Below are 109,722 nucleotides of genomic sequence, written 5' to 3' on the forward strand. Positions count from 1 at the left end.
GCTACAACTTTCCAATTACATCAATAAATATTTTTATTTACAATGATTCGCTACATTATATTCATGCCTTGGGATCCTTTTGAGCCACTCAACCCATGCTCATACGGAAAAGGACATAACTTCATATCCGAAGTTGTACTCAAATATAATGCAAATATACTTACTTACAAAGGACCTGATCTACTTACACAAAATAAGCAGCCAATAGAGTTGAATTGATTCAAATACTTAAAGCTCATTGGTCAGTGTGTGATTTGAAGGTGAGATATGTTTTGAATAACTGTTGAGGTGTCAAGGAATGACAAGAACAAAAAGGAAGAAGTGTGGCATCAGGACGACAAGTCATTATGAGGGGTTGCGTTTCTCTGTTCATTTTACTCTTGGCTGGTAAGGATTTACTTATTTGAAATGTTTTGTGTTATTGTAGTTGTATGTCAAAGAACCTTTGCCTTTCCACCACATACTGCACATTCTTTACCCCTCCTTCCATTCTCTTCTTCTCTCTCAGGCCTTACCTCGGGTGATTCTCACAAGAGAATCCTTGGAGGGGAACCTTGCGATGACAATTATGCTAAGCACTATGTGAAACTCAAGGCCACTAGATTGATAGAAGCTTTAAATAAAATGGAGTCACAGGAATGTGGTGGCTCTCTTATTCATGAGAAATGGGTCCTTACAGCTGAGCACTGCACTAGCTATGGGAGGTAAAGTGATGGCTAAACTTTATCTACAGGAAGATGAATGTTTTATATTGGCACAGGGTGATATGGGTTAATTATGTCATTTTTATGTAATTTGTTTGTATGGCAACTAGTTTTGATTTGGTATTCTGCTGATTACCTTACAAGCTGTTTATGGATTCCTTAATTCATTTGTTTCTCTCAATCGCGTAAAAGCGTTTTTTGGAACGTCCCTATTTCAGAACAACAATCATTAAAAGCGTAAATACGTTTGCAGAACATCTGATCATTTATTGCAGTTGTACCTTGATTGAATACCCCAGACTCCTTAAAAAAAAAAGAATTGTCATAAATGAATCGAAAATTCTCTGTAAGGTGTTTTCATCAGAAGAGAAATGGTTACAGATGTGTTCACTGTTTCCGACAATCAGTAAATACTGGAGCACAACATTTGAAATGGCTCTATCAGTGTGACATCAGGTACAATATAGGGAACGATCTAGGTAAAGAGGACTACCAAAGTATTACGATTTTTTACAACATTGTGCACATGCAGAGAATGAATTTGGGTTACCTCTACTTCTAAGTAACTTTGGGACCTCTTATGTCATCCTCTCCAACATTGTGAGCATCCATTACAGAGCTTTGTTTTAGTGTGGATTGAGATCTACATTCATATCAGATGTGTTCTTCCAGTGTATTCACCTTTCCATATTTCTATGTTGGATTGTGTTTCAGCTTGCAGATGGAAAGTCTTCAAACCTATGAACAGACTTTGTACTGAATACATGTAACGGAATTGGATTGTGATGATACTGATGAATGAATCCTGCGCACAATGTGCCTTCTTTTTGATCAGGAATGATATTTGTTTTGATGTGTGTTCAATTGTTTGGTGAAATAAGCTTAAAAGCAGAGTCATTTCTAATATCCTATAATGCTGCATCTTTTGATGAATTCATTTCTGTTTTGAGAAAGCACCAACATTTTTTAAATGTTTTTACTGTTTTGCAAAAGACCACAGAGTTCTGTGTCGTAAGAACACGGTTTTGAAAATCAACATTGTTCCAAGAAATGCTTGTACGCCATTGAGAGAAACTGTAACTCATCGTCTTCGACATTGTGACCTTCCATTACGAGCTTTGCTTTGGTGTTGGCTGAGGCCTATCCATTCATATCAGCAGTTCTCCACTGTACTCGCCTGTCCTTATTTCTACTGGGGATTGGCTTTCTGCTTGGTGGTGGAAAGTCTACCAACCTGTCAGCAGAGCAGCCTACGTATTGAATACATTGGATTGTGATCATACCAATGCTGCACAAAATGTACTTATTTTACATGTTATTTTGATTCAAGAAGGATATATAATTTGATGTGTCTGAAATTGTTTGGTAAAATATGCATAAAAGGTGAGTATTTGCCCATAATTATGCATCATTTAATAGTATTTTGATCATCATGATTTAGTGACTGCAAATCAAATCTATTGATTAAATGTGAGGCAACTTGAGGCAAAAGGTATATATGGTTGTGATAATCTTTTTGCAGGCAGTCATGTTCTTTGGAAGAATGTATTTGCCATTTTGGCAGTATAGTTTTGATGATGTATTTGCTTTTTGAGAAGGCAACTACATATGCATTTACTGTTTGGCAAAAGGCTACAGAGTTCTGTGACTGTTTTGAAAATGGGCAACATTGTTCCAAAAAATACTTGTACATGATTGAGAAACTCTAACTGGTCTTTTATAACCCAAGGTAACAGTGATACACAAACTGTCTCTTTATACGTCTTCCCTTTAGTACAATAACAGCGATACTGGGTGCACATCCAGGTGGAACACCTAAACCAGAAGAGGTCCAGATTCCTGAAGAAAACATACGACGTAATGTAATCAAAAGTGTTCCTCATGACATCATGCTGCTGAAGCTACCTAAGGCATACCCTCAGTTCACTACCATTCAGCTTCCTCCCTCTACATGCCAGACACCTGTGTTGAAGGAGAATGTGAGAATTGCAGGCTGGAGTTACACAGAAGGTGAATAACACACAGAGTTGAGTGATGCACAAGAACCTACTTGCAGGATTTATATCATTTTCTCTAATCTAACTCCACAGGTGGTAGAAAGCCAGAGAAACTACAGTGTTCAAAATCAGGAGACCTCCAAGTCACTGAGTGTTTCCCCACAGAAGATGCTCAAACCAAAATTCAAATGCGATTCTGCGCAGCAGCTCCAGGGAAGATGGACGCCTGCCATGTAAGACTGATTTCAATTCACACGCTTACAATTCCTTGCCTAGTTACATATCATTTCTGCCCCAAAAATAACAGTGGTGGGTGACTAACTTATCAAATTTTATTTACAGTAAAAGTCAATCGAACAACCTTCATAATCTTTTATCATTACTTTATCAAATGAAGAGTTGATTACTGAATAATGTGATTAGTGCTGTTGGCATACAAACGATTTGTTGTACTTCTTAATGTAGGCCCATCTAATTAAATAGATAATATTTGTGTTTATTCTTCTGTACCTCACACAGGGGGACTCTGGAGGAAGTCTGATGAACAAAGATGGCCTCCTGTATGGTGTAACCTCACGGGCTAGTAAAATAGAGAGTAAAGTTCCAATCAACTTCATGGATGTTTGCAAGTACCGAGAATGGATAATGGAAGAAATCAATAAAGATAATTCATTGAATAGTGAGTAAACAAATTATGTTCTCCAAATAAAAGGTGTTCTCAGATCTCCAGATCTCCTTGAGTGAATCCTGGAATATTCTTTGCCTCTTTGTATGTACACAGTCTAGGAGGATTGTAGTGTTTTGGCAGAAAGCCAGTAGCGGTGCGTGGGTTCAAAAATATTCATACAGCATGGTTAAGCAAGTTAATGTTTACAACATTTTCACTAAACAACTATTGATTTAGAACCACGGAGAGTTACTACAAGTAGCAAAGAAAACGAGCTGCCTCCACTGTTCCAGCACCATTTCAACTTCAACATTTCAACAACATCAAATCATCTATGCTTAGTTTAAAACAGTGACAACTAAAAGATACCAAAAACTATTTATTACAATCAACGTAAGCTAAATATGATGTGTCTGTTAATGCTTGATTCGGATTTCTGTGGGTGTGTGGCGTTTGTGCAAGTAGAAAAAACATGTTGACTCACCCTACCTGTAGAGAAACTCCAATGCCATCGTCCTCTCTTTCATGTAGAAGAAACAATTTATCACTCTGACATACAGTACACACGTTCAATGTTTTGCTGTCCTAGGCTACTTGACAAAAAATCTTGCTCGCTAGCCTAGCTTCCTTTCATGGGCAACGATAGCTAGTTAACATTAGCCCTCTACATCTAGCTATATGTTGAAATCCCGTTCTCTCAGGCCAGGGGCACATTGTATGAATTTGTGGTTGGATCAGAATTGCCATTATAATCATTGGCTAGCATGGAGGATTAATTAAAACCACTAGTCCAAATCCCTATCTCCACCATGGCCAATTTAGGAAAGAGATCATTTTAGCTAGCTAGCCACCAGAGGACAACAACACAACCAATTTATGTCAGTGACGTTTGGCTCTCGATGTGATATGATTGGAGTAATGCAAAATCAATCAAATTAATATATAAAGCCCTTATTACATCAGCTGATGTCACAAAGTGCTGTACAGAAAACCAGCCTAAAACAAGCAATGCAGGTGTAGAAGCACGGTGGCTAGGAAAAACACCCTGGAAAGGCCGGAACCTAGGAAGAAACTTAGACAGGAACCAGGCTAGGAGGGGTGGCCAGTCCTCTTCTGGCTGTGCTGGGGGGAGATTATAACAGAACATGGCCAAGATGTTCAAATGTTCATAGATGACCAGCAGGGTCAAATAATAATAATCACAGTGGTTGTAGAGGGTGCAACAGATCAGCACCTCAGGAGTAAATGTCAGTTGGCTTTTTTTTTCATATCACTCAGAGTCTCTCTACCGCCCCTGCTGTCTCTAGAGAGTTGAAAACAGCAGGTCTGGGACAGGTAGCACGTCCGGTGAACAGGTCAGAGTTCCATAGCCGCAGGCAGAACAGTTGAAACTGGAGCAGCAGCACGGCCAGGTGAACTGGGGACAGCAAGGAGTCATCAGGACAGGTTAGGTCAGGACTGAGTTATGATCCAAGGGCTCAGGTCCTCCGAGAGAGAGAAAGAAAGAAAGAAAGAATGAAAGAGAGAAAGAAAGAGAGAGAGAAAAAGAGAGATAGAATTAGAGAGAGCATACTTAAATTCACACTGAATAAGGATAAGGCAGGAGAATTACTCCAGATACATTGGGGCAAAAAAAGTATTTAGTCAGCCACCTATTGTGCAAGTTCTCTCACTTAAAAAGATGAGAGAGGCCTATAATTTTAATCATAGGTACACTTAAACTATGACAGACAAAATGAGAAAGAAAATCCAGAAAATCACATTGTAGGATTTTTTAGGAATTTATTTGCATATTATGGTGGAAAATAAGTATTTGGTCAATAACAAAAGTTTATCTCAATACTTTGTTATATACCCTTTGTTGGCAATGACAGAGGTCAAACATTTTCTGTAAGTCTTCACAAGGTTTTCACACACTGTTGCTGGTATTTTGGCCCATTCCTCCATGCAGATCTCCTCTAGAGCAGTGATGTTTTGGGGCTGTTGCTGGGCAACACAGACTTTTAACTCCCTCCAAAGATTTTCTATGGGTTTGAGATCTGGAGACTGGCTAGGCCACTCCAGGACCTTGAAATGCTTATTACGAAGTCACTCCTTCGTTGCCCGGGCGGTGTGTTTGGGATCATTGTCATGCTGAAAGACCCAGCCACGTTTCATCTTCAATGCCCTTGTTGATGGAAGGAGGTTTTCACTCAAAATCTCACGATACATGGCCCCATTCATTCTTTCCTTTACACGGATCAGTCGTCCTGGTCCCTTTGCAGAAAAACAGCCCCAAAGCATGATGTTTCCACCCCCATGCTTCACAGTAGGTATGGTGTTCTTTGGATGCAACTTTTTTAAACAAAAAGTTATATTTTGGTTTCATCTGACCATATGACATTCTCCCAAGCTTCTTCTGGATCATCCAAATGCTCTCTAGAAAACTTCAGACGGGCCTGGACATGTACTGGCTTAAGCAGGGGGACACGTCTGGCACTGCAGGATTTGAGTCCCTGGCGGCGTAGTGTGTTACTGATGGTAGGCTTTGTTACTTTGGTCCCAGCTCTCTGCAGGTCATTCACTAGGCCCCCCCGTGTGGTTCTGGGATTTATACTGATAACAAGTTCAAACAGGTGCCATTAATACAGGTAACGAGTGGGGGACAGAGGAGCCTCTTAAAGAAGAAGTTACAGGTCTGTGAGAGCCAGAAATCTTGCTTGTTTGTAGGTGACCAAATACTTATTTTCCACCATAATTTGCAAATAAATTCATTAAAAATCCTACAATGTCTTTTCTGGATTTTTTTTCTCATTTTGTCTGTCATAGTTGAAGTGTACCTATGATGACAATTACAGGCCTTTCTCATCTTTTTAAGTGGGAGAACTTGCACAATCGGTGGCTGACTAAATACTTTTTTGCCCCACTGTGTAACAGTCTGTCCCTAGCCCCCCGACACATAAACTATTGCAACATAAATACTGGAGGCTGAGACAGGAGGGGTCGAGAGACACTGTGGCCCCCTTCCGACGTTACCCCCGGACAGGGCCAAACAGGTAGCATATAACCCCACCCACTTTGCCAAAGCACAGCCCCCACACCACTAGAGGGATTTATTCAACCACCAACTTACCATCCTGAGACAAGGCCGAGTATAGCCTACGAAGATCTCCCCCACAGCACAAAACCAAGGGGGGGCGCCGAACCCGGACAGGAAGATCACGTCAGTGACTCAACCCACTCAAGTGACGCACCCCTCCTAGGGACGGCATGGAAGAGGACAATTATGCCAGTGACTCAGCCCCTGTAATACGGTTTGAGGTAGAGAATCCCAGTGGAGAGAAGGGAACCGGCCAGGTAGAGACAGCTCAAGTATCTTTCCGTTCACCGTCACATTCCTGGGCCAGACTACAGTCAATCATAGGACCTACTGAAGAGATGAGTCCCAATAAAGACTTAAAGGTTGAGACAGAGTCTGCGTCTCTCACATGGGTAGACAGACCATTCCATAAAAATGGAGCTCTATAGGAGAAAGCCCTGCCTTTCTGCAATGTTACGTAGATAGAAAAAAGCTGTCCTTGGAACAGTCTTGATATGTTCGTCAAAAGAGAGATCAGGGTCCAGAGTAACGCCGAGGCACTTCACAGTTTTATTTGAGACGACTGCACAACCATCAAGATTAATTGTCAGATTCAACAGAAGATCTCTTTGTTTCTTGGGAACTAGAAATTGCATCTCTGTTTTGTCCAAGTTTTCAAGTAGAACATTTGCCGCCATCCACTTCCTTATGTCTGAAACACAGGCTTCCAGGGAGGGCAATTATGGGGCTTCACCATGTTTCATCGAAATGTACAGCTGTGTGCCATTCACAAAGCAGTGAAAGTTAACATTGTGTTTCTGAATGACATCACCAAGAGATAAAATATATAGTGAAAATAGTGGTCCTAAAATGGAGCCTTAATTAAGGAACCACGAAAGTTACATTTGATTTGTCAGAGGACAAATCATCTACAGAGACAAACTGATACCTTTCTGACAGATAAGATCTTAACCAAGCCAGAACTTGTCAGTGTAGACCAATTTGGGATTCCAATCTCTCCAAAAGAATGTGGTGATCGATGATATCAAAAGCAACACTAAGGTCTAGGAGTACGAGGTCCGAAGCAGAACCTCGGTCTGACGCCATTAAAAGGTAACATACCACCTTCACAAGTGCAGTCGCAGTGTTATGATGGGGTCTAAAACCAGACTGAAGAGTTTTGTGTACAGTTGAAGACGGAAGTTTACATACACTTAGGTTGGAGTAATTAAAACTTGTTTTTCAACCACTCCACAAATGTATTGTTAACAAACTGTAGTTTTGGCAAGTTGTTTAGGACATCTACTTTGTGCATGACACAAGTACTTTTTCCAACAATTGTTGACCGATTAATTCACTTATAATTCACTTATAATTCACTGTATCACAATTCCAGTGGTTCAGAAGTTTACATATACTAAGGTGACTGTGCATTTAATCAGCTTGGAAAATTCCAGAAAATGATGTCATGACTTTAAAAGCATCTGATAGGCTAATTTACATAATTTGAGTCAATTGGAGGTGTACCTGTGGATGTATTTCATGGACTACTTTCAAACTCAGTGCCTCTTTGCTTGACATCATGGGAAAATCAAAAGACATCAGCTAAGACCTTAGAAAATTGTAGACCTCCACAAGACTGGTTCATCCTTGGGAAAAATTTCCGAACGCCTGAAAGAACCACGTTAATCTGTACAAACAATAGTACGCAAGTATAAACACCATGGGACCATGCAGCCGTCATACCGCTCAGAAAGGAGATGCGTTCTGTCTCCTGGAGATGAACGTACTTTGGTGCGAAAAGTGCAAATCAACAACAAAGGACCTTGTGAAGATGCTGGAAGAAACAGGTATAAAGGTATCTATATCCACAGTAAAACAAGTCCTATATCGACATAACCTGAAAGGCCCGTCAGCAAGGAAGAAGCCACTGCTCCAAAACCGACATAAAAAGCCAGACTGCAATTTGCACATGGGGACAAAGATTGTACATTTTGGAGAAATGTCCTCTGGTTTGATGAAACAAAAATATAACTGTTTGGCCATAATGACCATCGTTATGTTTGGAAGAGAAAGGGGGAGGCTTGCAAGCCGAAGAACACTATCCCAACCGTGAAGCACGGGGGTGGCAGTATCATGTTGTGGGGGTGCTTTGCTGCAGGAGGGACTGGTGCACTTCACAAAATAGATGGCATCATCAGGTAGGAAATTATGTGGATATGTTGAAGCAACATCTCAAGACATCAGTCAGGAAGTTAAAGCTTGGTTGCAAATGGGTCTTCCGAATGGACAATGATCCCAAGCATCCTTCCAAAGTTGTGGCAAAATGGCTTGAGGACAACAACGTCAAGGTATTGGAGTGGCCAACACAATGCCCTGATCTCAATCCTATAGAAAATGTGTGGGTCAGAACTGAAAAAGCGTATGCAAGCAAGGAGGCCTACAAACCTGACTCAGTTACACCAGCTCTGTCAGGAGGAATGGGCCAAAATTCACCCAATTTATTGTGGGAAGCTTGTGGAAAGCTACCTGAAACATTTGACCCAAGTCAAACTATTTAAAGGCAATGCTACCAAATACTAATTGAGTGTATGTAAGCTTCTGACCCACTGGTAATGTGATGAAAGAAATAAAAGCTGAAATAAATCAGTCTCTCTACTATTATTCTGACATTTCGCATTCTTAAAACAAAGTGGTGACCTAAGACAGGGAACTCTGTCGGTAGTTTAGTTGGAATAGGGTCCAGTATGCAACTTGAAGGTTTCGAGGCCATGATTATTTTCATCAATGTGTCAAGAGATGTAGAATTTAAAAACTTGAGTGTCTCCCTTGATCCTAGGTCCTGGCAGAGTTGTGCAGACTCAGGACAACTGGGCTTTGGAGGAATATTCAGATTTGAAGAGGAGTCCGTAATTTGCTTCTAATGATCATGATCTTTTCGTCAAAGAAGTTCATGAATTTATTACTGCTGAAGTGAAAGCCATCCTCTCTTGGGGAATGCTGCTTTTTAGTCAGCTTTGCGACAGTATCAAAAAATACATTTGGGATTGTTCTTATTTTCCTCAATTAAGTTGGAAAAATAGGATGATAGAGCAGCAGTGAGGGCTCTTCAATACTGAACGGTACTGTCTTTCCAAGCTAGTCGGAAGACTTCCAGTTTGGTGTAGCGCCATTTCTGTTCCAATTTTCTGGAAGCTTCAGAGCTTTCTGTATTTTCTGTATACCAGGGAGCCAGTTTCTTATGACAAACGTTTTTTGTTTTCAGGGGTGAGACATTGAGTTCCTCAATTAGGTGGTTAACTGTACATCTTTGGGTTGGTGGAGGGAGTCTGGAAGGGCATCTAGGAATCTTTGGGTTGTCCAAGAATTTATAGCACGGCTTTTGATGATCCTTGATTGGAGTCTGAGCAGATTATTTGTTGCAATTGCAAATGTAATAAAATGATAGTCCAGGATTATGAGGAAAAACATTAGATCCACAATATTTATTCCACGAGACAAAACTAGGTCCAGAGTACGACTGTGGCAGTGAGTAGGTCCGGAGACATGTTGGACAAAACCCACTGAGTCGATGATGGCTCTGAAAGCCTTTTGGAGTGAGTCTGTGGACTTTTCCATGTGAATGTTAAAGTCACCAAAAATGTGAATATTATCTGCCATGACTACAAGGTCCAATAGGAATTCAGGGAACTCAGTGAGGAACGCTGTAAATGGCAAAGGAGGCCTGTAAACAGTAGCTATAAAAAGTGATTGAGTAGGCTGCATAGATATAATGACTAGAAGCTCTAAAGATGAAAACGCAGTCATTTTTTTTTTGTAAATTGAAATTTGCTATGGTAAATGTTAGCAACACCTCCGCCTTTGCGGGATGTGCAGGGGGATATGGTCACTAGTGTAACCTGGAGGTGAGGTCTCATTTAATGCAGTAAATTCATCAGGCTTAAACCATGTTTCAATCAGGCCAATCACATCTAGATTGTGATCAGTGATTAGTTCATTGACTATAACTGCCTTGGAAGTGATGGATCTAACATTAAGTAGCCCTATTTTGAGATGTGAGATATCACAATCTCTTTCAATAATGACAGGAATGGAGGAGGTCTTTATTCCAGTGAGATTGCTAAGGCGAACACCGCCTTGTTTAGTTTTGCCCAACCTAGATCGAGACACAGACACGGTCTCAATAGGGATAGCTGAGCTGACCATACTGACTGTGCTTGTGGCAGACTCCACTATGCTGGCAGTCTGGCTAACAGCCTTCTGCCTGGCATGCACCCTATCTCATTGTGGATCTAGGGGAGTTAGAACCCTCCAGCTAGGATGGAGTCCGTCACTCCTCAGCAGGCCAGGCTTGGTCCTGTTTGTGGGTGAGTCCCAGAAAGAGGGCCAATTATCTACAAATTCTATCATTTGGGAAGGGCAGAAAACAGTTTTCAACCAGCGATTGAGTTGTGAGACTGCTGTAGAGCTCATCACCCCCCCTAGCTGGGAGGGGACCAGAGACAATTACTCGATGCCGACACATCTTTCTAGCTGATTTACACGCTGAAGCTATGTTGCGCTTGGTGACCTCTGACTGTTTCATCCTAACATCGTTGGTGCTTTCCCTTGGCGCTGCTTGACACTGCTTTCCATTGACGCTTTTTTTTGGTGCCTCAGGACCATTCATAGTTGAGCTCACTCAGGTTAGCTCAACGCTGATTGGATATTATTTAGTTAATTTTTTGCTGGCTTCCCTTGCATTCAATGCTACGGGTGGCAACAATGTCAAGCTCTTTTGGACCAGAAAGCATCAGATAGATGGCCTACACATTCAGAGACCATACAGAGACCGAGGGGCGCTGTTTCACTCGCTCGGATGCCTTCTCTGGTGAGATACATTCAGCCTCTTGAGAATTTAAGGAAAATTATGAAAACAGAGAGAGGAAAGATAAAATAATTGATGTATTTTTTGGGGGGGTTTTGTCCATTTTTGGGGAAGCCTGGCTTCCCTTGGCATCCATGAATACACACCACTGAGGCAAGGAATTGATCTGTAGTAATTTTGTGGTTTAAGGGATTTACAGAATGGTAACAGGATGGCACACAATGACAGAGTGAACAGAGATAGATTCATATGATTTCACTTATTTTATGTTTAAAAAATACATTTATAGCCAAGAACAATCTGTGCATTAAAGAAAACTATCCAGGATACAAATAATACTCTTTTAGTTATTGTATTTTCATTTTTGTGAAGGGTGACGTGCAGGGATCAGCTTTCTCCTGCTATATTGGAGAATGGCTCTCAGGACTCATCAAGTGGTGAGTCCCACAGTAAGTGGTGCAGGAGGAACCTGGAGTCCAGAGGGAGTGGGCCTTCCGTTTCAAACGGACGAAAACAGAAGTAATGTGCTGTGCATATTTGTGACTTTACGAAAGCTATGATCTTTTTTATATAATTTGCTGCTACGTTGACTTGCTCTCATTCAGAGTTGTTTCTCCTGAGCCCATTTGAATTTTATTTTGCCTTGTCGTTAACAATGAGATTGTACATATTAAGTGTTGTTTTCAATTCGTTTTCTCCAATTAGGGAAGTGGTGGTAGAGTTAGTTTTTGTTTTACTACAGTACCAGTCAAAAGTTTGAATACAAGTTTTTTTGTATATATTTGTATTATTTTCTACATTGTAGAATAATAGTGAATATTTCAAAACTATGAAATAACACATATGGAATCATGTAGTAACCAAAAAAGTGTTAAACAAATCAAAATATATTCTTCAAAGTAGACACCCTTTGCCTTAATGACAGCTTTGCACACTCTTGGCATTCTATCAACCAGCTTCATGAGGTAGTCACTTGGAATGAATTTCAATTAACAGGTGTGCCTTGTTAAAAGTTCATTTGTGGAATGTCTTTCTTAATACCTTTGAGCCAATCAGTTGTGTTGTGACAAGGTATTTAAAAAAATAATATATATATATTCTTTATTTAACTAGGCAAGTCAACAAATTATTTTTTACAATGACAGCCTTCCCCGACCAAACCAGGACGATGCTGGACCAATTGTGCACCGCCCTATGGGACTCCCAATCCCGTCCGGATGTGATACAGCCTAGATTCGAACCAGGGACTGTAGTACCTTGACTAACCGGTACCCGCACACATTGACTTTGTACCAATACCCCCTATAACTATTGTTATTTTACTGATGCTCTTTAATGATTTGTTACTGATTTTTTTACCTAAAACTTATTTTATCTTAAATCTGCATTGTTGGTTAAGGACGTGTAAGTAAGCATTTCACTGTAAGGTCTACTACACCTGTTGTATTCGACGCATGTATTCGACGCATGTGACAAATACAATTTATTTTTGATTTGATTTGATTTGGAATTCAAGGCACACTTAACTAGCATGGCTACCACAGCATTCTGCAGCGATATGACATCCCATCTGGTTTGCGCTTAGTGAGACTACTGCAGCCCCATCAAAGTTGCCCAACCCTGGTCTAGGTCCTACTCATCCCAGCTGTGGCCTGTCTGCCCGTCTGTGGCCCAGCCAACAGTAGACAGATTGTAGCTGAAGCCCTGGCGGTATAAGTGGAACCACATGGAGGAAACCGATACTGGTGACACTGGACCAGAGAAGGAGTTAACCTGGCCAGCCAGCTATTGGCCTTATATGGATGGTGGTTACTGCCACTGATCCTAACCCTATGCATACACACACACACACACACACACACACACACACACACACACACACGCACACACGCACACACACACACACACACACACACACACACACACACACACACACACACACACACACACAGGGGTTTCTGTGACCACAGTGCCTTCCAGAGTGGCCGACCAACAACAAGCATTTACCGTAGGCCAATCGGCATGCTAACAACACCAAACACTAATGGGAGAAAGCGAAAGCCACAACCCACAGATATTCAGTAAATGCTTCCTGCTCCATTTGATAAGACAGGTACCCCTCACACAAACCAGGGTTGTGACTTTCTCAAGTCTTTGTGTGTTACTGGCTGTGTGGCCGGCTGGCTGCTGTATCTTGAGTGTCTACAGAGCATTCAGTAGGAGAGCATTAGCTACTGTAGGATGATAACACAGTGACATTAACCTGGCTTCTCTGTAACACCCCTCTACCATGATGCATTGGGGCAACAGAGTTTTAGGGTTGGCCAACCTGTCATCTTCCATTAGGCTGTATGAAAATTTGCCCGGCCCCCACCCCCCTTCTCTGTCTCTGTGGTGGTGTGGCCGGAGGCCCCCTGTCGGCTCTGAGAGAGATGGATCTGCTGAGGGTGGAGCCGGCGGCAGCAGGCGAAGCGGCCTCTCTAATGTACACTGGGCCATGTGCTACCAGTTAAGGCAGCAGTCGGTCCTGAACAGGGGTTAAGTGAAACTACCTGCTCCTCTGTGTCTGCCGATTACTTGCTTTGTTCACTGTGGTACCAGATCATAAAACACTTGTGTCCACTTCTCCCCCTCTCTCCTAGTCCCTCAGGTCATTCGTGTGAGCAACAGGACATGCTTCTCTGTCATTCTGCATGACAGGGGAAAATAGTATTTTCACTCACCTCAATCACCAACAATACATAATATATATAAACAAAATTTCAACAAAATATTGTCACATCTTTAAAGATCATTCCAAAATATCTGATGATGGATGGGCTTTTACTCTTCTACGATGGACACAATATTGATGAAGTTAGTTAGCTTTTATGAAGATAGTAAATAAAGAAAAATGAGGTTTCTCTTGGAAAATGAAATGAGACATGAAAGCAGTCCTGAGCTCTGGTTCTAGTTTCCTGTCTGAATCGTTGATAATTCATTTCCCAGACAGAGCTCATAATCATTCACTGGCCTGCTGCTGCCTCCACTCAGCCATCCTACAAGACTACTAGTCATGGCCTTGGTTTGCCACTCCACCACTTCTTAATGCCCTCTCTCATCTCTCTCACTCACTCAGTTCGCAGGGAGGGTACATCTTAGATCAAGCCATTTTCACCCCCTATCAGTTTTGAAAGCCAGTCGTTATAAAAATCAATTCTAAACCACATGTGATTTATTTTTCTTCCTCCTTATTTCATTTGTAGGATCTGAACATCAAAAGGGCATTGAGATCTTTTGAGATGAGCCCTAATCGCTTGAGCTCCAGTGCAGTCATTAAATGCAGTATAGTATGCGTGTCTCACCCTGGTGCAAACTCAAAAGGACCTCTGCATTTCTGCTCTCTTTAACAGACGCCACTCATGGGGAAACATTGGTGCCTCCCAAAGACTGTGATTAAAGTAAATGAATGAAATAAGATACAAGGAAATTAAAATGATTCGTTTTTATAGTAACCACGACTACTGGCAAGGCCCCACTGCCACAGAACAGTGAAGGCTGAGCCAATAAACCAACTGCATTAAACTGTAAAGAAGAATGAAAAAAGAGAAGGATAAGAGCAGCATTGTAGAATAAGACAAAAATTACATTGATTATATATCTATGTATTTATCTTGGAAATACGGTAGGTTTTCAAACATGGTTGAATTTCAGCGGTAAAGTCAAAAATCTCCTAAACAATGTCTGGTTTAGATCATTGACAGACACTGACATTTCTGTCATGCAAGAATGTTATTTACTGCAGAACTGTACTTTGACGTCTCTTTTTTCTGTCTAAATGTTTAGAAATGTAGAACCTAGAATGTTTAATGAAGGAGGGAGGCAAAAAACTGTGAATTAATGTTCTGAAAATGTTGTAGCTCAATTGAATAATATTACAATCCAATTTGAAATTCACTGTGTACTCCTAAAATACTGTATGTACTTTCAAGATCCTTGATTATACACAAGAGAGGATACATACTCAATACACAATTATTCCTTTTCCTTTCTAGTTCCTCCCTTATCCAACTGTATGTCATACTTATAAAGATATAGTGATACCCATTCTCGTGTGACTCAACTCTTCATAACTCAAATTACGTTCAAGTCATTTCATAAAAATGCATTTCATGCCATTCAATTTTTGCCATGCCATCATTTTGGGACAGTGTCCTCTGTAAAAGTGAGATGTGCATTCTCTCTCCCATCTCATCCTCTCGACTCAATCCTCTCCCTCTTTCTCTCTGTCCCTCCCTCTGCCCCCCCCCCCCCCCCCCCCCACACTTCCCTCACTCCTCCTTCCCTCTACATTCCTCACTCTCTCTCCAGGCGTGGGTGGAAGGGGACGGTGTTCAGAGTGAGATCGTCACATAAGGAAACGATCGGACTCTAAACTCCAAATCATCACCTTGTTCTCCTGCTTCCGGTATCTGACCCACTGAGAGGCTGGCAGTTTCTCCCAGTTTGACCACCTTTCTGGGGTTTGGTTTTCAACCCAGAAGCCACAGCCATGGCTGGGAAGCCTGTATAATCACACACTACTGAAGACAACAGGGGCATCTGCATCCTCTCTCCATCCCAGAGATGTGCATTGTGTACCAACAATGGCCGCAAGCAAAAAACCCCAACTTTAGATATTGAAAACACTATTTCTGAATCCCACCTGCACTCGCTATATCATCTGCAGGCTCACAGGAGCATGTTGTGTAGGGTGGTATTTAATGACGATCAAAGCATATGTCATTAATGAGATTCATATCATGGGAGGAAATGAAACACAGCAGTTAACAGCTTCAGAAATCAAACATGAATGACTTTAATAACCCTGCCCAGGCAGAGAACTGAGCACTGAGCAGCCCACAGTGGCAGTGGGTGGAAATACCCATAAAAAGAGAGGACAGCACAGGGGAATGGAATGGAGGGGGGGTTTCTGGCATGATTAATCTGATCTGATTTAAAACTGTCCACTCAATTTACCCCCCCCCCCCCCACCACCACCACCAGCAGCACCCCTCATTGCCTCTGCACTGTTTGATCCCAGCCCTGTGTCCACCCACCCCCGGCACAGGAAGAAAGGCTGTCTTAACAGAACCCAGAGTGAGCCAGGCCAAGTGGGCCGCGTGCCACCTGTACATTTCCACATTCTCTCATCGCCAGCGCTGCATTTCCTCTCCAGAAGCCATCCATCACCCGCCACAGGCCCACAGAGCGCCTGCCCTGCCCCGCTCCGCCTCGCAACACAACGATAAAGTCCTGGTCTAAATTATAGAGAAGGAGGTGGAGACGTAGGATGAAAGGTAGGAGGAGAGAGAGGAGGAGGAACAGCAATTAACTGAACCTGGGCATACATAATTCCGGACATATCTGTATAAAGCTGCCCTCTGAAATGGAAATCATTGGGACTTGGGTTCCTTTGTGGACTGTAATAGTTTCTGCAGTGGGCAGGGTGGTGGGTGGGGTTGGGGTGTAGATGCCTGGGCTGTGGTGGCTGGATGCCAGGTTGGCAGAAACCAGGCTTGCCAGAAGGGCACAAATTGTCACAGCCATCGCTGGCAAAGCCGAAACCACCATGAACGTGAGGAAGTGACATCATGCGCCATGGCTTGGTAAGCAGTGGTGATGGTCTTATAATGGGGATGGTGTAGCAGAGGAGGAGAGAGTCAAGAGCCAGTTAACCACAGGGGGAAAGCCATGGGAGTATACTACATGACAAGAGAGGGAAGGGTAGATTGCTCTTTTCTGTCGAGGTGTGAGCCAGAGAGATAATCTAATTTGTATCCGTCTCCACATCCCCACCCCCAGCACGATAAATAGTATTGATGCGGTAGCACAAAAAAAGGGCTCTGATGACACCTCCTTTACTGGATCCGCCCACACCTTCACCACTAGCTCCGCCTCTTAAGTGGGAGCCAAATGCCTGGTTCGATGAGGTACCTTACGTTCCAGTACCGCCCCCAGATGAGGAAGAAGGCGAGTCATGGACAAAATAGGAAAAAGCTAAACCAACAGTAGAATGTGACTGGGTTAACCTGATGCAAGATTTGGGCTTAAAGGATGCATAGACACTGTCACTGGTGATAGTTTCACAGTGGCATTTCACAGTGACATTTTCACAGTGACAGGTTGTCGCATCTAAAAATGTGTCGGTGTCATGTGCCAGTGCGACATGTCAAACTGACCCTTTACAGGAATAGCTAGCCGCAAGATTAGAATGTGCCTCAGCGCTAAGGCTGACTTGGTCCTGAAGAAAGAGTATATAAGAAGCATGCTTTCAATGGAAAAGCATGATAGTGCTACTTGACTTATCACTGACAGGCAGCTCGTGATACTTCAACTATCATCAACCTAAAATATCATATCTGACTTTCATACTCTAGAACAATTGTAACTTTTGATTTCTGGATCTTGTAAAGAGACGAACAGAGACAACTACCCTGTACACTCCTATTGCCTACACAATCCACCCCCTAACTGGAGTAGATACACAGCATCAGTGGAGATACGAAAGGTCTTGATCTCGACACAGCCTTTTAACAAGATTCAGAGAATCATAGTACAACTTCTAGTAGGAGAAGCAGATACATATCTGACTTTCATACTCTAGAACAACAATTGTATCTCTTGACTCCTGATCTCTGAACGAGACAACTACCCAATACACTCCTCGTGCTGAATATATCCACCCCCTAACCGGGGTAGATGAATAGCATCGGGGTGTTACAAAGGGACTTGATCTCGAACCGTTCTCTTCACTAATCAGTAAATCATAGTACAAACTTCTAGTAGGAGAAACAGATACTGAGTGATTGGATAAGCCTCTAGAGCAATTGTGAGTGGAAGACCATACTCTTTGGGTACCAACCAGGTCAGCCTACGCTAAGGTAATTAACCACTTGTTGTAATACATATATGAGGCATTAATAGTAGTAAGTGTTTTGATGATGTTTGATGTTATAGATTAAGGACCAAAAATAAACTGTAATAGTGTGTACAACTGTGTGAACTGCAAACATTGAATAAAAAGTAGAAACTAGACCCAAAACCCTAGGAGAGAGAACGCCTCTGACACTCACAATCTAGGGGAACAAGTCTAGTTTCTACACTAAAGACAATAAAACAGTTTGGACAGAATAATCATTTTATTGCAACAGGTATCCTCTATATCAATACTCAAGTAGTATTAGTCGACGGACATAGACTGTAAACCGTAACCAAGGTATAGCTTGCTTGAGTCTAGATGTAAGAGCATACAAAGGGAAAGAGAAAGTAAAACAAGAGGTACTCTAAGTCTGATTGATTTGATCTAGGATCTCGAAACAAGCCTAACTGCACCACATAAGGCTAATCTCTGAATAAAAGGGCAGGATACATAACCAGGTCAGTCCGGCGGGCCTGTGAGTCATCTGTTAGCCGGGTGACATGAGAACTTGAGTGAGACGACTTGTATCACTCTCGACGGGGGTACCTTAACGGTCCTATCGCAAAATCCCCTACCGCAACATTATAGTACTCTGCAGTTTGTTTGTCCAGATAAGGACACAGACCCGACTGATTCAGTCCATACAACCATCACTGTGCAGGATGTAGTGAGATTTTGGGGGTCACTGTGGCGTACAACCTCACACTATGTACTATACATATTGCTTGTTAAAAAGATAGACGGGCCCGCTTTAGGCCCTGTTTTCAGAACACTGAAGCTCTGCACAGAAAGCTGACACGTGTACATAGATTATACTCACAAACATCCTGAATGTGTGTTTATAAACAAGGCTCAAAAATATTGTGATCTCTGAGCTGAATCCTATAAATTCTGCCTCTGTCAGTTTAGCTTCCAGTGCAATTTTAATCTGAAATTACCTCCAGCAGCAAGAGGAGACGAGCACCTCTCTCTCTTTAGTTCACTTACTCTCCCTGTAACTTCATCATAAGAGCTGGACTGGGCTCACAAGGGGATGTGAGTCTGGAAACACCCCAGCCTATTATTCACTCCCAGTCTGGTCTGGAGAGAGTCTAGCCAGCCCCCCGCTAGTTAGAACATGAAGCACGCACCTCTATAGTATAGAATACCCGCATGACCAACACAAGCCTCTCCCTCTGAGGCCTTAGGCTTTAAAGGACTCTGCTAAACACATTCTCTTCCCATATTACCTTGTGATTGGGGGATATCTGGTTTCTATGCCCTGTTTACACAGTTCTCTCTCTCCTTCTCTCTCTCATTCTCTTTCTCTCTCTCTCACACATTCTTTGATGGCGCTTTCCCCTCATGTATCAGGGGTTAAGAATGAATTCACACAGACTACTTTACGTAGCGCTCCTTGAGCTCTCCCTAAAGGGCTGGGTTGTAACCCACTGTAGAGGAAACACCTCATACATGCACACACTGAACCAACAACCTCTACATCATGGGAGTGCTCAGAGAGGTGAGACAGTCCAACAGACCAGGTCAGTTACTCTGGGATGTCAGTCATTGTTCCCCCTGTCCTGCGCCACATGAATGGTAACATTTGGTAGTCATCAAAGACAAGAGTTCAGAGGGGCAGCTGCTTGTTGCACATTAAACAAGTGGTCATGAGCCTCCTCAACGTGTGAAAAACTCAGTCAATAATTGATACCGTTCTTCTCAAAGAAAGATCTAATTTGCCACTTAAACATCAAAGAAGCACCCTGGCAGTAACTTGTACATCACCAGATTCTATATTAGATCATTGGTGGTGGTGTGAACTGGAGATAAAAGGACCCATATGTTTTTTACGTGTAGAGAGGTTTGTTAGTGCTCCAAAAGATCTGATGGAAGAAAGCTGGTTTGTGTATGTGCTGCGGTCTGTTGGTTTGATGTTGGGCCTGATTTGCTGCATTGACCAAGGGACAGATAGGAAGGACTTTTCCCCACAAATCTGTATATCCAGGGGCTGTTGGCAAGGCCAGGTCCCTATGCAGCCGTCCACAACAGAGTATTGTGTGGCCAGGTGAGAACTCTACTATCTAATTAAAGTTGTGGGGAAGTAGAATGGGAACTGAGATATGGAAGCGCATGACACTTTTGGCCACGCCAACGGTGTACATCCTTATTGAACTTGTGTGTTTATGATTTTGTTTATTCCTTTTAGCAATGCAGAGCCTTCAGATTTATCCGGGATTAAATTTTGATGAGTTTGAAACATAACAGTGGATTTGGGGGGCTTATTTCTATGGAGCCCCACTACATGTCATATTTATGGTATACTTGTATTTATTGACAATTGCTCTTTACAAGGGAGTCTCGATAGGTATTGTTTTTCACCTTGTGTGATATCAACTCTGTACAGGTTTTTATCCCATTACAAATTGTGACTCATAAATTGTGTTATTTGTCCCCCTCTTGTGGTCATAGGCATCCCCCTACCCACCGAGGCCAATATGACAACTTCCCAACAGAAAAAACAAATGCCCACTCTCTGAGGACAACAATTACAGTGAGCACAGTACCCATAATTCCATCCTTCAGAAGGATGTATCTCCCGAACACTTATAACTCTCAAAGTCCATTTACTGGAAATACTCTAACTTTATTGCTGTCCTCAATATAAGCTGCTCTCTCACTTTAATTTTGATCAGTAATTATGTTCATAAAGTTTGTGGATTAGTCTGAGTTTCTTTGGATAACAGCACAGGAGACATCTGTTTACACACAATGATGAGCCTGTGGTGCTGCTTGTGGTCGTTTCTAGTGGAACACCCATAATGGGCCTTAATTGGTAGTTTAATTGTGTGTGGTGTAGAAAGAGCATTGATTACAAAACCAGTGGTATTTGAGAGTATACATTCATCTTTGTGTATGTATTACTCTCTAAATCCTCTTATATCGCACACTAAATCCTTTTCCACTCGTGGATAATAAAATGCTTCAAGAAGAATCAGAACAGTCATTTCCATGTCAAATCATACATACATAATGTGAGGGTTAGTGTAGGTTTGGCTGAAATTAAGTTGTGTCAAGCATTCATCACCATGTACGTATGCAGATACAAAGATACAAACTTGTGACACATTTTACAAGGAGAGTAAGCTACGTATTCATGTGCAGCCTCCATTCATCGGTGCCCTTTGAATATGTCTGTGGGCAGTGGGAGCCGTGAAATCAATGGGACTGCTAGAGTTGATAATAACGTCCTGTAAGAGCTCATTTCAGTTGATAATTCTGTTTGTGACGTACAGTGCCTTCGGAAAGTATTCAGACCCCTTGACTTTTTCCACATTTTGGTATGTGACAGCCTTATTCTAAAATGGATGAAATAAAACAATTTCCTCAGCTACACACAATACCCCATAATGACAAAGCAAAAACTGTTTTTATTTTTTTATTTTAGCACATTTATTAAAAACAAAATACAGAAATACCTTATTTCCATAAGTATTCAGACCATTTGCTATGAGACTCGAAATTGAGCTCAAGTGCATCCTGTTTCCATTGATCCTTGAGATGTTTCTACAACTTGATTGGAGTCCACCTGTGGTGAATTCAATTGATTGGACATGATTTGGAAAGGCACACACCTGTCTATATAAGGTCCCACAGTTGACAATGCATGTCAGAGCAAAACCCAAAAGCCATGAGGTCGAAGGAAGTGTACGTAGAGCTCCAAGACAGGATTGCGTTGAGTCACAGATCTGGGGAAGGGTACCAAAAAATGTCTGCAGCATTAAATGTCCCCAAGAATACAGTGGCCTCCTGTTTGGATCCACCAAGGCTCTTTCTAGAGCTGACCGCCCAGCCAAACTGAGAAATCGGGGGAGAAGCCGATGGTCACTCTAACAGAGCTACAGAGGTCCTCTGTGGAGATGGGAGAACCTTCCAGAAGGACAACCATCTCTGCAGCACTCCAACAATTAGGCCTTTATGGTAGTGTGGCCAGACGGAAGCCACTCCTCAGTAAAAGACGCATGACAGCCTACTTGGAGTTTGCCAAAAGGTACCTAAAGACTCTCAAACCATGAGAAACAAGATTCTCTGGTCTTGATGTAAAAATGTATCACTAGCCACTTTAAACAATGCCACTTAATATAATGTTTACATATCCTACATTACTCATCTCATATGTATATGTATATACTGTACTCTATATCATCTACTGCATCTTGCCATCTTTATGTAATACATGTATCACAAGCCAGTTTAAACTATGCCACTTTATGTTTATATACCCTACATTACTCATCTCATATGTATATGTATATTCTGTACTCTATACCATCTACTGCATCTTGCCTATGCCGTTCCGTACCATCACTCATTCATATATCCTTATGTACATATTCTTTATCCCTTTACACTTGTGTGTATAAGGTAGTAGTCGTGGAATTGTTGGGTTAGATTACTCGTTGGTTATTACTGCATTGTCGGAACTAGAAGCACAAGCATTTCGCAACACTCGCATTAACATCTGCTAACCATGTGTATGTGACAAATGAAATGTGATTTGATTTGATTTGATGAAACCAAGATTGAACTCTTTGGCTGGGAATGCCAAGCGTCACGTCTGGAGGAAACCTGGCTCCATCCCTATGGTGAAGCATTGTGGTGGCAGCACCAGAATGTGGGGATGTTTTTCAGTGGCAGGGACTGGGAGACTAGTCAGGATTGAGGCAAAGATGAACGGAGCAAGGGAGCGAAGGTTCACCATCCAACCGACAAGACAATGCAGCAGTGGCTTCGGGACAAGTCTCTGAATGTCCTAGAGTGGCCCAGCCAAAGCGCGGACTTGAACCCGATCGAACATCTCTGGGGAGACCTGAAAACAGCTTTGCAGCAACTCTCCCTATCCAACCTGACAGAGCTTGAGAGGATCTGCAGAGAAAAATGGGAGAAACTCCCTAAATAAAGGTGTGCCAAGCTTGTAGCCTCATACCCGTGCTCCAAGACCTTAGTGCTGCTTTTGATACCATCGATCACCACATTCTTTTGGAGAGATTGGAAACCCAAATTGGTCTACATGGACAAGTTCTGGCCTGGTTTAGATCTTATCTGTTGGAAAGATATCAGTTGGTCTCTGTGGATGGTTTGTTCTCTGACAAATCAACTGTACATTTCGGGGTTCCTCAAGGTTCCGTTTTAGGACCACTATTGTTTTCACTATATATTTTAGCTCTTAGGGATGTCATTCGAAAACATAATGTTAACTTTCACTGCTATGCGGATGACACACAGCTGTACATTTCAATGAAACATGGTGAAGCCCAAAAATGCACTCGCTGGAAGCCTGTGTTTCAGACATAAGGAAGCGGATGGCTGTAAATGTTCTACTTTTAAACTCGGACAAAACAGAGATGCCTTTTCTAGGTCCCAAGAAACAAAGAGATCTTCTGTTGAATCTGACCATTAATCTTGATGGTTGTACAGTCATCTCAAATAAAACTGTGAAGGACCTTGGCGTTACTCTGGACCCTGATCTATCTTTTGACGAACATATCAAGACTGTTTCAAGGACAGCATTTTTCCATCTACATAACATTGCAAAGATCAGAAATGATGCAGAAAAATTCATCCATGTTTTTGTCACTTCTAGGTTAGACTACTGCAATGCCCCAATTTCCGGCTACCCGGATAAAGTACTAAATATTTAATATTTAAGTTTTGTATTTTTAATACATTTCTTCTAACCCATTTTTGCTTTGTCATTATGGGGTGTTGTGTGTAGATTATGGGGTATTGTGTGTAGATGAATACATTTAGAATAAGGCTGTCACCTAACAACATGTGGAGAAAGTCAAGGGGTCTGAATACTTTCCGAAGGCACTATATGATAGTGTGAGGGTATGTGCTGTGAGAAAATCGCATACCCTCACACTATCATACAATTCCTTTGGCCACCAGGCTGGCCACCAGGCAGGACTTCAGGCAGGATGCCACCAGGCTGGCCAAAGGTCACGACTCCAGGCAGGATGCCAACAGGCGGGTCACCAGCAGGGCCCTGGCTGTCATCAACACATAGAATCTCAGGCATGGGAGAAACACAGACAGTCAGAGTGTGTGAAAGAAATGAGTGAAAAAAATGTATTGAAGAAAAGAGAGAGGTACTGGGCTGGAGAGAGAAAAACGGCAGGACAGTCATTAAAGGCATGTGTTGAATATACTGAGAAGCAGTGAAAGAAAGAGAGCGAGAGAGAGAGAGAGAGAGAGAGAGAGAGAGAGAGAGGGAGACAAAACGAGCGGTTGCGCCTGTCATGGTTTTACTGGCTTCAGTGGTCGATTTGGAGGGTATGGAAAACAAGACGCCATTTCGTGTTCAATTAAAATATGCGGCACTATCCCCCCCCCCCCCCCCCCCCCCCCCCCCACACACACACACACACGTGCGGGGGGGGGGCGGGCAGAAACCTTGTGTACCCCCCTACATGTGGGGTTTCCAGCCCAGTGACAACGCCCTGTAGTCGGGGTGGTGCAGCTTCAGGAGTAGCTCCTCATATTGGAGGAGTGTGTTTGTGTTGGCCCAGAATTAATAACTTTTCATTTAGTGCGGAAATGACAGGAATAGTAATTAAGGAAATGGAATGATTTTATTGGACATGATGTTTATATTAAATTCCAGATGTGAAGCAGCTGCTCATACAGAGAGGCCCTGCCCACAGAGCGATATCACTGGGGTAGAGGAACAGGGGGTGGGTTATTAAAGAAAGATAACACAAGCCAAATGCATTTCCCCATGTAAAAAACATACAGTGCATTCGGAAAGTATTCAGACCCCTTGACTTTTTTCACATTTTGTTACGTAACAGCCTTATTATAAAATGGATTTTTTTAAATCATGATCAATCTGCACACAATACCCCATAATGACAAAGCAAAAACAGGTTTTTATACATTTTTGCAAATGTATATAAACAAAGAAAACTGATATCACATTTACATAAGTTTTCAGACCCTTTACTCAGTACTTTGTTGAAGCACCTTTGGCAGTGATTACAGCCTTGAGTCTTCTTGGGTATGACGCTACAAGCTTGACACACCTGTATTTGGGTAGTTTCTCCCATTCTTCTCTGCAGATCCCGTCAAGATCTGTCAGGTTGGATGGGGAGTGTTGCTGCACAGCTATTTTCAGGTCTGTCCAGAGATGTTCGATCAGGTTCAAGTCCGGGCTCTGGCTGGGCCACTCAAGTACATTCAGAGACTTGTCCCGAAGCCACTCCTGCATTGTCTTGGCTGTGTGCTTAGGGTCGCTGTCCTGTTGGAAGGTGAACCTTTGCCTCAGTCTGAGGTTCTGAGCACTCTGGAGCAGGTTTTCATCAAGGATCTCTCTGTACTTTGGTCTGTTCATCTTTGCCTCGACCCTGACTAGTCTCCCAGTCCTTGCAGCAGAAAAACATCCCCACAGCATGATGCTGCAACCCCCATGCTTCACCGTAGGGATTGTGCCAGGTTTCCTCCAGACGTGACGCTTGGCATTCTGGCCAAAGAGTTCAATCTTGGATAGATCTTACCAGATAATCTTGCTTCTCATGGTCTGAGAGTTCTTTACTTGCCTTTTGGCAAACTCCAAGCTGCCTGTCATGTACCTTTTACTGAGGAGTGGCTTCCATCGGGCCACTCTACCATAAGGGCCTGATTGGTGAAATGCTGCAAAGATGGTTGTCCATCTGGAAGGTTCTCCCATCTCCACAGAGAAACTCTGGAGCTCTGTCAGAGTGACCATCAAATTCTTGGTCACCTCCCTGACCAAGACCCATCTATCCCCGATTGCTCAGTTTGGCTGGGTGGCCAGCTCTAGGAAGAGTCTTGGTCGTTCCAAACTTTTTACATTTAAGAATGATGGAGGCCACTGTGTTCTTGGGGACCTTAAATGCTGCAGATATTTCTTGGTACCCTTCCCCAGATATGTGCCTCGACACAATCCTGTCTCGGCGCTCTACGGACAATTCCATCAACCTCATCAACCTTTTGGATTTTGCTTTGACATGCACTGTTAACTGTGGGACCTTATATAGACTTTCCAAATCAGGCCCAATCAATTGAATTTACCACAGGTGGACACCAATAGAGTTGTAGAAACAGCTCAAGGACGATCAATGGAAACAGTATGCACCTGAGCTCAATTTCAAATACTTATGTAAATAAGGTAGATCTGTTTTTTATTTTTTTTATAAATTTGCAACCATTTCTAAATACCTGCTTTCACTTTGCAGTTATGGGGTATTGTGTGTAGATTAATGAGGATTTAACTGTAATGAAACAAAACGTGGAAGAAGGGGTGTGAATAATTTCCCAAATGTACTGTATAACAGTGGTGGATAGCAAATTGGACCAACATCAAGTGCATTTTGAAGAATGAGGAAAGATTCTAAAGTACTCTGAAGCCATATGACATATTCATAAACGCGCCCTGGTAGCATAATGTATTTGAACATATCACATTACCCTATTTGCCTCACTGGAAAAGTTCATATTGAAGAGTGTTGGTTCAGCTTTTTTTGGGTGGCCCAAACCCATGGTCGTCCCATCTCCTACTGTTATGGGTGTTCAAAATCCCATAACAGGCAGTGACAGAACTGCTGATTCTTACTATTGGTGGGCTGTGGGGTACAGGGCCAGTCAGGGTTCCTAATTTAAAGCCCATCAAATTTGAACCCTACTGGGCCCTATTCTCCTATAAGGCCATAGAAATGACTGACACTGTTGGTTCTAGAATAAGCCATCTTTGTCCACCCTAACCCAGGCCTATTGGAGGTGGCGTGCCTGGTAACTGCAACACCCAGTATGCGTCAACATGCCTTTTGTCCAGATGGATACTTGGAGTAAACACAATATGGGTGTCCTCCCGGCTCCTGGAGTAATTGTGTCTGATATGTTTTTTCTAAAGCTGATCTCCAAACAGTGTGATTAGAGTAATGGTCCTGAATGTGCTGCTTTAATCAGCCTTTACAGCTCTGGAAGAGACAGTGATTTATTCAAGAAGGGCTGGAGAAGAAGCAGTCCAAAACATTGGAACATCTAAGGACTCCCATTCCTTTCTTCCATTGATTTGTTCATGTGTTCATGTAATGATGGGGCGGTGAGTCAGAAGCAGGTGTAGGTGAAACTTTTTAATAAAACAACAAAACCAAGAACATGACACTAACATATGGCAGAACGGCGGTACACAAGAACAATACCAACTGGTGAGTGAACCTGGGAGAGTGACATAAAAGGGGAGGAAATCATGAGGGTAATGGAGTCCAGGTGCGAATCATAATGATTCACAGGTGTGCGTAATGATGAGTGCCAGGTGTGTGTAATGATGAATCCCAGGACCGGTGGTTAGTACTCTGGCGACGTAGTACGTCGGAGGGGAGGAGCCCTCCCCCCCCCCGACGTGCGGCTCCAGCTGCAGGACGACGCCAACCAGGAGGACGTGGAGCGGGTCGGTCCGGGTGGCGAAGGTGGAAATCACAGATGATGTTGGGGTCCAGAATGTCCTCCACCGGAACGCAACACCGCTCCTCTGGCCCATAACCCTCCCAGTCTACCAGATACTGGAGCCGACCCCCATGACGTCAGGAGTCCAGTAGGGATCTGACAGAGTACGCCTCGATGTCCAGGGGGGGCTGGAGGTGTGTCGTGGGGGACAGCATCCGCTAGGGGACCAGGAACCACCGGCCTGAGAAGGGAGACAGGTAGCATGGGTCTTGGAGAATACCTCCCTTAGATCCTGATATTCCTCCTGGATGTTGGGCTGGAGGTCAACCACAGGACTCTCAACCGATGTGGAAACACAGGGGACAGGAAGCAGGTCTTCCGGCATTCAGGTGAACTGGAGCACTGGAGATGAAGAAGGGGATGTTTTCCTGGTGATTGTGCTCGACGGTGAGGGTGAGTGGTTGGGTGATGTGTGTGATGGTTCTGGATCCTAGAGGCCGAGAGTCGAGACTTTGAACTGGAAAAGGAGAGGAGAGGGGGTAGGTAGTAATATTGAGAGAGGAGGCAAGGATCTGATCCATAAAGTTCCCCGCGGCGCCGGAATCCACTAAAGATGTGCAGAGCATGAGGGACAGTCAGCCAGAGTGATGAGTACTAAAAAGAGTCTAACAGGAAGAGATTGAGATTGAAAACTCACTCCTGGTCCAGGGCTCCTTTAATTTTAATTATTTATTTAACCTTTCTTTAACTAGGCAAGTCAGTTAAGAACAATGACGGCCTACCAAAAGGAAAAGACCTCGAGGGCTGGGATTAAAAACTAAATAAATAAATAAATAAAAAATAACATAAATATAGGACAAAACACACATCACGACAAGAGAAACAACACTAGATAAAGAGAGACCTAAGACAACAACATAGCAAGGCAGCAACACATGACAACACAGCATGGTAGCAATACAACATAACAACAACATGGTAGCAACACAACATGGTAGCAGCACAAAACAAGGTACAAACATTATTGGGCACAGACAACAGCACAAAGGACAATAAGGTAGAGACAACAATGCATCACGCAAAGCAGCCACAACTGTCAGTAAGAGGGTCCATGATTGATTCTTTGAATGAAGAGATTGACATAAAACTGTCCCGTTTGAGTGTTTGTTGCAGCTCGTTCCAGTCGCTAGCTGCAGCAAACTGAAAAGACGAGCAACCCAGGGATGTGTGTGCTTTGTGGACCTTTAACAGAATGTGTCTGGCAGAACGGGTGTTGTATGTGGAGGATGAGGGCTGCAGTAGATATCTCAGATAGGGAAGAGTGAGGCCTAAGAGGGTTTTATAAATAAGCATCAACCAGTGAGTCTTGCAATGGGTATACAGAGATGACCAGTTTACAGAAGAGTATAGAGTGCAGTGCAGTGATGTGATGTGATGTGATGTGTCCTATAAGGAGCATTGGTGGCAAATCTGATGGGCGAACTGTAAAGAACATCTAGCCGCTCGAGAGCACCCTTACCTGCTGATCTATAAATTCTGTCTCCGTAATCTAGCATGGGTAGGATGGTGATCTGAATCAAGGTTAGTTTGGCAGTTGGGGTGAAATAGGAGCGATTACGATAGAGGGAATCAAGTCTAAATTTAACTTTAGCCTGCAGCTTTGATATGTGCTGAGAGATGGACAGTGTACTGTCTAGCCATACTCCCAAGTACTTGTATGCGGGGACTACCTCAAGCTCTAAACCCTCAGAGGTAATAATAACAGCTGTGGGGAGAGGGGAATTCTTCTTACCAAACCACATGATCTTTGTTTTGGAGGTGTTCAGACCAAGGTTAAGGGTAGAGAAATCTTGTTGGACACTAAGAAAGCTTTGCTGTAGAGCATTTAACACAAAATCCGGGGAGGGGGCAGCTGAGTACAAGACTGTATCATCTGCATATAAATGGATGAGAGAGCTTCCTACTGCCTGAGCTATGTTGTTGATGTAAATTGAGAAGAGTGTGGGGCCTAGGATTGAGCCTTGGGGTACTCCCTTGGTGACAGGCAGTGGCTGAGAGCAGATGTTCTGACTTTATACACTGCACTCTTTGAGAGAGGTAGTTAGCAAAACAGGCCAAAGACCCCTCAGAGACACCAATACTCCTTAGTCGGCCCACAAGAATGGAATTGTCTACCGTATCAAAATCTTTGGCCAAGTCAATAAAAATAGCAGCACAACACTGCTTAGAATCAAGGGCAGTGGTGACATCATTGAGGACCTTTAAGGTTGCAGTGACACATCCATAACCTGAGTGGAAACCAGATAGCATACCAGAGAGAATACTATAGACATCAAGATTGCCAGTCAGTTGATTATTGACAAATTTTACCATCTCTTTTGATAAACAGGGCAAAATAGAAATAGGCCTATAACAGTTAGGATCAGCTTGATCTCCCCCTTTAAATAAAGGACAAACCATGGCTGCCTTCCAAGCAATGGGAACCTCCCCAGAAAGGAGAGACAGGTTAAAAAGGTCAGAGATAGGCTTGGCGATAATAGGGGCAGCAACCTTAAAGAAGAAAGGGTCTAAACCATCTGACCCAGATGTTTTTTTGGGGTCAAGTTTCAGGAGCTGCTCTAGCACCTCGGACTCAGTGACTGTCTGCAGGGAGAAACTTTGTAGCGGGGCAGGTGAAAAAGGGGGAGAAGCATCGGTGATAGTCGCATTCAAACGGGTGGTAGATGAGAAAATGTTTGACAGGCAAGGAGGCATGGCTGAGTCAAATAGGAATCTTGACTTAATGAAGTAGTGATTAAAGAGCTCAGCCATGTGCTTCTTGTCAGTAACAACCACATCATCAACTTTAGGGGACATGGGCAGCTGTGAGGAGGAGGGTTTATTCTCCAGGTCTTTAATCGTTTTCCAGAACTTCTTTGGGTTAGACCCACAGAGAGAGAGAACTGCTCCTTAAGGGAGCTACCTTAGGCCTTCTGGATAGCCTGAGTGCACTTATTTCTCGTTCTGCCTGAACGAGAGCCAGTCAGCCTGAGTATGCGTGTGCCGAGCCTTTCGCCAAATGCAATTCTTGCGGTGGAGTAACTCTGCAAGATCACTGTCGAACCATGGGGCTGAACCTGTTTTTAATTCTCATTTTCTTTATGGGGGCGTGTTTGTTAACAATACCACTGAAAAAAAAAGAAAAAAAAGAAGGTCCAAGTGTCTTCGACAGAGGGGATCAAGCTGATTCTATACCATTTTACAGAGGCTAGTTCATGAAGGAAGGCCTGCGCATTAAATCAAATCAAATCAAAATCAAATCAAATGTATTTATATAGCCCTTCGTACATCAGCTGATATCTCAAAGTGCTGTACAGAAACCCAGCCTAAAACCCCAAACAGCAAGCAATGCAGGTGTAGAAGCACGGTGGCTAGGAAAAACTCCCTAGAAAGGCCAAAACCTAGGAAGAAACCTAGAGAGGAACCAGGCTATGTGGGGTGGCCAGTCCTCTTCTGGCTGTGCCGGGTGGAGATTATAACAGAACATGGCCAAGATGTTCAAATGTTCATAAATGACCAGCATGGTCGAATAATAATAAGGCAGAACAGTTTAAACTGGAGCAGCAGCACGGCCAGGTGGACTGGGGACAGCAAGGAGTCATCATGTCAGGTAGTCCTGAGGCATGGTCCTAGGGCTCAGGTCCTCCGAAAGAGAGAAAAATATAATTAGAGAGAGCACACTTAAATTCACACAGGACACCGAATAGGACAGGAGAAGTACTCCAGATACAACAAACTGACCCTAGCCCCCCGACACATAAACTACTGCAGCATAAATACTGGAGGCTGAGACAGGAGGGGTCAGGAGATTACAGTTTTTTAGCAAGCGTCTATGACAAATCAGGACAGGTCGTTTCACTGAGCAGCCATTACGAACACAGTGATTAAAACAGTGATCACTGAGGTCATTACAGAAAACACCAGACGGATACCTATCAGGATTATTTCTGAGGATAACATCAAGAAGAGTAGCCTTTTCTGGGTGTTTGGAGTCATACATAGTGGGATTGGTAATAAGCTAAGAAAGATTTAGGGAGTCCCATTGCTTTAGGACTTGGTCAGGTGGTTTAAGCATGTCCCAGTTTAGGTCACATAGCAGGACAAATTCAGACTTGGTGTGAGGAGCCAGTAGAGAGCTTAGGGCAGGTAGGGTATAGGCCGGTGCTGATGGAGGACGATAGCACCCAGCAACAGTCAACAAAGAGCTATTTTAAAGTTTAAAACCAGCAAATCAAATTGTTTGGGCGGCAGACTTGGTGGAGACAACCGAGCACTGAAGGTAATCCTTGGTAGAGATTGCCACTCCCCCACCTTTGGAAGATCTATCTTGTCGTAAAAAGGTTATAACCAGAAAGGTTAACATCAGTATTCAAAGCACACTTCCTTAACCACATCTCAGGAACAACCAACACATCTGGATTGGAGCTCTGAACCCACACTTTCAATTGATCCATTTTAGGTAATAAGCTTCTAGTGTTAACGTGCAGAAAACCCAGGCATTTACGGGAGCAGAAATCAGTGAAGCAGATATCAGAGCACAAGTCAGAGTTGGGGCTAGCTACAGTTGATGGGCCAGGGTGTACGTGCACATTTCCAGATATCATCAACTCTGTCTGTACTGTGCCCTCCCTGGCCACAGTACAGACAGAGCCCCAGCTGCATCCGTCTGCGTCTTTCCGCCGCGGGAAAGCGTGTGACACTTACCTCCCAGGGTTTAGGCTCTGATCCCGAACACTCGCCGAAGGAGGGAGAGAAGCGATGTAGATGCCGACGCTCCCGGAGGAGGTTATCCAGATGGATGGCCATCGCAATGAGTGCGTCCAGGGTGAGGTTGTCATCTTGGCAGGCCAGTTCCCTCTGGACCTCCTTGTGCAGACCTCTTCTAAATAATGTGCTGAGCGCCGGCTCATTCCATCCACTGGAAGCTGCTATTGTCCCGGAAGGTAAGTGCATACTCAGCAGCCATCTGATTCCCCTGCTGGAGCTGAAGCAGACGCTCATCTCCCTCTCTGACCTCCCCGGGATGATCAAAAATACATTTAAACAGAGCCATGAACCCCCATAAGACTCAACTCCTCCTCTCTCCCAGACGGCCGTAGCCCATTCCAATCCTCGTCCAGTCAGAAGAGAAATAACCGTGACAACCTTAGACCTCTCGGTGGGGGAGCTCCCATCTGCTGTGCGAAATAGAGGGAGCACTGAAGAAGGAAGCCACGGCATTTGGATGGTGTCCCGTCATATTTCTCCGGGAGAGATAGATGGGCATCGCTGACCTGAGCGGGTTGCTGAATGGGCTGGTGTGCTGACTCGTTGGGTAGACAGGCTCCAGAATATCCTCCGCTGTTGAGACATTGTAGACTGAGGAGAACCTCTTCCATGGCCGTCCCCAGTTGAGCCAGCTGATCATGGTGTTGACGAAGAAGGTCACCTTGTTCATTGATCGTCTCGGAGATGTATGGTTGTCCTGCTGCTTCCATATTTTGAGTTGGTATTCTGTAATGATGGGGCGGTGAGTTGGAAGCAGGTGCAGGTGAAATGTTTTAATAAAACAACCAAACCAAGAACACGGCACTAACATAAGGCAGAACACCAATACACAAGAACAATACCAACTGGTGAGTGAACCTGGGAGAGTGACATAGAAATGGGAGGAAATTATGAGGGTAATGGAGTCCATGTGTGAATAATAATGATTCACAGGTACGCGTAATGATGAGTACCAGGTGTACGTAATGAGGAATCCCAGGACTTGTGGTTAGTACTCTGGAGACGTCGTACGCCGGAGGGGAGGAGCAGGAGCAGACGTGACAGTTCACTACTTCAGGTTATTTGTAATGGTGAACTCTTGAAGGAAGTTATTGGTTAAACTGTCGTGAGTGTGAGTGTGTGTGCCTGTGTGAAGTATGTGGATGATGTACAACTAAGAATATATCCAGTACCAGTCAAGTGTTTTGACACACCAACTCATTCAAGGGTTTGTCTTTATTTTTGACTGTTTTCTACATTGTAGAATAATAGTGAAGACATCAAAACTATGAAATAACACATTTGGAATCATGTAGTAACCAGATTTCCACCGGTCTAATGTCAATTGCTCGTGTTTCTTGGCCCAAGCAAGTTTCTTCTTATTATTGGTGTCCTTTAATAGTGGTTTCTTTGAAGCAATTCAAACATGAAGGCCTGAATCAAGCAGTCTCCTTTGAACAGTTGATGTTGAGATGTGTTTGTGAGTTGAACTCTGTGAAGCATTTATTTGAGCTGCAATCTGAGGTGCAGTTAACTCTAATGATCTTATCCTCTGCAGCAGAGGTAACTCTGGGTCTTCCTTTCCTGTGGCGCTCCTCATGAGAGAGCTTGATGGTTTTTGCGACTGCACTTCAAGAAACTTTCAAAGTTCTTGAAGTTCTCCAGATTGACTGACCTTCATGTCTTAAAGTAATGATGGACTGTTGTTTCTCTTTGCTTATATGAGCTGTTCTTGCCATAATATGGACTTGGTCTTTTACCAAATAGGGCTATCTTCTGTATACCTCCTCTACATTGTCTCAACACAACTGATTGGCTGAAACACATTAAGAAGGAATGAAATTTCACAAATAAACTTTTAACAAGGCTCACCTTTTAATTGAAATGCATTCCAGGTGACTACCTCATGTAGCTGGTTGAGACAATGCCAAGAGTGTGCAAAGCTGTCATCAAGGCAAAGGGTTGCTACTTTGAAGAATCTCAAATATAAAATATATTCTGATTTGTTTATCCCTTTTTTGGTTACTGCATGATTCCATATGTGTTATTTCATAGTTTTGATGTATTCACTATTATTCTACACAATGTAGAAAATAGTTTAAAAAAAGAAAAACCCTGGAATGAGTTGATGTGTCCAAACTTTTGAACGGTACTGTATATGTCAAAATCTGGAAAGATTAATGGCGCTGGAGAGATGTATTGCTTTTGAGTAACAACAAAGAGGACATGCCACACGCTCATTCAAAAGCGCAGATGCTCAGATGCATATCATCATTTGCCAAAGTATGAGGAAGACATGGAGTCAAAAGAGCAAATCCTACTAGCCTGAGTCAGGTTACTGTCTCCTTCACTATATCAAAATAAATGTTCTCTAAGCCACCATTTTGTGTTCCATTGCTATTTCTTTTTTCAAGCACTTTACCCTCTTTTTTATTTCCAATGGCAGGGCCCTGCCCATTACATTAGTGTTGTTTTGCTTCACTGTGATGTGCTCCCATCTGGTTCCCAGTGAAAATGCATCACTCCATTAACATTGCCTGTGATCTAGGATGCTTTAATCTAAGACTATAAACTACACTTAATTACATCCTAATTAAGTGGAGCTATATTAGTATAATGCAATCAAATAGGGAATACATCCATTCTGGCAAGTCAAACATGCTAAAGTTGCAGTTGAAAAGGTTTTACTTCTGTCTTACGATCAGATCTTAAAATCATATTTAATACATATATTCAGACCTAAGCCTAATGTATACTGTATTGAATTAGCAAAGAAATAGATGCATTGTTAATTGTCATGAGTTTCCATTTCTGTTTAGTGAAAGAGCATAACAACTGAGACTTCAAACAAATCAACAGTCACTGCCATGGTCTCTGGTCTCTGTCAGTGTGGAAATCTGACATCTGACTTTACATGAAACTGATGTCTGACCTTTCATACTTTCTACTCTATTGCTTCCAGTCATATCTGTAATCACAATATGCGTGACGCTTATTTCCAATATTTTGTTTGATTAAACATTAAAAGAAAAAAGTAAACATCTGGTTATAATTTCAACACAGATGTTATGAAATGCAAGATGCAAAGCAATTACTTTTTTCATGGTGTCACAATAAAAGATTTGGCTCGCACAGAATGACATAATTTGCTATAGTGGTATTTGGTATTTTATTAGGGTCCCCATTAGCTGTTGAGAAAGCAGCAGCTACTCTTCCTGGAGTCCACACAAAACATGAAACATTACATAATACAGAACATTAATAGACAAGGACTGAACTACATTCATAGCCTACATATCAATACACACACAAACTATCTAGGTCAAATAGGGGAGAGGCGTTGTACTGTGAGGTGTTGCTTAATCTGTATTTTGAAACCAGGTTTGCTGGTTTCAAGAAATATGAGATGTAAAGGAGTTCCATGCAATAATGGCTCTATATAATACTGTACGCTTTCTTGAATTTGTTCTGGATTTGGGGACTGTGAAAAGATCCCTGGTGGCATGGCTGGTGGGGTAAGTGTGAGTGTCAAAGCTCTGTGTAAGTTAACTATGCAAAAAATTTGGAATTTTCAACACATTCATTTTTTTATAAAAATAAGAAGTGATGCAGTCAGTCTCTCCTCAGCTATTAGCCAAGCGAGACTGGCATGCATAGTATTTATATTAGACCTCTGATTACAGTGAAGAGCAAGACCTGCCACTCTGTTCTTTCCTTGCAGCACTCGACCACACGACTAGACAATGCTCAAGATAAGACAAAATTAGAGCCTGCAGGACTTGCTTTTTGGAGTGCGGTGTCATAAAAGCAGAGCAACTCTTTTAACTACGGACAGATCTCTCCCCATCTTTACAACCATTGAATCTATATGTTTTGACCATGACAGTTTACAATCTAAGGTAACACCAAGTAATTTAGTCTCCTCAACTTGTTCAACAGCCACAGCATTCATTACCAGATTCAGCTGAGGTCTAGAACTTAGGGAATGATTTGTACCAAATACAATCCTCTTAGTTTTAGAGATGTTCAGGACCAGTTTATTACTGGCCACCCATTCCAAAACAGACTACAACTCTTTGGTAAGGGTGTCAATTACTTCATTAGCTGTGGTTGCTGATGAGTATATGGTTGAATCATCAGCATACATGGACACACATGCTTTGTTTAATGCCAGTGGCAGGTCATTGGTAAAAATAGAAAAGAGTAGAGGGCCTACAGAGCTGCCTTGTGGTACACCACACTTTACATGTTTGATATTAGAGAAGCTTCCATTAAAGAAAACTCTTCGATAGATAGTTCCAAATTCACGATATGACAGACGTTGAAAAGTCATAACACGTAAGTTCTCAACAACAGGTCAATAATATCAAAGGCTACACTGAAATGTAACAGTACAGCTCCCACAATCTTCTAATTATGAATTTATTTCAACCAATAATCAGACATTTGTCTCAGTGCAGTACCTGTTGAGTGCCCTTCTCTATAAGCATGCTGAAAGTATGTTGTTCATGTGTTTACAGAAAAATAGCATTGTATTTGGCCAAACACAACTTTTTCCAACAGTTTACCACTCTTGGGTAGTAGAATGACTTTGGATTTCCTCTAGGCCTGAGGACAAAGACTTTCCTCTAGGCTCAGATTAATAATCAGATAGCTGTCTATCTGGTCATAATTTTACAGGTTTTTGTCATAGTTTGTGCAACTAATGGCTATGTCTCCCTTGAACCAGAATCTGGCCTTAAATGAGACTTTGATATGGGGAATCTCATTTGAGCCCAGGAAGCAGCTATTCAACTTGCCGTTCACCAGCTTTTCAAGCTTAATAATGTCAAAAATTGTTTCTTACTCTCCAAATATGGAGTTTCGATTAGTATCTGTCGTCATTTACTGCTGTCACGGCCGGTATGTACTTACAAAAAAAGTCTAAATAAAAATGTACAATCAACTGAAAGAAAAAGACTATTCGGCACTTCCAATCGCTCACATTCCAATGATCCCGGATAGCATAACACTAACCTTACTGCCATGCACAGGTCTTAAGTCTACAATAGCTGAATACATTGACAAGGCCGAAGAGGATTTTTTCCCCGGTTGTATGTAACTATTTCATTTAGACCTTTTTTGGAAGTACATACTGACCGTAACGTGACGACAGGAAATGACGATAGGTGCTAATCGAAACTCCATATTTTGTGAGTAACAAACTTATTTTGACATGATTAAACTTGACAAGCTGGTGAATACAAAGTTGAATGTCTGCTTCGTGGGTTTAAAGGATATTCGCAATATCAAACGTCTCCTGTTAGTACGGATTCTGGTTCATGTCTCCCTGACATATCCAATGAGTCACTGTTCTTTGATCCTCAATTCTTACAGAACATTTAAAAAAAAGCTTAGGTTAGTGGTAGTATCTTACCGGAAATAATTAATTAGCAAACCTATCAAAAATATGTGCACATCTGTGGTTGAAGTTGTGGGCTATTCAATTGGGTGAAAGGATCACTTGAAAACATGTTGACATTTTTGTATCTACCTATCAATGAATTCCTGAATATGTTATTGACACCATGACAATATAGTAGCCCATTGACCCCCCCCCTCTTGAATCTCATTAAATAAATCTAAATAAGCAAAATAATATGAGATCTTTGATTGATTTTACAATATTTCTATGATCACGGTCCTGTTTTGTTCATTGCGTAACATCCGACATTCAGGGCGAAGACTTCCTGACTGCCAGCTCAACGATGGCGTCCTGCGCTGAGGTTGGTGTTTTGACGAATTATAACTTGAAATAATAAAAAGGGGGTGGTTCATTAGTTTTGACTAAGATATACAGTTATTGAAAATCAAACTGACATTTGAAATATATTAGTGTACCCAATGGAGAACCCATATCAGTACTTCTAATGTCTGTTTACAGTCTCATGGCTAGCGCTAACAGCCGTAGCTAGCTAACTTGCTAGCTTTTCAGACCATTCCCTTTATACCTCTTAGCTAGATGTTTTTCGATTTGCTTTTAACCACTGATGTGTTTGTGGTATGGATTAGCATGATAACTTAGCTAACGTTACCTTGCTGTGTCTTGCCATTGTACAGCATGGTTCCAACATTCGAGTTAGTACTTATGTTAGCTAGCTAATGTTTATGCGATTTATTAGGGATCTGCTTCGGTCAGTTATGAGCCGACCGAAAGTACTGCATCTCAGAAGAGAGAGGAGAGACTCCGAAAATTCCGGGAACTGCATTTCAAAAGGGTGAGTTTGTTCAAAGATTCTCCTATTTCAGACACTTTCTAGTAACCTCTTGGCCCATTAATGGACTAAAGGAGCCTAACGTTTCTCCTTATAGACCAAAAATCTATCCAAAAAGCCAGCAGCTGGCTATATTGATTTAATTAATCTTACCGTCCAAAGCAAAAGCCAAAGGGAATCTATGCAAATCAAATGTTATTGGTCACATACACTTGTTTAGCAGATGTTATTCCAGGTGTAGCGAAATACTTGTGTTTCTAGCTCCAACAGTGCAGTAATATCAAACAAGTAATATCTAACAATTCCACAACAATACATACATCTAAAGGAATGAATTAAGAATATATAAATATTTGGTCAGCAGCATAGACTAAGATACAGTAGAATAGAAGATGGTATATACATATTAGATAAGTAATGCAAAATATGTAAACATTATTCAAGTGACTAGTGTTTTATTATTAGTGGCCAGTGATTTTAAAGTCTATGTATATAGGGCAGCAGCCTCTGATGTGCTAGTGATGGCTATTTAACAGTCTGATGGCCTTGAGATAGAAGCTGTTTTTCAGTCTCTCAGTCCCAGCTTTGATGTACCTGTACTGACCTCGCATTCTGGATGATAGCGGGGTGAACAGGCAGTGGCTCGGGTGGTTGTTGTCCTTGATGATCTTTTTTGGTCTTCCTGTGACATCTCAGTCCCAGCCACTGCCTATTTGCATCAAGTCCAGTGAAGTTCTTTGAGGGCCGTGGTGGTATCAGCTTGAGGGTAGAGGTCGACCGATTTAATCGGCATGGCCAATTTTAATTAGGGCCGATTTCAAGTTTTCATAACAATCGGTTATCAGCCTTTTTGGATGCCGATTATGGCTGATTACATTGCAGTCCATGAGGAGACTGCGTGGCACCTGTTATGGAGTGCAGCATCAAAAGGACCTTGTGGCTGCAAGGAGCCAAGGTAAGTTGCTAGCTAACATTAAACTTATCTTGTGAAGATTGATTGTTTTTTCATATCTTCACTAGTTAACTACACATAGTTGATGAAATTCCAAGGTTAACTAGCTTGTCCTGCGTTGCATATAATCAATGCAGTGCCTGTTAATTTATTGTTGAATCACAGCCTACTTCGCCAAACAGGTGGTGATTTAACAAAAGCACATTTGCAAAAAAAGCACAATCGTTGCACAAATGTAGCTAACCATAAACATCAATGCCATTATTAAAATCAATACACAGAAGTATATATTTTTTCAACCTGCATATTTAGTTAAAAGAAATTCATGTTAGCAGGCAATATTAACTAGGGAAATTGTCACTACTTTTGCATTCAGTGCAAGCAGAGTCAGGGTATATGCAGCAGTTTGGGCTGCCTGGCTCGTTGCGAACTGTGGAGACGTTTTCTTCCTAACAAGACAGTAATTCATTTGCCAGAATTTTACATAATTATGACATAACTTTGAAGGTTGTGCAATATGTAGACTTAGGGTTGCCACCCGTTCGATAAAATACGGAAAGGTTTTGTATTTCACTGAAAGAATAAACGTTTTGATTTCAAAATTATAGTTTCTTACCATATTTATGACCAAAGGCTTGTATTTCTGTGTGTTTATTAGATTATAATTAAGTCTATGATTTGATAGAGCAGTCTGACTGAGCGGTGGTAGGCAGCAGCAGGCTCGTAAGCATTTATTCAAACAGCACTTTACTGCGTTTGCCAGCAGCTCTTAGCAATGCTTGAAGCACAGCGGTGTTTATGAGCCTATCATCTCCCGAGATTAGGCTGGCAATACTAAAGTGCCTATAAGAACATCCAATAGTCAAAGGTATATGAAATACAAATGGTATAGAGAGAAATATTCAAGGTTTCGTGGCTGTTGCTGGGCAACACGGACTTTCAACTCCCTCCAAAGATTTTCTATGGGGTTGAGATCTGGAGACTGGCTAGGCCACTCCAGGACCGTGAAATGCTTATTACGAAGCCACTCCTTCCTTGCCCGGGCGGTGTGTTTGGGATCATTGTCATGCTGAAAGACCCAGCCACGTTTCATCTTCAATGCCCTTGCTGATGGAAGGAGGTTTTCACTCAAAATCTCACGATACATGGCCCCATTCATTCTTTCCTTTACACGGATCAGTCGTCCTGGTCCCTTTGCAGAAAAACAGCCCCAAAGCATGATGTTTCCACCCCCATGCTTCACAGTAGGTATGGTGTTCTTTGGATGCAACTTTTTTTTATCAAAAAGTTATATTTTGGTTTCATCTGACCATATGACATTCTCCCAATCTTCTTCTGGATCATCCAAATGCTCTCTAGCAAACTTCAGACGGGCCTGGACATGTACTGGCTTAAGCAGGGGGACACGTCTGGCACTGCAGGATTTGAGTCCCTGGCGGCGTAGTGTGTTACTGATGGTAGGCTTTGTTACTTTGGTCCCAGCTCTCTGCAGGTCATTCACTAGGTCTCCCCGTGTGGTTCTGGGATTTTTGCTCACCGTTGTGATCATTTTGACCCCACGGGGTGAGATCTTGCGTGGAGCCCCAGATCGAGGGAGATTATCAGTGGTCTTGTCTGTCTTCCATTTCCTAATAATTGCTCCCACAGTTGATTTCTTCAAACCAAGCTGCTTACCTATTGCAGATTCAGTCTTCCCAGCCTGGTGCAGGTCTACAATTTTGTTTCTGGTGTCCTTTGACAGCTCTTTGGTCTTGGCCATAGTGGAGTTTGGAGTGTGACTGTTTGAGGTTGTGGACAGGTGTCTTTTATACTGATAACAAGTTCAAACAGGTGCCATTAATACAGGTAACGAGTGGAGGACAGAGGAGCCTCTTAAAAAATAAGTTACAGGTCTGTGAGAGCTAGAAATCTTGCTTGTTTGTAGGTGACCAAATACTTATTTTCCACCATAATTTGCAAATAAATTCATAAAAAATCCTACAATGTGATTTTCTGGATTTTTTTTCTCATTTTGTCTGTCATAGTTGAAGTGTACCTATGATGAAAATTACAGGCCTCTCTCATCTTTTTAAGGGGGAGAACTTGCACAATTGGTGGCTGACTAAATACTTTTTTGCCCCACTGTATATATATTAATCGGTATCGATGTTGAAAAATCATAATTGGTCAACCTCTACTTGGGGGGAATATACACGGCTGTGACTAACTGAAGAGAATTAACCCTTGGATGTAATACGGTCGGCATTTGATTGAGGTATTCTAGGTCGGGTGAATAAAAAGACTTGAGTTTCTGTATGTTATCACAATCACACCATGAGTAGTTAATCATGAAACATACACCCCTGCCCTTCTTCCCGGAGAGATATTTATTCCTGTCTGCGCAATGAACTGAGAACCCAACTGGCTGTACGGACCCAAAGTATATCCCAATAGAGTCATGCTTCCGTGAAATATAGAGTATATTACAATCCCTGATGTCTCTTTGGAAGGAAATCCTCGCCCTGAGCTCGTCAACATTCCAAAACCATACCGCAAGCAATTAGTTTTTTAATGTTCAGAACGAGCATCGGTGCTCATCACAACTTCCCCTGCCAGAACATACTATTGTCAATGGATACTAAAGGTAGTTAGCGTTTATGAATGGGTTAGTAACATCTTAGTAGCCTACCCTCATTTGAGCTCACAAGTAGCTTGAGTTTATAGCTTGGATCTGTGTTCTTTGTTTTCAAGTTCTAGAATTGATGTATTTTGTGGGATCTGTTTCAGAATGAAGCACGCAAGCTCAATCACAAGGAGGTTGTGGAGGAGGACAAGAGACTGAAGCTGCCAACTAACTGGGAGGCTAAGAAAGCCCGTCTGGAGTGGGAACTCATGACCGATGAAAAGAAAAAGGTAGCTAGCTACCTCTTTATCAACGTAGAAAGTTGACTGCTATGCATAAAGGGAAATTTCACCGAGGTTGATTTTGGGTTTGTTTTGATCGTGTCTGAGGCATTTCGAGATCAGTGAAGTTTCACACACAATTGTCCACAAAGAAGGCTGGGATTTGAGCGCCGAATGAATGTAGTCCTGCTTTGTGGCATTTCGCGAAGCCTCTGTTATACCGATCATACTATACGTTTGTCGGCATGTAGATATGGTTGTCCTTGTTCGATAGAGCCATTGGATGTCTTTCAGCGACGTTCTGATCGGCAGATTCATTACTAGATATACAAGGTGACATTTCTTTCCAGCTTCTAAAAGACTACAGCTCGGTGTGAGGCGGAGCTGACTGCTCTGGCCCCATTGTGCATTCACTATGAATGCTGGAGCTGACTGCTCTGGCCCCATTGTGCATTCACTATGAATGCTGGAGCTGACTGCTCTGGCCCCATTGTGCATTCACTATGAATGCTGGAGCTGACTGCTCTGGCCCCATTGTGCATTCACTATGAATGCTGGAGCTGACTGCTCTGGCCCCATTGTGCATTCACTATGAATGCTGGAGCTGACTGCTCTGGCCCCATTGTGCATTCACTATGAATTCTGGACCATGTGGTTCACTATGAGCAGACAAATACACGGGAAGTCAAAACTTCCTGATTCTACCTGTGAAATGAAGATGCGTGTTTTATCTTGCGGGGAGATTTTTGATGTTTATGACACAACGTAATATTGTTAATGTAGTAATGACTATATACAGTGGCAGAGCTAAGGTGAAATAATTATCAGACTCTGCTTGTTGGATGAACAGTCACGCGTAAGATGTTTTTTTGTTGGCTGGTCAAAAAGATGTCAGGTCAGCTGCAAGTTATGTACCTTAGAATAATAGATTAGTCATGTTATAAGTTTATCTAGTAATTGTATGTACTCTGTTGCTGTTTAGTGACTTGGTGTGTTTCTGTGTGATTTCAGGAGTGTGCGGCCAAAGGGGAGGACTATGACAGGGTGAAACTGCTAGAGATCAGTGCTGAGGATGCTGAGCGGTGGGAGAGAAAGAAGAAGAAGAAGAACCCTGACCCAGGATTCTCAGGTGAGAGATGGGACTCCTTTACTGAGCCAACAGGACTTCCATCCCTCAGCTGGTTACTTTTCCTGAACAAGAAAAACTCTGGTCCCTAGTTATAGGCTATTATATATATATATTATACTGAACAAAAATATAAACGCAACATGTAAAGTGTTGGTTTCATGAGCAAAAAAAAAAATTGCAGACATTTTCCATACGCATAAAAAGCCTATTTCTAAAAAATGTTGGGCACATATTTGTTTACATCACTGTTAGTGAGTTTTTTTGTCCTTTGCCAAGATAATCCAACCACCTGACAGGTTCGGCATATCAAGATGCTGATTAAACATCATGATCATTACACAGGGACACCTTAAAAGGGGACAATAAAAGGCTGCTTTAAAATGTGCAGTTTTGTCACACAACACAATGACACAGATGTTTTGAGGGCCATTCAATCGTGGGCTTGGAGAACACCTACCAGTATGTTGTGCTATACATCCTCAATCTGTTTTTTTTATTTTTATTTTTTTAATCAAGCTATCACCTAAAATAAGAGTTACTCTTGGGGAAACAAGTGGGAAAGAGTGACTTTTTAATGTTGTTCTGTAGAGCCTGGTTGTTTGTAAAGACCTCAGCTCCACAAAGACCAGCCTTTAAGGCAGAAATTAGATTGCGGGACAGGGCTACTGGACATGGTACAGTCACTCCACCGCAGTGCAGCCCTGTAAGAGGAATTCTGGGTGCGTGTAAAGACCCCTTGGGATAAATAATTTTTAACTGCCTCCAATTTAATTTGCCAAAAAGGATCGCTGCGTTCCCCAAATATGGCTGCCATCTGTTGCATCAAAACGTCTCTGAATTAAACCTCTGGGGAGAGAATTATCACCAGAGGGGCTTGAAAGGGCCTCATCTCCCTTAACCAGGCGCAGGTTTTGTCGCAGGGCTTTGCGCCTGCTTGAAGTTAGTTCCGGTAATTATAACCCCTCTTGTTTTCTGCCATTGGCCCGCAGGTTACGCAGAGGCCCAGCTGCGACAGTACCAGCGCCTCACCAAGCAGATCAAACCAGACATGGACGGCTACGAGAGGCAGCGAGAGCAGTGGTGAGTTGGAGCCTCCTCATAAAACGCCTCTCTTCCTTTTCCATTACTGAGTGTTTCAGAGAAGCCCGTATTTCCCCCATAAAATGAGTAGCATGACATTTTTTCCCCCGGCAGCCTTAAGCTTTCAGTTATTTTAGATAATCGATGCTGCCATCACAGTCTTCACAGATCAGCGTGCCCCTCTCCTGCTCCTGGGTTCGTTTTGACATAGCCACAGACTCAGTCATTTCATGTCTTGAAAGCGTCAATGTGAGGCAAACGCTCGAGAGGAACGGTATGGTTATAGTTATGGTGGGCTTTCTTGATCAGCCAAAGATGAGTTCAGTACCCACAGGTTTTTCCCCTTAATGGCTGCCACATGTGGAGCTGTGAAGGGTGAAGTACACAACAGCATAATGTTCCCAGTCATAGAGATGACTGGTATTCAGTTTGGAGAGAGGAGGATCATTATAATGCCTATTATGTTAACTGACTCTCCTGTTCTGTCTCACAGCGGCGAGGATTTCCACCCCACATCCAACAGTCTGATCCATGGGACCCACCTCCCTTCCAAGGAGGGCATCGACCGCATGGTGGAGGATGTGGAGAAACAGTAAGCGTAACAGAGACTGAGATCCTATCCCCTTCTGACCTTGCATTCAACGCACTGGAGTCCAAAACAAGAATGAGAGCCCTTCGTGAATAGGGCAGGCAGACCATGAAACCTGCGGCATATCTAATACCTACTGAATGAGCCCCAGTGTTAATCCTGATGGGGCTGGCTGATAGGGCTCTTACGGTATCTCCTGCTGGAAAGGTGCTGGAAAACTCTTGTCTCTCTCACTTTCTATCTTAGTGGGGGACTGGGAGTGTGTCCTAGTTAATGAGCTCTCGTCTCTGATTTTCAGTTGGATAGGCTGTCAGAAGAATGCATTTGCCCAATTCAATAATGCATGGCGTGCCTTTTGAAAGAATGGCCATGGAATAGACCGGTCAAGCTGCACACTGGACCTTCCATACCAGCTAAGGTCACAGGGGTTAAAGTTCTCCATCAATGCAATGGATTTCTGTCATAGTTTGGAAATGACTAGTGCTGAGCAATGAACCAAAATGGTAGTTATTTTCAATATTTTAAACAAATTGTCCGATGTCGGTAAAAAAAATGGAATACCATTTAATTCATTTTTTTTCCTGAGAGCTCGATGTGCAGTTTCTGTAGAGATGAAACAAACCTGAACTGTGCAATGTAAGGGAAAGGGGGTGTACAACTGATTGCAATCAACTGAAATGTAGTAGGGGAGCTGTAGTTTCCAAAAGTCCAATATTCTACATATTTTAGCGCAGTAAACGTGGTAGTTAACAACAATGACCATAATTCATTGTGCACCCACTTAAACTTGTCCGGGTCTGTGAGGCTTAGACAAGTAGTCTGAGAATGAGAGAATACATGATCTAAGTGATTGATAGTTGGTATTCAGCAGTCATAAAAGTATGCCTTGTTTACTTTGAAGAACTACTAAAATAGTGATTTTTGTCAGACAATAGGCAGCAGCTCTATAGAGATGAGATGATAAATAATAAAGCCATGTGAATAAATGATGGTTAATAAGTGACGAGCATTAATGGGCAGTCACCACCGTCATGGGACTTTTATTGTTTTATCAAAAACTGTGATTCCTTTAAAAAAAAAAAAATCCAACCAACCTCAAAAAGCAGTAATCGCATTAGAAATGACCCAGCCTAATACAGAAGCATTTCTGTTCTACAAAATATGTCCGCTGAACTGACATGCATGATTGTTGCAGACACTCCGATGTTCTGATGCACCACCACAGAGCCCAACTCAAACGGCGGTGTCTAGTCTTCTACTGTAACTGCTGGCAAAGTCATTCAAAGCCTCTATCACTCAGGATGGAACTCTCCAGTGCTACTGTTTTTGCTCTGTAATGTTATCAAAACAAAATCAAACAACCCCATAGTAGAATAGTTGACCTATTTACCTAATCGGCTTGTTGCGTGTTCTATATGAGATAAATATTCCTTTCGAGGCGCATTGAAGTTGCGAAGAGCCATAGGGAGGAAAATGTTTTCTGACAAGCAGTCAATGTACAACTATTCTTAATGCAATTACAGGAAAACACTTTTGAAAGCAGTTTTGGCTTTTGTTAAAAGAGGGGGGTTCCCAGTTTTATTTCTTTACTCTTTCGATAGACTGGTTGGTTGTTTAGCAACAAAACCGACGCGTGTGCAACTCTGGGGGAAAAACAGATGGGGTTGGCTTGAATTGTTGACATATTTATTGAAAACATAAATATATTTGCACAATGAGCACTTTTTGTCTCCAAACTACATTGTAACAGTTGTTTAGCTTGTGAATTTGAACCATTTTAGCACAGACATGACATCAGTCAAAACACCTCAAAACAAAACATGGTATCAAGAACAATATAAAACTAGCTGGAACGAGCCACCTACGAGTCCCCAGATGGCAGTGTCTTATCATTGTTGCTAGCTATCTGGCCACACGGCCTTCTGCCCCATTGAAGCGTGCGTTGTCATCTAATCCGTCTATTGCGCGAGAAGCATTTTTTTTTTACAAATGCAGTTACAACCCGAGTTTCAAGCATGGTTTAGGTGCAGCTGTGCAACATAGCTCTTAAAGGGGCAATGGCATCTTATAAGGTCAATAAAATAATGATTCATAATAATAGTAATCAGAATGTTATGTCCAATGTGGCAGCGGTGGGAAAAAGTACCCAATTGTCATACTTGAGTGACAGTATAGAAAATGACTCAAGTGAAAGTCACCCAGTAAAATACTATTTGAGTAAAAGTATTTGGTTTGAAATATACTTAAGTATCAAAAGTAAATGTGATTGCTAAAATATACTTAAGTATTGAAAGTAAAAGTATAAATAATTGAAAAATTCCCTATATTACGCACACTCCAACACTCAGACATAATTTACAAACAAAGCATGTGTGTTTAGTGAGTCTGCCAGATCCGAGGCAGTAGGGATGACCAGGGATGTTCTGTTTAGTGAGTCCGTTAGACCCGAGGCAGTAGGGATGTTCTCTTGATAAGTGCAATAATTTGACCTTTATCCTGTCCTGCTAAGCATTCAAAATGTACTTTTGGGTGTCAGAAAATGTATGAAGTTCAAGTACATTGTTTTCTTTTGGAATGTAGTGAAGTAAAAGTTGTCAAAAATATAAATAGTACAGATACCCCAAAAAACTACTTAAGTAGTACTTTAAATTATTTTTTACTTAAGTACTTCACACCACTGCAATGTGGTAACTGCAGATGGACAAACCCCTATGTACATTTTAAGCCACTATGCTGCATCAGTCGGGATACAGGTGATGATGCTTATTGGCTATATGCCTGTTCCAATATGTTTTAACTGGTCGAAGTCATACTGTACAAAATTATCCTCTTTCCCTAAAAGCATGATGGTCATTACTTTCTGACATGAAATGAGAGGCCCCAGTCAATCTGAAATTGACTTAAGTTTCAGTCATTATTATAATTTTTTGTTGGTTTAACCCCTGAGCTCAAATCCCACACACTTGACCGGCATATTCCTTGCCCTAGTGTCCCTGGGTTACATTAGACCTCATTCTCTCCTCTCTCAGCACCCAGCTATATTTAGGGTGGCCTTGTGTTAGTGATGCTTCTGTGAGAGATGAGACTGGGCTGCCAGGGCATGACGCACATCTCTGCTTAGAAGACACTAACTAAAGGCTGTGAGTTAGCGAATTGACTCTGTATGTGCCTGTGTGGTCGAGTAGACGAGTAAGGTTGTTCATTGGTGCTTTGGCATATGAACGTGTACCGTCTTTGTTTAGGGATTGTTGCTTTTGTGTGATGGTGAGTCATTCTGGAGAGATTGGATTTTAAGTAACTGAATGAGGTTTTTCTACTATGATTGTTGTCCTTTTTGTTTGTAAGTTGTTTGTGTGTCCTTTTCGTTTCTTGACACCGATCCTTTGCTGTTCTTCACAGGATCGAGAAGCGGGCCAAATACAGCCGGCGTAGGGCCTACAACGATGACGCAGACATTGACTACATCAACGAGAGGAACGCCAAGTTCAACAAGAAGGCAGAGCGGTTCTATGGCAAATACACAGCTGAGATCAAGCAGAATCTGGAGAGAGGCACAGCTGTCTAACTGGACTGGTCATTGTAATGGACACTGTTGTAACAGAAGCCCAAAATTACTCACTGGTTACAGGACTGGTCATGCACGTAGAAACCCAAATTGTTGTCCCTATGCTTACGTCTCTAGGATCAAGTTTGTATTTTGACGCTGACATTTCTTTAGAGGCATTTTATGTTTAAATCTGTGTTTCTTTATTGTTACTATAATACTGTTGCTTAGTGGGAATGGTTAAGTGCAACCTGAATGATCTTATCATGCTATTCCTGCCTTTCTGTCAGTGTTTGTATCGGATGTATGACCATGCATTTTCTTTAAATAAAACATATTTTTAAAAAAAATGGTATCTAACAGATGTGTAAGTGTTGTCCTTGGTTGGTTGCGTGCGGTCTGGGCTGGATGGGGGGGCTTGTCATGAGCGTGAGAATAGAACACTATTATTCTCCTTAAGGCTATAGTGTTTGTTATGCCAGCAGAAGAATGTGTTAGTAAGTGCATGAGGAGATAAACAATTAAGCAATTCAATTTAATCGTTATCAACCACATCTCTGTTAAGCCGACTGCCCCCAAGCAGAATGATATGAGCTAGGAGAGGCTTGTGACCTAGGATGAGATCAAAGACCGTAAACAGATTCCCATGCTATCCTCACCCATCCCCTGATTAAATTTTCTCCCATATTCTGAATCAATGTGCCCTCTATGGGTTAATAGAAAACACGATGTGGGGGTCCTACAAACATATTGAAAGGGATTTGATCTTCCTAATTTGAATCAGACATTGAGTAATGTTTCATCTGCATTAATGAATGTGTTCTGAATGAGCCTCATGGGGTATGTAAATAAGATGGGGAATGGGGGGTTTCAAAGGCTAGCATGCAAGAAAATAGTGACAAGTTGTTTATGATTTCCTGGTAGATGAGGATGGTGTGTGTGTGGGGAGGGGGGGTATACAAATCACATCTTTGACATTTCTCTCCTTTGTAGAGTTGTAGGGACCCGGTCTGGTTTGGCTCTAAGGTGAGGGTTGTTTCTTTTGGATTGGCTGATCAGCCTGAGGATATTGGCTGATCAGCCTGAGGATATTGGCTGATCAGCCTGAGGATATTGGCTGAAGATGATGTAAAGGAAAGAAACAGTACAAAACATTAACGATCAGTTTACAGTTTAGATTATATGACGATGATGGTGCTTTGACATTTTGCTTCATGGAGGGACAACTTTGGCAGTTATCTTTAGTGTTCCTAAATGGGCAGCAACATTAATGTATAGATATTTCCTCTCCGTGTTAGGCCTATCCACAATCATGTGCCTGATGGGTAGGCGTTGACCAACAGCGCTACCGTTTCATGTCTTTTCATCAGAGAGACCACATTAAATAACTTTTCCCTCAGTACAATGAGAAGAGAGTGTGACAGGTTAGCCAAATGGCTGTTGTTGGAAATGATTCTCTTTGGAGATGAATTAGATGAGAGCGTGTATAAATTGGAAACCTGTTACACAGTGATAGATAACTCAATTGTTAATGACAATCTAATTCATGTGATTCACCCAAATAGATGCTTGGTATCCCTGGTATTAGGATAAACTAAACATCAAATAAAGTTTGCCTGCGAGGGATGACTTGTAGCATTTTTCTCAGGCCAAACTGAAAAGGCATTCTGTGTTCCACACACAATGGAATCCTTTATGCCCTCTGTAAACACTAGGTTTTTTCTCTCCTAAAGATGTGTCAAGACTCTTGTGTTATTGCCAGAATGTTCCTGATTTAGAGAGTGCAGCTCCCTTGTGGCCAGATCATACAAGCAGAGGAGAGAGAAAAATACTCTTACGTCATGTAAGAAGACAGGAGGGAGAACATTTGTCCTGAGGTGTGACTGATTACATTACTCCTGTCTGAGTACTTGCTAGTGATGCAGAAATGAATGCTTATAAAAGTAATGATATAAGAAAATCATTGTGTGATGAACCTTCTAGACACACAAGGATGACAAAGCAGACCTGCCTTTCCTCCTCCCCATCTGTTTGCGACAATTCTCAGTGCCATTGATATTGACATCAAAGGTGTGGTGAATGTGATCATACTTGCATTTCATAGAGACAGGAAGACTGTTGCTAAGGATGTACTCTATTCAAGTGTGGGATCTTTGATTGTGTGGCATGACATGGGAATATCAGATTTAAACCTCAAGCCATGGGATTGTGGATGAATGTATTACTCCCCCATTGATTGATAAACATTGAAAATCACAGTTGATGGTAAATTAATAAGTTCATTTTACACATACGCCAAGATCTCGTCATAATAATAGGCTTACTGAGTCTCAGGTAAGATGCATCTGAAGGACAGTCTCTGACTACAAGACAGTTTCACAAGCCATAATGACACTTTGGGTTAGCTCAGGTAACTCAGGAGAGAACATGTTCAAAAAAGCAGACATTTAGCGCAAGTCTGAGTTCTCTACTTGAACAAAGAGTTTTCAGCTCACTTGCCAAAACCACCTTCACAAACACTGCTCTATGTGTGTGGCTGTGACTTCTGGATGATGTAAGTTTTTTACATTATGAAATCTGAGCCTGAGTAAATCATTAATTAAAACCACTGAACATGAGGTGGCCATGTTGCTCAACTGCTGAGGGGATGCAGGTAGGAGATATGACAAGCTAAGCTATGCAGTTGTTTTTGTACAATTCGGTCTAATTCAGACCTCAAATCACTAACATAACAATTGTCCTACAATCAATTACTTAAACTAGCTTGGCTTTAAAGGGGCAATCAGCAGTTGCTACATTATTTATTTTTTTACTTATAAATGAATAATATGTCCCCATTGATTCTTGACAAATATAACTTATAAATGCCTCATGAGCTTAGTTCAACTGTCATGCTCCATCAGAGCCCAAAATATAAGCTTGGTTAAAACTATAATTTTGATAACATGGATGGTCAGTCCTTACAGCCACAGCTGTGTATTAATTTGAGAGTGATAGATTTCTCCAGCCCCATCCGTTTTTTACCGAAACAGAGGCAGGGAAAACACTTAGTTATTGTTTCTACTGCTGATTGCAGCTTTAACCACCAAAAGCAATTCCATCACTAAACTAGTTGTCAGTGTCACTCATCTTTAGAAAAACCATTCCACTGCTAAACTTGCTTTGTCAGTGTCACTCATTTCTTAGTGTTTGGGATTCACAAGTTCTGCAGCACTCTTCAGTGGTGAAACTATGACACTATGTGGTCAATGTTTGCAGTACAGATGACTAATATAACAGCAGGAGCACATCAACACTATTCATACTGGAGGAAACCTTGATTCGATTCTGCTATACTTTAAAATGATGTCATATTGCAGTATGCACACAACCAGTGCCGTTTCTAGGCGCTTAGGGCCCCCAACCCTAAGGAAGTCAGACAGGGTCTCAACCAATGATTTATATAAACACTAAATGACTTACAGGGGGCACTGTTTTGAAGCCACAGCACCTCCTTGACACTGTTCCACCATTGTAAAAAACATTTAGGAAGCTATAGAAAAGCATTTATTAAGGCCTATATTTATTTTTGACACATCTCTTAGACACCTTAATGCACGTGTCAAACTCAAATTCCACGGCGCGCCAAGTTTCTGCAGGTTTTCGCTCCTCCCTTGTACTTGATTAATTAAGGTCACTAATTAGTAAAGAACTCCCCTCACCTGGTTCTTAATTGAAAGGAGAAAAAAAACAAGGCAGTCCATGGAATGTTGTTACCTAAACTTACAAATGAAAATATATAAAAATGTATACAAGTATAATCGTTTTAATTTACCATCTCTACAACAAAAATACATGTACAGTAATTACATGAAACAATTAAATGAAATACTGCAGACTTCCATTGATTCCTGTGTGGAGGACTGCTTTTCTGAGTACCAGTATTGCACACCGGTGGCTTCCAAGCACCACCTTCCTTTTGAAGGTTCCAGTCTGTTATTCAAACCCAATCGGCATGACAAGGTGATTTCCAGCCTTGTCCTCGTCAACACTCACACTTGCGTTAACGAGAGTCACTGACATGTCAGCTGGTCCTTTTGTGGCAGGGCTGAAATGCAGTGGAAATGTTTTTTGGGGATTCAGTTAATTTGCATGGCATAGAGGGACTTTGCAATTAATTGCAATTCATCTGATCACTCTTCATAACATTCTGGAGTATATTCAAATTGCCATTATACAAACTGACAGCACTAAAAATTAATATTTGTGTCATTCTTAAAACATTTGGCCACGACTGTAGAACTGCAGGGAATTATCATTAAAACTGCCAAGTTCTCACCACCCCACAGCAAAATTAGTTGAATCACATGAAATGCATTTAAACTGCAAAATGCTCTCTGCCCCATGGGAAAACATATAGAATTGCAGAAAATGTGCTTCAAAGCTGCAAATTTCTCTCCACCGCCAAGAAGGGGACCACTAAAATGTTTTGCCTGTGGGACCAATGTCAAACATTAAGTAATTCCCATATTGGTAATGACTGAGAAGACAAAGTAAAGTCAATGAACAAGGAATTTAATTTCAAGTGTCTTTATTGAATCACTAACCAGCATTAGACACCAAAAAAGTAACCCCATCTGAAATATTCTGTTCTTCCCACTTAACTCAAATCTGAAAGAAATCTTCTACCATAAGATCAGATCACCAAAACCTCCACTGTAGAAATGATACAGTATTTACATTGTCCATGTACCTTGACACATTAGCGTGATGTGGCAAGTTAGTGTTTGAGCAAAGTGCGAGAAAAGGAGGATTGGTCCGTTTTTCTGACTGGGACCCAGTGACCAAAGGGGTTCCTGCTCGCTGTGTAGTTCTCCACTCTGTGTGCTACCTTTGATGTGGTGGAAGCAACAATGGCTGTGGGCTTGGCCACTGAATTCTGTATGAACAAATGAAAGAGAAACACAAAATCGAATAGAATTTAAGTGTGGCGCCCAAATAATTCTAGGCACGGTCAAATACATGTTTTCTGCTAAACTAAATACTTGCATCACTTACATGAATACTGAATGAGATCATCTTTTTCTTGGGAGACATATTAGGGCTTGGTGCATCCTCGGGCTCTATGTCACTGTTCTGCTGCAAAGAGAAAACAGTTGAGTAAAAATCAGATCAGCTGATTTCAGGTCTCCCCATCAACACAAATACATTCTCCTAGATGAGCAATAGCTCACTTGTCTATAGTTTCAACAAACTGCAGTTCCCATGCACCCTTGCTTCATTGATGTCAAAGCTAGGCATCTGTTCATTATGTGATTTTTACAAGGGTAGCTTTAAGAACAAACAAAACACTATAGAAAGAAAAATCCTTTGAGTGGCATGATGGTGCAGTTTTCCAAACCCCATCCAGAACACCACTTGTGTATTACCAACTTATCTTTGGCATACGGACGGAGGGAGTTGGCCATCTGTTTAAAGTTCTCTTGTCAGGAATAGTCACAATAACGCAGTCCAAACGCCTGCGCTTCTTCAGAGAGTAGGAGGGAGACTCTGCTAAATAACAATGTTCCCATTTCAACTGTAAGTAAACACACATATTCAGAGTTCTAAAAATGTATTTCTATCAATGTGGAGTATTGTCAGTATGTTTTAATTGTATCTATCCATCTGTGTGAGAAAATAGCATAGGTGAGGAATTGGGACATTACAAACTGAATTGGTAAGCCATGAAGTCAGTGAGATAATTTAAGTGTACCATTGCTGGACAATTCCTGCTACTGTTCTTGCATTGGCATTGTGAGCATGATAAGATTAATCAGATAACCTTTTCACGCAAACGCAATGACATCACCCAAGTCACATGACTGCCCTCTTATTCTCCTAATCCGAGGGGCCGTGGAGAGAAGACAACTCATGAGATCTACAAAAACAGGAATAAATACAAACAGAGCAAGTGTGTTCTCTGACAGGTGCAAGGTTAACAGACAAGCAGTTTCACAGAAGACAGAATCAGAAGTCCTGAAGTTCAGACTACATGGTAGGGAAAGATCTCCAGACTGTTTTAAAATGGCCTAGGTGGTACGGTTATGACGTCAACAACAGAACTTTGAGCAATTTCAATTGCTAGGCTTCTTCTGTGTGTGTCATGTTCATAGACGGTATGTTCAACATGATCAAATCTCCCTGAACACCCACCTGTGATAAACTATTTTGAGGGAGTGGCTCTGGTCTCACCCGTTCCTCTGGTTCTGGTGTGGCTAGTCCGGTTTTCAGTTGCTGCTCCTCCAGGATGGGCGTCACACTCTCAGGAAGGTCCAGTTGCTCCATCCCCAGTGCCTGGGTGGCATTCGTAGTCCTGAGTTCCCCCTTTTCTGAGGAAAGAAAACAGGACATATTTAAATCAACACAAAGAGGTCTACTGCTGATTGTAACTTCTAGGAAAATGAAAAGTTATATATACACTGCTCAAAAAAATAAAGGGAACACTTAAAAACACAATGTAACTCCAAGTCAATTACACTTCTGTGAAATCAAACTGTCCACTTAGGAAGCAACACTGATTGACAATGCATTTCACATGCTGTTGTGCAAATGGTATAGACAACAGGTGGAAATTATAGGCATTTAGCAAGACACCCCCAATAAAGGAGTGGTTCTGCAGGTGGGGACCACAGACCACTTCTCCGTTCCTATGCTTCCTGGCTGATGTTTTGGTCACTTTTGAATGCTGGCGGTGCTTTCACTCTAGTGGTAGCATGAGACGGAGTCTACAACCCACACAACTGGCTCAGGTAGTGCAGCTCATCCAGGAAGGCACATCAATGCGAGATGTGGCAAGAAGGTTTGCTGTGTCTGTCAGCGTAGTGTCCAGAGCATGGAGGCGCTACCAGGAGACAAGCCAGTACATCAGGAGACGTGGAGGTGGCCGTAGGAGGGCAACAACCCAGCAGCAGGACCGCTACCTCCGCCTCTGTGCAAGGAGGAGCACTGCCACAGCCCTGCAAAATGACCTCCAGCAGGCCACAAATGTGCATGTGTCTGCTCAAACGGTCAGAAAGACTCCATGAGGGTGGTATGAGGGCCCGACGTCCAAAGGTGGGGGTTGTGCTTACAGCCCAACACCGTGCAGGACGTTTGGCATTTGCCAGAGAACACCAAGATTGGCAAATTCGTCACTGGCACCCTGTGCTCTTCACAGATGAAAGCAGGTTCACACTGAGCACGTGACAGACGTGAGTCTGGAGACGCCATGGAGAACGTTCTGCTGCCTGCAACATCCTCCAGCATGACCGGTTTGGCGGTGGGTCAGTCATGGTGTAGCGTGGCATTTCTTTGGGGGGGGGCCGCAAAGAATGTGCTCGCCAGAGGTAGCCTGACTGCCATTAGGTACCGAGATGAGATCCTCAGACCCCTTGTGAGACCATATGCTGGTGTGGTTGGCCCTGGGTTCCTCCTAATGCAAGACAATGCTAGACCTCATGTGGCTGGAGTGTCAGCGGTTCCTGCAAGAGGAAGGCATTGATGCTATGGACTGGCCCGCCCGTTCCCCAGACCTGAATCCAATTGGGCACATCTGGGACATCATGTCTCGCTCCATCCACCAACGCCACGTTGCATCATAGACTGTCCAGGAGTTGGCGGATGCTTTAGTCCAGGTCTGGGAGGAGATCCCTCAGGAGACCATCCGCCACCTCATCAGGAGCATGCCCAGGCATTGTAGGGAGGTCATACAGGCACGTGGAGGCCACACACACTACTGAGCCTCATTTTGACTTGTTTTAAGGACCTTACATCAAAGTTGGATCAGCCTGTAGTGTGGTTTTCCACTTTAATTTTGAGTGTGACTCCAAATCCAGACCTCCATGGGTTGATACATTTTATTTCCATTGATAATTTGTGTGATTTTGTTGTAAAGAAATGAAATGTAAAGAAAAAAGTATTTAATGAGAATATTTTATTCATTCAGATCTAGGATGTGTTATTTTAACGTTCCCTTTATTTTTTTGAGCAGTGTATAAACATAAGCCTTACTCTCTATATGGAGGCTGACAAATGATTGTCCTGAAGATGTGGAGCGGCTCGTGTAGGTCTTGTGGCTTCTGTTGGGTGAACCAGAAAACGTGCACTTGTACCTGCCCACAAACCCCCTATGAACCCTGCTCCAGCTGGCTGACCTGGAGCGGGAACTGTGGCGGTTTGGCCTGTCTGGGGAAGAGGAAGGGCTGTAGGAGCGCGAGTGTGCCCTGTAACAGCGTGATGGTGAGCGGTGGCGCCTATGTCCATGAGCCTGTTGATGTTGACGGCAGCAGCGTGAGCTGGAGGAGGCTCTTTGGCAGCGTGGGTGTGACCGGGACCTGGGACGGGTCCGAGGGCTGCTGTTGGATGAGTGGGATGATCTGGAGGACGAAGAACTGGTGGAGGACCTGTGACGTCCCCTACGAGCATTATTTCGCTTAAGTTGTCGTCTAGAGCCAGAGGACTGGCTACTGGTATGACTACTTCTAGATGGGTAACGAGAACAGGAAGAGCTGGATTGGGCATCCTGATCAAAGATCAAACTTAGCCCTTCACTCAGAGGGGCATGGGCCATTTGAACATGTGAATCCTTCCCGTCGGTCTTCTTGGTGTGCATCTATAATAAAAACACAAAATAAAAGCAAATGACTATCCAATTTATGTTATTGGAAGGAGTTAGCCTATTAAACAATTGTGTACAATTGTTAAGATATCTAACGTTAATTACCATAAACATGCGTCTTGTGTAACTTCTCATCAATGTTTTTAAATAGGGTCTGCCTGAAATTGCATAAGGGCTGATTTGATACCTCCGACAAAATTGCGTAACTATACTGACAACTGTTGGGAGTAAGATTAGTTAGAACAACTGTGGAAAATTCCATATTGGAAGAACTAACGTTAGCTAGGTAAGTTACAGTATCTATAGCTAACTTACAACTGTAGCTGTTGTCTTGCTAGTAGTTAGCTAGACGTTGTTGTAAACTTACTATTATGTCAATTGCTGAATGCGGTTGGACAGGATATAACGTTTTATCAAATAATTACCTCTATGGTCTTTACAGTATTTCATAGTCTAATTATAGTTTACCCGCATGCGACTTACCGTAATGCGAATTTACGTTGAATTTAGTCGACTCGGCGCTAGGAATCCGATTCTGCTCGTAAACTAGATTATGTAATGAAATTCAATCAATTTCGAGATAACATTTAAATGTTTCAATGCAATTTTCGTAGAGAAACCTAGCAAATGGTTAAATACAGAATGAAATGTAGATGAAAACGTCGACGGCTGAAATCAATCTGTCTATTGCTTGACCAAACAACTAGCCACACAAAATCTCTACGTCATCGAGTGTCGCTGTGGAAAATTCCACCCAGTTTAAAAAGTTCCGCTTGTGCACGAGGGTCAGTTTGCTACAGGCACTGCGCATAGTCTACGCTCTTTTCACAGGACGGCGAAGTGAGCTGAACAGGTGATTTTGTAAACCTTCAATACACTGGAGTTGCAGTAAAACATTATTTTGGCTCTGTTTACTGGCAAGCAAACCATATGGCAGTATAGATCAGTAGACTGTATAAAACATATGGAGCGTACTAAACACAACGAGAAAATAATCGCGAGAAAACAGCATACTATGTACCATTTTGATGGATTTATTTTTATTCAACCTTTATTTAGCCTCAGCATAAGCATGGCAGCCTAGAGGTTAGAAAGGTTGCTAGATCAAATCCCCGAGATGACAAGTTAAAAATCTGAACAAGGAAGTTAGCCTAGGAACAGTGGGTTGTCTTTGTAAATAAGAATTTGTTCTTAACGGACTTGCCTAGTTAAATAAAAATGTTGTGTTTACATACTAGTCGGAACTGGGACATCCGGAAATGTCCGACTTGCTAAATGTCCGGTTGTAGTTATACACGTGTCGCGTTAAACCAGTTAACAAGTCGGACATTTGAGTACTGTAGTTCCGACTAGAACTCAAACGCAGTTTACACACGGAGGTTAGTTGGGATTTTCCTTTATTCTTTTGTAATGGAAAATCGAGAGCTGGTGTCATCAAGCTTCGGATATGTCATATTTACATAATTTAATAGCTGGATCATGTTGAGTTCTCAGTAATAAAGTTGGAGCTGACAGAAAGAAATACGATGTGACGGTAAGTAAATAATGTAACTGTCAAATGGAGCGAAAATTGAATAACTGCAATGCCATATACGTATTGTAATGAGTTTACAAAATGTCGGTTTATTAAACCAACTTTACACAGGCTACTGTTTGGCCGTAGCCCACGCCAAATAAATGAAAGATAACCCACAAGCCAATCGTGACCTTCTCTTGTGAAGCCCAGACATAAGAGAGAGAACAAAGCCTAAACCTGGTCTTAACTTCCAATGCTCCATCCCCCTGCCCAAACCCCCTCCACGCCACTCTGCCAAGCGCCAGGATGCCTGGCATCAGAACAATCAAGGCATTCCCGTGATTGGCAGATAGCAGGTTGATTGGCATGTCGGACCCCGCGAACACTGGGTACTGGTAAGTACAACACAACCACCTACTAGCCTAACACATAACACACGGCTGTCTGTGCTGGTCGCTACACAGCCCCCCCACCACAAAGTCCCTCGTTCCCGAGGGAACAAACTGGGTCTCTGAAGCGACCCGGAGGTCTCCTTTGCCTGCGTGGCCGTGATGGTCGCAGAGTGCCCCTCTGGGAACCAGGGGATGAAGGCAGGGATATGGGGGACAAGAAAGCGGGAACGGGTAATACAGTCCGTGGCTCTGGGGAACCACGCGTTGACACAGGGGGAGTGGGCTGTCTGGAGCCTTGTCTGCGGCACCTGGGGGTGGGTGCCTGGAGAATGTCATCCCCAGAGAGGGGAATTGTGGGGGTTCCTGGGGTTTGGGGAGAAGATGCCCCTCTGTATGGGGCTAACCTGTCCCGGTGCAGTGTCACCTTTCTCCCCCTGGGAGGAAGCTGCTCCCAGTAAACAACCTCCCCTACTCTCTCCAGGACACTGCAGGCTCCCACCCAGTGACTGTCCAACTTGTGGCATCTGCCTTTTTTCCTTAGGGGGCTGTAGACCCAGACCAGCTCCCCAGCCACAAAGTGCCTTTCCCGGGTGTGCACGTCATAGTTCCTCTTCTGCCTCACCTGCATTCACCAGCTGCTCTCTGGCGAAGGTGTGGGCTGTCTCCGGGCGGTCCTGGAGTCTCCGGGCGGTCCTGGAGTCTCCGGGCATACTCCGGCACCGGGGGAACATGAGGTCTATCCAGGGGCCGGCCAAACGCCATCTCCGCAGGGGAGCGGATCTCTCTCCCCAGCATGAGGAGGGCAGGCGTGCAGGAGGTGGAGTCTTGGACAGCGGAGCGGCATGCCATGAGGACCATAGGCAGGTGCTTGTCCCAGTGACGCTGGTGTTTGGAAGAGACGACGGCCAGCTGCTGTCCAAGCATTTTGTTGAAGCGCTCCACAAGGCCATCACTTTGAGGATGGAGAGGAGTAGTGCGGGTCTTGTGCATACTCAGCCTCTCACACATGGTGGCGAACACACGGGACTCAAAGTTTCTGCCTTGGTCGCTGTGGATGGACTCTGCAGCTCCAAACCTGCTGAACATCCCCGCTGTCAGGGCGTCGACAATGGTCTCTGCCTCCTGATCAGGCAGAGCATAGGGCTCGGGCCATTTTGGGAAATAGTCCATGGCCGTGAGCACCCAGCGGTTTCCACTGTCTGTGGTGGAGAACGGCCCAACTATATCCACTCCCACCCTCTCCATGGGAAACTCCACTGGGAACTGTTGGAGCTGAGCATGAGAGCGGCCTGGGGGGCCCTTTCTCGTTGTGCAGTTGTCACAGCGGCGACAAAAGTCCTCCACATCCCTCTTCTGCTGCCCCCAGTAAAAGCCCTGACGGTGGCGGCGGAGTGTTTTTGTGACCCCAAAGTGTCCAGTCCCCACCCCCCCATGAGTACTCTGGAGCACAGCCTCCCACAATGCTTTTGGGACCACCACCTGGCACCTCTCCTCTCCCGTAGCTGACTCCTTCCATGCACGCTGTAGCACGCCATCAGCCAGCCGCAGTCTCTCAAACTTTGACCACAACCCTTTGGTCGCGAGTGAGAGCGCTGTCATCTCTTCCCATGGTGGCCTCACTTGCGCCTCTACCCACTGTAGCACTGGCTGTAGGTCTGTGTCCCGTCCCTGCTGCTGCCCCCATTCAGCCACGTCGACAGTCTGCAGCTCACAGCAGACAGGCCCGCTCGCCCGACACACTGTGGCACAGACCCCCTCTGCACACAGCTCACAGTGGCGGCAGCCATCTGCAGTACAGGGCCGACGGGACATGGCGTCGGCGTTGGAGTGCCCCTGCCCTGTGCACCACTGCGAAGTCATACGGCTGAAGCTTCTCCAACCAGCGTGCCCCCTGCCCCTCTGGCTCTCTGATCGACATGAGCCACTGGAGAGCAGAGTGGTCAGTCCTTACAGTAAAGGGCAGGCCACCCAGGTAGTACTTGAAGTGTTTGACGGAAGCCACAACAGCCAAGAGCTCCCGCCGGGTTACACAGTAGCGGCGCTCATGTTTGTCAAATGTTTTGCTGAAGTACGCCACCACTCTCTCCCCCTCTGGCCCCACCTGGGCCAGCACCCCACCCATGCCCGCGTCTGTGTCCAGGATAAAGGGCAAGGTGAGGTCAGGGGGGGCGAGCACGGGGGCCTCGATCAGTGCACGTTTCAGGGTGTTGAACGCCTCCTCACACTCCACTGTCCAAGTGAAGCCCCGTACAAACCCCGTACAAACCTCCTGTAGTACATGGCCAGGCCCAGGAAGCTCTCTACCAGACACTGCTGTCGGGGGATGCTGTCCATCAAACGCTCAAAAGTAGCTGGGGCGTTGCACAGTACCTTGAACTGCCAGTGTCCTCTGTTAGTGGAGAATGCAGTTTTCCTCGTCCCGCTGTGTCGACGTCACCCCTTCGGTCCGCCCACCAGAACCCGCGCGAAACACAGTCGACGAAGGACTCATGCCGGCTTCAGCCGCCATCACTCTAACGTCCTCCCTCAAGCGGCCTCTGGGCTCCGACGCCCTGGTGATCTCCTCAGCCAGATCCTTCGACGTCCATGCACACGCACCTCCTTGGCCATAATCGTCCCCTACCTCCACCTTCACTTTCAGATTCCCTCGAAGCATTTTCAACCCCCGTTCACACCTACGGTAGCTAGGCAGAGGATTCAGTTTACGAATTGACGGTTTATTAAACCAACTTTACACATGCTACTGTTTGGCCGTAGCCCACGCCAAATAAATGAAAGATAATCCACAAGCCAATCGTGACCTTCTCTTGTGAAGCCCAGACGTAAGAGAGAGAACAAAGGCTAAACCTGGTCTTAACTTCCAAGGCTCCATCCCCCTGCCCAACCCCCCTCCACGCCACTCCGCCAACCGCCAGGATGCCCGGCATCAGAACATTCCAGGCATTCTTGTGATTGGCAGATAGCAGGTTGATTTGCATGTCGGACCCCGCGAACACTGGGTACTGGTAAGTACAACACAACCACCTACTAGCCTAACACATAACACACAGCTGTCTGTGCGGGTCGCTACAGTATATTTTAGCCCTGTAAACCACCTGGAACATAGCCCAATGATCTGAGGCTCCCGAGTGGTACAGTGGTCTAGGGCACTCTCTCGGCGCTAGAGGTGTCACTACAGACCCTGGTTTGATTCTAGGCTGTATCACAACTGGCCGTTATTGGGAGTCCTATAGGGCAGCGCACAATTTGCCCAGTGTTGTTAGGGTTTGGCAGGGTTAGGCTATCATTGTAAATAAGAATTTGTTCTGAACTGACTTGCCTAGTTAAATACATACAATAAAACATTTTAAAAAATCAAATCCTGCTCTAATTGGGAGCTTCATGCAATGTCAGTCAGTCACTTCTTGCCAGACATGAGTAGACTTGAATGGGGCAAGAAAAACGCATAAGTGAACTTGCTAGTGCAGTATAAATACAGGACACTTGATGATTCATGTGGTATATGTACATTTGTTTCCCTTTATGTCAAGTATTACACTGTACCCAAACCGGCCGCCATCATGTGCAAATTCATTTTGTGCCCCCACAAACGTGATCAAGACAGCAGGTTAAAATATCAAAACAAACTCAGAACCAATTACATAAATTTGGGGACAGGCCAAAAAGCATTAAACAGTTATGGCAAATTAGCTAGCTAGCTAACTTGTCCTATTTAGCTAGCTTGCTGTTGCTAGCTAATTTGTCCTGGGATATAAACATTGAGTAATTTTACCAGAAATGCACAAGGTCCTCCGACAATTAATCCACACATAAAATGGTCAACTGAATCATTTCTAGTCATCTCTCCTCCGTCCAGGCTTATTCTTCTTTGAATTAATAAGTGATTGGCATCTAAACTTTCATAGTATTACCACAACTGACAACACAGTTCGTCTTTCAATCACCCACGTGGGTATACCCACGTGCCATCTCCTCATTGGTTATCTGCTTCTATAAACCAATGAGGAGATGGGATAGGCAGGACTTGCAGCGGGATCTGCATCACAAATAGAACTGACTTCTATTTTAGCACTTGGCAACGCAGATGCTCGTTGACACGCGTGAGCAGTGTGGGTGCAATAATTGAATAATATAGATATCTACATTTATTTTGCAATGCTCGCACACGCGATGCCAACAATGTATAGTCAGGGTATAACGCTTCGAACACACCGACAGCATCATTGCATTTTGGTACACCAGAAGGACATTAATTTCCAATGAAATGCTGCGTTTGCCTTGCAGCATTGCGTTGCAGAGGCAGTGCGTTCGGTGTGGTGCATACGTGAAACATGCACTGTATGTGTAGACAGCTTGACAGAAATGGTAGCAGAAGGTGAATGTTGAACTTCTGTTGCATACATATCCAGATGATGCTTCATACTATTTTGCACAATTACGCTGTCGGTGTGTTAGAAGCGTAATGATGATTATGCAGTTGTGGTACACAGATACTATACTATCCCTAATTTCTGGCACAACTACCATATTTCTCTGAGCTCCTTATCACTGCCTTTTTGTATCTCCTCCTGGGCAGTACCCTACCATGTACAGTGACAAGGAGCAGGTGTTCAACTGCATCCAGAGGGCCAACCAGAACACACTAGAGGTGTAACCTCAGTGACTTGTGTTCCAGATCATTGCAGCTATTGTCTATCCAGTACATATCCACATTAACCAACATTAGCAGGTTACATCACTTATACTGTCATAGACATTGGTTTCAAATACACTTTCAGAAACCTGTCTCACATTTAGCTCTGTGAGGCAGTAGCATGCATCTCTACCTAGTTGAATATAATTATTTTGTCAACTCACACAGTGTACTTTTGACCTTATTCCTGTGTTAATACTGATAGATATTAACACTTCTAATGGAAGGTTTATCACTACAGCGACATTTTCTGATAATAAGCAGGGGTGAAAGTAATGTAATTTCTTCCCAGTACGGGACCTCCTATGTATGCATGTGCTTAATCATCAAATGACATGTAGAATCTCTATTAATTCAATAGGATTTCTGTGGGCCTTGTCATAAAGATTTGGATTTTAACTTTTAAAATGTATTACCTTTTATTATGATGTATCACCCGGCTACCATCTAGAGGGCGGAGACAGTTCAGGTGCATCAAAGCTGGGACGGAGAGACTGAAAAACAGCTTCTATTTCCAGGCCATCAGACTGTTAAGTAGCCTCCGCCCAGTACCTTATTCTTTACTTAGATTTGTGTGTATTAGGTTGTTGTGGAATTGTTAGATTACTTGTTAGATATTGCTGCTCTGTCGGAACTAGAAGCACAAGCATTTCACTACACTCGCAATAACATCTGCTAACCATGTGTACTGTATGTGACCAATAACATTTTATTTGGTACCAGCTGGCTTCCACCCGGTACTCTACCCTGCACCTTAGGGACTGCTGCCCTATCTACATAGTCATTGAACACTGGTCACTTTAATAAAATGTACATACTGTTTTACCCACTTCATATGTATATGCTGTATTCTAGCCAAGACTCATCCTATATAACTACTGCTGTACACACCTTTTTTCATTCATATAATGTCTATACACAAGTAAGCAACGTGGGAGTACCATGCCATGTTCTCTGGATGATAATTGACAGCCCTGTCTGTTGCATTGATCTGTCTTCTTTACACACCCAACAGCACATATCAATAAGGGCCACATCTCTGGCGTTGCAACAAAATGATTCAGCATCTTCTCAATTTTACAGTTTATTGACTATTGCTCTCTGTCCTACTTCCCTCACTCTGTTTCCCCTTTCTTCTGTTACCCAATCACTCATCCCTCCACCTCTCAGACTTCTGCAGCTGTGCTGGGAGCAATCTAGGTCACCAGCAGGTTCTCCTGTGCTTGGGGTTACTACACTGGAGATAAGACATTTTTTTGCAATGAGATTGCACATCATGACACCAACACCTCCCTCTGTTTATTACTTTTGAGACCGTTTCTGAGTCACAGGGCATGAGTGAAAATGGTTGGACTTCCAAGGCACTCCTACAGTTGATATGCTTTTTAGCAACTTAAGTATCTCAGCCATATCCGAATTATATTGTTATTGTAAACAATGGTATACCATTATGGAAAGTACTACAGCTGTATTTTATGAAACTTTTTGCATGACATTTATCAGGCATTTGTTTTAACCTTCCATTCCCATGTACTGACCACATGTTAATAAAGATGAATGTAAACATTGTCAGAAACGTTACTTATATCATGCTATACATTCTGATGCTCTAGTCATGATATATATTTTTTTACAAAGGGTAGAAAAAGAAAACAAAAGCAAGTCGTATGACACTTGTGATCTCATGTGACTGTCTCGTGGAAATGGAAAGTCAAGAAACAATCCTCTAACCAAAGGTTTCCCTCTACTATGCCAGAGAGATGCAGACAGTGAGTGGTTACAGCTTACACTGTATGCCCATAGTGATTACGTAACATAGCTCTAAATTCTCTTTTCAATTGTTTTACTATTATAAAATAGTGCAATTGAAACGTACGTTTTTATTTAAGTATGGTATTTAATCTACTGAATTGATGAAGATTGAACAATCTATGGTGAATACAGTACTGTGCTGATCTACAAAAATGGCATTGGCGCATCCAACATCAAAGGGGCGTGGAAAGTGAACTGAGCAGGCGCGTGTCTCAACTCTCTCAGAAGCAAAGTATAGGCTAATAAACGGCGTCTAGGGGTTCCATAACGGACCCCAAAAAGAAAAGGTAATTAACTCTGAATATTAGGTGACAGTACCATGTCTAGTGAGTGTTTTTATTGCCGTTGAAATGTTGTAGTTTGAGTTACTGGGTCGTGCGTTGCGTCCCAACACAAAGGATCCTTCAAGGAAGGAAATGCTTTGAACAATGGACTGCGATCAAACCCACAAATGGGACTGTCGCAGTATCGATTTATTTGAAACAATAATGATATAGATATATATATATATATATATACACACACGTAAGTTATTATAATTTAGTGTGCTTCCTGAAAACGTTTGTTCGGGTGATTCTTCGTGTTTGAGAGCTTATGCGGTTGAGAGCGTCAACATTGTTCTTTGTTAACGCCACTCGAACTGACTTAACACACGGATAGGGGTAAAAAGCATGCATGGGGTGTTAGAATCCTTAGCACTGAAAGCTCGGGTATACTGAGCCGGGATCCTCGTGCGGTCCCCACCTAAACCCTAACCTCAGAGTTGGGACGGCCCAAGGATCGATAGCAGACCCTTGACAATTTAACGATCGTTTCCTCTGTCGCAGTTTTAAGCTGTTGGAAATATAGCTAGACTACATGTCCCATGAAGTCCTTGTAGTCCTAAAATCCGGGAAACGAGTTCTCTGGTTCGTTCAGGCATCCATATGGGAAAATTAATGGCGAAAAAATAGGGTTTTGGTATAAACGCCGAAAAAATGATTTTATACGTTTGTTATCTGGTATAATAACAGTAAATTAATATGCCCTTTATGAATGTCGTAGCCTTTATGTGATCTTATAAATGATTACAAATACACACAAAGTGACGTTAGCTGATGAATATTTATCGTAGAACAAAACATAAGATCTCCTAAACCTGTGTTTATCGCAGACATTATGTTTCGCGTTTATCATCCAATTTTCTCCATAGGCTTGGTGCAACGAACCATGGCAGAGTTGGTGCCTACAAAAATACGCCGTTACAATGTCTCTATTAGACGTCTTCACGGGTCCAACATACCAGATATTCCGAGAAACGACCTGGAAGTAGGTTCAGGTCCTACATTTTGATTTTTGTCTCGGGTCTGGGTAAACGTTATTTACTGACTGGACCCGATTTGGATCCTTCCTCTGTTCATTTAATTTGTGAGGTGATGTCAACTGCGCAAGCTTCCTATCTGTGTAAGCCAATTGCGACTCAATACAATTTATTAAGAGTATAGTGAAAATAAGCCGAAAAGGGGATTGTCCTCCTTGGGGGAAAGTTTTAATATTGTAGTGGATAAAGATGAGGATAACGTAATCGGACCAGGTGTACTGTGTGCAACCCGCTATTCAGGTTTGATGCAATTTTGAACTTTTATTTATGTTTCGTTTTTATTATTGTATGTCATTATTATTTTAGTCCTATTTACATATCTAAACCAGTTATTTAAATATCAAAAAATAGTTCTGTTTCATTTTGTTGAGAATTTTCTAAATTATGTTTATACTGTTTTTATTTTGTGCTCTGTATTTCTTTTAAAATAGGTTCAAAGAAGACCTGTTGTGAAATTAATATCATTATCCTATTTCTGTCGTTTGTTGGGTAGGCCTACGGTAGGAACTTGCCGCCTTTGGTAATTGCTGCAATTATAGGCCTAGCCTGTTGAAAACGTTTCTGAAGGTTTAACCAGTTCTTTAAATATGCAATATGTGTGTTTCATTCTGTTGAGTATTTTCTTTGGCCAAATTAAGTTCCAACTGTAATGTTTTTGCTGCAATATAATATAATGATGGGTAGGCCTACTATAGGGTTACTTGCACTCAAAGGAAAAAGCAGAGGGCTAGATGCAAAACTTAATTTAATGCCGCAATATAATAACCTGTTTGCATTTTCCCTATAAACAATGAATTATCTTTATTAGGGTAATATCAAAAGTAAGTTAAGAAACTTTTGAAGTTTTGGTGTGGTATGGCTATTACTAGGCTTAGCTAGGCAGTGCACACTGGCGCTCCAACTGACTCTGACAGTTGAATTTGAGTGGAGGAAGAATGTTTTAGGCGTACCAGAGTTACTCTTTTTTTTTATTAAATACATTTTACCCCATTTTTCTCCCCAATTTCGTGGTATCCAATTGATAGTAATTACTGTCTTGTCTCATTGCTACAACTCCCGTATGGGCTTGGGAGAGACGAAGGTCGAAAGCCATGCGCCCTCCGAAACACAACCCAACCAAGCCGCACTGCTTCTTAACACAGCGCGCATCCAACCTGGAAGCCAGCCACACCAATGTGTCGGAGGAAACACTGTGCACACCGTGCACCTTGGTTAGCGTGCGCTGCGCCTGGCCCTCCACAGGAGTCACTGGTGCGCGATGAGACAAGGATATCCCTACCGGCCTAACCCGGACGACGCTAGGCCAATTGTGCGTCGCCCCATGGACGTCGCGGTCGGCTGCGACAGAGCCTGGGTGCACACCCAGAGTCTCTGGTGGCACAGCTAGCGATGCAGTGCCCCAGACCACTGCGCCACCCGGGAGGCTCGGACTTACTCCTTTTAATCTAACAATCAGGGTTGGGGAGTAACAGATAAGGGGTTACAAAAACGGTAACTGTTACGTTATCAGCAAAAAATGTGAAATCAGATACTTTTGAAAAACTAGATGATTCATTTGAGGATTACTTTTAAATTCAGAAAGGATGTTTGACAGAATGCATGTTGGTGTCAGGAACATGACGCTGGCATGTCTTTTATCATTTTCTTAGTTTCTCTAGGGCTAGGCCTTTTTATATTTTAAATATTAGTATCATGCAGTGGATGCCCAGGCTGATAGGTCGGTATGCATGCAATGACCGAATCTCTGACAGCTGAACCGTGAGGTAGACAATTATTATTTTAGGAAAGTAAAAACCAATAAAACAATAGGCTATAAAGTTTTGAATTTGTTACACATCGAAACGCAACAGTTTTTTGTAATGTGTTATTGGCAGTTAAGGACACGTAACTGTGGATAGTTTGGCCAATATTGCTTGTTTATTGACGGTGCCCAGTCTGGGGTTTCTTTATATTCTCGGATCTGAAAGGGTCTTCGGATCCGAACCGGCACTGGTCTGTTTTTCCACTGGCCTTTTTGGAACGGGTATGACTGTCCACAGGTTCATTTGGGAACGGGTCTCAATTTTTTAAATAAATACATTTATTAGTGTCGGGTGGGAAAGCCAAGGATACGGGATGGGTCCAATATTTTAGTTGATTATTGTTTTAGCACTTGGTAATAATCTGTATTAGTGAATTGTTTTAAACTTGAGTTGAATCACCATTTTGTTTTTATTCTACGCAACTGCATCAATTGTCAGATGAACCCCGTCTGTCTTGAATCCTCTCTGAAACCTTTTATTTTATTGGGATTTTATTTGTTTTGAAGACCTTTACTCTGTATGTGTGGAGTGGGTGCCTGGCATCTGTCATCTCACAAACTAGTGTCTGTGCAACATTTTAGCTCCTTTTCCCTTCACTTTTCAGCTCAGTACCATGTCAGGGTTTTTGGACAGTGTCCGGTGCGGAGACTGCGAATGCAATGTGGACTGGGGAGAGAGGCGAAACACCATGGCATCTATAGCTGCTGGAGTCCTGGTAGGTTCTACTTTGCTATTACATTTGAAAACTTTATATCACTGTAAAGAGGAAAAGGCGGCATATCGCCTAAATCTTAATTCATGTTCTTGCAGTTTTTCACTGGTTGGTGGATAATCATTGATGCAGCTGTGAAATATCCAGATGAGGCGGTCTTCCATCATGCCTATCACACATGTGGAGTCATCGCTACTGTGGCTTTTCTCATGTAAGTCATGCTGTGTTGGGAATGTGTCATACAGGTTTGGGGTCAGTCCCATTTTAATTCAGGAACTATCTGTTCAAATCTTCCTTAAATACATTTAACTCTTTCAACTTTTGTCTTTGGTACCTATCTAGGATCAATGCTGTCTCGAATGGCCAGGTGAGAGGGGACAGCTACAGTGAAGGTTGCATTGGGCAGACCGGTATGTGTATTTAGAGATTAGAAGTTAGGATTTGGCTCTAAATGCAGATTGATGTAGATAAGTTCAGCTCTGAGCGGCATTGCTCGCCCTATATGTTTGTATTGTTTTGACCTCTGCAGTAACATGATTTACCTAATTCTGGAGGCCCAGTTTTTGACTTCTTTGGTGACTTCTTGCTATAAGAATACACACACAGATATATACACCCACATACATAGAGTTTAAATAAGAGACCTTCAGACACGAATGAATCCCTCCCAACTCTTTGTATCACTGATTGCAGGAGCTCGTGTGTGGCTCTTCATTGGCTTCATGCTGGCGTTCGGCTCTCTCATCGCTTCCATGTGGATCCTGTTTGGAGGCTTCGTAGTGCCCAGTAAGTCCAGCATGCCCACTCAGCATGTGCTTGTTATGTACCCCAAACAAACAGCTCATCGACATTGAACCGTCACTGTGCAAAACATTGTAAAGAATGATAAAGGTATTTTTTTTATGTTTACAGAGAAACCTGTTGTGTATCCTGGTATTGCGGTTTTCTTCCAAAATGCATTCATTTTCTTTGGGTAAGTATTACGTTTTATTTATGTTTGACCTTAGTATTATAAAACACAATGTCTATGGTAGTTATTTTCTCTAAATAAACCCCCAATCTTTTCCTCCAGGGGCTTGGTGTTTAAGTTTGGACGCACTGAAGACTTGTGGCAGTAATGGTGTCTGTCAACTGTCATACTATCTGTTCTCTTGTTGTATGAGACAGTAGTGTACGCTTTGGCCTGTCAAAACACTACCTTCCGTCTTTCAAGCGTTAGAAAATATTCACTTTATATAATGACTTTATAATTTTGCTTTTTAGATGAACTTGTTTAATTTATAAGTAGGTTGGTTGTTGCTGTACAAATGTACATTTTACTAAAGCATCATTTGCTGTTCCATCTTTTAATTCAATGTTATTTTCTTTTGAATTCTTGTAATGGGATCTAGGTGTCTTTTCACTCCAAATGTGTGGAGCCATTCTGTTACAATAATTTACTACCTTCCATTATTTATCTTGGTAACCGTGCAAAATAATAAATGAGCAGATTAATATTTTCCTTTTTATTGTTTTTACAATACACATTTATGCACTAATAATGTTTAGAAATATTTTGCTTTCTGATGAGGGCATACATCGGGGGGGGGGGGGGGGGGGGGGGGCATGACATCTATGGGAGTGTTAGTCTTGTAAATAGCCTATTTTCTTACGATACAGTTACTGATAATAAGAATTTAACCTTTAATGTGGGCAATTTGTCTTTCCTATTGTCGAGATGTGGGGTCTGTAATTAAGCCATTCTACTGAACCATAATCTGATAGTTCATAATTCAAGGTGTAGTTTAAAGGAAGGATTTAATTCCGAGGTTTCGATGCTCTGACCACCATCTCTGTTCTTTGACTATGTATTTGACTGCAATGCTTATACTTTCACAGTACTTGTATAGTAACCAAACTGAGATCACTGAACCTGAACAACTATGGCAGCATTAAATAGAAAATGTAAAACAAGTGTGAGATGAGTCTTTATGCACAGCTCTCACAGTTCAATTTTCTCTGTTCTCTTGGCTAATATTTGAAGTTTGACTCACACACAACAATCACCATGGTATATTACAGTGCAGTTTTCACATACTAAGAAATAACAAAAAAAATATTTTGGAGATTCATGGGAATATTGTATGGTTAAAATTATACATTGCCTCTCTGGAGACCTTTTAGTCTCCTTTTTATCTTCCAACATCTCAATTTTGCACCGCTAGGTTGGGAAACTAATAAACAAAATAATGATTTAGGTTAGACAGCATAACTTCAAGAGGCACATGTATTGCTTGATATAAAACTGCATGGATTTTTAAAAACCTAATTAATTGTTTGATACAGAGCATTTCACTCATCATTGATTACTTTGTTTATCAGTAACTTAATGCAGTGTTTTCCAATCTCCTCGGGAACCCAGGGGTGCGTGGCTGACTCATATTCAACAAATCAAGCTTTGATCATTTGAATCAGCTGTGTAGTGTTAGGGCAAAATCCAAAACATACACCCTTTGGGGTTCAGAGGACCGAGTTTGGGAAATGCTGCCTTAATGTACCGGGATTCCAAGGTTGATATCAGTGCAGACGCAAATCCAATTGTTATACTTACCCATTACAGAGAACAGTCTCTCAGAGCTCTGAGACAGGATTGTGTCGAGGCACAGATCTGGAGAAGGGTAACAAAAAATGTCTGCAGCATTGAAGGTCCCCAAGAACACAGTGGCCTCCATCATTCTTAAATGGAAGATGTTTGGAACCACCAAGACCTAGAGCTGGCTGCCTGGCCAAACTGAACAATCAGGGGAGAAGGGCCTTGGTAACCCATTGGTCATTCTGACAGAGCTCCAGAGTTCCCTCTGTGGAGACGGGAGAACTTCCAGGACAACCCCCTCTGCAGCACTACACCAATCAGGCCTTTATGGTAGAGTGGCCAGACGGAAGCCACTCATCAGTAAAAGGCACATGACAGCCTGCTTAGAGTTTGCCAAAAGCCACCTAAAGGAATCTCAGACCAAGATAAACAAGATTTTCTGGTCTGATGAAACCAAGATTGAACTCTTTGGCCTGAATGCCAAGCGTCACGTTTGGAGGAAATCTGGCACCATCCCTGCGGTGAAGCATGGTGGTGGCAGCATTATGCTGTGGGGATTTTATGAGAGGTAGGGACTGGGAGACTAGTCAGGATCGAGGGATAAATGAACGGAGCAAAGTACAGAGAGATCCTTGATGAAAACCTGATCCAGAATGAATACTCAGGACCTCAGACTGGGGTGAAGGTTCACCTTCCAACAGGACAACGACCTAATTTTTATACATTTTCTAACATTTCCAGAAATCAGTTTTAGCTTTGTGTAGATTGATGAGGAAAAAAACAATTTAATCAATTTTAGAATAAGGCTGTAAAGTAACAAAATGTGGAAAAAGACAAGGGTTCTGAGTACTTTACGAATGCACTATACATATAGCTTAATATCATTGCACTGTTTGTGAGGAGAGATTTATTTTGAGTAGTCATTTTTTTGTAATGTGTAATGTACACGCTGTATCATAAATAAACTTTGATTTGATTATCTTGAATACATGGCTACAGTATACCCTATTACAGAATAAAAGAAAACAGAGAGGTGAACTATCAATTCATAGAATTTATTTGAATAGATGCTATCAAATCAATTGACCAAGTAGTGATCATAAATAATTTCTATGTTAAATTGCAGGAAATTAAAAAGTAAACGTTTTCAAAAATATAAATAGTAAAGTACAGATACCCCCCCCCCCCAAAAAAAAAAAAATTGACTTAAGTAGTACTTTAAATTATTTTTACTTAAGTACTTTACACCACTGCCTAAATGCATTATTATCGCCAACTTGGCCCAATTCACATTTCCAATTGCCAACCTGACATACCAAGCTAGAACGGGCCCTGCGTCTCAACTCAACCAATGTCGGCTAAATATCTCAAGCAGGGCTACAGCAACATCCAAAGAGGCTCAGGTTCCTTGGTCTTTGCGGTGGCCACTGGTTTGGGTGACCTAGGTAGAATGGTGTCTCCGTAACCAAGTGGACACATATCGTTCTGGCTTCGTTCACTTCCAAGAGGGGGTCCGTGGAGTTTTATGAACATAAAGGCAGACACACCATGAATTTAGATTTTTTTTCAACGTTCTGATTGGGCAAAGTGGTCAAGCCTCCAACGGGCATCCGCACAGCACACACATGTAGCTTATATATGATTTGGTTGTTTAGCAACAAAACCGATGTGTCTGCAAATATGGGACAAAACAGACGGTGTTTGCTTAGATTATTGACAACATGTAAACTATATTTCGTCTCTAATCTTTACTGAAAACATAAATACATTTGCACAATGAGCACTTGTCTGTCAAATACATTGTTACAGTTTAAATCTGTCAAAACACCTCAAAACAAGAAATGGTATCAAGAACAAGATTAAACTAGCTGAAACGAGTCACTTCCCATTCCCCAGATGGCAGTGTCTTGTCATTGTAGGTGGCAATCTGGCCATCCAGAATCACAACACCTGGACTGCTGCCTCATTGAAGCGCCCGCATCGTTTTTTGCACCAGAGAGATGACATGGAAGAAACCACAATTTACCTACCTCTAGGTTACAATACATATTTATTTGGTTTGTCATTCTATCATTTTGTATGGAATTTTAGTGGTAATTAGATATACTTTATTTAGAATGTATCGTAATACATTTGCCAGAAATAGTTTTAACAGCTCAAATAAATAAAAAAGTAAGGGAGCTAAAGCAGCACTACACCCCTGAAATCTACACAAATCATGGCCAACAAGATTGCCTGTGTCTCTCGTTTAGCGTCACGGTACGGGGTGTTCATTGGTTCCACGATGGGAAGAAAACCCGCCCCAGGGCTAACCGATAGGTCAATCAGAAATGCCTGATTTGTCCACAAATAATATAATTGGTCGAATGGCGAGACTCACGCTCGAGATGCTGTCTGCCGTACCTCTCTGGTGGACACGAGCAATATAAATGGCTCATCTTTGCATCAATCAAAAATGTTTTTTTTTGGCAAATAAAGTGATTGGATAAAGCGAATGTCTCACAACCTGACAGACGTAAATTATAGCGCTAGCATGCGCTTTGAGAAAAGAGGAGGGTCCTGAATAGTATTTTATTTAATTCTTTGTTTCCAGTAGAAAAATAATAACAGTGTTATATTTCACAGGGACTATATTTATTATCATTGTCCGCTCACGCAAGAAAACTGGATAAGATTACAGTAGGAATTCAAAAGCCAACGCGAAGGGGAGGAGGATGAAGCGGCGCAATGCGGACTGCAGCAAACTCCGGCGGCCGTTAAAACGGAACCGAATCACCGAGGGTATATACGGCAGGTATATGAAGGCTACTAGTGATGTGTTCTCACTGCTTTAAGGGTACTTGCTTCTAAGACTCCTTAATTGCAGGGTTGGGTTGTCAACTAGTATCTAGCTAGCTAACAATAGCTACTGTGTCACTCCTAATGTAAAATGTTCCACTGTCACTCACATTCAAGTAAATCCGCTAGGTAACAAGTTGTTAGCTAGCTAGCTATGTTGTGGATGGAATAGCTAGCTAGCTAAATGGAATGGTATAAATTATCTTTGGTGTAACGTCGTTAGGTTATTAGCCAGGGATAGGCCCCAAGCCATAGCATGGGGCTGGTTTTGACTACCTGCTTCAATTAGGCATCTCAAATAACGATATTTATCCCATATTGCGGTCTGAAGTAGTCAGTTAGCTAGGTAACTTTAACTAACTACAACGAGAGGCAGCAGCGTTATTTAGCCTCCTAGCTTGGCTGGATACTTATGGAACAGTTAGCAGGAGTTAATCACCCCTTTTGCAGATTATTTGCCAACTCAGTTGGTCAAACAAACCTTGCCTGCATTGCGCCCTGTCATTCAGATAACACTCATTGTAATTCAGACAGCAAAAATGTCGATGTGCGTTAAAGGGATAATTCACCCAAATTACAAAATTATACTTTCCTTTGTTTGTGACCATTTTTATTTATTTTGTATTTTTTCCCATGTGGGTTACAGGTATAATATGCAAATTTATATAATCACTTCATATTCACTAGTGGTCTGCCACTCACAAATAAAAAAATCCTTATTAGAGTAAAAAATATATACACTGACTGTACAAAACATTATGAACATGATATGGACTGACCAGGTGAAAGCTACAATCCGTTGAGGTCACTTGTTAATCAATCAGTAGATGAAGGGGTAGAGGCAGGGAAAATAATGATTTTTTTAAAGCCTTGAGATCATTGAGACATGGATTGTGTATGTGTGCCAATCAGATGGGCAAGACAAAATATTGAAGTGCCTTTGAACTGAGTATGGTAGTAGGTGCCAGGTGCACTGGTTTGAATGTGTCAAGAACTGCAACGCTGCTGGGTTTTTCACGCTCTACAGTTTCCCGTGTGTATCAAGAATGGTCCACCACTCAAAGGACATCCAGCCAACTTGACGTAACTGTGGGAAGCATTGAAGTCAAGATGGGCCAGCATCCCTGTGGAATGCTTTCGACTCCATGCCCCAACGAATTAAGGCTGTTCTGAGGGCAAAAGGGGGTGCAACTCAATATTAGGAAGGTATTCCTAATGTTTTGTAAAGTCTTTGTGTGTTTGTGATATATATATATATATATATATATATATATACACACACACTGCTCAAAAAAATAAAGGGAACACTAAAATAACACATCTGATCTGAATGAATGAAATATTCTTATTAAATACTTTTTTCTTTACATAGTTGAATGTGCTGACAACAAAATCACAAAAATTATCAATGGAAATCAAATTTATCAACCCATGGATTTCTGGATTTGGAGTCACACTCAAAATTAAAGTGGAAAACCACACTACAGGCTGATCCAACTTTGATGTAATGTCCTTAAAACAAGTCAAAATGAGGCTAAGTAGTGTGTGTGTGGCCTCCACGTGCCTGTATGACCTCCCTACAATGCCTGGGCATGCTCCTGATGAGGTGGCGGATGGTCTCCTGAGGGATCTCCTCCCAGACCTGGACTAAAGCATCCGCCAACTCCTGGACAGTCTTGTGGTGCAACGTGGCGTTGGTGGATGGAGCGAGACATGATGTCCCAGATGTGCTCAATTGGATTCAGGTCTGAGGAACGGGCGGGCCAGTCCATAGCATCAATGCCTTCCTCTTGCAGGAACTGCTGACACACTCCAGCCACATGAGGTCTAGCATTGTCTTGCATTAGGAGGAACCCAGGGCCAACCGCACCAGCATATGGTCTCACAGCAGCATATGGTCTCTACCTAATGGCAGTCAGGCTACCTCTGGCGAGCACATGGAGGGCTGTGCAACTCCCCCAAAGAAATACCACCCCACACCATGACTGACCCACTGCCAAACCGGTCATGCTGGAGGATGTTGCAGGCAGCAGAACGTTCTCCACGGCGTCTCCAGACTGTCACGTCTGTCACGTGCTCAGTGTGAACCTGCTTTCATCTGTGAAGAGCACAGGTTGCCAGAGGCGAATTTGCCAATCTTGGTGTTCTCTGGTTAATGCCAAACGTCCTGCACGGTGTTGGGCTGTAAGTACCTGTGGACGTCGGGCCCTCATACCACCCTCATGGAGTCTGTTTCTGACCGTTTGAGCAGACACATGCACATTTGTGGCCTGCTGGAGGTCATTTTGCAGGGCTCTGGCAGTGCTCCTCCTGCTCCTCCTTGCACAAAGGCAGAGGTAGCGGTCCTGCTGCTGGGTTGTTGCCCTCCTACGGCCTCCTCCACATCTCCTGATGTACTGGCCTGTCTCCTGGTAGCGCCTCCATGCTCTGGACACTACGCTGACAGACACAGCAAACCACCTTGCCACAGCTCGCATTGATGTGCCATCCTGGATGAGCTGCACTACCTGAGCCACTTGTGTGGGTTGTAGACTCTGTCTCATGCTACCACTTGAATGCTGGCGGTGCTTTCACTCTAAAGTGACCAAAACATCAGCCAGGAAGCATAGGAACGGAGAAGTGGTCTGTGGTCAACACCTGCAGAACCACTCCTTTATTAGGGGTGTCTTGCTAATTGCCTATAATTTCCACCTGTTGTCTATTCCATTTGCACAACAGCGTGTGAAATTATTTGTCAATCAGTGTTGCTTCCTAAGTGGACAGTTTGATTTCACAGAAGTGTGATTGACTTGGAGTTACATTGTGTTGTTTAAGTGTTCCCTTTATTTTTTTGCGCAGTTTATATATGACTTATTCTACATTTTGTTGTTACAGCCTGAATTCAAAATTGATTCAATATATTTTTCTCATCCTTCCACACACAATACCCCATAATGACAAAGTGAAAAGTTATTTGTAAAAATGTTTGCAAATTTATTGAAAATGAAATGCAAAAAATATCTAATTTTAGAATTCACACCCCTGAGTCTATACTTTGTAGAAGCACCTTTGGCAGTGATTACAGCTGTGAGTCTTTCTGGGTAAGTCTCTGAGAGCTTTCCACACCTGGATTGTGCAACATTTGCCCATTTAATTTTTTTTTATTTTAAACATTTTTCAAGTTCTGTCAAATTGGCTGTTGATCATTGCTAGACAACCATTTTCTGGTATGGCCATAGATCTTCAAGTAGATTTATGTCAAAACTGTAACTCGGCCACTCAGAAACATTCACTGTCTTCTTGGTAAGCAACTACAGTGTAGATTTGGCCTTAGGTTATTGTCCTGCTGAATCGTGAATGCATCGGCGTCTGGTGGTTTTCTAAGATGAACCAGGTTTTTTGAAAATATGGAGAGTGGTACTCGGTAATGTTTGTGGCAAATCCAATACAACACATAGCACTTTGTATTCAGGACAAAAAGTTAGTTGCTTTACCACATTTTTTGCAATATTACTTTAGTACCTTGATGCATGTTTTGGAGTATTTTTATTCTGTAAATGCTTCCTTCTTTTCAGTCTGTCAGTTAGGTTAGTATTCTGAATAGGGATGCACATTTCGGTACAATTTGCTGCCTGCTAAATGACCCTCATTAACTGATAAAAAAATACTATCAGAGATCTGTATATAATGACGAGATGCTTATGTTTCTGCCCTGCAATGGGAGTCATCCCAAGGTGAGAAGAAAGGCGATAAGCTTAGGCCCAAAATAAGCCGCTAAAAATGCAATGTGCTTATTTTGGCGAGGGTGAAACCTCTCGCTTTGTCTCTTCCTCTCTGATACTATGCATGCATACTGGACATTTTTCATTAATTAAGAGCTTAATGGAAACATGCAACAATAGCAAGCCTATTGTCTTACAGTCAAATGGCTACAGCCTATTATTGAACGTCCAACTTCTGTGATTTAGTAGTTAATAAAACGTTATTTTCAAAAATGTGCCAAAATGCAGTTAGCAGAAAACACCTTTCTGAACAGCGCACCGAATGCAAGTGGTTCCATATGTGACAGAGATGAAAATCTCACTTAGAAACTTAGTTTTCACTATTAGATTCCACTCTATGATGGGTTGGGTTGGCAATATGACTTGGCAATATGACTAGGATTGTGCCTTTGGTATCTGGACAGCGAAAGAAAGTTGATATGAAAACCAATAGAATAGGAGAGAAATGCTAGTTAATGGCATGAGGAAGTCTTCATAAAATAATTGCCTCCAAGTTTCTATGGCTGGATTTTCACAAGGCTACTTTGAAGCAAGGTAAGACATGCCTCATTATTTGTAGTGAAGGAAAACATTTAGGTTTTTTAACATTTTAGTTTTTAAAATTTGTATTGCCTCAAGCTCACATTGCAAAGTGGTGGGTGATGTGCTGAAAGTCAACGGTCAGCAGGCTAAAGCCTATGCACTGGAATGCTCTATGTGATGTGCGCTTATAATAAATAAGATGCGTGACAACTAACGAAAATACACAAATTTAATTCCACAAAATTATACAAATGAACCCATAGACTGATAAGCATGACTGGTCAAATGTTAACATCCTTAATTGTGGAGTAACTACAATGGTAATCCATCCACGGTTTTCTATCACAGCCATTCAACTCTGTAACTGTTTTAATGTCACCATCGGCCTCATTGTGAAATCCCTGAGTGGTTTCCTACCTCTCTGGCAACTGAGTTATGGCGGACGCCTGTATCTTTGTAGTGACTGTGTTTAATGCTACACCATCCAAAGTGTAATTAATAACTTCACCATGCTCAAAGGGATATTCAATGTCTGTTTTTATTTTATTTTACCCATCTACCAATAGGTGCCCTTTGTGAGGCATTGGAAAACCTCCCTGGTCTCTGGTTGAATCTGTGTTTGAAATGTACTGCTTGACTGAGAGACCTTACACCAGGGCTGCCCAACCCTCTTTCTGTCCTGTAGGTTTTCAGTCCAACCCTAATTTAGCATATCTGATACAGCTAGTTAAGGTCTTGTTGAGCAGCTAATTAGTAGAATTAGGTATGTTAAATTAGGGTTGGACTGAAAACCCACAGGATGGTAGATCTCCAGGAACAGGGTTGGGCAGCCCTGCCTTACACTATTATTGCACACAGCGAGTCCATGCAATTTGTGACTTTTAAGTACATTTTTACTCCTGAATTATTTAGGCTTGCCATAACAAAGGTGTTGAGTACTTATTGACTCAAGACATTTCAGCTTTTTGTTGTTAATTAATTTGTATACATTTTGAAAAACACAATTCAGCTTTGACATTGTGGGTTATTGTGTGTAGGCCAGTGATAAATCTCAATTTAATCAATTTTAAATTCTGGCTGTAACAACAAAATGTCAAGTGGTGTGAATACTTTCTGAAGTCTCTTTCTCTCTCTCTCCTCAGTTTTCTCCTATCATAGCCATTAAGCTCTGTAACTGTAAATAATAATCTTAGCTAATGCCCAACTTTAGCTGAAATTAGTCTTTACAGAGTGAAGTATATTTGTTCCTTGACTAGCATCATTCATTCTCACTGTTGATAATTATGTTGTAACTTCTTATAGTAACTATCCACTGGCGCATTGGGAGAGTGAGGTGTTTGCCATCTAAGAGCCAACATCATTTTTGCGGCAGTGCTGCCTGCCAGCAGTAATCTTCTCTGATTTAATAGAGCGATTTTCAAAGAGCTATCATGGTTAACTAACACATAGTAGATGCAAAGAATTTAATATTTACATTCATGCACTTCAAAATGAATTTTCCAACTGAATGAATTAACTGCACTGCACTCCCACGTTCTATGAAAGAATGTGCCTACCTAATTTAGGGGACACAGTGAACAGTTGGGAGTTGGGGCCAATTTCATTGTGAAATGTTTCCTTGGTGTTAAATAGTCTTGACATTTTTTAATATATTAAAGGATGGTTCAGATTATTACGAGATGCCAAGATCATATTTTTCCATATTCTGTTCCAAGTAAAGGGTTGTTCAGATTCACTGAGATCTGTGGACCATCCTTTTTTAATGGCTAGCCTAGAATATGCTCTTTCCAAAAGTTGTTTATATATTATAAAGATCAGTTCTTTCGGGAGCCCAGATAATTTATTTCTAAATCCCATCATTGGGTGGTTTGGTAGTTTGGTATTTCATGGGACTCCATAAGCTTGCATAGCTGACTTAAGTTGTAAATATAGGAAAAGGGAGTTGCCTGGTAATGTCTTTCAAATCGTGGAAGGTTCTCACACCCATGATATTGGCAGGGGTACGAATTCCACAAAAAGCCGCCCTCCAGATAGCAAGGTGTTATTGTGAAAAATTGGCATATTTGTATTTATTAAGGAGCTGCCAAGGCAGCAGCTACTCTTCCTGGGGTTCAAACCCACCAAGACACTTACATCACAGACAAAACAAAATATAAAACAGTACATCATATAACATTACACTACTACATATCTACAATACCAAATGTATAATAGAACAATATTACAATGATGCGTGTATGTGCATCAATGCATGCTTTAAAATATGTCCAAACGGAGTACGCATTTGAGAAGTGCCCTCCATGCTCCGTTTCGCATACTTTGATTTGGACTCCTACTCCGACCCTCCTGGGCTCCAATTTGCGTGCTCGGAGCACTGTAGTATGCATTTTGGGAAACATCCATTTTCTAATGCTGAGGGCAGCATCATAGCCATAGACTAGGCTAGGTGATTGTGGATGGATAAGCATACCTGAATATTAAGCCAGTCATAATGGGGTTATATCTGTTGACTCATGCCCTTATGTTTTGGGTTTGATGTGATTCTCAAGTCTTGAGAACATGTATGTTGTTCTGGAAGGTCAAGATTTGTTTTTCCGGGCAAATGAAACCGCATCTCAGATTTGGCTTGTGTAGCTGGGACCTCACCTCATTGTAGGTGGCCCTCGCCTTAGCAGTTCGGCACTCAGGTCTGGGTAGACTCTGATCTTCTTCTCCGCCTAGGTCCGAGCTCCCCGATTCTGCTGTAAGCCAAACCATTTGACTTCAAAACTGTGTATTCATACAATCCTACAGCGAGAGCCATTCAGGAGAGGACCAGCTTCTCCTGCCCGAACAGTTTTTTAAATTGTATTTATTTATTTTATTTAACCTTTTTATTTAACTAGGCAAGTCAGTTAAGAGCACATTCTTATTTACAATGATGGCCTACAAAAAGGCCTCCTGTGGGGACAGGGGCCTGGGATTTAAAAAATACAATAAAAATATAGGACAAAAACACACATAACAACAAGAGACACTACATAAAGAGAGACCAAAGACAACAACATAGCAAGGCAGCAACACATAACACAGCATGGTAGCAACCCAACATAACAACAACATGGTACAAACATTATTGGGCAGAGACAACAGCACAAAGGGCAATAAGGTAGAGACAACAATACATCACACAAAGCAGCCACAACTGTCAGTAAGAGTGTCCATGATTGAGTCTTTGAATGAAGAGATGGAGATAAAACTGTCCCGTTTGAGTGTTTGTTGCAGCTCGTTCCAGTTGCTAGCTGCAGCAAACTGAAAAGACGAGCAACCCAGGGATGTGTGTGCTTTGTGGACCTTTAACATAATGTTACTGGCAGAACGGGTGTTGTATGTGGAAGATGAGGGCTGCAGTAGATATCTCAGATAGTGGGGAGTGAGGCCTAAGAGGGTTTTAAAAGTAAGCATTAACCAGTGGGTCTTGCGACTGGTATACAGAGATGACAAGTTTACAGAGGAGTATAGAGTGCAGTGATGTGATGTGATGTGTCCTACATCTAGCTGCTCGTGAGCACCCTTACCTGCCGATCTATAAATTATGTCTCCATAATCTAGCATGGGTAGGATGGTCATCTGAATCAGGGTTAGTTTGGCAGCTGGGGTGAAAGAGGAGCGATTTATGATAGAGGAAACCAAGTATAGATTTAACTTTAGCCTGCAACTTTCATATGTGCTTAGAGAAGGACAGTGCACCGTCTAGCCATTCTCCCAAGTAGTTGTATGTGGGGACTACCTCAAGCTCTAAACCCTCAGAGGTAGTAATCACACCTGTGGGAGGAGGGGCATTCTTCTTCCCAAACCACATTACCTTTTTGTTTTGGAGGTGTTCAGAACAAGGTTAAGGGTAGAGAAAGCTTGTTGGACACTAAAAGCTTTGTTGTAGAGCATTTAACACAAAATCCGGGGAGGGCCCAGCTGAATATCAGACTGTATCATCTGCATATAAATGAGAGCTCAGGCAGTAGGAAGCTATGTTGTTGTTGTAAATTGAGAAGAGCGTGGTATACTCCCTTGGTGACAGGCAGTGGCTGAGACAGCAGATTTTTTTTTACTTTATACACTGCACTCTTTGAGAGAGGTAGTTAGCAAAACAGCCCAAAGACCCCTCAGAGACACCAATACTCCTTAGCCGCTCCACAAGAATGGAATGATCTACCGTATCAAAATCTTTGGCCAAATCAATAAAGATAGCAGAACATTGTTTAGAATCAAGGGCAGTGGTGACATCATTGAGGACCTTTAAGGTTGCAGTGACACATCCATAACCTGAGCGGAAACCAGATTGCATACCCGAGAGAATACTATAGACATCAAGATTGCCAGTCAGTTGATTATTGACAAGTTTTTCCAACACCTTCGATAAACAGGGCAAAATAGAAATAGGCCTATAACAGTTAGGATCAGCTTGATCTCCTCCTTTAAATAAAGGATGCACCGTGGCTGGTTCCCAAGCAATGGGAACCTCCCCAGAAAGGAGAGACAGGCTTGGCAATGATAGGGGCAGCGACCTTAAAGAAGAAAGGGTCTAAACAATCTGAGCCAGATGTTTTTTTTTGTGGTCAAGTTTAAGGAGCTCCTTTAGCACCTCGGACTCAGTGACTGCCTGCATGGAGTAACTTTGTAGCGGGGCAGGGGAAAAAGAGGGAGAAGCATCGGTGATAGTCTCATTCAAATGGGTGGTAGATGAGAAAATGTTTGACAGGCAAGGAGGCATGGCTGAGTCAAATAGGAATCCTGACTTAATGAAGTGGTGATTTAAAGAGCTCAGACATTTGCTTCTTGTCAGTAACAACCACATCATCAACATTAAGGGACATGGGCAGCTGTGAGGGTGAGGGTTAATTCTCTAGGTCTTTAACCGTTTCTCAGAACTTATTTGGGTTAGACCCACAGAGAGAATTGCTCCTTAAAGTAACTAACTTTGACCTTCCGGTTAGCCTGATGCACTTATTTAAAATTTTCCTGAACGAGATCCAGTTAGCCTGAACATGCGTGTGCCGAGCCTTTCGCCAAATGCAATTCTTGAGGTGGAGTAACTCTGCAAGATCACGGTCGAACCAGGGGCTGAACCTGTTTTTTAGTTCTCATTTTTCTTTATTGAATTTTTTTTAACAATACCACGGAAAATATTTTAAAAAGAAGGTCCAAGTGTCTTGGACAGAGGGGATCAAGCTGATTCTATACCATTTTACAGAGGCTAGTTCATGAAGGAAGGCTTGCTCATTAAAGTTGTTTAGCAAGTGTCTATGACAAATCAGGACAGGTTGTTTCATTGAGCAGCCATTACGAACACAGGCTGTAAAACAGTGATCACTAAGGTCATTACAGAAAACACCAGACTGATACCTATTAGGATTATTTGTGAGAATAACATAGAGTAGAGTAGCCTTTTCTGGGTGTTTGGAGTCATACCTTGTGGGATTGGTAATAATCTGAAAAATAGTCCCATTGCTTTAGGACTTGGTCAGGTGGTTTAAGCATGTCCCAGTTTAGGTAACCAAGCAGGGCAAATTCAGACTTAGTGAAAGGGGCCAGAAGAGAGATTAGGACAGGTAGTGTACAGGCCGGTGCTGATGTAGGACGATACCACCCAGCAATAGTCAACAAAGAGCTATTTGAAAGTTTTAAAACCAGCAAATCAAATTGTTTGGGGACAGACTTGGTGGAGACAACCGAGCACTGAAGGTGATCCTTGGTAAAGATTGCCACTCCTCCACCTTTTGGAAGATCTGAACACTCTTCATTAACCACGTCTCAGTAAAGACCAACACATCTGGATTGGAGCTGTGAACCCACACTTTAAATGTATCCATTTTAGGTAATACGTTTCTAGTGTTCTAACGTGCAGAAAACCCAGGCATTTACGAGAGCAGAAATTAGTGAAGCAGATATCAGAGCACAAGTCAGAATTGGGGCTAGCAACAGTAGATAGGCCAGGGTGTTCATGTACATTTCCAGATATCATCAACAGTAATACAATCAAGACACGGCATAGGACATCTGAATGTGCATCAGATAGCAACAAGATCATATTGTACAGCAATTTCATTAGGGAACATGAATACAAAGCCAGTGAGAGGTGGTTAGAATAGGATGGGAGGCCAAAAGTCTGTGTAGCAACAAATAGAGAGTCAGAGTCCCGAGTGTGGGAACAAACCGTCTGTCCCACGGTTGGGTAAAGAAAGTTTATATTCAACAAAGTATGCAGGAGTCATGAGGCAAATAGCAAAATGCACAAGGAATTGTTATATATTACACACACACAGTTGAAGTCGGACGTTGACATACACTTAGGTTGGAGTCATTAACTTGTTTTTCAACCACTCCACAAATTTCTTGTTCACAAACTATACTTTTGGCAAGTCTGTTAGGACATTACTTTGTGCATGACACAAGTAATTTTTCCAACAATTGTTTACAGACCTATCACAATTCCAGTGGGTCAGAAGTTTACATACACGTAAGTTGACTGTGCCTTTAAACAGCTTGGAAAATTCCAGGAAATGTCATGGCTTTAGAAGCTTCTGATAGGCTAATTGACATCATTTGAGTCAATTGGAGGTGTACCTGTGGATGTATTTCAAGGCCTACCTTCAAACTCAGTACCTCTTTGTTTGAAATCATGGGAAAATCAAAAGAAATCAGCCAAGACCTCAAATTGTTGACCTCCACAAGTCTGGTTCATCCTTGGGAGCAATTTCCAAACGCCTCAAGGGACCATGTTCATCTGTACAAACAATAGTATGCAAGTATAAACACCATGGGACCACGCAGCTGTCGTACTGCTCAGGAAGGAGACACGTTCTGTCTCCTAGAGATGAACATACTTTTGTGCGAAAAGTGCAAATCAATCCTAGAACAACATCAAAGGACCTTGTGAAGATGCTGGAGGAAACGGGTACAAAAGTATCTATATCCACAGTAGAACGAGTCCTATATCGACATAACCTGAAAGGCCGCTCAGCAAGGAAGAAGCCACTGCTCCAAAACCGCCATTAAAAAGCCAGACTACGGCTTGCAACTGCACATGGGGACAAATATTGTACTTTTTGGAGAAATGTCCTCTGGTCTGATGGAAACAAAATAGAACTGTTTGGCCATAATGACCATCGTTATGTTTGGAGGAAAAAGGGGGATGCTTGCAAGCCGAAGAACACCATCCCAACCGTGAAGCACGGGGGTGGCAGCATCATGTTGCGGGGGTGCTTTGCTGTAGGAGGGACTGGTGCACTTCAAAATAGATGTCATCATGAGGTTGGACATTTTTGTGGATATATTGAAGCAACATCAAGATATCAGTCAGGAAGGTAAAGCTTGGTCGCAAATGTGTGTTCCAAATGGACATGGACCCCAAGAATACTTCCAATGTTGTGGCAAAATGGCTTAAGGACAACAAAGTCAAGGTATTGGAGTGGCCATCACAAAGCCCTGACCTCAATCCTGTAGAAAATGTGTGGGCAGAACTGAAAAAGCGTGTACAAGTAAAGAGGCCTACAAACCTGACTCAGTTACACCAGCTCTGTCAGGAGGAATGGGCCAAAATTCAGCCAACTTATTGTGGGAAGCTTGTGGAAGGCTACCCAAAACGTTTGACCCAAGTTAAACAATTTAAAGGCAATGCTACCAAATACTAATTCAGTGTATGTAAACTTCTGACCCACTGGGAATGTGATTGAAAGAAATAAGCTGAAATAAATCATTCTTTCTACTATTATTCTGACATTTCACATTCTTAAAATAAAGTGGTGATCCTAACTGACCTAAAACAGCACATTTTTACTAGGATTAAATGTCAGGAATTGAGAAACACCATAGCCAAATACATTTAAACTCTGTTTATGTCAACTTCTGACCTCAATTGTATATATGGCTGATTTATAAATCCAGGCACATTTAACAGTTAGGCTGTTGATTACAGACCTAATTAAGTTGGTTTCCTCTCTCATCACGTTTCTCAGACATTGAAGGCAAGGGCTGTTTTTCTCATCTCGTAACTCCACTGCTGACTCCGAATTGTTCTCAACACCAATATGCTGGGTAACATGGCTTTTATGCAGATAGCAACATGGTTTATTAAAAGGCGGCAATTCAACAGCACAATGTTTCAGAACCGCGGACAGTGACCACTACCTAATGCGGGAGAAAGCGCATTTGTTATAAACTCAGCAAAAAAAGAAACGTCCCTTTTTCAGGACCCTCCTTCAAAGATAATTCATAAAAATCCAAATAACTTCACAGATCTTCATTGTAAAGGGTTTAAACACTGTTTCCCATGCTTGTTCAATGAACCATAAACAATTTAATGAACATGCACCTGTGGAATGGTCGTTAAGACACTAACAGCTTACAGACGGTAATTAAGGTCACAGTTATGAAAGCTTAGGACACAAAAGGGGCCTTTCCACTGACTCTGGAAAAACACCAAAAGAAAGATGCCCAAGGTCCCTGCTCATCTGCGTGAACTTGCCTTAGGCATGCTGCAAGGAGGCATGAGGACGGCAGATGTGGCCAGGGAAATAAATTGCAATCCGTACTGTGAGACGCCTAAGACAGCGCTACAGGGAGACAGGACGGACAGCTGATTGTCCTCGCCGTGGCAGATCACATGTAACAGCACCTGCACAGGATCGGTACATCAACATCACACCTGTGGGACAGGTACAGAATGGCAACAACAACTGCCTGAGTTACACCAGGAACGCACAATCCCTCCATCAGTGCTCAGACTGTCCGCTATAGGCTGAGAGAGGCTGGACTGAGGGCTTGCAGGCCTGTTGTAAGGCAGGTCCTCACCAGACATCACCGGCAACAATGTCACCTATGGGCACAAACCCACCGTCGCTGGACCAGACAGGACTAGCAAAAAGTGCTCTTCACTGACGAGTAGCGGTTTTGTCTCACCAGGGGTGATGGTTGGATTCGCGTTTATGGTCTAAGGAATGAGCGTTACACCCAGGCCTGTACTCTGGAGCGGGATTGATTTGGAGGTGGAGGGTCCGTCATGGTCTGTGGCAGTGTGTCACAGCATCATTGGACTGAGCTTGTTGTCATTGCCTGCAATCTCAATGCTATGCGTTACAGGAAGGAGGATGTCATTCCCTTATGTGGTACCCTTCCTGCAGGCTCATCCTGACATGACTCTCCAGCATGACAATGCCACCAGCCATACTGCTCGTTCTGTGCATGATTTCCTGCAAGCCAGGAATGTCCGTGTTCTGCCATGGCCAGGGAAGAGCTCGGATCTCTATCCCATTGAGCATGTCAGGGACCTGTTGGATCGGAGGGTGAGGGCTAGGGCCATATCCCCCAGAAATGTCTGGGAACTTGCAGGTGCCTTGGTGGAAGAGTGGGGTAACATCTCACAGCAGGACCTGGCAAATCTGGTGCAGTCCATGAGGAGGAGATGCACTGCAGTACTTAGTATCTGGTGTGGCCACCAGCTGCATTGACTGTTACTTTTTATTTTAACACAGTTGACTGTGAGGGGACGTTTCTTTTTTTGCTGAGTTGAAAATATTTGTATTAGTGTTGCACCGTTTTGTTCTTATGTAATGTAACCATTTACAATTTCAGTAGCACATGTCTTAAGCCCCGTTTCCATTGGCACTTTGAAGTCAACCCAGGTTGGGCTGGCCTTGGTGGGCTAGCTCAAATTGAATTTCCACTTCCCCCTGAAATTAGAAATGATGCTAGGTAGCCAATATGTGACTGCAGCTGGCCTCGCCAATGTTGCTAGCTATCAAGATGTTGAATTTATTTTGCCCCATAGTCCTGCCAGTGCCAGCCAGACTCAGAGCCATGTATTTAGCTTGCTGATGTTAGCTAGCTAAACGGGTAGCATCACTGCTAGCATAACAGGCTAGCTAGCTAGGTTAATTCCTACCTTGCTTACCATGGCATTAGCTATTAGCGAGCTGACCAAGCAAACCAGACTTTGATATGATCTAGCTTTCAATATGGACTGGCCAGCTGAAATTTCTGCTGGCTCACGTTAGCTAGCTAGCTAGCTTGTTTCAACTCTGATTTGCTAGCTAACGGTAGGTGGGTAGTTAGCATTCGAGGGCTGACTTCTCATAAAAGTTTGTATTGTGTAGTACAAAAATGAACGAAGGATCCAGCTATGGTAGTAATTTGTGTCATGTCTGACTAATGCAGTACTGCTTGTCCATTTGTTAGCTAACAGTAACAAGCCCAGACAAGCTAGCTAACGTTGTGTTAGCGACCTGTACGCTCTCGTTGGCTGGCCCTCGCTTCATACTCGTCGCCAAACCCACTGGCTCCAGGTCATCTACAAGACCCTGCTAGGTAAAGTCCCCCCCCTTATCTCAACTTGCTGGTCACCATAGCAGCACCCACCTGTAGCACGCGCTCCAGCAGGTATATCTCACTGGTCACCCCAAAACCAATTCTTCCTTTTGGCCGCCTCTCCATCCAGTTCTCTGCTGCCAATGACTGGAACGTTCTACAAAAATCTCTGAAACTGGAAACACTTATCTCCCCATCCCCATCCCCATCCCCATAGCCCATCTACAATTTAGCCCAAAAAACTACCTCTTTCCCTACTGTATTTTATTTATTTATTTATTTATTTATTTAGCTCCTTTGCACCCCATTATTTCTCTCTACTTTGCACATTCTTCCACTGCAAATCAACCATTCCAATGTTTTACTTGCTATATTGTATTTACTTCACCACCATGGCCTTTTTTTTGCTTTGACCTCCCTGATCTCACCTCACTAGCTCACATTGTATATAGACTTATTTTTCTACTGTATTATTGACTGTATGTTTGTTTTACTCCATGTGACTCTGTGTTGTTGTATGTGTCGAACTGCTTTGATTTATCTTGGCCAGGTCGCAATTGTAAATGAGAACTTGTTCTCAACTTGCCTACCTGGTTAAGTAAAGGTTAAATACATAAAAAATCCACCAACGGTCAGCTTGATGGTTGCATAGTAACTGCGTCACCACCCCAAATTCTAATTGAGCTGGCAGCGTTGGCCCGGGTTTCCCTTGATCCAGCTAGAATTTGAGAATTCCATTTGAGCCAACTCTAATTTGGCCCAAATCTGCCCTAATTTTAAGTGAGCGATGGACTGTGCCAACCCCACGGCCTCCACAATGGATTAGTCCACTCAGACCGTCTTTAATCCGACAGGTGTCTTGTACACCATGGACACATTTTTTTGTGGGGGTGGGATACTGCTCGACCTAAAGAATTCTTGGTCGACCAAACACTCGACCAGTTGACTAAATGGAGTCAGGCCTATAAAAGACACAAGAATGAAGCTATACTGTGTATATACAAGGATTAGCATTATCATATCAATGTGAAGGGATATGTGGTAATAGTAGCATGTGTACATGTAGGCAGATGTAAAGTGACTAGGCATCAGCATGCGTAATACTAAGTAGTGTGTGTGGACTTTTTGAGTGCATATAGCCAGTGCAGGTAGTCAATGGAAATAGTCCATACAGTCTGAGTTGCTATTGATTAGCTAAGTCTTAATTGCTTGGAGATGGATGCTGTCTCTGAGCCTGTTGGTCCAAGTCCTGATGCGCTGGTACCGGTTGCCTGACAGTAGCATAGAGAACAGTCTGTGGCTGGTTGTGGCATTGGACATGTTAAAACTCATACATTTCTTTCTTCTCCAGTACCTTCCTGTACCTGAAGTTCCTGGTGGTGTGGGCACTGGTACTACTGGCAGACTTTGTGCTCGAGTTCAGGTTTGAGTACCTGTGGCCCTTCTGGCTGTTCATCAGAAGTGTGTACGACTCCTTCAGATACCAGGGGCTGGTGAGTTTCTGGCTGTGTCCTGGGTTGGCCTGACCGATCTGTGGTATAGACGAGGAGAGTAGGTCTATGGAGCCTCTGCAGAACAAGATCTGAGTCCTGCACTAGTGCGGCTATGTTTTCAAAATATTTACATAATGTTATTCCCCTCCAATTCTCTAGAGGTGACTACTAAGTCATTGATTGGGCTTTGATGTCTTTTGCAGATATGTTGTTGCATTTAATTGCCAATTTAATCATCACACAATGAAAAATTGTAATGTGGGTCACATATTCTCCACATCTCTCTGGTTGTTTGGAGCGATGTATTTTTCTGCCTTTTTGCAGAGCTCCTACTAACCCCACTCGTGTCTCCATTCTTCCAGGCGTTTTCAGTGTTCTTTGTGTGTGTGGCGTTTACCTCCGACATCATATGCCTGCTCTTCATCCCTGTACAATGGCTGTTCTTTGCTGCCAGTACCTACGTGTGGGTGCAGTACGTGTGGCATACAGGTAAGCTCTCTTCCTATTCACCTGCCTTTTTAACAAGGAAAATAGCTTAGTGATTACAGTGAATTAGTGTGTGGTTATCATCCAGCGGAGGCTGCTGAGGAACGGATTAAATGGAATGGCATTTGATTTGATTGATATTTGATACCATTCCGCTCCAGCCATTACCACGAGCCCGTCCTCCACAATTAAGGTGCCACCAACCTCGTGATATGATCCCTGTATTGCACTATTTAAGCCTAGCTGTAAAGAAATGGGACTGGTGACAGGAGTTTCACAGGAGGGTGACTCTTCAAAAATGAAAAAATACCATGATTTGGGGTTTTCCACAAAATGTTAACCATAGAAGGGTCATTTAGAGGAAGGATTAATGCCATATTTGACATTTTAATCTTAAAGCATAAATGAGTAATAATACATTATTTTGTCATTGGAGTATTAAAGCTGCAACATGTAACTTTTTGGGCGACCCACCAAATTCACATAGAAATGTGTGTTATGCATGTCATTCTCATTGAAGAAGCTGCAAATCTGTTCTTTGTGTGCCGTTTCAATACTTCTCGTTTTTAAGTTGAGTTTTTTTTGTCTTATTTACTTTCCGTTTTGTACACCAGCTTCAAACAGTTGAAAATAAAATATTTTTGGTTATTGAAAATATATTTCACAGCGGTTTAGGTGGTACAATGATTCTCTACACTATACTTACCTTTTTGTCACCTCAATTGAAATTTGGTGAATTATTAGAATTTTTACAGCCATGAAATGGTGAAGCGATTTCTGCATAGTGCATCTTTAATACACATTCATTATTCACTACCCTGTGTTGGTGAATGTGCCTGTGGTTATTTCTGCCCATGAGACAATGGACAGGGGTTATCTATTCTCTATCCACTGATTCTGTTTGTCCTGCTGCTGATGTAATTATAGTTGGCCCGAGACTTTTCCATAAAGCCAGTGGGTTGTTTGAACGTACTGTGAGGGATCAGACATGGTAAAGGGGGCTGGCTTGCTGTCTCAGCCAACAATCACACATTGAGTCATGTTAGCTCTGGAGAGCTCTTTGTTTTTTTTGTATGCCTCACTGAAAAGCTGTCCTTTTGTGGTTGTGTGTGTGTCTGTCTCACTTTGTACTTGTCACTCAAAAGCTGATCTACCCTGTTGCTGTTGTGATGTTTGTGTTCTTGTGGGAGGCTGCTTTGCTGACCACAATGTAAAACCTTGTTTCATGTTTGGAGGAAGTAGGCCTGCATGGATATTTTTCATGTGGACATGTGGTTATCTTGACCATGTACCGTGCTTTCAGAAAGTATTCACACTCCTTGACCTTTCCCACATTTTGTTGTTACAAAGTGGGATTAAAATTGATGTAATTTTCATTTTTTTGTCAATGATCTACACAAAATACTCTGTCAAAGTGGACATTTTGTAAAAAAGGGATGAGGATAAGACTCGAAGTGCTTTCCACAACTGGATTGTGCTACATTTGCCAAATCTGCCAAATTCTTCAAGCTCTGTCTAATTGGTTATTAATCATTAATAGACAACCATTATCAGGTATGGCAATAGATTTTCAAGCAGATTTAGGTCAAAACTGTAACTCAACCATTCAGGAACATTGACAGTCTTCTTGGTAAGCAACTTCAGTGTAGATTTGGCCTTGTGTTTTAGGTTATTGTCCTGCTGAAAGGTGAATTCATCTCCCAGTGTCTGTTGGAAAGCAGACTGAACCATGTGTTCAATGTGCTTTGCTCATTGTTTTGTTTTTTTTTATCCTGAAAACCTCCCCAGTCCTTAACAATCACTTTGTCAATTAGTTAGTATTGTGGAGTAACTACAATGTTGTTCATCCATCCTCAGTTTTCTCCTATCACAGCCATTAAACTCTAACTGTTTTAAAGTCACCATTGTCCTCATGTTGAAATTCCTGAGTGGTTTCCCGTCTCTCTGGCAACTGAGTTAGAAAGGACAGCTGTATCTTTATAGTGAACGTGTGTATCGATACAGCATCCAAAGTGTTAATAACTTCACCATGCTCAAAGGGATATTCAATGTCTGCACCAATAGGTGCCCTAATTTGCTAGGCATTGGGAGAACCTCCCTGGTCTTTGTGTTTGGAATTCACTGCCTGACTGAGGGACCTTACAATTATCTTTATGTGTGGGGTACAGAGCAGCAGAGATGAGGTAGTCATTCAATAATCACGAAAAACACTATTGCAGTTAGTCTATGTAACTTATGTTTTTTTTTTACTCCTGAACTTATTTAGGCTTCCCATAACAAAGGGGTTGAATACTTATTGACTCAAGACATTTCAGCGTTTCATTTTTTATTAATTTGTAAAAATGTATAAAACCTTATTCCACTTTGACATGTGGTATTGTGTGTGTGTGTAGGCCTGTGAATTTAATCCATGTTCAATTCTGGCTTTAACGTAACAAAAAATGGAAAAAGTCAAGGGATGTGAATACATTCTGAAGGCACTGTATCTTGACGCATGTAGTTGTGTGATTATCATGACCAGTAGTCTATTTTCTGTTCTCACACCTCTTTTTTTTTTTGTTGCTTTCACAGAAAGAGGGGTCTGTCTCCCCACAGTGTCTCTTTGGATACTATTTGTGTACATCGAGGCAGCCATCAGATTCAAAGACCTGAAGAACTTCCATGTCGACTTGTGTCGCCCATTTGCTGCCCATTGGTAAGTTGTTAAAGGAAATCTCCACCCCCAAAAAATATTTTGGTATTTGTTTCATTAGTCCATTGTTGATATAGTCCCAACATGTTTTGCATGTCAGCAATTAAGATTTCAAGATATGTAGCATTCAAAATATAGAAATCTGGGCCAGATTGGTGGAATTTTCCTTTAAGTCAAGTTTTTGTCCAAGCTCTGGAGGCAGGTCTGTGTGTAGGCTATCCGTGAGGAAGAATCCTTCTTAGACCCACAGGCCAAGCAGGGGATGGGATTGTTCTGCCCCATTGACTTTCAGAAAACAATATTTCTGCTTGTTAGGCATAATGTACAAGTAATGACTGCTAGATATCCCCCAAGCTCAAAAAGAGAACACGATTACATGCTGGTTTCATTCATTGTGTAGAATTATGAAAAATATGATCTTCTAAGATGGGGTTTAGGGAATATTTCTGACCCAGATCTGTAAGGTCATACACACCATTTATAATCTAAGTACTCTTAAAGACCTCTAAGTGGATTTAGATGGCATGTATTACGCGCTGTTATGTAGTAATGCAGGATATTAAGGCATGTAATTCCTCTAGCTTTACATACGGCAGTGATGTTCATCTCCAGGCTTTTTTTCATAGTACCTATGCTTTTTTAAATTTTTTTATTTTACCTTTATTTAACTAGGCAAGTCAGTTAAGAACAAATTCTTATTTTCAATGACTGCCTGTTCAGGGGCAGAACGACAGATTTGTACCTTGTCAGCTCAGGGGTTTGAACTTGCAACCTTCCGCTCTAACCACTAGGCTACCCTGCCGCCGTCTCAACTTGTGAACCAGTTTGTCTTGGATACATCAGGCAGGATGAGTTGTCTGAACTTTGTTCTCGATCGATCTCTCTGTAGCATTGGCTACCCAGTGGTGACGCTGGGCTTTGGCTTCAAGAGCTACGTCAGCTATAAAATGCGCTTAAGAAAGCAGAAGGAGGTGCAGAAGGAGAATGAGTTCTACATGCAGCTCCTGCAACAGGCCCTGCCCCCAGAGCAACAGATGCTACAGAGACAAGAGAGGGAAGCGGAGGAAGGTGAGATGCACGCATGCCTTGCAACAGATGCTCCAGATACCATTAGAAAAGGATGTGGTTCAAGTGATGATCCAAGTGATTGTCCGATTCCTAATAAATATGTACAGGTGAAGTCGGAAGTTTACATACACTTAGGTTGGAGTCATTGAAACTCGTTTTTCAACCCCTCCACAAATGTCTTGCTAACAAACTATGTTTTTGGTTAAGTCAGTTAGGACATCTACTTTTAAGTAAGTAATTTTTCCCCAAAATTCCAGAAAATTATGTCATGGCTTTAAAAGCTTCTGATAGGCTGGCTGACATAATTTGAGTCAATTGGAGGTGTACCTGTGGATATATTTCATGGGCACTCCATGGGAAAATCAAAAGAAATCAGCCAAGACCTCAGGAAAAAAAATTGTAGACCTCCACAAGTCTGGTTCATCCTTGGGAGCAATTTCCAAACGCCTGAAGGTACCAGGTTCATCTGTACAAACAATAGTACGCAAGTATAAACTCTATGGGACCACACAGCCGTTATACCGCTCAGGAAGGAGACACGTTCTGTCTCCTAGAGATGAACATACTTTGGTGTGAAAAGTGCAAATCAATCCCAGAACAACAGCAAAGGACCTTGTGAAGATGCTTGAGGAAACGGGTACAAAAGTATCTACATCCACTGTAAAACGAGTCCTATATCGACATAACCTGAAAGGCCGCTCAGCAAGGAAGAAGCCACTGCTCCAAAACCGCCATTAAAAAAAGCAACTGCACATGGGGACAAAGATAGTACTTTTTGGAGAAATGTCCTTTGGTCTGATAAAACAAAAACAGAACTGTTTTTCCATAATGACCATCGTTATGTTTGGAGGAAAAAGGGGGAGGCTTGCAAGCCGAAGAACACCATCCCAACCGTGAAGCACGGGGGTGGCAGCATCATGTTGTGGGGGTGCTTTGCTGCAGGATGGACTGGTGCACTTCACAAAATAGATGGCTTCATGAGGGAGGAAAATTATGTGGATATATTGAAGCAACATCTCAAGACATCAGTCAGGAAGTTAAAGCTTGGTCGCAAATGGGTCTTCCAAATGGTCAATGACCCCTAAGCATACTTCCAAAGTTGTGGCAAAATGGCTTAAGAACAACAAAGTCAAGGTTTTGGAGTGGCCATCACAAAGCCCTGACCTCAATCCTGTAGAAAATGTGTAGGCAGAACTGAAAAGGCGTGTGCGAGCAAAAAGGCCTACCTGATTCAGTTACACCAGCTCTGTCAGGAGGAATGGGCCAAAATTCAGCCAACTTATTGTGGGAAGCTTGTGGAAGGCTACACAAAACGTTTGACCCAAGTTAAACAATTTAAAGGCAATGCTACCAAATGCTAATTGAGTTTATGAAAATTCTGACCCACTGGGAATTTGAAATATATCATTCTCTACTATTATTCTGACATTTCACATTCTTAAAATAAAGTGGTGATCCAAACTGACCTAAGACAGGGAATTTTTACTAGGATTAAATGTCAGGATTTGTGAAACTGAGTTTAAATATATTTGTCTAAGGTGTATGTAAACTTCTGACTTCAACTGTATTTAATCTCTCTCCTTTCTGACGTTCACCCTACATTCAGCTGCAGCAGCTAAAGGAATATCTGAGGTGGACTCCGCCCCAGTCTCACAGAATGGGGCACTTGTCGGTAAAAAGACGCCAGCACCGCTACCGGAGCTGGAGTACAGAGAAAAAGGGAAAGAGGGCCGCGAGGCCAAGAAGCAACACAATAGCATCCTGCCGTCATCGGTAGACTCTAAACTCCAGGAGATAGAGTACATGGAGAACCATATGAACAACAAGAGACTGACCACAGAACTGGTGGGCAGCACAGAGAACCTGCTGCTGAAGGAGGAGAACTCCTCTTCCTCCTGCTCCTCCTCCTCATCCTCCTCGAAAAACTACAAGAACGCTAGTGGCAACACCGCAATTAACTCCTCGCCCCGCGGACACAGCTCCACCAACGGCAGCGTCCCCTTGTCCGCCCCTTCCTCCTCTTCCTCTGGGAAGAAGCAGAAGTGTGCAGTGGGGAAGGGTCCAGCAGCGGGCTCCCACAGGGACTCAACAGACAACTGCATCCCCAACAATCAGCTGAGCAAGCCTGAGGCGCTCGTACGGTAAGAGCACTTATATGCAGATGCACATACTGTATGCATCTGGTTGAGCTGGCTGAAGGTGCTCTTATGATAAGAGCATATTATATACACAGCACAGTATGTACAGCACACTTACCTGGTTAAGCGAGTTTAACACGCACCCATTAGAGAAGTCTACGGCACTAGTACAGTAGAGAGAACACATCATCCAAACACAAACAGCTGTGCTTGCTTGAGGCCACTCACACACACACACACACTCACTCATTAAGGCGTCCACGTGCTTCCCAGCCGGAACAGTTCATGCATATATTATGATGCATTTTGTGACGTTTTGGTCTTCGGCAAGGGTTTCTTCGGTTATTCGTGCACATGCCATTTTTTTAATCAAGGCAATCTAAAGTTGGTAGCCAAATTCTACGCCCCTTTGTCGGTGATTGGTCAACAGTAGGGATTCTTCAATGAAGTATCCTGGAAGGATATTGACCTCATCCCGTCAGTAGAGGATGCCTGGATATTTTTTAAAAATGCCTTCCTAACCATCTTAAATAAACATGCCCCATTCAAGAAATTTAGAACCAGGAACAGATATAGCCCTTGGTTCTCCCCAGACCTGACTGCCCTTAATCAACACAAAAACGTCCTATGGCGTTCTGCATTAGCATCGAACAGCCCCCGTGATATGCAGCTGTTCAGGGAAGCTAGAAACCATTATACACAGGCAGTTAGAAAAGCCAAGGCTAGCTTTTTCAAGCAGAAATTTGCTTCTTGCAACACTAACTCAAAAAAGTTCTGGGACACTGTAAAGTCCATGGAGAATAAGAACACCTCCTCCCAGCTGCCCACTGCACTGAAGATAGGAAACACTGTCACCACTGATAAATCCACCATAATTGAAAATTTCAATAAGCATTTTTCTACTGCTGGCCATGCTTTCCACCTGGCTACTCCTACCCCTGTCAACAGCACTGCACCCCCAACAGCAACTCGCCCAAGCCTTCCCCATTTCTCCTTCTCCCAAATCCATTCAGCTGATGTTCTGAAAGAGCTGCAAAATCTGGACCCCTACAAATCAGCCGGGCTAGACAATCTGGACCCTTTCTTTCTAAAATTATCTGCCGAAATTGTTGCCACCCCTATTACTAGCCTGTTCAACCTCTCTTTCGTGTCGTCTGAGATTCCCAAAGATTGGAAAGCAGCTGCGGTCATCCCCCTCTTCAAAGGGGGGGACACTCTTGACCCAAACTGCTACAGACCTATATCTATCCTACCATGCCTTTCTAAGGTCTTCGAAAGCCAAGTCAACAAACAGATTACCGACCATTTTGAATCTCACCATACCTTCTCTGCTATGCAATCTGGTTTCAGAGCTGGTCATGGGTGCACCTCAGCCACGCTCAAGGTCCTAAACGATATCTTAACCGCCATCGATAAGAAACATTACTGTGCAGCCGTATTCATTGATCTGGCCAAGGCTTTCGACTCTGTCAATCACCACATCCTCATCGACAGACTCAACAGCCTTGGTTTCTCAAATGATTGCCTCGCCTGGTTCACCAACTACTTCTCTGATAGAGTTCAGTGTGTCAAATCTGAGGGTCTGTTGTCCGGACCTCTGGCAGTCTCTATGGGGGTGCCACAGGGTTCAATTCTTGGACCGACTCTCTTCTCTGTATACATCAATGAGGTCGCTCTTGCTGCTGGTGAGTCTCTGATCCACCTCTACGCAGACGACACCATTCTGTATACTTCCGGCCCTTCTTTGGACACTGTGTTAACAACCCTCCAGGCAAGCTTCAATGCCATACAACTCTCCTTCCGTGGCCTCCAACTGCTCTTAAATACAAGTAAAACTAAATGCATGCTCTTCAACCGATCACTACCTGCACCTACCCGCCTGTCCAACATCACTACTCTGGACGGCTCTGACTTAGAATACGTGGACAACTACAAATACTTAGGTGTCTGGTTAGACTGTAAACTCTCCTTCCAGACCCATATCAAACATCTCCAATCCAAAGTTAAATCTAGAATTGGCTTCCTATTTCGCAACAAAGCATCCTTCACTCATGCTGCCAAACATACCCTTGTAAAACTGACCATCCTACCAATCCTCGACTTTGGCGATGTAATTTACAAAATAGCCTCCAATACCCTACTCAACAAACTGGATGCAGTCTATCACAGTGCAATCCGTTTTGTCACCAAAGCCCCATACACTACCCACCATTGCGACCTGTACGCTCTCGTTGGCTGGCCCTCGCTTCATACTCGTCGCCAAACCCACTGGCTCCATGTCATCTACAAGACCCTGCTAGGTAAAGTCCCCCCTTATCTCAGCTCGCTGGTCACCATAGCATCTCCCACCTGTAGCACACGCTCCAGCAGGTATATCTCTCTAGTCACCCCCAAAACCAATTCTTTCTTTGGCCGCCTCTCTTTCCAGTTCTCTGCTGCCAATGACTGGAACGAACTACAAAAATCTCTGAAACTGGAAACACTTATCTCCCTCACTAGCTTTAAGCACCAACTGTCAGAGCAGCTCACAGATTACTGCACCTGTACATAGCCCACATATAATTTAGCCCTATCAACTACCTCTTTCCCATCTGTATTTAATTTATTTATTTATTTTGCTCCTTTGCACCCCATTATTTTTATTTCTACTTTGCACATTCTTCCATTGCAAAACTACCATTCCAGTGTTTTACTTGCTATATTGTATTTACCTTGCCACCAAGGCCTTTTTTTGCCTTTACCTCCCTTCTCACCTCATTTGCTCACATTGTATATAGACTTGTTTATACTTTATTATTGACTGTATGTTTGTTTTACTCCATGTGTAACTCTGTGTTGTTGTATCTGTCGAACTGCTTTGCTTTATCTTGGCCAGGTCGCAATTGTAAATGAGAACTTGTTCTCAACTTGCCTACCTGGTTAAATAAAGGTAAAATAAAAAAATAAATAAATAAAAAGTGTTCAATGAGAGACTAATTCATTCATTTTCATGCAAATGTTTTCACTTGAAAAATACTATTGTACTATTGGTGTTTTTCTTGTTTTTCAAGTGAAGGACTTTTTATGGGAGTATGCGAGCACACTCGTTTGGTTCGTCTAGACAAAGCATGTTGAATGTCACACCTGGATGTCAGTTCTCATATTCTCAAAGTATTAGTAACTTGCTGATGCATGATGGCTGCATGGGATGCTTCCTCTTACCAGATATTATGTGAGTGTGGAGCCAGTCCCTGACACCTCAAACTAAGCCAGGCTCCAGATAGATAGGTGTTAAGTAGAGCTGTTTCCACTGTGTGGGCTGGGGTGTGAGAAACTTGGACTGTATGGTTTGCCACAAAATGATGCTGGCTGAAAAGGAGAACCTTGAGTTTAAGATGGCTGTGTCAGCCTGTTTGTGTCTGTAGTTATTCAGCTGGGTATAGAATGTGAGAAGAAAGTCAAATTTGGTGTGGCAAGTTGTCATGGTGTTCAGGGTAATACACATTCATATGTACCCTGCATTTGCCACACTCTGACGAGTGGATTCCCTGGTGTATATTATTGGTACACTGTGTTTTTGTTGTATACAAATATGACTGAATAGACACTTGGCTAGCACGTTTCTTATTGGTCAGATGTTGCTTTTTGCATTGATTGTACACTCATAATGATAACAAATCTGTGGATTTCTAGTATTTTTAGCCTTTGTTTAAAGAACTTCTGACTCCAAAGGAAAAAGTAAACCGACCAAAGAACTGTAGGTTAAAGAAAAGCAAGCAATTTTGAAGTGAGAACTTAAAGCAAGAACCGTAGTAAAGAAAACAGTTACAGTTAAAACAACCATTTGGAACATATTGAAAAAGAGAAACCACCAGTGACAATCAATCGGCAACGATCTGATTGGCCAAGGAAAACAACTGACAATTGACCGAAACCTTAAAACATCTGTCAGTGAAATGGCCAACAGGCACAATCTACCATCAGCAGGAGGCTTTGACAGCAGAATAACAGGCTACAGCCAAATGCAAACCATTCAGCAGCAGCAGAACATAAGACAGGTTAGAAATTAGCTAAGAAGTACAAAGATTGCCCTACTGAAACAGCAGATGAAACCAAGGTAAACTTTTTTACCAAAGACTGGAGAAATAAAGGAACTGTGGATGATACAAAGCTACTATATGCACTATGCAGAAACATCATGTCCCGGGTGGCAGTAGCGTCGAGGTGAGAGAAAGGTTGCATCCTATGACTGTTCCACGTTGAAAGTCACTGAGCTTGTGTGTGTGTGTGTGTGTGTGTGTGTGTGTGTGTGTGTCAGAGGGGTTGGGAGGGGAAAGCAGAAGAGACATTTCCATCTCATATGCACTAAAGAAGTACATCTTATTTTCTGTGTTTCTCCATAAAATTGACTAACTCCTCTCCTCCCTTTCCCCTCCGCTTCTCTTCCTCATCATCCCTTCTTTCTCCATTTATTTCCTTCCCCCTTCAAACAAACCCTGCAGGCTGGAGCAGGATGTGAAGAAGCTGAAGGCGGACCTGCAGGCCAGCAGACAGGTGGAGCAGGACTTGCGCAGTCAGATCGGCTCCCTGAGCAGCGCTGAGCGCTCCATACGCTCTGAGCTGGGCCAGCTGCGACAAGAGAACGAGCTGCTGCAGAACAAGTGAGTGGCACAGGTCAAAGGTCATACATGACTGGATCTGATCACCTGCTGGGACTAGGACCAGGAGCTTTTCATTGTCGGGTCACGTAGTCAGGAAAAACTAGCTGGGACCGAAGGTCATAAGGGTTATCATACAGCTTTTTTCATGTAAGCTCAAGAGGCTAAAAACACTGGGTTTAGCTTGGAATGCCCTCGTCGAAATGAATTTGTCCAGGGTCAGGAAGAGCTAGTTTGAAATGTAGTGATAACTCTGTGCTAAGACATTCAGGAGTGGGGGAGGACTGACAGGATGGATTTTGTTAAATCATAAATAGTAGTGAAGGTTATGGATGAGGATCCAGTCTACTGCTCGTCTCAGTGCATGCATGTGAAAGCTTGAGTCTGGCAGGCTTCAAATCACAGCAGTCCAGACTGAGGCAGAGGGAGCACTTAGGCATCTGGCTGCTTTAATTGTCCAATTAAGTCATTATTGACCAAATGGGATTCCTGTGTGTCCTAGGTGCAGAATCGCATTAGTGGAAACCAAGACTGTTGTCAGGGCTTGCTTGGTTGTAGCTAGATATTTTCGAGTTGCGTCGGGGACAATTCTATAATTTTAGCTAACCCTTTTCCTAACCTTCATTATCCTAACCTCCTAAGCTGCTACAAAAAGTCACTTCTGCTCGTCAAAACCGGCAGACCTGCCCTGAGAGCAGTGTGAAGTATCCACTAATGTGATACATCTTCGTAAGTGAGGACCACCCTAATAGGGCAGTTATCATGTACTTACAGACACAAACTCCAGTTGTTATGGCCAGTTAATCATGTGACGCAATTGAAGGGGAGGTGACAGCCTACCCCTAATGACCAGCTGATTCCTATTCAATCTCATCAGAGCCTGATTCACTCACTCATTCATTCTGTCTGTTGGTAGAGACTGGAGCACAAGGCTCTGTTGGATTATGTTAGTCTAAGGATTACTGAAGTACTGCGAAATGGTTGGACTGTTGGCTTGGTTACCCAACTGACCAGCCAACCTGTCATCTAACTGACCATACTCCACAATGCATAGGCTCAGTGGTTACTTACGCTCATGAACATGGCTAGCTTTTAGTACTATTGTTCTCACATAGACACACATACACACACACACCCTGGGGTGGGATGGAGTCCCACTAGCTCACATGGTCTGTGGCTGCTGTGTGTGTGCAGGCTCCATAATGCTGTCCAGGCCAAGCAGAAGGACAAACAGGCTGTGGGCCAACTGGAGAAGAGGCTGAAGGTTGAGCAGGAGGCCCGCACCAATGCAGAGAAACAGCTTTCAGACGAGAAGAAACGCAAAAAGCTGGAAGAGGCCACCACAGCTAGAGCCGTCGCACTAGCAGCAGCATCCAGGTAATAGTTCCCCATAAATAATCTGCTATCAGTTGTTGTTAGCCAGTTTCAAGCTATTCCCTGCTGTTAGTATAGGTGTGATCCCTCTGTCTGCTCCACAGGGGGGAGTGCACAGATACGCTGAGGAGGCGGATCACGGAACTGGAGACCGAGTGCAAGAAGCTGACCATGGATATCAAGCTCAAAGAAGACCAGATCAGAGAGCTGGAGATGAAAGTACAGGTGAGGATCACTGTTCAGTTAAGACTCAGGTATGTTTTGTTGGCGGCCTTTTGACGTCAACAACAGTTTTGGTTAAAGTAACGCAAAATGTTAACTCATGCACACCTGCTGTACACTGTCACACAGACAATGCCACTTGTACTGATGTTCTCTCTCAGGAGCTCCACAAGTATAAAGAGAATGAGAAGGACACGGAAGTGCTGATGTCAGCGCTGTCGGCCATGCAGGATAAGACCCAGCACCTGGAGAACAGCCTGTCTGCAGAGACCCGCATCAAACTGGACCTGTTCTCAGCACTGGGTGACGCTAAGAGACAGCTGGAGATCGCACAAGGTCCGTGTTCAGCCTGGGTCCAGCACCTTTGCAATACTGCCTCAGTCCCACCTATCTCCTACTGAATGTGATTGATGTAGAATAGATTGCATGACATTATGAATGTCTAATCTGAAAGTTTCTTGCTGGGTGTGTCTGTCTCCTAGGTCAGATCCTGCAGAAGGACCAGGAGATCAAGGACCTGAAGCAGAAGATAGCTGAGGTGATGGCTGTCATGCCCAGCATCTCCTACACAGCTGACAGCAGTAACATGACTCCTGTGGCCCCCCACTACTCCTCCAAGTTCATGGACACCAGTCCTTCCGGCCTGGACCCCAACGCCTCTGTCTACCAGCCACTCAAAAAGTGAACGCTCCTTCCATCCTCTTTTTTTTTTTTTTCAAGCCCACCTCCAGATCTGCTTGTCATGTCTGCGGCTGAGAACTTTTTTTGGGGGGGGGGGGTCTGAAGGATGTTGTATTGTGACTGTATTTGTTGTAGTTAAAACAAAAAAAGGTCTATGGGACATCTCATGTCGACTAGGAATTCCCAGTTGTGTTTCTGCTTGTAAATGTCTAGTGAAACCTCAGAACTGGGCGTGGATCTTATCTAGGGCGTTTCAACCCCCCCCCATCTACTCCACCTGCTACCAGTTACTTGGTCTCTGGCCTTGGGATTGGGTAATTTTGGTGTCGATTTCATTTATTTTAGAGCTGGGATGTGGATCTCTGGTAGCAGGAGTGCTCACCCTTATTTCTATGTAATAAATTCTGATCGCTGAGCACAGATATCAGTTCATTTTTAAGGTAAGAAGGTACCATCAGTATGCCCAGAGGACTGTAGCGCAACATTGGCATGGACTCTAGCCCTGTTTTGTCAATTATTATTTTTCAGTTGTGAATATCAGAGACCAAATTGAAACTTCCATTGGCTGTTCTTGGGTTTTGTGGTATTGTTTTTTTTTTTATGTTAGAAAGTGGATTGTGTGGTCTCACCTTTTTCACTTGTTTCACAAAAAGTTAGGAAAATCACTTTTAGATGAGAACAGAGCTGTACCAAGATGTTATTTGTTTCAATAACGAGATGTCAAAGTAAACGATCTACAACAACCCCTAAATGTTGAGTATCAACTGCAAAATTACATTTATTTCCCTCAAAGCCCCCTAATTTCCACGATCCTGTCGAAAAGAGTTAAGCAAAGACAGTATTGCGAAGTTCATGTATAATATGCCTCTTTAAACCCAGAATAGTCTCTCACAAATTGTCATGATCACAGTGCCTTGAGACAAGGCCTCAGTGGGAGTCAATATCTGGCTATGCCAGAAAGGACTGAATTGCAGGGCTTTCCAACCACAAAGACAATTTTACCCCTAACCTGGACCCTAACCTTAGGTTCAGAACAGATAGCCCATCTACTTGCTCAACAGTTCTGACGATATGGCCATTTTGTCTGTTCTAGCATGGTCATGTTACTCCTTTACAGTGTGTTGATATGGTAATGTTAGCCACTACGAAGTCTACTGCAAATAGGTCCCAGGCTCCCAGCATGGCCTCTCCCCTGCATCCAACTATAACACATCTCTCTGCTGTAAACTCTCGTTCTGTTGGTTGAACTATTGTCCCTACGTATGTTTTTTATTGATTTGACTTCATTTGCACTGTTGAAAAAAAACTGTTTGACAGGGAAAACTGATGGATTTTGTGCAATGTGTACAATAAACAAGACTCTGGAAATGCCAAACAAGAGACATAATTTATTTCCACTGAATTTTGCATAGAAAATTCTTCATTGGACTCCTTTTATTGCTGAATACTCAACTTCAGCCCATGTGCCAAGAATGGATTGCTTGTTTTCTAGTAATATGTGCTATCCAGGAATGTACTGCAAATACATTGGCTGACGTGTTTGACAAACGTCCTCTTACTTCAGACAAGTCAGTATGTCAAGCAGGTGGGAAAATGCTCACCTGTTTGTAGTAGACTGTTTACGTAGTTGAAAGTAAGGGACTTTATTTTTGTGAATGTTACAGTATTGGCAACTGCCTGGGCCATGGGTGTTAAGAACCGTCCGTCTACAGTTGTTTCCTTACTCCTCTTTTTGGTATTGTTATATCCTGCAGGGAGGAATAGCTTGAGTCTGATGTGGTTTTGCAGTCATCTGAAATGGTGATTTTGTGTGTGTGGTTATGACCAACTGTATATGGAAAATGTTTTGCTCAGTGCTACGTATGTCATTGGCTCAACTGATGTTGAAAGTATAAAACATTTTTGTTTTCTATGCCCACCCGCAGTCACTGCTCTGTTTCTCCCCGGGTCTGACCTTGGCTGCGCTCTGAGGTTAACAAGGAATAAATTATTTTCTTGCAAATTTTCTCAGTCTGGAGTTTCTTTCCTTGTCCTTTATGACATACAGTTGAAGTCGGAAGTTTACATACACTTAGGTTGGCGTCATTAAACAAATTTTTCAACCACTCCACAAATTTCTTGAATGATATCATGGCTTTAGAAGCTTCTGATAGGCTAATTGACATCATTGGAGCCAATTGGAGGTGTACCTGTGGATGTATTTCAAGGCCTACCTTCAAACTCAGTGCCTCTTTGCTTGACATCATGGGAAAATCAAAAGAAATCAGCCAAGACCTCAAAATGTAGACCTCCACAAGTCTGGTTCATCCTTGGGAGCAATTTCCAAATTCCTGATGGTAGCACGTTCATCTGTACAAACAATATAGTATAGACAGTATAAACACCATGGGACCACACAGCCGTCATACCGCTCAAGAAGGAGACGCGTTCTGTCTCCTAGAGATGAATGTATTTTGGTGCAAAAAGTGCAAATCAATCCCAAGACAACAGCAAAGGACCTTGTGAAGATGCTGGAGGAAACCGGTACTAAAGTGTATATATATTCACAGTAAAACGAGTCCTATATCGACACAACCTGAGAGGTCGCTCAGCAAGGAAGAAGCCACTGCTCCAAAACTGCCATAAAAAAGCCAGTCTACGGTTTGCAACTGCACATGGGGACAAAAATTTTACATTTTGGAGAAATGTCTGATGAAACAAAAATAACTGTTTGGCCATAATGACCATCGTTATGTTTGGAGGAAAAAGGGGGAGGCTTGTAAGCCGAAGAACACCATCCCAACCAACGGGGGTGGCAGCATCATGTTGTGGGGGTGCTTTGCTGCAGGAGGGACTGGTGCACTTCACAAAATAGATGGAATCATGAGGCTGGAAAATTATGTGGATATATTGAAGCAACATCTCAAGTCATCAGTCAGGAAGTTAAAGCTTGGTCGCAAATGGGTCTTCCAAATGGACAATGACCCCAAGCATACTTCCAAAGTTGTGGCAAAATGGTTTAAGGACAACAGAGTCAAGGTATTGGAGTGTCCATCACAAAGTCCTGACCTTAATCCTATAAAAAATTTGTGGGCAGAACTGAAAAACCGTGTGCAAGCACGGAGGCTTACAAACCTGACTCAGTTACACCAGCTCTGTCAGGAGGAATGGGCCAAGATTCACCCAACTTTTTGTGGGAAGCTTGTGGAAAGCTACCCAAAATATTTGACCCAAGTTAAACAATTTAAAGAGAATGCTACCAAATACTAATTGAGTGTATGTAAACTTCTGACCCACTGGGGATGTGATGAAAGAAATAAAATCTGAAATATATCATTCTCTATTATTCTGACATTTCACATTCTTAAAATAAAGTGGTGATCCTAACTGACCTAAAACAGGGAATTTTTACTAGGATTAAATGTCAGGAATTGTGAAAAACTGAGTTTAAATGTATTTGGTTAAGGTGTATGTAAATGTCCGACTTCAAATGTACATAAACATCATCAGGCAGTAGAGTGATCTGTGACGTTTGAAAGGGCAATTAAATGTTACTGTAGTCTCACCCCCACTAGGAGGCAGTGTCCATCTCTTTAGTGTTCAAAAGCCTCTGTAACCTCAACTCACATGTTCAGCTGAGAGGTTTCTCTAACTTAAACGTGCATCAGTGTGTTTTTATTTGTAATTGTTTTTTACAGTCTCATCTGTGATTAAATCAAATCACATTAAATCACAGCTAATAAACTAGCTGCCTCTGTGCAATAGGCTGTTTAGCCAGGCTTGGTAGACATAAGAAGGTAATTAGTGGAGGACGCAAGGCTAATATATTAATGGGGTGGTGGGCACTTAAGCCCACCACCCCATTTATTCTGTCACCGACCCAGCTATGCATTCTCTAGCCACATCTTTGGCTGTCTGAGAGCCACAGATAAATAGATGAGGCTTTAGAACAACCTCAAGGCCAACGATTTCTAAGTGAAGGAACTCTAAATGGAAACAAATTATGGGCTGGCTGCATATTTTCATTTTGATCATTCATATGCATTGGGGAAAATGTAAGAGAAGAGAAGGGAGTAGCTTTGCCAGCGACAGTCTTCCAATGGTAGAAAACAAGCTTGCGTGGCAAGTATCGGTGCATTGCATTTCTGGTTCTTCAAAATTATACTCTAAATTAACCCTTTTAACATGATGCATGAAAGCACTTTACAAAGAGTTTCTTCACATGCTTTATATGCAAATACTTTTATGTGAGTATTGTTGTGGCTGTTTCTATACACCTGATCTGCATGGGCATTCCTCACTGTAAGGAATAGAGGCCTCAAACCATGCATATTTGACCACCTCACATAGAGGAACCTTATCAGGTATAAAACTGCAGCATTCTGAATTGCATGTCCTGAGTGCCTTATTGCACTTGTTCCAAGTTAACATCTCCATTTGGCACATCAACCGTTTGGATTTGACACAGTAGATTATAATGGGTCTTTTCAAGCAATCTGAATCTGGCAAAGTATGCAGTAAACAAAGCATGAAGCCATTATGCAATGTAAATTTAGTCTCATCAGCATTTTGATTTGTTTATATTATTTTGTCTGCTATGGCCAGACTGTGGAAATAAAGTTGAGGAATGACAGCATTACATTTTCTGTCTTTTCTCTGCCTACCTAATAAACATATGTCAAAGAAGAAATTACCAGATTAAAAATACTCTCTCGGTTGCTCTGGTCATAAAATGTTGCCTTTGGAAATGAGAGCAATGCGAAACAATTAAATCGATATCATCTACTGTGCTGCCAATGATGTGAAATAGTAGAGGCCATTGGTGTGAATAATGTGGGCAGACCCAGCGGAAGAAGGGTAGGTCTATTTCTCCATGAGGGGACAACCAGTACTCTTGTGGATAGACTTGCTGCTCACAACAGATTACGACAATGGCAGAGTTATACTGTCAAACTGTATATATTAAACAAACAGGATGTGCATGAATTATAGTTAATTAGTAACTACATTATACGTGAATACCATTACACATTAATAATTATATTTTACAGTCCCCCCTGCCAGCAGAGCAAGATATAGCTACATTAGAATCTTATATCCAATATCTGCCTTCAGTGA

At 42.6% G+C, this 109,722-nt stretch overlaps 5 protein-coding genes across 16 annotated transcripts; 4 read left to right on the top strand and 1 right to left on the bottom strand.

The window, feature by feature from the left end:
- The first annotated feature begins 238 nt into the window (after positions 1-238).
- On the top strand, positions 239-3,422 carry LOC110504323 (trypsin-4). 2 transcript variants are annotated; one of them, XM_021583103.3, is made up of 5 exons: positions 299-387; positions 509-704; positions 2,479-2,714; positions 2,795-2,934; positions 3,221-3,422. In XM_021583103.3, exons 1-5 carry the CDS (start codon positions 348-350, stop codon positions 3,386-3,388), a joined length of 780 nt encoding a protein of 259 aa, XP_021438778.3. In that variant the 5' UTR covers positions 299-347; the 3' UTR covers positions 3,389-3,422. The 2 variants fall into 2 exon arrangements, with proteins under 2 accessions (XP_090076821.1, XP_021438778.3); XM_090220695.1 differs by lacking the exon at positions 509-704 and having other exon boundaries at positions 239-387.
- A 34,751-nt stretch (positions 3,423-38,173) lies between these two features.
- LOC110505437 (pre-mRNA-splicing factor syf2) lies at positions 38,174-49,246 on the top strand. The gene is made up of 7 exons (XM_021584644.3): positions 38,174-38,230; positions 38,627-38,722; positions 42,438-42,563; positions 43,566-43,683; positions 44,673-44,763; positions 45,257-45,355; positions 48,752-49,246. Exons 1-7 carry the CDS (start codon positions 38,213-38,215, stop codon positions 48,915-48,917), a joined length of 714 nt encoding a protein of 237 aa, XP_021440319.2. The 5' UTR covers positions 38,174-38,212; the 3' UTR covers positions 48,918-49,246.
- A 4,203-nt stretch (positions 49,247-53,449) lies between these two features.
- Positions 53,450-59,248, bottom strand: rsrp1 (arginine/serine-rich protein 1). 9 transcript variants are annotated; one of them, XM_021584648.3, is made up of 5 exons: positions 57,997-59,248; positions 56,907-57,507; positions 55,110-55,246; positions 53,934-54,014; positions 53,450-53,814 (listed from the first exon to the last, which is right to left on the bottom strand). In XM_021584648.3, the coding sequence occupies exons 2-5, from the start codon at positions 57,505-57,507 to the stop codon at positions 53,656-53,658; spliced, it is 978 nt and encodes a 325-aa protein (XP_021440323.3). In that variant the 5' UTR covers positions 57,997-59,248; the 3' UTR covers positions 53,450-53,655. The 9 variants fall into 9 exon arrangements, 3 of the variants coding, with proteins under 3 accessions (XP_021440323.3, XP_021440322.3, XP_090076822.1); XM_021584647.3 differs by having other exon boundaries at positions 55,071-55,246; XR_002470794.3 differs by lacking the exon at positions 53,450-53,814 and adding an exon at positions 54,700-54,795 and having other exon boundaries at positions 53,956-54,453; positions 55,071-55,246.
- On the top strand, positions 58,270-71,750 carry tmem50a (transmembrane protein 50A). 3 transcript variants are annotated; one of them, XM_090220697.1, is made up of 8 exons: positions 66,121-66,213; positions 67,718-67,786; positions 69,693-69,803; positions 69,899-70,011; positions 70,143-70,210; positions 70,494-70,586; positions 70,713-70,773; positions 70,873-71,750. In XM_090220697.1, the coding sequence occupies exons 3-8, from the start codon at positions 69,702-69,704 to the stop codon at positions 70,916-70,918; spliced, it is 483 nt and encodes a 160-aa protein (XP_090076823.1). In that variant the 5' UTR covers positions 66,121-66,213; positions 67,718-67,786; positions 69,693-69,701; the 3' UTR covers positions 70,919-71,750. The 3 variants fall into 3 exon arrangements, with proteins under 3 accessions (XP_090076825.1, XP_090076824.1, XP_090076823.1); XM_090220699.1 differs by lacking the exons at positions 66,121-66,213; positions 67,718-67,786 and adding an exon at positions 58,270-58,366; XM_090220698.1 differs by lacking the exon at positions 67,718-67,786 and having other exon boundaries at positions 65,844-66,213.
- A 3,006-nt stretch (positions 71,751-74,756) lies between these two features.
- Positions 74,757-106,627, top strand: maco1 (macoilin 1). Its single transcript, XM_021584645.3, has 11 exons — positions 74,757-75,166; positions 91,186-91,327; positions 91,690-91,816; positions 94,385-94,508; positions 95,395-95,573; positions 97,180-97,714; positions 102,193-102,351; positions 103,543-103,725; positions 103,827-103,947; positions 104,106-104,280; positions 104,427-106,627. Exons 1-11 carry the CDS (start codon positions 75,087-75,089, stop codon positions 104,627-104,629), a joined length of 2,028 nt encoding a protein of 675 aa, XP_021440320.2. The 5' UTR covers positions 74,757-75,086; the 3' UTR covers positions 104,630-106,627.
- Positions 106,628-109,722: the final 3,095 nt, after the last annotated feature.

This window comes from Oncorhynchus mykiss, chromosome 25 (assembly GCF_057628025.1).
Source record: "Oncorhynchus mykiss isolate SJ-2025 chromosome 25, ASM5762802v1, whole genome shotgun sequence".
Lineage (NCBI taxonomy): Eukaryota > Metazoa > Chordata > Actinopteri > Salmoniformes > Salmonidae > Oncorhynchus > Oncorhynchus mykiss.

Coding starts and splice junctions, on each gene's coding strand:
- maco1 (XM_021584645.3), top strand. CDS start 75,087: ATGAAGCGGCGCAATGCGGACTGCAGCAAACTCCGGCGGCCGTTAAAA. Junction 95,574..97,179: donor AGAGAGGGAAGCGGAGGAAG/GTGAGATGCACG, acceptor CCCTACATTCAG/CTGCAGCAGCTAAAGGAATA. Junction 103,726..103,826: donor GCACTAGCAGCAGCATCCAG/GTAATAGTTCCC, acceptor TCTGCTCCACAG/GGGGGAGTGCACAGATACGC.
- LOC110505437 (XM_021584644.3), top strand. Junction 38,723..42,437: donor GGGAACTGCATTTCAAAAGG/GTGAGTTTGTTC, acceptor GATCTGTTTCAG/AATGAAGCACGCAAGCTCAA. Junction 45,356..48,751: donor GTGGAGGATGTGGAGAAACA/GTAAGCGTAACA, acceptor TGTTCTTCACAG/GATCGAGAAGCGGGCCAAAT.
- tmem50a (XM_090220699.1), top strand. CDS start 69,702: ATGTCAGGGTTTTTGGACAGTGTCCGGTGCGGAGACTGCGAATGCAAT. Junction 69,804..69,898: donor CTATAGCTGCTGGAGTCCTG/GTAGGTTCTACT, acceptor ATGTTCTTGCAG/TTTTTCACTGGTTGGTGGAT. Junction 70,211..70,493: donor AGGTTGCATTGGGCAGACCG/GTATGTGTATTT, acceptor CACTGATTGCAG/GAGCTCGTGTGTGGCTCTTC.
- rsrp1 (XM_021584647.3), bottom strand. CDS start 57,507: ATGCACACCAAGAAGACCGACGGGAAGGATTCACATGTTCAAATGGCC. Junction 55,247..56,906: donor TGTCAGCCTCCATATAGAGA/GTAAGGCTTATG, acceptor TTCTTTCCTCAG/AAAAGGGGGAACTCAGGACT. Junction 53,815..53,933: donor TGATCTCATTCAGTATTCAT/GTAAGTGATGCA, acceptor TTGTTCATACAG/AATTCAGTGGCCAAGCCCAC.
- LOC110504323 (XM_021583103.3), top strand. CDS start 348: ATGAGGGGTTGCGTTTCTCTGTTCATTTTACTCTTGGCTG. Junction 705..2,478: donor CACTGCACTAGCTATGGGAG/GTAAAGTGATGG, acceptor TCTTCCCTTTAG/TACAATAACAGCGATACTGG. Junction 2,935..3,220: donor GGAAGATGGACGCCTGCCAT/GTAAGACTGATT, acceptor TACCTCACACAG/GGGGACTCTGGAGGAAGTCT.